Genomic DNA, 128054 nt, shown 5'->3' on the forward strand with positions numbered 1-128054 from the left:
ATCCTGGGTATTGATGAACAGAGAATTTCACGGTATGGAGGACACTTGCAGCCTGGGTATTGATGAACGGTGAATTTCACGGTATGGAAGAAACTTGCATCCTGGGTATTGATGAACGGAGAATTTCCCGGTATAGAAGAAACTAGCATCCTGGGTATTGATAAACGCAGAATTTCAATGTGCGGAAGGTACAAGCAGCCTGGGTATTGTTGATCGCAGTAAGACAGCATTCATTCACTAAGGTAAATTTTTTACATCTAAATAACTTGTTTTATATTTAATTGCAGCTTGACTAATCCCGAACGGAGAGTTTCGCTGTATGGAAGAATCTAGCCGCCTAGGTATTGATGAAAGGTGAATTTCACGGAATGAAAGAAACTTGCATCCTGGGTATTGATGAATAGAGAATTTCACGGAATGGAAGAAACTTGCATCCTGGTTATTGATGAACAGAGAATTTCACGAAATGGAAGAAACTTGCATCCTGGGTATTGATGAACGGAGAATTTCAAGGAATGGAAGAAACTTGCAGCCTGGTTATTGATGAACAGAGAATTTCACGGTATGGAGGAAACTTGCAGCCTGGGTATTGATGAGCGGTGAATTTCACGGAATGGAAGAAACTTGCATCCTGGGTATTGATGAACGGAGAATTTCACGGTATGGAGGAAACTTGCAGCCTGGGTATTGATGAACGGTGAATTTCACGGAATGGAAGAAACTTGCATCCTGGGTATTGATGAACGGAGAATTTCACGGAATGGAGGAAACTTGCAGCCTGGGTATTGATGAACGGTGAATTTCACGGAATGGAGGAAACTTGCATTCTGGGTATTGATGAACGGTGAATTTCACGGAATGGAGGAAACTTGCATTCTGGGTATTGATGAACGGTGAATTTCACGGAATGGAGGAAACTTGCAGCCTGGGTATTGATGAACGGTGAATTTTAAGGAATGGAAGAAACTTGCGTCCTGGGTATTAATGAACAGAGAATTTCACGTTATGGAAGAAACTTGCTGCCTGGGTATTGATGAACGGTGAATTTCACGGAATGGAAGAAACTTGCATCCTGGGTATTGATGAACAGAGAATTTCACGGAATGGAAGAAACTTGCATCCTGGTTATTGATGAATAGAGAATTTCACGGAATGGAAGAAACTTGCATCCTGGGTATTGATGAACGGAGAATTTCACGGTATGGTGGAAACTTGCTGCCTGGGTGTTGATGAACAGTGAATTTCACGGAATGGAAGAAACTTGCAGCCTGGGTATTGATGAACGGTGAATTTCACGGTATAGAAGAAACTAGCATCCTGGGTATTGATGAACGCAGAATTTCAATGTACGGAAGGTACAAGCAGCCTGGGTATTGTTGATCGCAGTAAGACAGCATTCATTCACTAAGGTAAATATTTTACGGCTAAATAACTTGTTTTATATTTAATTGCAGCTTGACTAATCCCGAACGGAGAGTTTCGCTGTATGGAAGAATCTAGCCGCCTAGGTATTGATGAACGGTGAATTTCACGGAATGGAGGAAACTTGCAGCCTGGGTATTGATGAAGGGAGAATTTCGCGGAATGGAAGATACTTGCATCCTGGTTATTGATGAACGGAGAATTTCACGGCATGGAAGAAACTTGCTGCCTGGCTATTGATGAACAGAGAATTTCACGGTATGGAGGAAACTTGCAGCCTGGGTATTGATGAACGGTGAATTTCACGGAATGGAAGAAACTTGCATCCTGGGTATTGATGAACGGAGAATTTCACGGAATGGAAGAAACTTGCATCCTGGGTATTGATGAACGGAGAATTTCACGGAATGGAAGAAACTTGCATCCTGGGTATTGATGAACGGAGAATTTCACGGAATGGAAGAAACTTGCATCCTGGGTATTGATGAACGGAGAATTTCACGGATTGGAAGAAACTTGCATCCTGGGTATTGATGAACAGAAAATTTCACGGAATGGAAGAAACTTGCAGCCTGGGTATTGATGAACGGTGAATTTCACGGAATGGAAGAAACTTGCAGCCTGGGTATTGATGAACGGAGAATTTCACGGTACGAAAGAAACTTGCATCCTGGGTATTGATGAACGGAGAATTTCCCGGTATAGAAGAAACTAGCATCCTGGGTATTGATGAACGCAGAATTTCAATGTAAGGAAGGTACAAGCAGCCTGGGTATTGTTGATCGCAGTAAGACAGCATTCATTCACTAAGGTAAATTTTTTACATCTAAATAACTTGTTTTATTTTTAATTGCAGTTTGACTAATCCCGAACGGAGAGTTTCGCTGTATGGAAGAATCTAGCCGCCTAGGTATTGATGAATGGTGAATTTCACGGAATGGAGGAAACTTGCAGCCTGGGTATTGATGAACGGAGAATTTCACGGAATGGAAGAAACTTGCATCCTGGGTATTGATGAACGGAGAATTTCACGGTATGGAGGAAACTTGCAGCCTGGGTATTGATGAACGGTGAATTTCACGGAATGGAAGAAACTTGCATCCTGGGTATTGATGAACGGAGAATTTCACGGAATGGAAGAAACTTGCAGCCTGGGTATTGATGAACGGTGAATTTCACGGAATGGAGGAAACTTGCATTCTGGGTATTGATGAACGGTGAATTTCACGGAATGGAGGAAACTTGCATTCTGGGTATTGATGAACGGTGAATTTCACGGAATGGAGGAAACTTGCAGCCTGGGTATTGATGAACGGTGAATTTTAAGGAATGGAAGAAACTTGCGTCCTGGGTATTAATGAACAGAGAATTTCACGGTATGGAAGAAACTTGCTGCCTGGGTATTGATGAGCGGTGAATTTCACGGAATGGAAGAAACTTGCATCCTGGTTATTGATGAATAGAGAATTTCACGGAATGGAAGAAACTTGCATCCTGGTTATTGATGAAAAGAGAATTTCACGGAATGGAAGAAACTTGCATCCTGGTTATTGATGAACAGAGAATTTCACGGAATGGAAGAAACTTGCATCCTGGTTATTGATGAACGGAGAATTTCACGGTATGGAGGAAATTTGCATCCTGGTTATTGATGAACGGAGAATTTCACGGTATGGAGGAAACTTGCATCCTGGGTATTGATGAACGGAGAATTTCACGGTATGGTGGAAACTTGTTGCCTGGGTGTTAATGAACGGTGAATTTCACGGAATGGAAGAAACTTGCAGCCTGGGTATTGATGAACGGTTAATTTCACGGTATAGAAGAAACTAGCATCCTGGGTATTGATGAACGCAGAATTTCAATGTACGGAAGGTACAAGCAGCCTGGGTATTGTTGATCGCAGTAAGACAGCATTCATTCACTAAGGTAAATATTTTACGGCTAAATAACTTGTTTTATATTTAATTGCAGCTTGACTAATCCCGAACGGAGAGTTTCGCTGTATGGAAGAATCTAGCCGCCTAGGTATTGATGAACGGTGAATTTCACGGAATGGAGGAAACTTGCAGCCTGGGTATTGATGAAGGGAGAATTTCACGGAATGGAAGAAACTTGCATCCTGGGTATTGATGAACGGAGAACTTCACGGAATGGAAGAAACTTGCAGCCTGGTTATTGATGAACAGAGAATTTCACGGTATGGAGTAAGCTTGCAGCCTGGGTATTGATGAACGGTGAATTTCACGGAATGGAAGAAACTTGCATCCTGGGTATTGATGAACGGAGAATTTCACGGAATGGAAGAAACTTGCATCCTGGGTATTGATGAGCAGAGAATTTCACGGAATGGAAGAAACTTGCATCCTGGTTATTGATGAACAGAGAATTTCACGGAATGGAAGAAACTTGCATCCTGGATATTGATGAACAGAGAATTTCACGGAATGGAAGAAACTTGCATCCTGGGTATTGATGAACAGAGAATTTCATGGAATGGAAGAAACTTGCATCCTGGGTATTGATGAACAGAGAATTTCATGGAATGGAAGAAACTTGCATCCTGGGTATTGATGAACAGAGAATTTCACGGAATGGAAGAAACTTGCATCCTGGGTATTGATGAACAGAGAATTTCACGGAATGGAAGAAACTTGCATCCTGGGTATTGATGAACAGAGAATTTCACGGAATGGAAGAAACTTGCATCCTGGGTATTGATGAACAGAGAATTTCACGGAATGGAAGAAACTTGCATCCTGGGTATTGATGAACGGAGAATTTCCCGGTATAGAAGAAACTAGCATCCTGGGTATTGATGAACAGAGAATTTCATGGAATGGAAGAAACTTGCATCCTGGGTATTGATGAACAGAGAATTTCATGGAATGGAAGAAACTTGCATCCTGGGTATTGATGAACAGAGAATTTCACGGTATGGAGGACACTTGCAGCCTGGGTATTGATGAACGGTGAATTTCACGGTATGGAAGAAACTTGCATCCTGGGTATTGATGAACGGAGAATTTCCCGGTATAGAAGAAACTAGCATCCTGGGTATTGATGAACGCAGAATTTCAATGTGCGGAAGGTACAAGCAGCCTGGGTATTGTTGATCGCAGTAAGACAGCATTCATTCACTAAGGTAAATTTTTTACATCTAAATAACTTGTTTTATATTTAATTGCAGCTTGACTAATCCCGAACGGAGAGTTTCGCTGTATGGAAGAATCTAGCCGCCTAGGTATTGATGAAAGGTGAATTTCACGGAATGAAAGAAACTTGCATCCTGGGTATTGATGAACAGAGAATTTCACGGAATGGAAGAAACTTGCATCCTGGTTATTGATGAACAGAGAATTTCACGAAATGGAAGAAACTTGCATCCTGGGTATTGATGAACGGAGAATTTCAAGGAATGGAAGAAACTTGCAGCCTGGTTATTGATGAACAGAGAATTTCACGGTATGGAGGAAACTTGCAGCCTGGGTATTGATGAGCGGTGAATTTCACGGAATGGAAGAAACTTGCATCCTGGGTATTGATGAACGGAGAATTTCACGGAATGGAAGAAACTTGCATCCTGGTTATTGATGAACAGAGAATTTCACGAAATGGAAGAAACTTGCATCCTGGGTATTGATGAACGGAGAATTTCAAGGAATGGAAGAAACTTGCAGCCTGGTTATTGATGAACAGAGAATTTCACGGTATGGAGGAAACTTGCAGCCTGGGTATTGATGAGCGGTGAATTTCACGGAATGGAAGAAACTTGCATCCTGGGTATTGATGAACAGAAAATTTCACGGAATGGAAGAAACTTGCAGCCTGGGTATTGATGAACAGAGAATTTCACGGTATGGAGGAAACTTGCAGCCTGGGTATTGATGAACGGTGAATTTCACGGTATGGAAGAAACTTGCATCCTGGGTATTGATGAACGGAAAATTTCCCGGTTTGGAAAAAACTAGTAGCCTGGGTATTGATGAACGCAGAATTTCAATGCACGGAAAGAACAAGCAGCCTGGGTTGAACTCAATAAGACTGCATTCATTCACTAAGGTAAATTGTTTACGGCCAAGTAACTAGTTTTATATTTAATTGCAGCTTGACTAATCCACAACGGAGAGTTTCGCTGTATGGAAGAATCTAGCTGCCTGGGTATCGAACTGAGAATTTCACGGTATGGAAGAAACTAGCCACCTGGGAATTGATGAACGGAGAACTTCACGGTATCGAAGAATCTGGCAGCCTGGGTATTGTTGAACGGAGAATTTAACAGAATGGATCCAATTAGCTACCAGACTATAGCTGAACGGAGAATTTCGCAGCATGAATAACCATTTTCTTGATTAACAGACTCAAGTAGCAATGAAATCCGTCGTCAAAGACTTCGCATCAAGGTGTGTATGGTAGCTGTATTATATACTCTGAAATGTTTGTTGAGTAAAGTTCTTTACGCGCAAATTTTATTTATGTCTGTGAATTTCTAAGCAAATTGAAATTCCTTCGTTCAATGATTTATTGTATAAGAAAAAAACCTAGTGTAAATATTCAAAGTTTTGCTTTTATTTTTCTTACAATTTCAGGCAAGCTTTTATCTAATTTTATATTTGAAAAAACTTTAATAAAATATTTTTATTTTTTATAATTCTTTTGAATTTGGAGTTTCTGGTACTAATTGTGGAGTCCCAAAGTGTTGTTGTAGTATATATCAATCTAGTTGCGTCTTAAATTAAACTGTTAAACCAATATTTACATTTAATAAAAGTTTATCTAAGTAGTACCTTGGAGAGTTCTGAGTAAATATTAATTATTGAACTTTAATTTCGTGCGAGTTTAAATTTTTTTTCCTTACGAAGACAGAAATTCCCACCAATTTTAGTGAAAGTTTGTTTAAAAAACCATTACGAAATGAATCTTAAAAATGAGGCTAAAGTGCTTATGACCGTTATTCAGATAAAATTTAAGTAATTTTTTAACTAAATTTCTTTTTGTTTCAACTCAAATCTTGAAATTGACAATTTGCTTCTTTTTTAGAATTATTTTTCACTTCTATTGGAATCTTCTCCTATGGTCTACTGCATGAAAATTAGCCTCCGATGCAAAGACATAAATCTTTACGACTCTATACAGGTCAAGAACTCTTTATATTCTGCGGAATTGTTTTTGTTTGTACACTTCACATTATTTTCCAACACATTGTGAATGATCTAGTCTGATTCAGATATTTAATATCTTTGATGTTACTTTCCTTTTTTTTAATAAATAGTTTGGAGAATTTTTAAACATTAGCACATAATTAAAAGCATTTCATTTAAATTTTGGTTGTAATATTCCTAAACTATGAATGCAAAAGAGCGGATTTTTATGAATTTTAACTTTCTATTGACACTTCAAGCCTTTACCGCCAACCCTTTAATGTGTCAAAATTAAAATAAATATTGGTTAAAGCAAATACTGTTCGATGCAAAAATATAATTTTATAATTAAAATTTCAGGCATATAAGTAGCATCTCCAGGTACGCTGATTTCCTGTGTTGCAGGAGCACAGGTTTCCCCACCGCATATCGAAAGTAGTGAAGAAAGTCTTTCCTTTCCCGAAATTTTAATTCTAAGTAAGATGCTGTGGGACCCTTTATGTAGTCATCGAGAAAATTGTAATATAAGATTTTACCTCTAAATAGACAGTAAAATATCTTAAAGTTATCATTCAGAGTTGAAAAATAGGGTGATCACTCAGTCTTCAGATATTCTTATCTAAGCGTTAATTTTGCCAAACATTTCCAAATTTAAATTGATCCAATAATTAGATGCAATTAACATTCTTGTAGTGAAAAAGTGTTTTTTTTTAATTCAGTGCTTTCAAACTTAATGCCTTGAATGCAACTCTGTATTAGCTCGTTTTAAAAAGAGATTCAAATTTAAGATGAAAGAGGTGCGATTCTGAAAAACAATTCAATTGAGTTTAAAGTTTAGAGGAATTTTCTAAGCATTTTTGGTTGTGAATTTTTGGTATTTTTCTAGATGCACAAAACAGACTAAGAATACCTTTAAAGTTCTACTCTATTTTGTGTTTATCAGAAACTGAACATAAAACCACATCGGTAGATACGAAATTTATAGAACAAAATTGTTAGGGCATTGATAAAAATAAAATTTGTTAACTTTCAAATTACTTTATTTCTTGTCATGAAAAAGATATGGACTTAACTTATGTGGAAAAAAAACTTATAGTAAATTCCGAAGACCCACCTAGTGCAGAACTGAGTTAGGCTACATGAATGTAAAAACCAATATACAATTTTTACTTTTAAATTTCGTTATATAATTAAGCATTTTTAATAGTCTATATACTTACATTAAGATGAGTTAATAAAACAAATTCTAAAATAAGTACTTCTGAGCAATTAGTCTTTGATTTAGCTTAAATCCAATGAGTTTATAGTATTGCGGTGTAATTGCAGTTGAAAGTGAAATTTAACAAGACCAATTTCCAACAAAACGCGTTCTTGTCTCTGTAATTTTCAACGTAATTTTAAACTAAAATAAAAATTTTATTTTAGTAAGTAGCTAATTTTGTAAAGGTAATACGCTATTCAGTCTAGTCAAACTACTAAAGGTAAATCGAAGATAAATTACATTTTGTCTATGACAAATCTATGAGTTTTAATTATGCTTATTTGCTGCTGAAGTAGCAAAATAATGACTAACTATTGAATAATCACGTAACATATCTTAACATTAACCATAACACTAATTTGCTGCTTCAGTAGTGGAATAAGAAAAGAGTATAAGAGTAAACTTCTTTTGAATAAAAGTGAAATTATAATTTGTATTGGATTGAATAGTAAGTGCCTTAAAAATTGGTAAATAACTGGAAACTTTATGTTTAATAACAATCATCTTTTTAAATTACTAAATTTTTATAAATTTTGTTTCAAAGGTCACTTCAAAATGAATTTTCGAACGACTGTATAAAGGATGTTTTAGGATCACTCGTTCAGCAGTTTCGAAACTATTCGATTCCCTTGTGTACGCTGCTGCAGTAAAACAGTGTCCCTGCAGAAAGGGGGGGTGCCTTTTGGAGTTCTGGGGATCCTGGACTGCGATGGTAGATTGCATGTTCGTGACCTGAAGTCTCCGAGGAACTCTAGCCATTTACAGCCGAATAGCCTAGAAGCTGTTAAAAGTAACTTTTGGACTAGTGCGTTCGTCAAATTTTAAAGGGCTTGGTAGTAAGATCCTGGACTGCAATTTTACATTGCAAGCTCGTGCCCTGAAAATCTCCATCACTTTAAAAGTAGAACTATACCACTCATAGAATTTTAGATTACGAAAGTATGCAATCGCTTAAAGATCTCAACAAAAAGTGATTAAGGCCTTATGTGGATGAAGGTTGCATTAGATGAACGATTTAAAAATTATCGCTAACCTAAGTTTTTACAATTATAAGTTTCAAACTTGGAACGATACTACGTTTCAACGCTAAATTTAAAGAAGAAAGTTTTATACGAAATCTTAAAACGAAGGTCTAATTTGCTAAACATTAAAATACATAAACTACTAAATCGAACTTTTATAATTGTCATTTTTAAACAATTATAACGGTGCAGATAAGATTAGACTGAGACTGTAATTGTTACGTGCTAAAAAAGTTAATAATAAAAACAAACTTCCAGCTTGCCTTAATTTAAAATTTATCCGAAGTTCGAGTAATTTGACAGTATTTGCATTGAATAGTTTTCTAAAGTTTCAATTCTAAGAGGTAAAGTCTTTTAAGTAAACAGAGGGAAATTTTTTAATTTAATAAACAAATTTTATACAAATCTTTATACGCCTAAATTTAATTGAAATGTTTTTAATGCATGGAAAATTTGAAGTCAAACTAAAGTGAAAAAGAGATTTTAAAATTGCTGGTCAATTGTACGCTACAACATTTTATTTGCTTTTTAAACTGAAATTTAGTGTTAAAAGTAACGAAATTTCGTTTTCCTAAATCTAAAATGTTTTCTTAAATATCTTGTATCAGATAGATTAACATGAATCAAACTGTTTTGAAATTTCAATATGTTAAAAGATTACTGAAACAGTATGTATTTAATAACAATGTATCTTATTTCTTTATATTACAATAGAGTATGAAATTTAATTTTGAATGTTTGTGTCAACGTTGCTATATTGATGTATGTGGATTGTAACGAGCCTTGAATATTATAGTTTAAAACTCTATTGTGTACACAATTCGCCAGTTAACGTTCTCTAAGTATAAATTCTTTTCTTATATAAATACTGGATTATCCTAGTTTATTTAGTAGTAAATTAAAGATCGACGAACAAGTTTAAATATTTTTAAAATTGTCGAACAAAGTAAATTTAAACGAGTTGTCGAAATAAAAGAATTTAAAATTTTCTAAATTTTAATAATCGGCTCTTAAATATTTTTGTTCCCTGCATTTCTCAATTTACCGATATATTAATTATAAAGTTGAAATTGTGTTCGGCACTGCAGTTTTATTTGTTCTGCAATAATTTTCAATATTAAACTACACCTTTTTAATAGTAATAGGAAAACACTCCTAAGATTTTACTATCAAAATAGTCACTAAGTTAATTTTGTAACTTTCATAAATGATTTATTTCAGTTTAAAATTATTCGAAATTTCTAAATTTTAGTGCAGCTTAAGCCTAAAATTGAATCTTCAATTTGGATCAATTGAAGAAACCCCTTTTTCAAAATGATTCCTTCTATTCTGGTTTTCATAAAATGATATGTAGTTAAAAATTCAGAACTGTGAAATAGAATTTTAAACTTAAGCTAAAAACTTAGCAAAATTTCAAATAACAAAAAAATAACACTTTCATAAAATATTAAGTTGCATTACTTAAATATATTACATTCACATGTTCATATTTAAAAAAATTTACAAATTTTTATTACAATAATTTTTGATATAATCGCTAAATTAGCACTGATTAATAGATAATTATGTAAACAAACGTTGATCTTCAGCTGAGTGGAAACAAAATAGTAAAGGTATTATATTGGTTTAAATTTTTTATTGAGCAAATTTAGTGGTGAATGTTTTCAGTATTTTGCATTGAATGATTTTGTATTGAATGAGCTGTTGTTTGTCTCAAAAATTGCTAATTTTGTACTAGTTTGTCTTGAGCAGAAATAAAACTTGTGCTTAGTTTATTTTTGGTATTTTATTGTATAAGAATAAATTTCTTTTGGGTTGTAAGAAATGCGATGAACTTGTATACCTACTCTTATAGAACGAAATCTTATTTCCGTAAGGAACCTATAAAATGTACCTAAATGAAATTGCAGAACTTTACTTAATCAGAAATAGTTTTACTCTGCATGGTAGAGAAAAACACAAGTTTAAATGATTTGGTAATACAGCGGAGTACAAAACGTTCTTTTGATTGTTCAGTTTCCGTCCATTATTATATTGTAGAAAAACTACTCGCTTTAAATGTGATGTGTATTTTACGTTGCGTTATTAGTTAGTTCAAATGTGATGATTTAATAATTTGTTTTTTGACAGCAAAATCTATTTTTTAATAAATATTAATTTTAAACGTTTATAAATGCAAGCAACAGATGTTGGAGATTTTCTTTTCGTAATAAATATGCTTTGGATTTAACTATTCTCGTTTTTGAAAATTTGACGCGTTAAGACTAAAATGTCAGTTTTGAAATTTTACAAAACTAAATTTAGAATTCTGGGTCATACTTCCAAAGGCCATTTTCTTAAAGTGCAACATTCTTTTTTTGTAATTTAATTTCTAATTAAGCATAATTTTCGGAATTAAGGAATAGTTAAATTTATGCTGAATTAAATCAACCAGCCTTAGCGGTAGAGTTTTAAAATATAACTTTAATGATTTCTACCTTTTAGACTTATAGTATTGTTTGAACGGTAAATCTTTAAATTTATCGACAATATTTTAAAGAATATGAAAATAGTACTAAAAATATTAAATAATATCCGATTTCTTTTAACTTATAAAAACATTGAATATTTCGACAGATATTTTAATTTGAATATTATACGTATGTAATACTTATTTCTTAATTATAATACAAAGAAGTGTGTATGTGTGTGTGTCCAGTTCTCTTATGTTAATTTTTAGAAAAAATGCAAATAATTGTTTTTGAATTGTTGTGTTGAATATTAAATAGTTATTTAATAAAATATCATTTGACATATTCTATTAATCTTAGTGTTTTAAGAACAGTTGTTTAACCTGCTGAAATATGCTTAATCTCGAAGAAAAATAATAAAATTAAAAAAATTGAAAGTGATTTGAAAATCTGTAAATTTGCTTAATTAGTTAATATGAGAATTATCTTTGGTTAAAATCGCAGTAAATTTAATACATAAAAAAGTAAGAATTTTTTCAAATTTCACTAGGTTTTAAATACTGATGTTAATTGTGAATTTAAATATGTAATGTCCTTCAAAAGTTCGATAAGGAATGCCGCATTTCTTTTTATTAGTTTGACATTTACTTCTAGTTACTAAAGTAACTTATTACTTTCGAAAGTCTAATAAATACAAAATCGATAGGTTTTGAAATTGGTTAGTTTGATTTAGGAAATTTATTTAATAAAACTGCTTTTTAAAAAATAAGACATTAATACTATACCTATGCACGTTTGAACCAAATTTAAATATCGTTTGCTAATGATTTTATTTGACTTGATATAATTAATATTCTTAAGAGATTGAAATTTGATAATGAAGTTTTTCAAGAGAACTTGTGTTTTCAATTAAATGAAATAGTTAAGCAGCGCTATCGAAAATATTTCGAATATAAAAGTATCGAGAGTTTCAGGCAGCAATTAGAACTTCATATAAAGTAGTATTAATTAAAGCTCCCTATGATTATGATGGAAATAAAATTGGACTTGCGTTTCTTTAGAATTTATACCCACTACCGCTTCTTGGACAAATCAGTGAGGGAACGGGATCAGTTGAAAACCCATAAATAGCTGTGAAGAAAATAAATTAGTAAAGCTCGCTTGCTAATCTAGGAATTGCATCTGATTTAGTAGTTTTCATGGTCAATGTTAGGAGTATGGGTGATCTTCCCTCTTTAAAGTCATATTTGTTCTGCAACTCTTCCAAACAAATTATTTTTTCTCTAACAATTACATAACCATTTAAGTTCTGAAATGTTGACTAGACCCCACTTTTTCTTTTTTTTTCTTCTTTTTTTCACTTTGTTCTAAAAGATTCGTTTCTTTTCGGCACGTTTTGATATCCAATTGTCACTTACTAAAAAAAAAATTGTCTAAGTTATTTGTTGAACAAAGGAAGTGAGAAATACCTTTTTTACGTTAAAATCATTGCAATCTTTTATCTTTAACTCGCATTCTTTTATTAGTTTTTGAAACAAAATTTTTTATAATTGAGCACATTTTTTTTCTAAAACTCTTCTAAAAAGTAAAACATATTTTTGCAAGATTTTTCAAGATTCAGATAAAATAATTAAGTTTTCCCAACTTTATATTAAGAGAAATTCTAAAATTGTTTAAAGCTTCAATAATTATATTTATTGCACTGTGATTTCAATAAAATACAAAGTATACTCTTTATAACTAAATTCTATTTTAGAGAAAATTCAATTGATATCCAATTGATTGAATTGTTTTAATATTTTATACTTATCAAAACAATCAAGACCCTGACAGACGATAGTTAATAAATTCCTTTTGTATAACAATACTAGTATATCATGTAATTGTATTTCAAATTAAATATATATAAAGCATTAAAAATTCCTTTAAAACTTCAAAGTAAACATTGTACAAGGACTCATTTTTTTAGAGATAACTATGATTGAGTAATTATAGATTCTTTTCGAATTGAGGTACAATGGCATGAATCAAGTCGAATATTATGTTTATGCAAATGGTAAGGAGGTGCTCTTTTTTCCTTTTCCGCGATTTACAAAGTATGCTTTTTTTTAAAAAAAATATCAGAGAAATCATCTTATTACAAAAGTATTGAGGTATTAAAGGTTATGTTAGAGAAAGGAAAATCACCCTATTCAACCAATATCTATTAAATTAAGTACAATATTTCTTTAAACCGTGCCTTGTATAATAAAATTTTTTACAAACCTTAACAAAATAGAATAGTTGAAATTTGTAATTCGTATAAAAATAAATTATTGAAATTTGACGTAAGGATTTAAGATTTCTTCCTCTACCAAAATATCACTCGCTACAATAGTAGACTTAAAATATTGGCTTCATGTTAAATTTTCTGCTAAATAAAAAACTTTGCTAAACTTTTTTGGAAATTTAAGCACTGGTATAACTTTAGAATACAATCTTTAAAATATAACTCTATAAATTTCAGAATTAATATTTATTCCTTACAAATTTAACTTACAAAAAATATTTTAAAAGTGTATGTATTTCAAGATCAGCAATCCTAAATATATATTTAAGATGCGCATCGGAATATATTACAGTCGTTCATTTCGAGTTTAGCTAATAAATAAAATATTTTATTATGAAAGAGTCTGAAGTGTTCAAGTTCAGCAGACGCCATCCTAAATAAATCTGGGATGCAATGCACACCGAAAAAGATGATAGGGTATTATTATAAAACTCGTCAGTCCATGAAATCTCCCTCCATATTAGCCGTAATCCATAAAACCTTTATATATTAATAATATCCCTCCTTTTATGTAAATGGTTGTTTTTGATAAGTATTTCAAAATTATGTGCATATACGGGGGTCTGTTTAGAAGAAATATGAGTCCGTTAACGGACCCTTCACAAAATATCTTCATAAAAAAGGACCCTTCACAAAATATTTTAACTTAAAAACGAACCCTTCACAAAATGATTTTTCTTTTAATCGGACCCTTCACAAATTTGTTTATCTTCATTATTATTTTGTTAATCGAATAAACCCTTCCCAGTGGGGAAAGCAAGAGAGATTGATGTAAATTAATTAAGTTTTGTCTTCGGGCAGACGATTCTTCCATTATTCGTCCGAAATGAATATTCTGCGTTCAGCAGTATAGGCTAAATATCAAATATTTGTATGTTACATCTCTAATTTAGAAGCAGGAATTGCCGTTTATTTTTGAAAATAAAAAGCAATTGACTAAACAGAAACAGCAAAATCCTGTATCTATTTACAATTTAAAAACTCTTTGAAAAGTTTTTTGCAATAACCGGACCCTATCTGCACAAATTCATAAAAGCAGGATCCTGGTTAAAATAATGTGATTTAACGTTTATTTTATATTCTCAAATAACGAGTAATTTTTTCACAATTTTGAAAAAAAAAGGACCTTTCACATAATGTCTGTACAGGCCCCTAATACGACCTGAACTTATCAGAGTATAGTAATATTTTCTCCGATATTTAAAAATTTAAAATTTTTAAAAATATATTTTAAAAGTTTCAAAATTTACATTTAAAGTTAAAAAGAACCAACAATCCTGAAGTTTTCAGTTCTCAAATGAATCAGCTTTTCATACTGATATAAATTATTGATTTTATCATTTAAATAAAACATTTCTTTTTTCTGTTTATAAATTTATAACGATAACGCAGATTTTATATGTGACTATACTTTTTTTTTTTACCAAGAACGTTTTTAAATATACTTTGAAATTGTCAGCTTATAAAATTAAATGCAAATTATACTTAAATTTTTTCAAAATTTTTAACATTCATAATTTAGATAAATTTAAATTATACTTATACTGATCAAAATGTAGCCGGTTTGAGTACCGTTAAAAAATACTGGTTTCTAATACCGATAAAAAGTAAGTGGGATCGAGAACTCACCAAGTGATAGTTGGATCGAATATACCTTTAAAAACATTGGTGGTTCAAGTACTGATCGTCCCGCAGTGGACTGATCGTTAAGACACGGTTCCCAGCAGATCACCGAAGTCAAGCACCACTGGCTGCGGTCAGTGTGCGGGTGGGTGACCACTTGGATCATTCTGCGTAGGGACCGAGGGTGTGCGGTATGGGTCCTCGTTAAACTGTTCTACCGTAAAGTGCTCGACTTCGCGTGCAGGTCGTCGAACTTCCGAAGCGGGGGTGCCATCCCCTCCGCAGAGGATCAAAATTGTGATGGTATGTCTTCGGATCATCCACCGGGATGTTTCTCAGACCGTCGCCAATAGCTCATTGTACAGCTCTAGTGCGACGTAAATTAACAACAACAACAAAAAAATCAAGTACTGATCAACAAATACATGGCTTCTAAAGATGATCAGATGATAGTGAGTTCGAGTTTCGATTAAAAAAAATAAAAAGTCGGTTTAAGTACTGATAAAATAACTGGTTTGAGAACCGATAATAAGAGAATGGGTTTAAGTTTGAAACAAAAGGAAGGTAATTGGTCAAATGTAGTGGGTTCATGCACCGATTAAATGAGAGTGGGTTTGAGAACTATATAAAGGATAGTTCGTTCAAGTATCTTTCAAAATATTGTTAGTACTGATCAAATGATTGAAGGTTTGAATAAAGGTAAGTGGGTTCGAGTACCGATAAAAAGATTCGAAATTTGACCAAATGATAGTTGGTACGAGTGTACCCATAAAATCATCGTAGGTATTTATGAAAAGGATTTCTAAAACTGATCAAATGATATTGGGTTCAAGTACCGATAAAAATAGTTAGAGTACTGATAGTGGGTTTTTGAGCATCGATAGTTTTCCTTTCCCTGAGACAAAAAAATTTTGGTTATGAAGCTGGTTAAATATCACGAAAGAAAAAAACCTCATCTGAATTTAAATAAAATAAACAAAAACACATATGTACTTAAAGTTATCAAATGTGTTGTCACCCATAATTGGTTGGGGTGAATTAGGTTCATCCTTTACCAGAAACCAAAATTCTGGTTATGAAGTTGGTTCAATCGCGAAGGAAAAAACCTCATCTGAGTTTCAAATCTCAACATTTAAGAATTCGGATAAATAATTCTTAAAAGTGTGCAGATTTAAAAAGAGAAGAACTGCTCAAAAAAGTAATTTCAGCAAATATTGTTGAAAGAAAGGGGGGGGATTTCAGAAAATGTGTATGACGTCATGAACGACGCAAGTCGCGTGACTTGAATCCGGGAGAAAAGGGGGAAGAATGCAAGGAATGCGGCATAATAGAGCTCGAAAACGCGTGTCCTTCGGAAAATGGAATGGAGGCGAGAATGATTTCTTAGGAGAAAAATATTCCTCTCAGAATTCCGCAACAATTATTATGCGGCGGAGGCAATTAGAATGCGAATCCTTGCAGAAAACGGTGTTGTGGGATTATGTGTAACGCTTTCTCCTGTAATTTCAATTCAGTCTATTAAATTATGGTGAAGAACAAAAAAAAAAACTGCAATAGTTTAGTTCTTACGCCGCCTAAGAAACAATGTCTTTCTTTATGTATATGAATGACCAAAATCTAGAGAATGTCAACAATCAAAGAGTCGCTTTGGTGAATGTCCTTGTTATATCCGATTTGATGTTGATATTGTTATATTAATTCGATATGTTCGGTGTACTGGTTAAATGCATACCGGGCAGTGACATTAAGAAAACATTGATTTTTGGCATACCGGGCAGTGACATTAAAAAACATTGATGTAGGACATACCGGGCAAATGAATATCGGTCAGTGACACTGAACCTTAAAAAAAAACATTGATGCAGGGTATACTGGGCAAATGTATACCAGTGACGTTGAACCTTAAAAAAACATTGATGTAATGGCATACTGGACAAGTGTATACCAGATAGTGACATTGAAATTTTAAAAAAACATTGGTGTAGGGTATACCGGTCAAATGTTTACCGGACAGGGACATTGAACTTTAAGAAACATTGATATAAGGCATACCGGGCAAATGTATATCAGACATTTAAACTGAACCTTAAAAAAACATTGATATAGTGCATACCGGGAAAATGCATACCGGTCAGTGATATTGAACGTTAAAAAAGCATTGATGATGTAGGACATACCGGGCAAATGTATATCGGGCAGTTACACTGAACCTTAAAAAAATCATTGATGTAGGGTATACCGGGCAGTGACAGTGAACCTTAACGAAAACATTGATGTAGGACATACCGGGCAAATGTGTACCAGGCAGTGGCACTCATCTGGACCAAGTACGTATATATATTTCGGACATTTACCAAAGCGTATATATGATTGTCAACATTCACCAGTGGAAGTCTGCAGCTACCCATTTCAATAAATTCGCATCACCCTATCCTCGTATAAAGGTTTACAATACAATTGCTGGAAATTATTATTGATTTCGTGCCAAGTGTTTTGGCCTTAGACCACTTTTTTTTCATGGCCAGAGAATAAAATACACCTTGAGTGCTTTACATGAAAAAAATATATGATGTTTAACTTTATGAAGAAAGAGCTCCATGAGAAAAAGTCTGTAAATTTTACTTATTTGCCTTGAGAAAAACTTAAAATATTTTGACAGAATATCACTTTTTACTTTTATTTAAAAAAAAAAAAAAAAAAAAAAAAAAAAAAAACTCTTACGTTTTTCTAGATTGAAAAATAACAATATTTGAAAAGAAAATTAAAGTCAATAAATTTTGTTTTTGGACAATAAAAAAATTCTGAATCATTTCGGTTAAAAACTATCTTTTAACAAAACTAAAACGAAAAAAAAGACCTTTGATTTTTTTTTATTGTAAAATATAACATTTCAAACTATAAGAAGTAAAAATTGAGTCCTTGAAACTTTGTTTCTAGTGGGTGGGGGAAATCTTTAATTATTTTGGCTGAAATCCACAATTACTTTTTAATTGACCAAAAGCAAAAAGCATATTTTTTTATGTTAAAAAATATTACATTACGAGGAAATAAAAGTGAGGCCAAGAAACTGTGTTATAAAAAAAGCCTAGGAATATTCTAGTCAAAAACCATTTATTTTTTTGTAAAGACAAAAAATGAAAAATACTCCTGATTATTCTTTCTTTCTTTTTTCTCTTTTTTTTTTTTTTTTTTTTTTTTTGATAAAATTTCATCGAATATTATACTTTAGAAACGAAAAACCAAGAAAGCGACAGTTCAAAATATTTCTATGGTGGCGACATCTATTAACAAAACACGTATATCGTTAGTAACTTACAATTATCCTTTAAATATTCATTTTTTATATTTTTCTACATTTAGTTCTATATAACTGTAGCTCCTAATAGAACTCAAAATTAATTTTAATTAACAACAAAAAAATTATTTTTTCCCGTCAAACTAAAATATTAATATTACATTTGGAATTCTCATAGTTTTTCTACATATATCATTTAATTTGAGTAGAAACTTTCGAACTGCAGATATGTAAGATAATTTACAAAAAAAAAAAAAAAAAAAAAATCTAGATTATAACATTACTTTTATAACTGTATCATTAATGAATTGTTACGATATTTTTGACATTTATACATGAAAAATGTCCTACCTTAATATAACTGAGTTAATCATAGATTCTTTTTTTTTAATTATGTTATTCTTCCAATTAAAATTGAAACAGTATTCTGTACATATAAACACTAGGAAGAAACATGATACGATACATTTCAGCCATCCCCCATCTCTTCTAAAGTGCATTTTTAAATCTTCCAATTTTCTCCTAAATGATCGTGATGAAAAAATGTCCTCCTTAATCCTAAAGGTCATTAGTTAGCTTTGGGCACTATAATGACGAAAATTAAGTGTGTTGGAGTTGATCGGTACAATTGACTTAATTGAAGATTGGGATAAAAACAGGATAATAAAAATTGACAGTTGAAGATAAAAACTGGATCATAATTACAATAAAACTTTTATTTAGTATTTGTAGAGTTCGAAATACAAAATTATATTTTATCCATAAAAGACTTTCTAAGTTGAATAAATTTTGCATAGTAATATTAATAAGGAAAAGCCAATTTGAAAAGTGACTGAATTGTTCCCAACAGAGAGTTAGGAGAATGGGAAGAGATCCAAGAATCGGGATTTATCGAAAAATAACATAGCCAAAAATAAAGCCAATATAAATTAATGAAACAATTGTAACTGAAACATTTTTATGGTAAGAAATAAAGATTTATAAATAGATTTTTGTTTTCGATTGTTAAGGAAAGAGTAGAATATTTTATAGTCGCTTTTTATAAATTGTAATAGAAAATTAAATAATTGATTTAGTTTAATTAAAATTCGGTTAAGAATCGAATAAAAAAAATAAGCTTAAGAAATTTTAGAGGCTAGGAAATATGTAATGCCTATTGTGGCATCACAGTCACAGCACTTATACTCTTTTGTCCTAACTCTAACCATAGGATTTTGTCTCTTGCTTATAGTTTGTCTTCGGTAAGAACTCCCCTCTCCACAAAATCTGAAGCTGCTATGGAAACAAGAATAGCGCATTTAAGGGTGGGTAGATTCTCTTCACTCTAGGGCTAACACGATAGACTGAATAAAAAGATTCCCTTTCTCTCGCCGACCCGGGCCAAAACCTGTCTTAAACATTGATCCCACACCCCTACTTGAAATAGTTATGCCTCCTTACTATAGTCGCGGCCACGGGTCCCGACGAATGGTTAGGGGAGTTCTTAATTCAGACAAACTATACTAGATCAACGCAATATTGTAGCAATTTGAAATTGAACGTACTATAAAAGAATTTTTTTGTATCATATTTAATTTACAGTGCTGAGAATTTTCAGTGACTTTGGATCACAAACTTACGACCTTTTTCTGGCCCAGAAATACATAGGACTCCTAGACACTCTTGTCTTTTTATATTATTTTTATTTATTTAATTATTTATTGTTTCACATGCATATTCAAGCTTGTGTGCTCATTTACAAAGTACAGTTTATTCCATTTCAAGTTTAAGAACATTCAGAGCACACATCAGAGTAGCCACTTCATTATTTGAACCAAAAGATCCTTAAAAAATCAGGTTAACATAAGCAATAAAAAAACCAAAGCAACGAGATCAATTGGGTATGTACTTCAAGAAGAAGACTTCCCATACCCACATATGTGGCCTATGATGTCAAAGCCAGCCGATCGTTATCAGCAAAATGGCGTATTAAAGTTGAGCTAAGTTTCTCTGTTTAAGTTAATTAACGACAAGTTATTTAAATACAGAGTCGTATTGCGTATCGAATTTGTTGAATTATTAAGTTTTTCTCGTCTACTTCCTTAACTTAACTTAGATATATTTGTTTATACACCTATTTATGCATTTTATTGTAACGAATTTGTTTATGTTTATGCATTATTGTATTGTATTTGTTTATGCACTTTATTGTAACGGGGATATATTTTTGTTTTGTGTACCTGGCAACATAATTAATTTGGTTATATTCCACATGTCTCTAATTAGAGTAGAAAGAACATCATAAAGATCCCGCTGATCGTAAGACAACTTTCCAAGTAGACGTTTTGATGAGCTTGCAAAGGCACAAAGGATGTGCGGTATCGGTATTTGGGCAACCAAAGCAAGAGGGGATCAAAATTGTGATGTCTTCAGATCATCTTTAGGTATGTTTTCCAAATAGTCATCAAATAGAACATTGTGCAGCTTTAGTGCGAGGTAAATAAAGTATTACTACTACGATTTTCTTCTTCAAAAATATTGTGTTGAGCTCAAACAATAATCGTTATCAGTTATTTTTAAAAATTATAAGTATAATTTAATTATTTGTTTTAAAAATTATTTATTTCAAAAATTATAAGTATAAGTGTAGTACGTTTATGATGCGTTGATTGTGCAAGGAAAGAAAATTGTGTTCAGTTGAAGCGTGAAAGAAAGTTTTGAAGGGGCATGAGGGATTTTTTAATAATAATAATGCATGCATCTTTGGATTTTTTCTGAGGGACATCAGAAATCATTTTAAATGACACTGAAAAATATTGCAATTCATCAAATGCCTCGAAAATTGTCATCGCTTTCTAAACTATGTTACCTGGATTGAATTTGAACCTAATCAATCCAGGTAGTCTTCTTTCTCCCGAAAAGAAAGCTTTGGTAGGGGGGAAGTATTCGTGCTTGAATTATTGATGTACTTCAGCAACAACATCAGAGAGCTGTTAATCATAGTCCCTCCCAGTGGAAAATTCCATCTCCTGTTGTCGTCAAGGTAACAGTGATGTTGTTCTGCCAGCGCTTCGTGTCTTGAAACAGTAGTAAGATTATTTCGTAACATTTAAAATTATTGCTAGCCAGTAAAGAATTTTAACACTCGAAAACAGACGATGTTAAAAATTTACATCGAAAAGGAAGATGATGAGTACAAAGGCAGGGAAAATAGAACTTTTTCAAATTCTGTAGAAATTTAAGGAAAAAATCCTTTAAGAAATCTTTTTTTTTTTATTGAAATTTAAATTAGACAATTTTTTTTTAATTTGAAGAAGAAAAAAAATAGAATCTTAAAGGGACGGAGCTTTATTAAAAAAAGTGAGAATAAAAAATGTTTTTAAGAAATATGAAAGAAAGACTTAGCATATTTTAAAGGTAATGTAAGACCTGTTTTAAGAACAATAGCTACAAAAATGTGATCGCATTATTGCAATCACTGGTTGCCCATTGGTCATATTTTCTCCCTGGACAGACTGTCATATACGTCACGGCATTCCATGTCATGGGTTGTAAAAACTGCTTCAACTGATTTCTATCCTCTTTCAGTCTAAATATCTGGATTGATTTTCAGCCAAATATACGTTTCTTAAGATATCACAAAATTCCTTTCCGTCTTCAGTATTCATATTTATATTAAAATTGTTACCAAGACAGTAATTATGAAAAAGGTTAATCATAAATAAGAAAAAGAAAAAACGATGAAATTCTCTTTTATTCCCAACTCAAGAAGCATTTGTGGGTTCTCTCTGGTCCCATAGCCCAAAAATAAACTCACCAGCTTAATGCATAACAAAATTAAAAGTGAAAAAATGAATTCTAATGAATCATCAAACAGCAGAGGTTGCCATAGCAACGCATGCAATGACGACGCATACTATTACTCTTGAATGCCGTTGAAAAGTGTGATGACGTCCAAATAAGGTGCGCCATCAAACCCAAAACAACACCCATTTTGCCAATGGGTAATAAATATAGCTGTAATAAAAAGAAACAGCTGAAACAATATTTTGCACGGATTTTTAAAATTAAGCTTTTTGATGCGTTTTCTCGTTATAATATTTCATATTTTTTTACGTTTAAGTCTTAAGGTATTTAGAAACATATTTCGAGCAATGTTTCCAAACCAGTTGTTAGCAAAAATTGCGGCATGAACCTCGTTTAAAAGTTGAAATAAATTATGAAAATGTCGCAGTTAAAAATTACGATTTTATCATAATTGAAAATGCCTTGGAAACAAATGTTCTCGTTTTTTATGTAAAATAACGCATTTCAGCAACAACAACAAAAAAAAAAAACGTTATTTGTATTTATGACTTTTAAGTTTTTAAATAGTAATAATAAAAATCTGTATAATAATAATGAAAATAGTAATAATGATTTAATCTGTAAATAATGAAAAATATCAATATAAAGAAAAAAGTGCGTTTAATGTGAAAAGTTACTGAAACACTTCATTATTTGAAGGTCTGTGGCGTAACTACCACTATAAATATTAAATACCAATTCACTATAGTATATCAGACATGTTCACTTGATTCTATCTTGAGGTACGTTTTGATAGATGAAGGTTGACATAGTCGATAGTTGAATCCTCTCAGGTTATCAAAAATCAGGTTAACATTAGCAATTAAAAAAATTAAAAAATTAAAAAAAACGCAACAAGGTGAACAAAAAAAGCAGATAAATCTGTAACATCTTTGAGTTGAAATTTCTTCCAGTCTGAGTTTTCGGTTCGAAGAGTTGTAATAACCCGTAACGGAAAATTATGAAACATAGTTCTTGAGAAAATTGAATTTCCTATAATGGTAAAAGAAAGTTGAGAATTTTCGAATAATATCATCGACTAAGAATTTTCAGAATTTTTCCTGATGTCATTTTACGGAATACTTCATATCGAATGAATAAGAATCGATGTTTTGAGGCAATGCTGAAAGTTTTCATGATATTTCAAATAAATATCTTTCTTATAAAAAAAAAATATTTAGTTATGAATGCATGAAAATACGCAAAATTCATTTAATATTCAATGCTAATGATGATTTTCATCTGAATTGAAAAAAAATTTGCTGAATTGCTCAAAAATACATATAATTTTTTAAAATAAAAACTATCCGTCTGCCTAAGCAATTTCTTTAGCCAAGGTAATTAATATGGTTTAAAACTTAAAAATCGATACGAGTTATAACACCAAATTGAGGCCTTTTTATTTTCCTCGACAAAACTGCTTCGAAAAACACCCTTTAAGATTCCGCTTTGCACTTCGAATCAGAATTAAGAAATTATGAATCAACGTGTTCTTGATAATTCCATAAACAACTTACAACACACAAAATGATTTATTTCGCAGTTTTATTTGCAAAAATAAAAACTATAGTTTCATCAACGAAATACTGGTTTCATCGAAACACTTAAAGATATCAAAAATAAATAAATGTAAACTCAAAGCCATTTTTTTCTTCTCCGCAAAAAAGGAACGAACAAGCTCAAAAAAGCAAAAAGGAACTGTTACTTACAAAATGTTGTGTAAACAACTTAGTTTTATGAACTAGATCAAAGTTAAAAATTAAGCAGGCGATAATTCTCAACAAGTTTAACTGAACGTAAAGAGGAATTTTTCGCTAAAAAACAAGCAATTTGTAAGGCCACAATCATAAAAAAAAAAAAAAAATTCAAAAGCCTTGCAAGCTAATCGTGTTTATTTAATGGAGAGAAATAATTAAAAATGTTCTCCAATGCATTCTTAATCAGGACATTCATTAATTACCGAATAATTTACGACAGACGAACCATCAAATGCAAGAGCTAGAAGTCAGGCCCTTTCTTAAAAAAACAGAAAAAGTCTCAGTAGATTGATCAACTTATTAAGTAATGATGTGTTAATATCGCATTAATAATAGCGACATTTCATCAGCGATGAAAGAAAATTTAAAATTAATGATTCTAACCATCCATTTATCACAACAATGAACTTAGGATGGCGATATGAATTATTTTTTTTTACCCAGCTAATATTGTTTGCGGCCAACTTTTGGAAAGAAAAAATATATACAGTATACTCTTGATATCTCAAAGTTAAAGGGTCGCCAAAAAAAAGCGAGTTTTCGAAATAACAAGTTCGGAACTAAATCTGTTCTAATAAGTAAAAACAAATTAATTATAAAATAATACACTAAAAAGTAGAAAACATAAGAATAACTACTGATAAATATATATATGTAATGATAGTCGATTATAAATCTAAATACAACAATGATTCTTAAAAGTAAGACTAGAATATTTATGCATTGAATAGAAAATAATTGGCTTACAATGAATTCACATCATGATTTTTCCGAAAAAATGCATTTTCTATTTCGAAAAAAATTCGACATAGAAAGATTTTGAGAAGAAACCCATCATTGGAATTTAAACATTAGATGGATGTGTAATGCCAAGGGGGAAAATATTTTTTGATATAGCAAGGAGTCGATCGAGGATTCGAGTCATCGAAGTTCGAGATATAGAAAGTATACAGTAATAAGAACAGTATTTTTTATTTTATTTCATAAGTAGCCGGCGAGTCAGTCTTTTTGAATACTGAACATACCAAAACTCAACACTTACCTATTACTATATACTTCCTGATTGAATGTGCGAAATATGGATGTCAGGAAGGAAAGAAACAAATTAACTTTATTTTTAGTTTTAAAAAAAAAAAATATTTTCAATTTCTGTTACAAAGAATAGGAATTTTTAATTTAATGCTTACCACATTTTCTACATACACAGGGTGATTCCATTGTACATTTTCCACAAACACATTTTTCACTTTACAACAAATTTTGATGTTCTTATTTTTGTTACAATATCGTATTTGACTCGAATCTTTCGCATAGAAATCTGTACTAGATTTAGAGTAATCTGTACTATATTTGATCTAGTACAGATCTAGTCTTGATAAAAATCTGTACTAGATTTAGGGTAATACTCGCTTTGTATTTGTACTTTCTTTTGGTTGTTCACGGACTTTTCAAAAATCAGCAGCAAGTTCTACTGCTAACTAGAATAAAAAATCTTTTCTCGAGATCTTTTTTCCTCTCTTTTGCCTGAACAAAATCCAGGCATTTATGCCAGCTATTATTGTCGCAGGCCATTAAAGTAAAGGTGCGATTGTTCTTGTTTTCCAGTGGCGCCATCTACGGTCAAGAATTCGTCTTTTACCACATCCATACGTCACGCCCGTTTATAGGGCGAAACCATTCATACATCCATTCATTCATCCGCCGATCGCAATTTTGAACTGAACCAGAGAACGATCAATCTCCAATTCAGTACCCCCGGAGGTATAATTTGTTGAGGGAACGTGGAGGACTTTGAGACCCGACAGATTTAACGTGCTCCAGTCACCAGTTCGTGAGAATGGGAGTCATTTGAGCTCCCATCCTTACGAACGGGCTATCGGGGCCCATTTATGACAGCTAAATGTAGGATATTGAAAAATACTTGCATCTGCAAGACTTAAATTTTGTAGTCAGTTATTCTGATTGAACTACCTACGCAACAGTCTTTGCAAAAACATGTAACAAACTGTACACAATACATTGAATACATCATAATTTCTAATCCTATAACATTATAAAGTAATACATTGCTCTTCCGGTCAAATGACCGATTGTGGTGGATAATGTAAGATAAGATAGATTAATTCAAACGCATATCACAATAATAACATTTCTTAGAATATTAAGCCTGTTCACACATCTCGCCTCGAAAGAATAACATAAGCGGAGAGATACACTGGAAGTTTTCCAAATTTCTTAAAGTTTAATTGTTTATATTCAGTTTGTCTGCGGTAAGAACTCCCCCCACCACAAAGTCTGAGGCTGTCTGCTGCTACGGAAACAAGAATATATCGCATTTCAGGAAGGGTAGCTTCTCTTCACCCTAGGGCTAACACGACAGTCAGGAGAAAAAGATTCCCTTTCTCTCACCGACCGGAGCCAAAAACCTGTCCTAAACAGCAGCCCCACACCCCTAGTTGAAATAGTTATACCTCGTTACCATAGTCACCGCCACGAGTCCAGACGAATGGCTAGGGGAGTTCTTACTTTAGACAAACTATAATTTTCTTTCAAGTGAACTGAATAAGCAAAACCCCATACGTTGCAAGAGTTCCGGCAACTGTTAATATAAATCCTCTTCTAATCGGAAACATCCCCCAAGCCGTGAGCTGCACTTCATCGCGAAATGCAGATATCTTCAGTAGTTGCAAAAATTCTTTCGAGGAATCCGCGGTATCCGGAAACTGTACGAAAGCCCTGGTCATTTCTCTGTACGTCTCCTCAATTTTCGAAATCCGAAAAATGAGTAGAATGGCGTGAAAACTAGTTGTAGAGAGTGCCCACAGCACAATGATGAGTGACCGCAACGACGTGTGAAGTCGGACCATAGGAACTATATTCGTCATAAGCGCGAAAAGATCGCTCAGAACAAACACCATGGCATAAAATAAGGGCAAGGAAATGGCGTTCTCCAGATTGTTCACCATGTTCTGTATTTTCTTGTAACTTCGAAAAGCTTTGCCAGCTGCGTTGACGTCGTGGGCGGGCATCTGCTGGCAAACTTCGGCGATGCAGCAGCTGATGTTGTGGGAAATCACCGAAAACAGAAGACACGTGATCTGCGGGTACACGAAAAAATTGATGATGTCATAGGATCTCAGCACGAACAACAGAATGTACTTGTAGTAGAGTCCGAGTTCGACCGATATCCCGAATGTCAGGAATGTGAGGTGCTTGTTGACGTCGTCTTGCGTCACTTTGGCAATGAGCATCACTGCCGCGCTGGCAAACGTTGGCAGAGCTAAAGTCAGCAAACATATAACATCGATCAGTCTTTTTTTAAACCTGTTGTTGTTTTTGTAGAGCATAATGTCGTCATTTACGCTCATTATTTTGTGCTTTCTCTTGCTGACAGATAACCACAGGAGATTGCCACTAAAGATACTTAAAATTTCCGTAACGCCCATGGGTCCTTTCTCTTTGAATACAAATTCGACAATTCTTATGGCTAGAGAGTATATCATTCCACCGACACACAAAACTGATGTGAAAGCTCTTAAAACCTCCTCACATGTTGATTTCTTAGTTTTAACCTTGAAGTTAATACCCATGTGCCACAGGATATCAAAAACTAAATGTGTAGGTTCTAGTCTGTTGGATGTCGAACCTTTTCTTTCTATTTGTATCTTCTTGCTACGGATCGCCCGAATCGCATTGTAGATCTTCTTAGTTTTCATGTATCTAAAGTTAGGTGAATTTTCTATCTAAAAAGATAGAAAAATTTTGTTAATTAACTAAGCTTTCTTTCTAATATATTTAAAGGTTAGCAAAAAATTTTAACAATCAGATAAGCTTTCTGTCTATTATCATTAAAAAAGTTAACATAAAATGTTAACCATTAAATAGTTTTTTAACTAATATCATTAAAATGTCAGCAAAAATCGTTGGTGGCTTAATGAGCTTCCTTTCTAATATCATTAAAAAGTCGACAAAAATATTAATAGTGAGATCAACTTTTTTACTTAACAAAATAGAAAAAACATAATGCACAAAATGTAGCAGTAAAATGAGCTTTCTAATCAATAATCCAAAAAATAATTTTATCCTAAAATTTACTGGTATGTTCTCTAGCTTTTCATTGCTTCTAAATAATAGATTTCACCAATCAAATATATTTTCCATTGTTCAGCAACAGCATTTTTTCAATAAATTCCTGCGTATGAATTTTAAGAAATTTCTAATAAACCCTTCTTACTTCTCGCATCGGAAGTGTTTTTCAAAATCAATTTAAAACAAAATTTTGTAAAGAAAAGAAACAATCTCTAACATACCGCTTATTTTTCCGCTAGTGCCTCTGCACTGCACAAAGTTATAAAAAAAAATCGCACAGTTAAATTGTAAGCTGATCTAAGAACAATTATATCATAAGTTACTTATTTATAAGCTGATATAAATAATCCGAGTTTGATGAGTTTTCAGAGAAAAATCATTTTCTAAAACTATAATTTTTGCATAAAAGTATAGTTCAAAAATAGTCACTTATATGTAAGCTGATAAAAGTAATCAGAGTTTGATGAGTTTTCAGAAAGAAATCATTTTCTAAAACAGTAATTTTTTCAGAAATGTACAGCTCAAAAGTAGTCAGTTATTTATAAGTTGATACAAGTAATCAGAGTTTGATGAGTTTTGAGAGAAAAACCATTTTCTAAAACAATACTTCTTGCAGAAATGAACAGTTCAAAAATAGCCACTTATTTATAAGTTGATACGAGAAGAGTTTCATGAGTTTTCAATGAGAAATCATTTTCTAGAACAATTATTTTGCAGAAATGTACAGTTCAAAAATAGACACTTATTTATAAGCTGTTATAAGTATTTAGTCTGATTAGTTTTCAGAGAATGGTGATTTTCAAAAACAATCGTTTTTTTTTTCAGAAATTCATTTAGTTTTTGCATTGATATAAAATTTATAAAATAGTTCGCTTCAAAAATATGATAAATGCAAAATCTTCCACAGAGAATAATTATCACTGTTGAAATACAATTCACTCACTATCATTTAAATACAAAATTACGAATTGTTATGAAATTTCGAGAGATAATTGTCACGTTACTGGCAATAATTATCACAAACTGTTGTAGTAGAGTTCAGGAAATATTCCCAACTTAGATTAATGATTCCCTTTCGAATAAATAAAAATATTTCTTTGAACATGCAAACCTAACAGTAAAACACCTTAGAAACAGAATGCTAGATTTCACTAATAAACCCTACTGAAACAAAACAGGGCAATAAAAAAATTATCAATTTCTGGGTGTGAATGACAGTTTGAAAATGAGAAAGAGATTAATATTATATGATATGGACACTCTTTTTTTTACAGATACTCAATTATTAGAAACAATTGCAGATACTAAATAACGTTAGAGTTGGAATAGGTTCAGAGAGAGCATTTGCATTCCTAAGACTCAACCAATAGTAGAACGGAGTAAAATCATGTGACATTGGGACTCTCTCTATTTTTAAGGCTATTTTTTCGGAGATCTTATGGTAAGAAAAATTTTTTTTATCGAACTATTTTTTAACGATATTGCTAATTTTGTTGAAAAATTTTATAAGAAAAAAATTATAAAGAATATAAACAAATATTTCTAATATCTTTTTTTAATTACTTTTTTAAGATTTTTGTCAATTTTGTGACATTTTTCCTCCGTTTAAAAAAATGGTAGGTACTTTATTTATGTCGCACTAGAGCTTCACAATGGGATGTTGGCCTGGGAAACATCATCCCTGAGGATGATCCGAAGACATGCCATCGCAATTTTGATCCTCAGCAGAGGGTGTGGCTCCCCTGCTTTGGTAGCCCGTTGACTTGCGTGCGAAGTCGGACACTTTAAACCATAGAATAGTTGAACGAGGACCGATACCGTGCACTCTCGGTCCCTAGGCAGGCTGATCAAAGCTTGCAGCCAGTGATGCTTTACTTCAGTATTCTACAGGAAATCGTGTCTTTACAATCAGTCCACTGCATAGTCGTGATGGCTCAGGCTATCGAGCGTTCGCCTTCCAATAAGGTGAACCGGATTCGAATCCCAGCGATGGCTGGTCGATATGAATTCCTCATCCGGCTTGCACCGACCACATTACTAGCGTAAATTATTCTCAATTGTAGACGGATCATGGTTTAAATCTCCTTGCCGTCAGGCTAACCTTGGAAGGTTTTCGTGGTTTTCCTCTCCATGTAAAGTAAAAGCTGATTAGTGTCATCAATAAGTCCTCCATGAAGTCAAAATTTCTCCCAATACTTGATCCAGGCGTTCCCTTGTCTTCTGGATTGGGTTCAAAATGACAAGGCTACGGAGTTGAACATTTGTACGTAGTCGTAAATCCGAAATTGGTTCAACGACGGTTATAAAATAAATTTATAAAACCAGTCCACTGCGAGACTTAAAAAAATGGTAGTAAATGAACAATTATGAACATTTTTTGATATTTTACTTATAATAGTGTAAATAGTGAAGGTATACAGTAAGCTAGAAAGAAAAAAAGGATCACCTTAATAACATTAGTAGCCGTAAACCCTAAATTGGGTCTCCAGTTCAATAACGTTTATAAATTATGAAATAAAATCCCAAAAATATTTAAACATAACATTACAAGAAAATTACTATAAAACGGCGTTCCCCTTTCGCGCTTCTTGATGTTGGACATACGACTTTGACTTCTAAAACAGCTCTCTCTAATCTTATGGAAGTAAATAACAGTCTACCACCCAAGTTGTTCAATATAATGGGTGATATCAAACCGTCACTCACAATAAGTAAATTACTGCTATTTGTCATGCAAGTTAGGTGACCCATTTACAAAAGATGCTTTTTCAGAAAAGTTATTTTTCTTCAAATGTATAATTAATTCTTACAATATTCTCCTCTCTTTTCAATAATATGGCTCATAATAAAATTCCTTACTACTCTAAAAACTAAATGCAGTAAAGACATTTCGCAATAGAATTGTCGTAATACGCAACTTTACATTTTTTATGCGACAAAAAGAAGACATAGTTTATTTTGAGTAACAATTTTTATATAAAAAAAATATAAATAAAATTCGCAGGCTTTGACTTATTTTTCAAATTATGAATAAAATTAATTTCACCTTGTACATATTTATTATTATTATTAATATACGGAGGAGTTAAAAATATTTTTGCTTACACTTAAAAATCGGTACGGCCCGGCCCTGGTAACCTGGACATATTTTGGCGAGCTATGGTGAATCAGGGGATAAAGTGCTCGACTCCCAATGAGGTGAATCAGGTTCGAATTCCACACCCGTCTTGCACAGACCACAGCGCTGATGAAAAAATATCCTCAGTGATAGGCAGAACATGGGTTAGAGCAGTGTTTCCCAACCTTTTTTGTACCATGCCCCACCTAAGCCTTTCTAAAATTCTTATGCCCCCCTATGTAACATATACATAATTTTTAATATTAAAAAAATCGAATTGTTCACTTAAGAAACTTAGGAAATTGTTAGCGAAACAAAGTAAGTAAATTTTCAGAACATATAATGAAGAACTAAAATTCAAATTCGAAATAATTTTAATAAATATTTTTCTATAATAATTTGATATTTAATTAAGTGAGATTCTGGCCCTCGATGCTTGCTGCACGTAGATTTTATCTTAGGTTCCAATTTGGTTAGCTTCAGTCTCAAGTCTCCCCGTTGTGTTATATCTAGACGATTTTTTTTTACCAATAAAATCATTTACAGCACTAAATCCACATTCAGCTAAATATGAAGATGGAATCGGTAACAATAGTTTTCTTGCACATTTGATTGAATTTGGGTATTTGTTTTCTGTTTCCTCACGGATCCATACCATCACTCCTTTCATATTAAATAAGGTTTTAACTGGCTCATCATTTTGCATTTCTGCAAGTTCTTCTTGATATATTTGATTTATCAGACAAATCCACTAACATGGACTGCAACATACATGTTGGAAAATAAATTTGTTTTAAATCAGAATATCTTTCTTTTAAATCAGCCGATAGAATTTTCAGATGATAGACAATATCAAGTAAAGGGGTATCATTTACTTCACATTTTTAGAGCCAATGAAACTGTTCAAAGTTTTTATTGTTAATATATTTCTGACATAACTCAATAAAGGTAATAAAGCCATATATCTTCGCTTTTGCATCAACAAGGTTTTATTTGTTCCTTGAGTTATTTCTTATTGAATACATTCAGTTTTCCAAAGATATTGACTAAATAACTCACAAATGCTTTACCATCGACTGTAAACAGATACTTCATTCCAGGTTTGTCACTTAAAAAATCTCTCAGTCACATAATATTTATTGATCGCAATTATTTAAGATTTTGCTTTTTTCTTTCGATTTTGTCACCGAAATCTCGCATTGCATTTAAATGGCCCAGAGCAAAAGGTTTAAACTCATGTCGAGTCCATTTTTGAATTGCCCCCCGGTGGGGCGTGGGCCCCACGTTGGGAAACACTGGGTTAGAGTCTCCTTGCCATCCGGCTAACCGTGAGAGGTTTTCATGGTTTTCCTTTCTCACGCAAATGCGGGTTAGTTCCATCAAAAAGTCCTCCACGAAGTCGAATTTCTCCCAATATTTGATCCAGAAGTTCACTTGTCTTCTGGACTGGGTTCAAAATTACAAGAATATGGAGTTGAACATTGGTAGTCGTAAACTGAAAATTTCGGTTGGCTGTACAACGACGGATATAAAAAAAAAATAATCAAATTTTGGAAGACCATTTTCTATTAGACAAATCAGGTCATTAATATTTAAGTTTATGAATGAAAGACTTAATAATAAATATAGGAAATTAAGACTTAAAAATGTAAAAAATACTTGAAAAAATTAAAGCAACGTAAATAATTATGTGATCATTCCAAATCATACTTAATGTACTGGAATGATTGATGGGACACCAAGTCAATTGTCTAATATACACTGTGCTTCATCCAAAGTAATAGATGATTTAAATAAAATTATAATTACTGATTGATTACAAAGAATCAGATCTTCATGCCCATATTTATTCTTCGAATGATTACTTCATACATCAGTATGTATCATGGTATAAAGGTAGGTACTTTATTTACGTCAGACTGGAGCTGCAATATAGGCTATTGGCGACGGTTTGGGAAACATGTCCGAGGATTATCCGAAGACATGCCATCGAAATTTTGATCCTTTGAGGAGGGGAAGTCACCTCTACTGTGGCAGTCCTACGCCTGCGAGTGAAGTTAGGCACTTTACGGTCGAACAGTTTAACGAGGACCGATACCGCACACACTCGGTCCCTACTCAGGCTGATCAAAGTGGTCATCTACCCGCTTACTGACCTCAGTCAGTGATGCTTGACTTCATTGCTCTAAAAAAACGTAGACTTTTTCACTCAACATCTATTTTTTAACGAACGTATTGAATAAATAACCCCCTTTGAAACAATCAAAATATGATAAAATGCAAGAAAAGGGTGGTGTGCATATATATATATATATATATATATATATATCTGCTTTGGCATGGACCAATACTACTCCCATGAAGCACATATTCTGGTATCAAACTCCCAAAATTTTACGAAAATCAGGTGGTTTGACATTAAACACGAGTAATACAGTGGGATATTCGTTGTTGCTGCCGAAGGCTATTAAGGCAAGGGTTGCTATTGTCCGTGATTTCCAATGGCGCCATCCATGTCCAACAATTTGACTTCTGAAACACCCGTTTATTGGGTGGACCCATTCATACATCCACAGATAGTAATTTTGACCTGAACCAGAGAACGATCCATCTCCAATTCAGTACCCTCACATTTGTAATTTATTATGGGAACAAGGAGCACTTTGTGACCCAATAGATTTAGCGTGCACCAGTCACCATTTACTACAAGGGAAGTCTTCAGCCGGCTGGATTCGAACTCACGTTCGTCAGTGCACTGCCTTTCCAACCAGGTTATCCCGGGCGTCAGACATTAATGATCGTAAAATATCGAAGTAATTACAAACAAGATAAATATGGATAACTCTGCGTCAATCTAACTCCTTCAAAAAATAGGTTAAATTTGTTAAATGCAGTTAATTTTACATTTTCTCGCTGTTGTTGTTGTTCATTTACGTCGCACTAGAGCTGCACAATGGGCTATTGGCGACGGTCTGGGAAACATCCTTGAGGATGATCCGCAGGCATGCCATCACAATTTTGATCCTCTGCGGAGGGGATGGCACCCCCGCTTCGATAGTTCGACGACCTGCACGCGAAGTCGAGCACTTTACGGTAGAACAGTTTAACGAGGACCCATACCGCACACCCCCGGTCCCTACGCAGGCTGATCCAAGTGGTCACCTATTCGCTTACTGATCGCAGCCAGTGATGCTTGACTTCGGTGATCTGCTGAGAACACATTTTCTCGCATTATATTTTCTTTACATGTAATTTTTCTAAATAAATATTTTACATTAGGAAAAAAAAAAGGTAGGTAGGTACTTTATTTACATCGAACTAGCTGCACAGTCTGCTATGGGCGTCGGTCTGGGAAACACACCCGAGGATGATCTGAAAACACGCCATCACAATTTTGGTCCACTACAGAGGGGAAGTCTCCCCTACTTTGGCATCCCGACCACCTGCGAGTGAAGTTGAGCACTTTACGGTAGAACAGTTTAACGTCGTCGACCCCGCGCAGGCTAATCTAAGTAGTCACCCACCAACTTACTGAACGCAGCCAAGGATGCTTGACTTTGGTGTTCTACTGGAAACCGTGTCTTTACAGGACGAAAAAAATTAAGAATAAGAAAAAGACAATATTTTTCAAAAAATATACACTTTTAAAATAAAGTTACAAATTTCCCGATTCTAGACCATCATCTTTTTTTTAAGGCATCATATCTAGAGAGAATAATGTGAAATATTTTTAACTTGGAAAAATAGACTTAATATTTTTATTTATGCTTTTAAATTTCAGAGATTTTTACATTTGGTTTTGCCAGCTTATACAACCAGCACACCAGAAATTCGTTTTCTCACAACGAAAAATAGGGGGTCAATTTATATCCCAGCGATGGCTCACACAGACTATAGTGCTGACGTAATATATGCTCAATGGTAGATGGGTTAGAGTCCCTTCGCCATCAGGCTAACTAAGGGAGGTTTTCCTCTCCATGTAAAGCAAATGCAAGTTAGTCCTAAGTCTTCCACAAAGGCTCTTGATCCTGGACTCCCCTTGCCTTCTGGATTGTGTTCAAAATTACAGAGTTGAACACTAGTAGTCATAAACCCGAAAATTGGGTCGGCTCTTTGACGACGGTTATAAAATAAAATCACAATATATCGAGCCGTGATGGCTCATATATGATAGAGTGTTCGAATTTCATCTTTGGCTCGTCAATACGAATTCCGCCTTGAGCCGACCACAGTTGCTGAAATAAAATATCCTCAGAAGTAGACTTATCATAAGCTAGAGTCCCCTTGCTGTCAGGCTAACCATGAAAGGTTTTCCTCTTTAAGTAACGCAAATGCGTGTTAATTCCTTCAACAAAAACCTCCACGAAGGCAAATTTCCCCCCAATATAAGATCCAGGAGCTGCTCTGTCATCTGGATTGAGCTCAAAATTACAAGGTTAGGGAGTTGAACATTAGTAGTCATAAACTGGAAAATTCGGTCGGCTGTTCAACGACGGTTATAAAATAAAATAAATCAGATATCAAATACTTTTATTACAAAATCATTATACTGTGGCAATACACTTTTGAGAGACGATGTAGACTCAGCTTTACATTTAGATACGATAAGAAAAAATCTAAACATATGCTTCTTAGATAAATTTTTATTTCAACAAAAGTATTTTATCATACATATAGAATATTAAAATAAATAAGGTAATTAAACATAAAAACAGTTTATAGGCTATTTAATATTAAAATTTTTAAAAAATTATCTAATTTTGTTTAAGGGGGAATAAGTCTGCTTATTTTTTGCTACAAAACAGACATTTTTTATTTTGAAATGATGGCAGCCATAGTGTAACATTTAATTGTATGAAATGTTATTCCTTAAAAACAATTCTGCAATATATTTAAATGTCTCATATTTTAAAATAGCACCTCATGCTTTTCAACGTATTACAAAAAAACATTAATTAATTAAAACATTTAATTAATTAAGTCTATTAATTAATTAAGTCTATTTAGAACATATAAAATTGTGACATGTCATAAAAACAAAAATTTTATTTTTTTTTAAAAATAGAGCAGAAGTTTTTCAGATTATGTAATAAATTTTATGCATTGTTGCAGAAATTTTTCGTTACCCAAATACATTTTACTTTTTCAACATGGTTGATTATTATTATTAAGAACAATTATTAGAATTAATAAGAGCAATAAAAATTTTAAAATTAGAAAAAAAGTTTATTTTTTTATTTATTATTTTTTAAAGTAACCTATCAATTCCCGGAAAATATATTTTTAAATGCACTTTTCTGAAAGTTTATAGACATAAATGAGATGTATATTTAGTGAAAATCATTGGAACAGTTACAAAAATGTTATGCTTGATGCTGTAATCAAAAACTCGTTATCTCAGTTTTTTCAGTGTTTCTTTTGTCTAAGAGAGTACACGCATATGGATATTTAAAGTTTCTTTCAAGTCTATTTTCTATGCATATATTTATGTTCAATACCATTCATTAGTTAGAAAAAAAATACATAAAGCATAAATTTTTTGCAACTTAGAAACAAAAGTTTTTTACTTATAAGTATGGCCTATCATATTGTTGCCAACATCTATTTTACAATAATCCCTACAATTATTACAAATTTAAAGAAAATAATAATTAGAATGAAAATAGAATGTGATACAAAAACTACAATGGAAAAGTAACAAAAGATTCTTCATAACTTTAAGCAACACAAGTGTTTATTTTTCATAAAATAAGTATTTAAAGAGTAAAGAAAAAAATTTTTAAAAACATGACATATACTTTGAATGTAGTGTTTGGGCTAGTAGCCTGAAATAAAGAGACAATATTATCTAGTATCGCTATAGCATAATCCTAAGCTTCAATTATGAGTGACTTATATTTTTAAGAATAGGTATCAGCTTTGTGATATAGCTGCTATAATAAATCTAATATAAAACAAAACAGAAGAAATAAAATAAAAATGAGAAAGCACCAAAAAGATTGAGATTCTTAATAAAATGCTTTTTGGAAAAAAATTCTAACAAAGCATATTTAAAATTTAGATACAGTCGGAAGTCCCCCATCCGGAATCGCCGGGGCAAGTCCAAAAAATAGATTTTTCCGGAAAATAGGTCTTTAAGGTAACAAAAAATCAGTATATCCTTCTTCAATAAAAAAATAACAAATAAACAATAATTAACGTCAATTTCAATCAACAACGAATAAATTCACGTGGTTTGTGTAGTTGCACTATTTTCGCAACTTTTGTTACAGGTTTGGTTTTCAAAATCTCAATATTTTAATATGCCATTAAGACAAACGTCAAATTCCTAATCGCGTATTTTAGTTAGTGATCCTTTCTCAATCGAGTTGGTAAGAGACAAATCCACAGTGAATTTACGCGGTTTTGCCGACCTTTTTTCGGTAGTTATTAAAATGGATTTTCACTTGATTTTTAAAATCTCAATGTTTAAATAAGATATTTTTTCATTCGTCAAACTTTAAATTGCACATTTCACACTAAATTATTGACGATTCACTCGCAACCCCACATGGATTTCTGATTCCTTTTTTCTCAGTTATTGTTCCCATTTTTCATAGCTGTGTCATGCTACTTTATCATACATGGGGAAATTTGAATCGAGCACTAGTAGAATTACTTTTTTTTTTAACACTCTATACTGGTGCATAGCTGCCAACATGGATAGGAAAAAATCCAGTAGATTTTACGAAATAAGATAATTTTCATGATAATTATTGCATAATGTACTAAATATTTTACACATAGAGAATTTTAGGGATTTTTAAAGTCATCAAAATAGAAGAACTGCAATATTTTCCAGTTATGAATGACTTTAAACATACTTCAAATGTTATTTATTATATTTACTCACAATTTCGAATATTAATAGGCATTTAATTCATCAAAGATAGTTAAAAGATTTTTTTTTAATTCATTTAAAAAGTGAGTTCTGAATAAAAATAAACTGAACATTGTAGAAGAAAGAAAAAATTTCAAACCAATTTTTATAAATAAGGTTCTCTTCATTAGGTATTAGTAATACTTATTTAAATATTCTAGAAAGCAAGCAATAATCGGTACAAAAATTATATTTCAATGCGGATTTCTTTTAGAAATTTTACTCAATTTTTGGGAATTTTCTAAAATGTACAAAATTTAGGAGAATTTTTAACTAAACCAGTAGACCAGTAGAAACTGGCAAAATCCAGAAGAGTTGGCAGTTATGCATGCTTTTATTGTGTGATTGAAAGCATCATCAATGAAAGCATTTTTAACAGTTTAGGATTTCCACATAGTTTTTAAAATTTAGATTTCATTTTTAATATTATATTACAATCCACGGATTACGAAATGCACTACTGAAGAATCACTTAATGACATGGTATAGTCTGCTTTTTTCATCTCAAATACAAAATTTTTTCAAAAATATCCTTTAATGCTTCGACACGAGAAAAAAAATTAGGCGATTTTTCTTCGCGTTCTACTGAAATGTTGAATTTAGCTTCCACAATATCCAATTTTTTTTAAACATTGAGTCGGAAATCTGATTAAAATCGAACAAAAATCTTAAGTCTGGTAAAAATCATAAAGAAGCGTAAATCAGCTGAAAAGCAAGGAATTCTTATAAACAAGTCACAAATTTAAAAAATAATAATAATAATATTTTTAAAAGGAAAAAGAGTTTTATTTATTAAAAAGTGTAAAAAAAAAAAAAAAAAAAAAAAAAAACTTCCAGCAAACAGATATCCGGATAAGGGACGTAGTACTGAAATAAAAGACTGGAGTTATTGTTAATATTTGTTTACAAAAATGAGTTACTTTCAAAGATTGAAAAATATCTGTAAATTATGAAAAAAAATTCTGTTACAGACAAACAATAACTTATGATCTGTGTTTCTCACTGGAAGAAGGAAAAACAGAATCTATTTTCAATAAAAAAAAAAAAAATTTAATTGGTCCAGTCAAGGTTTCCTGAATAAATTGTCTAAAAACAACTTAGTTACAACTGAGATATTTTACAAACGTAATATACCTTCACCTTTAAGTATTTAAATAAAAACATTTAAATTGCACAGAAATTTTCATTTTCTTTATCAATAAGGCATTAAACAAAATATATAAAAACATAATTTCAAAAAGCAAAAAACCAACATGCATATATATACACAGTAAACTCTCAATATCTCAAACTTTGATATCTCGAAAACCTTGTTACGTCGAAAAAATATTTTACTCCTAGGAATTACATATCCACCTAATATAAATTTAAATGCCTATGTCAAAGAGTTTTTTCACGATACCTTATTTTGTCCAAATTTTTTTCAAAATAGAAAAAGAACTTTTGTGGAAATACCACAATATAAGTTTATTGTGCTCTAATTCTTTTCTATTTAATGCATAATTATTTTTGTCTTACTATTAAAAATTAAAATTATCGTTGTTGTATTTAGACTTATAATCAGCTATCATTATATGCATATTTATTACAAGTTATTCTTATGTTTTATGACTTCTTATGTTTTAAGAGTCATATTTTAGAATATTTCTTTCTACTTTTTACAGAGTGTGTAGCCAAATCTTTCAACAAAAAATAAGCATATTTTAAGTTCTTTTTAAGTACTCAAAAAATATTAAGCACTATATACATTAACAAAATGCAAAATAATTTTCAGACTTTACATGATCATGATAAAATAACTAGTTTCTGACTAAGAACTCTTTTTCTTGATTACATTAGCCACCATAAAAAGATCGAGAGAGTTTTCGGTTACATTTCAGAGTGTGGAAAATGAAGCCTGAAATAGAGAATATCTGCGCAAATGTAGCAGAGTTGCACATGAGAATACAAGAATCTCACCGAACCCAGTTCAATATATGCACATGCGGACCCGTAAGTTTTTAATCAAACATGTAAAATGATTGGCGCTTTCATACGCTACAGATCGACAGTATGCCAAAAGACATCGTTTTCGAATGAATTCCAAAAACGTTGAATAGAACAATGTAAAAAGCACGCTTTTGCATAATACGTGCCGAAAACCGAAATGATAAAGAAAAAAATCTCATTTTCGGAAAGGGAAAATTAAACACTTTTAACTATACTTATATTATATTAAAACTTAAACACACTCAATAAAAAAAGCACCTTTAAGGGCTTTTAAATAACAAAAATGGAACATAAACATCTTGAAGCACTTTTTAAAAATGCTACGCACCATGTTTTAGAACATATTTAGTTCTGAACTTGTTATCTCGAAATTTTCGTATCGTTTCTACAACTTTAAGATATTGAGAGTATACTGTACATACGTATATATATAAATATGTATTAATCTGATTTAATAAAACAAGAGCAATGCAATAGTTTCGTTTAAATTATAAATGCTCAATATAATAAATGTTCTTGTAAATAGATTTAAATGCTACAACACTCAGCACTGTACGTCCATTTTGCTGATGGGATTTTCGACAATGTGCACTTCTAATTTCATTGCTGAGCTGTCTTCGGAATGTGTTGGCTTAGCTTTTACAGGTGATATAGCTGTAAAATAAAAGAAAGACTTAGTTACGTAAAAATTCCGATAATTGTCAAATACAAATGCAGGATTGCCACGGAAAAAAATGAACAAAATAGTTGCTTTTAGTAGCCTAAAGCATGAAAATAGTAGCCAAAAACTAAGAAAATAGTTGCCAAAATAAGAACAAAAATTTGACTAAAATTTTGTTAATGACTTAATTGTCATATACCATGAACCATTCAGTCAAGTTGGTGACAATTTTATGATAATTTTTATATAAACGTTAATGTTCATTCATGTATGTATATATATATATGAAAAGTGATTAATCAAATTCGAAATTTATGCATAGTAATATCATATTAAATGTTTTTTTTTCAAATCATGCAGAATTTCGCAGCAATAATCATTAAAAAGGTGGTCGATAAATGAAAAAGACTAACAATGGAATCTGCAGATTGATCAAATTAAAAAGTGAAGACTCAAATTTGCAATTCAAAATTTTCCAAAAACTTAATTTTTTAAGAAAAAAAAAGTTCAGTGTGTTCAGAAACTATCTTGTGGGGTGCAGATTTTCCACCCAATTTATGCAGCTTTTTCTTTAAAAAAAAATCGCTAGGAGTACAGAAAAGTCTCCCAATAGTCTCCTTTTCCTGAAAAGGGTTGCCTTTTCAGGCAAAAAAAGTTGCCATAGTCGCATCATGCCAAAAATAGTTGCAAATAATTGCATTTTAGTCACCTGTGGCAACCCTGCAATGCCTCAATTTTACGCTCTTCATCTCATTAAAAAATGCATAAAGCGAGATAACTTATAATTGGGATATAAGAAAATTTAACAGGGTGCGTAGCTAGCTTTTTCAACAAAAAATAAGCACCTTTTAAATACTTTTTAAGCACTCAAAAAATATTTTTAATCACTTTCCAAAAAATCAGAATTAGGATCTGCGCAGTAATTTTTTTTTCTTTCTATGGTTTAAAATTCTTAATATATAAACATAAAATGAATAAAATTCAAAAACATTTTCAAAAACTTTACATAATCATGATAAAATAACTAGTTTCTGATAAATATTGCAGACAAAATTGTGAAAATCATGCATTTTTTGTAATTTTGAATGACAATCGACAAGGCAAAAAAAAATCTCTTTTTAAACACATAGAAAATTGAGCTCTTTTTACAAACACTGAATAAAAAAAGCACCTTTAAGGGCTTTTAGAAAATTTAAATCAAAAATTAGTGCCTTTAAGCACTTTTCAAAAACGCTATGCACTCTAAGTATCTTTTTCAAATATTTAAGGACTGAACTAATAGAAAAATGTGTAATCTTTAAAATATTTTTTGTTTGTTTTTAGATACAATAATAAAAATATCCCTCTTAATACTTGCTATTGTTTGAAAATTTGCTTTATGGTTTACATACGCAAATGTTTCAGAATTTTCACGTTTTAAAATTCTTGATTCATAATGTCCTGAATGGCCAATGTTCCAGTTGGATACCGAGAAGCTTTATAATTTTTTTTTATAAAAAGAATATTGGCTTTTAAGGAAAAAAGAACTATGAATGAAAAGCAATCATGGGTGCTGCAGAGTGGAGCAGGCAGAAATATAAGAAGCAATTTTTTATAAAAGAAACTAACCAAGAATATTGATAACAGATAATAAAGATATCTTTAATCTTAAGCATTCATGATAAACAGCATTTCAAATAAAAGTAGAACTTAGAGAAATGCATGATTTGAATTGAATCAAAAGTTGCATAATAAAATGACATGACAAAAAAAATAGTTTGCCTCTTAAACATTTTAGCATTGCACAGTTAAGAAATACACCAAAACAAATAAATAACAAAATTTTCATCTTTATCAACATGCACAATTGAAAATTTTTATTGAGATGCATAATCAAAAATATCTAAATACATGCACATTTGTCCGAATAGTTATTTTCTGTTGTTAGGCAACTAAGAACAATTTTCATAAAATTTGGTTCTCCGTTGTTGATACTAGGTTTTAAAACAAAGGTAAGCATTACCTCAAAAGAAATTTTCCCTCAACACTGCAGAATGATCATTTTTTAAGAGGAAATTTAATTTTAAGGGTGATCATTCTTTTTCCTTCAAAAACTATATTTGATTTTCTAAATGGGTGAATGCAGTAATAGGTGTAAGAGCCACAACAACAAAAATGACATAGGTTCATCTCCTAGAAATAATTAACAGTAATACAAAAATACTGATTTAGTATTACATTTATTAACTGATTTATTTCATTGAAACTTAAATTTTTTTTAAACTTTAAGTTTTTAAACTAAACTTTTTGAAGAAAATTTTGTTTTATATCACAGTATAACCTCAAAAATCATGATTGCTCAGGGATTTAAATTCTAACTTTTTGGAGCTGTAATTAAATGACGACACAATATTTTTGACACAGTTCCTCTTCTTTGGAAAGAACTTCATCTCACCTGCCATGATACATTACGTAAACATATGCTAGCAGTTTATAAATAAAAGAAACGTTATAGATCATATTTTATGTTTTATTTTTAAACTTTTAACTATGTGTTTTGATGGCATTTGTGAACATAACAACCATAAAGATTAAATGTGTACTTAATTTAAAGAAAAATATACAGTAGAGAACCAATTAAATGGGATACTCAGGACCATCGCTATCCCGGATGTCTGAATTTCCTGGTTTTCTGGATTGGCCAAAAGTGCCGTTAATCGATGTTTTATCAAACCCAAATTACAAGGTAAAAGTTAAACAATTTTTAAAATAAGAAAAAAAAATGATAAGATCTCCTGAACTTTCAACAAAAAAAAATGGTAGAATAATAACATTTAAAAGGATAAAATCATTTGCAAGTTTAGACAAGAAAAACAAGTTTAAAAAATACAAAATTTGCATATTTATTTTTTGATAATAATTAAAATCCCCAAATTAACTAATATAAAACAAAACCAATAATTTAAAAATGCAATATATTATACCTAATTATATGGGGGGGCAATAAAAGGAAAACTTATTAATCTAAATAAAAACAACACTTGAAAATTATCGAACGGAAACAATATTTTATAAAGGCACTAACATAAATATTAAAACCAGGAACAAGGCAGGATATTATGAGATCAATGGAATTTTAAAAAAAAAAAAAAATATTGATAAAACTTATGTATAAAAAGAATTAATTTATTGAGTACAAAATTTATCTTAAAAAGAAAAGTCAAACACAGTGGAATCAGAAAAACAGAATCAAAATTAGAAAAAGAAAACTGCAATCTGCTTCATAAAATAATCGTCTGCTTTTATTAACAAATAATTATATGGTTAAATTAATAAACTATCTTCTCCTTTTATTTTATTTTTCACAAAAAGACTATTTTTAACGAAAGCAGATGCGATTCCACATCAAGAAAAACTTGCTAATGATACCTCATTTCAAAAAATCAGAATTTATTCAAAAAATATATATTGTTTTGTTAATCGATGTCAAATAAATGAATATAACTTGTGATTAAAAAACGCTTTGTTCAAATAAATAATGCATTATCTGAAATAATAAAACAATTCATCATAATAAATCAAGGATAACAAAAACTGAGTAATTGAATTGGATTTAAAACTTATTTCCTTAACTGGGGCATTCATTGACATGCGTGTGCAATGTATTTTCCTCATTAAAAAAAAAATACATTGCGTGTGCAATGTATTTTCCTCACCCCCTCGTAAATCAAAGAGAAAACGAAATCAGCATGCCACTTCTTTTAAGTTTGATTGATGGCAGCTTGTCAGAAAAACAACCAACAAACAGGAGAAAATAAAACATTTGTCTCTTCCCTGCCCTCTCTGGGTCTAATAATCTTCAAGGTCAAGGGAAAAATTGAAATTTCCCCTTTTCCCTCTACTCAACTTCAAGGATGAGTCAAATTTCCGAGTTTTTTAATAATCGTTATACTTCAAAATAGCCGGAAAATCAAGCAAAATTCTTCTGGATATCGGATAAATGGTTCTCTACCTTATAAACTATTGGCATAAATATACATAATCGTAGGATTTTAAATGAGTTAATTTTAATCAAAATATATGATGTCACACTTATCAGTGCTCCCTTTCCTTTGTCACTATCCCCTTCCCTTTCTTTCAAGTGGGACATCATTTATGGAGGGGTTCTTAGGTAGGTATTTTATGTACGTCGCACTAGAGCTGCACAATGGGCCATTGGCGACGGTCTGGGAAACATCTTTGAGGATGATCCGAAAACATGCCATCACAATTTTGATTCTCTGCAGAAGAGGTGGCTTCCCTGCTTTGGTAGCCCGACCACCTGCATGCAAAGTCGAACACTTTACGGTAAAACAGTTTAGGGAGGACTGATACTGTGCACCCCCGGTTCTTACGCAGGCTGATCAAAGAGGTCACCTATCCGCTTACTGATCGCAGCCAGTGATGCTTGACTTTGGTGTTCTACTGGAAACCATGTCTTTACAAGAGGAGTTATTAGATATCTCACATAAAGAAATAGAGCTGAAGTCATAACTTCAAAAAACTGGGTGGCTTTTCCATCATTTATTGGTCTAGTTATTTTATGAATTCCTATGTGGTTTACAATATTTTATTACAAATAATTTCTATTCATTTAATCAGCCCATTCAGTAATCTCTTTTTAAGTGCTTGAGTCCTGTTTATTCAATCCATATAGTCTTCTTGATTCCTTTATTGTCAATTATAACAACTAATTCTTGCATGTCTTAAAAACTTGATACTTTTAACGGGTATAATATCATCACTTAACATTCTAATGGTGGTCAGTGAACTGACCTCATGTCAGAAGGCATGGCTTGTTCTTCTGCATGGGCACACCAGGGCAGTGGCCCCAAGCCCTCAGGGGACACTTGAGAATCTTACTTTTTATAAATTGTATTTAAAAAACTAAGAATAAACAACATTGTGTTATATATATTTTAAAATAAATATATTCTAGTGTAAAAAGTGTGTATTTTATTTTATTTATTTTAATTAGCTTCTAGGATTTGAAAATTTTTTTATTACTTGAGGATTTCAACTGGCTAGCATCTCTAATTTTTTTTAAAATTATGCAGTTTAAAAATGCCTTATTCAGGGGTCTGTCTAGGTTTTTCTGAGAGGTACCTATTTCGTGAAAATTTAGACATAATTTGTGAAAAATTAAAAATTATATTTAAAAATCAACACAAAAATATGTATTTATCGCTTCTTAAGGGGTACAAAAATGAAATTTTAAGAAAAAATGATTTGTGAAACTACCGTTTTTCTAAAATTGAATTTGTGAAACTACCGTTTTTCCTAAAGTTGAATTCGTGAAGGTACCGCTAAACGGTAGTAAATTCGGCCTGGACAGATCCCTGTTATTTTATATTCATGGAGCTTTTGGGGCAATAAAAATGTGTTCAAATTTGCTAAAATTATTGCATATCTTAAAAATGCTATACTTTATGCGAGAGAAAAAATTTTTTCATTTTAAATAGTATAACATGTTATAAGGGCCCAAAACATTTTTGTGCCCGGAGGCCCTGTTATCTGCCCTTTTAATTATGAGGGTAACATTGGCCCATTTAACATAGTGCCTCCTGAAAGAGTGATTAACACATCTGCACTTTTGATACCTGATAAATGAAATGTTAATACATGGGTGGGCAGTGGGAAAAAAATTATTACAATACACGAATTTTGTGTTGCAGATTCGATTACCTAATCACGCAGATGAGCGGATTTGGTAGTAATTTTTACCAACTTTTAAACTCTGGACTTTTAATACCACTGCCCATTTCAGAAGTTACTCTAATGCACATTGAATTTGAAACAATTTCACTAAAAACTTGAATTCATTATTTTTTTCAGTTATTGCTAAGGATCTCCTTATAGTTTTAAATCGTATGGTTTGATATGATAGTAATGTGGCGTGAAAATTTCAACAAGTTTACATTTTAAATATCAATTTTTTCTCTTCAGGAGTTGGAATGCTTCTTGTTTTTTGATTTTTTTTTTTTTTAGGTTTTTAGAGCAGAGTACGTAGCTAAATCTTCAGGAGTTGGAATGTTTCTTGTTTTTTTTTTAAGGTTTTTAGAGCAGAGTACGTAGATAAATCTTTCAACAAAAATTAAGAACCTTTTAAGAACTTTTTACGCTCTCAAAAAATATTTTTAAATTTCTGACAAAGAACTCTTTTCTCGATTATATTAGCCATTATAAAATGATGGAGAGATTTGTCGGTTCGATATGAGAGGGTGGAAAATGAAGCCTGAAATTGAGAATATCTTGCAAAAAGCAGTAGAGTTGCACATGTGAGTGCAATAATCTCACCGAGCCCGGCTCAGAAGACACACAACAAGTTTAGACTAGACAAGTTTAAACTTCTACAAGTTTAGATTTAATTTAGATACATCTTTTTCTTTTTTAGGAGTTAAAATGTGTTTTTTCTTTTCTTTTTAAGGTTTTTTTTTAGGTTTTAGGTACGAGCTACCTGGATTTAAGAAGTTAAACATAATACTAATTTAAGACAAAAATAATATTTACTTTGAGCTAGTCATATGACAAGATACTTTCTTTATCATCTATGCTAAAACTCTCTTTGACTTTCCTCATCATTACAAAAACAATTTCTAAATATGTTACATAACTTGACACTTGTCCACATATTATTATTTTGTAGATTTCTTAAGTGATAAAAATGCATTTAAAATTGAGGTCATTTACATAAATTCTACACTAAGCTACTACTTAACTATTTTTGACTATTAAAATAGCTGAAGACTTACAAATGAAGGAAATTTTTCAACAGGCGTTCGTAATATTACCTTCGCAACTGAGAGATGAAGCAGCTGAAGATTTGCGCCGATACTGATTCAGTGCTGAAATTAAGAAACAGATTTCAAATTTTTGGCAAAAATATACCGAATATAAATTTTCATTGCATTACACTGATATAATATATATATACAGTCGAATATCATTAACCCGAAACAGCTTAACGTGAAATATTGCTTTACACGAAACACATGTTGGATTATTGGTTAACATGAGAGGAACAGATAATAAGCGTGTAAATAAAATCCCAATCATTCATTCTATTCTCTTCCTTAGTTAGAAGTAGCACATGGACAAATAAATAAAGTAGTTTAACAAAGTAGTTAAAACTTATAAGCTTATTTTAATTTGTTCGGTTCATAATAATATTGTTTGCATACATTAATGTAGTACATAACATGTACGAATAATAAGCAAAAATTGTTTTCATGATGTATCGAATGAAACAAAATTCGGTAAACATGAAATAATTATGTTAGTCCCTTTGATTTCACGCTAACGTGGTTCGACTGTATGTGTAAATACATAGCTGCCAATATGAAGGAGTTAATGAAATAATATCAATTTCATAATAATTCTTGCATACATTAAATATTTGACATACAGGGAATTTTAAGGACATGTTGGACATCAAAATACAAAAACTTAATTAAACTTATATCTTTAAAAGGTCTGGAATATTTTAGAGTTATAATTGACATTAAATGAATTTGAAATGTTATTTATTATGCTCAGTCATAATTTTGAATATTAATAGGCATATAATTCATCAAAGATAATTAAAAGATTTTTTTAATTAATTTAAAAAAGTAGTTCTGAATAAAACTAAACTCAACATTTAAGAAAAACAACAACAAAAAAGTTTTAAACTGATTTTTATAAATGATGCTTGCTTCATTGTGTATTTGTAATACTTATTTAACTATTCAAGCACGCAACTGTGCAAATATTCCATTTCAATAGGGATTTTGTTAACTTACTGTTACTTATTTGTTAACTTACTTACTGTTTTGTTAAACTTACCCAGTTTAAGGAATTTAATAATATATATATGCAAATATCAGAATGCATAGGCAACAGAAATATAATGCTCTGTATATATATATATATATATATATATATATATATATATATATATATATATATATATATATATATATATATATATATATATATATATATATATATATATATAAAAACAGAGATAGAGAGAGAGAGCACAATAATAAATACAGAAAGGACAAGAAGAAAAAAACAAAGAAAATTAAGAACAATAAGTTTTATTTACTGGGCTTAAGTTGCAAGTATATAAAACTCATAAAATAAGTTCAAAATAAAATTACAGAATAATGAAAAAAGAGAAGAAAAAAGAATAATTAAAAATAAAAAAATTAATAAAAATCCACCAAAAAAATATATTAATAAAAATCCGGAAAAAAAATATATAATCTTTTCATCAGCTCATAAGATTCAGGGGTCTGTACAGGCCAAATTTACTATCGTTTAGAGGTACCTTCACAAATTTAACTTTAGGAAAAAGGGTAGTTTCACAAAAAACTTTCTCTTAAAATTTTATTTTTGTATCCCGTAAGAAACTATAAATCCACATTTTCGAGTTGATTTAATGAAATAATTTTTAATTATCACAAATTATGTCTAAATTTTCACAAAATTGTTACCTCTCATAAAAACCTAGACAGACCCCTGCGATTACATCCGCAAGAAGGAGTGATTTTTAGTATTGTATCAATATAGCCAAAGCAAAATATATCAATACAATAGTGTGAGGTGAACTAAAAAAAAAAAAAAAATTTTTGAAATAAAATAGAATAGAATACATTAAGTAGTATATATCATGTAAAAACAGAAAATAAAATGTAAAGAAAAAACAGAACAAAACATGAAACAAAATCTATAAAGCGAGGTGCAAATTTAAAGTGAATTTATATGAAGGGGGAAAATTTTCAAGAATAATTTTTAATATATATATATATCTTTTTTTATGACAGATTTTCTATCTTCAAAATATGGGGTAATTCTTGTAAATTTTTGAATAATAAAGACCTGAGAAAAATAGGATATATATCAGGATAAAGGTGTAAAGTTTGAACCCCTTAGTGTTAACTTTTCAAAATATCAGGAACTGTTTAAGCACAAATCAAAATTATTTAGTACAATATTATAAACCTCTAATTTTTTTAAAGAAAAAAAATACAAAAGAAAAGTAGTTTTTAATCATTAATATTAATTTTATATGCTGTTGCATAGTGTGTTATACAAATTTTTTATACTACTTTAAACAATTTCATTCTAAGTGACAAAACTCAAACTTTGTTTGAAATAATACAAAACATTTCTGAACAATTCAAGTTCAAAAAGTAATATTTTAAAATTTTAATTCTCAAAAACTAAAGAACTATTCAATCATTTCTCATGAGTTTATGATTTTCTCCGGTCAGTTGACCACCTGACCGGAACATCTTTTCTTGCACCCCAGAGCAAAAGGTCAAGAAAACTAAGATGGGCACAGAAGGCCTTGGCCCACTATGGGCTGTCGCGCCATTGAGTTTAGTTCAGTGTAATTTAAAGCTACAAAGTATAAAGCAGTGTAAAGTTAAAATCTAATAAAATAAAATAATAATAATAGTAATAAATAAAAAAATTATCCTTATTAAATAAGCAAATGATTAAAATTATTTTTTCTGTGAAATTATCTTCGGTGTTTTGAGTATTACAAATAAATGCAAAAAAAACTAATAAATTATTTTCCTAAATTAGTTTGTAAATATAAGGAAATACACAAAACTTGAAATTAACAATAAGGGATACAGTTTTGTCTGGTCTCTTGACTGAACTATAGGGATCATATTTTCAATATTGCATCCACACTAAATATTTTGAAAGTCAAGAATACAAATCATAAAGAAAACATGTTCCTTTAACACTAAACATACCATAACTGGTCAAATGACCATTTAAGAACTTTTGCATCGAAAATGAGCTTATAATCTTATCCTTTTTGCACATTTGACTTCATGACTTTTTCGAACAATTATATACACTAAATATTCTATTATTAATATATATATATATGTTTTTTTGTATTTTGTTTATTTCGAATAATACTTGTCGTATACCTATTTCTACCACAATCTGGTAGAGAATGTCCAGTAGAACAATTTATTGCTTTATAAAGTTATCGGATCAGTTTCTTACTCTTTGTGTTTGTAATACATAAAAATTGACAATATGCAATTTTGTTTAATTACAATACGTTTTTTTTTTTAGTTTATTTCCTTCTTAACATCTATATTTCAAACATTCAATCAAGAAACATAAAGTCCGGTTATTTGACCTGCTATGGTAGAAATAGGTACATATTAAGTGTTGGTATGTTCAAACATTCAATCAAGAAACATAAAGTCCAGTTATTTGACCTGCTATGGTAGAAATAGGTACATATTAAGTGTTGGTATGTTCAAACATTCAATCAAGAAACATAAAGTCCGGTTATTTGACCTGCTATGGTAGAAATAGGTACATATTAAGTGTTGGTATGTTCAAACATTCAATCAAGAAACATAAAGTCCGGTTATTTGACCTGCTATGGTAGAAATAGGTACATATTAAGTGTTGGTATGTTCAAACATTCAATCAAGAAACATAAAGTCCGGTTATTTGACCTGCTATGGTAGAAATAGGTACATATTAAGTATTGGTATGTTCAAACATTCAATCAAGAAACATAAAGTCCGGTTATTTGACCTGCTATGGTAGAAATAGGTACATATTAAGTGTTGGTATGTTCAAACATTCAATCAAGAAACATAAAGTCCGGTTATTTGACCTGCTATGGTAGAAATAGGTACATATTAAGTGTTGGTATGTTCAAACATTCAATCAAGAAACATAAAGTCCAGTTATTTGACCTGCTATGGTAGAAATAGGTACATATTAAGTGTTGGTATGTTCAAACATTCAATCAAGAAACATAAAGTCCGGTTATTTGACCTGCTATGGTAGAAATAGGTACATATTAAGTGTTGGTATGTTCAAACATTCAATCAAGAAACATAAAGTCCGGTTATTTGACCTGCTATGGTAGAAATAGGTACATATTAAGTGTTGGTATGTTCAAACATTCAATCAAGAAACATAAAGTCCGGTTATTTGACCTGCTATGGTAGAAATAGGTACATATTAAGTATTGGTATGTTCAAACATTCAATCAAGAAACATAAAGTCCGGTTATTTGACCTGCTATGGTAGAAATAGGTACATATTAAGTGTTGGTATGTTCAAACATTCAATCAAGAAACATAAAGTCCGGTTATTTGACCTGCTATGGTAGAAATAGGTACATATTAAGTGTTGGTATGTTCAAACATTCAATCAAGAAACATAAAGTCCAGTTATTTGACCTGCTATGGTAGAAATAGGTACATATTAAGTGTTGGTATGTTCAAACATTCAATCAAGAAACATAAAGTCCGGTTATTTGACCTGCTATGGTAGAAATAGGTACATATTAAGTGTTGGTATGTTCAAACATTCAATCAAGAAACATAAAGTCCGGTTATTTGACCTGCTATGGTAGAAATAGGTACATATTAAGTGTTGGTATGTTCAAACATTCAATCAAGAAACATAAAGTCCGGTTATTTGACCTGCTATGGTAGAAATAGGTACATATTAAGTGTTGGTATGTTCAAACATTCAATCAAGAAACATAAAGTCCGGTTATTTGACCTGCTATGGTAGAAATAGGTACATATTAAGTGTTGGTATGTTCAAACATTCAATCAAGAAACATAAAGTCCAGTTATTTGACCTGCTATGGTAGAAATAGGTACATATTAAGTGTTGGTATGTTCAAACATTCAATCAAGAAACATAAAGTCCGGTTATTTGACCTGCTATGGTAGAAATAGGTACATATTAAGTGTTGGTATGTTCAAACATTCAATCAAGAAACATAAAGTCCAGTTATTTGACCTGCTATGGTAGAAATAGGTACATATTAAGTGTTGGTATGTTCAAACATTCAATCAAGAAACATAAAGTCCGGTTATTTGACCTGCTATGGTAGAAATAGGTACATATTAAGTGTTGGTATGTTCAAACATTCAATCAAGAAACATAAAGTCCGGTTATTTGACCTGCTATGGTAGAAATAGGTACATATTAAGTGTTGGTATGTTCAAACATTCAATCAAGAAACATAAAGTCCGGTTATTTGACCTGCTATGGTAGAAATAGGTACATATTAAGTATTGGTATGTTCAAACATTCAATCAAGAAACATAAAGTCCGGTTATTTGACCTGCTATGGTAGAAATAGGTACATATTAAGTGTTGGTATGTTCAAACATTCAATCAAGAAACATAAAGTCCGGTTATTTGACCTGCTATGGTAGAAATAGGTACATATTAAGTGTTGGTATGTTCAGTGTTAAAAAAAAAAGCTTTTTTACATGATTTATGATTAAGAATCATCTGCACAAATTAATAAAAAAAATATTTAAGGTCAATTCCTGAAGTAATTGAAATTACATGTTAACAGTTAGCACTTGAAAATCTGATCATTAGATTGGATTATGCGATAGGACAGCAAGGCATGAAACACAAGAAATGTGTTTCATACAAATCTAGCATAACAGAGAAGATGTGCATTGATTGCAAAAACTTAAGAGCATTAGCGAAATTTGAAGATACAAAAATATTTTAATTTTTTATTTCACATAATTATCTCTTTCATAAAAACACCTTTTTTTTATTTGAAAAATGTATTTTTATTTGAGTTAATATAAAGTAAGAAAGAAGAAAATAATGTTTTTATAACATAGATAACATATTTGGATAGCGTAATTTTATAACATGGATAGCATAAATGAAATATCAATGATTGGGTTTACATGCATATTTATTGCATTAAAGTTGTTTTTTAATACAAGTTTTTACTTTACATATTTTGACGATTTGAATTTTTGCAAATTTTGGGTTGTGATTTTCATAAAAAAGTTTTTCTCCTCAAGTCTCGAAATTTTTCGTGTGCCTTTCTTATAACATTCTTTCAAAGATAGACTAAAATCATTTTCCTAAGTGAGTAATTTGTTTGTTTTGTTAGTTTGAACAGTTTTTGAGTAATAAGAACTGTACTTTTTTTAAAATTCTAATATTATGCCAATAAGAATGCGATAACTAATAGTTTCTCTAATTTAAAGCTTTATTTTTTGTCTATTTTTAACAGGTTGCGTAGCCAGATTTTCAACAAAAAATAAGTACCTTTTAAATACCTTTTAAGCACTCAAAAAATATTTTAATCACTTTCCAAAAAATCAGACTTAGGATCTGTGTAGTAATAAAAATTATTTCATTCTATCGTAAAAAGTTCTTAATTTATAAACATAAAATCAATCAAATTTAGAAACATTTTCAGAAACTTTACATTATTATAATAAAATAACTAGTTTCTGATAAATAATTCAGAGGAAATTACGAAAATCATACATTTTTTGTAATTTAGAACAGTCAACACAGCAAAGAAAAAATCTCTTTATAAAAGATAGAAAATTAAGCACTTTTTACTAACCCCGAATAAAAAAAAAAGCACCTTTAAGGGCTTTTGTAAAACATAAATCAAAAATAAGCACTTTTTAAAAATACTACACGTCTTATTTAAGACACAGTAATTATAAGCATAATGGCAGAATTTTGTTTCATAACTTAATTTTAAAAAAATTTGCTTAAAAATGATAGGTTTAAAATAATGGCATTATTTACTATGTTTTACTATCAAATTTTAATTCATTTTGTTTCATAACAGTCAACACGGCAAAGAAAAAATCTCTTTTTAAAAGATAGAAAATTAAGCACTTTTTACTAACCCCGAATAAAAAAAAAAGCACCTTTAAGGGCTTTTGTAAAACATAAATCAAAAATAAGCACTTTTTAAAAATACTACACGGCTTATTTAAGACACAGTAATTATAAGCATAATGGCAGAATTTTGTTTCATAACTTAATTTTAAAAAAATTTGCTTAAAAATGATAGGTTTAAAATAATGGCATTATTTACTATGTTTTACTATCAAAAAATAAAAAGAACAGTACAATCACAAATACAGTTCTACAATTCAATTATTGTGTTCTTTTTTCTTTCTTTTTTTTTTAAAGTTGGCAAAGGTGCTTGGATACCTTAACAAGTTTTTGACATGACAGTTAAAACCATAGTTAAAACTAGGTAAAACTGTACCATGTCAAAAACCTAACAACCCTGTGACAAACTGGCAGCTAACAACAAAAAAATGTAGTTTATCCAAGTACTGAATAATAAAGAATGGTAAATCTTACCATAACCAAGTCCTTGTAGGAAATATCTAAAAACTTCGCTAACCTTAGCTGGTTCCTCCTCAAGCACCATTCCACACCCTGAAAGCTAAAAAAAAAAAAAAATTTCTATTTCTCCTTATTGAGACAGAGAAGAGTTACACACAAGAATGGGTGCCAATCTTCAGTCCTGGGGACTGAAATCAGTCTTGAGAAAAAATCATGAGACTAAATTTCATCAATTAATCTCTTTTTCATTTGTTCTTTAAATTAAAATGTCCTTTTTCCTTTAAAATGTTACTTTTATACAAACATTTTCTATTTAATTTTATACAAATATAACATTTTAATGAAAACATTGTCATTTTTCATAATTTTTGCAAAGTGATCTAGTAATGATGTCGCACTGCAAATGAAAGAATTTGATTGATTGAACTCCAGTGCATGCTTGCTTAAGCAAAATTTGTTCTATTATTGTATCTAAATTTGTATGAGTTTTCATTTTCTCCTAACATTTTGAAATGCTGAACAAATTTAAGATTTAAAAAAAAAATTTATAGAGATAGGACAAGAAATAAAGAATGCAGCAAAAAAGAGTAGATACATGAAGAGCTTCATGAAAAAAATTAATGGTTTATTATCCAGTGATTAGTACAAAAAGGTTAACTATTATTTTTACTTTGTTTGCTGTGAAAAAATAAATTAATAAAATAAAAAAAGAATAATCAAATCACTCATATAATATATGTGCCATTATTATGGAAAGATATATATATACATTTTTAATACATTTTGGAGTCAGTGAACTGTAAATTTCTAACAATTCCGGTAAACAAAGCTAGATCATATTAATTGGTCAAAAAATAAGTTCAAAATTGAAATTTTTTTAGAGCGGCACCCATGGACACAGTGATCAGAAGTAATGCGCTACAAGTAGCAAACCTACTGTAGTTGCTTTTTTTATGTAGTTTGTATTGTAGTGCGCTACTTTTTTTAAAAAAAAAAGTAGTGTAGTGAATAGTGTGACACAAAAAAATAGTAGTTTGTAGCGATACCTGCCAACTACTTTTAACGTAAAGAAACAAAGTTCTTACACAGAAAATTTTTCGAATCTGATTAGCCCAAATCCTTGCAAGCCTGTCAATGTGATTTAAGTGATCAACGCCTCCATGGCCGAGGGTTAATAAGATCTACGACTGATGCTCGGAAAAATTGATAGTGAGAATTTGAATTTTAAATAGCTGCCTTTTTTAAAATTCGATTTCACAGGAACTATAAAGTATGTTTTTGGGTCTAATTTCGTAACTTAAAATATCGTCTGCATTAATTAATTAATTAGCATTCGAATTAGCATTCTAACCCATTTTCGGCCAAAGGTGCGTAAAAGCACCATTTCAATAAATATTATTTTGCACCATTTCATTAAATATTTTTTTATCAACACTGTGACGTATATTTCTCACTAATTTTATTTTTCTGCTGTTGTTAAATGTTCTGAAGACATCCATAAATTATTATTAATTGAATTTGAATGAACACATTCTGTTGAGAAATTTTAAACTATTAAAGTTTTTTTAACTTAAAACGGTTATTGGCAAATGAAATCTTTTGAAAATGTATAATTATTCCTTTTGAGATCTGTCACATGTTTTTATGATGGATTAAAGTTGCAAGTCAGTAAATAAAAAAAATAATAAAACAAATTTCATAAAAAAAACAAGCGTTCAACTAAATGGTTTGCTCATTAATTTGGTGAATAGTGCCTATACGCAGCATTTTATTTCTCATATAAAATATATTCTTAATGAATGTATTGCAAGTATATTTCAATGAAAATAATACCACATTTTATAAAATTTCAATGCTGGGCCTAAAATAGGTTCATTAAAATAAGTGAGAAGATTGGAAAACAAAATTAATTAAATAATTTTCTTAAGAAATAAAAATAATTGTAGTTTTTTAATATTTTATGTAAATGAGTGCTTCATAATTATTAAAAGAATTATCAAATATCACAATTAATTTTTAAAAATTAATACTATTTCATAAAACAAATCACATACTTAACAGATACACTACTACTAACTGCACATTGAATTCACACTCATAAATAGTATACTAAGTTTTATAATATATTCATAACATATGACATAAAGATCTTAAAATTTCACATAAAACTAAATTAACTATATGAAAACAAATGTATAAACAAACAAAACAAAATCGTATTTTTTTCAACAAAAAAAAAGTATATGTGAAAAACTTTTAACTTACTGGTTACTATTAAATTTAGCTTGTTTAAATTTAAGCCACTTCTATATTATATATTGTTCAATTTTAGTTTCTTCCATTTTTTTTCTGTATCATGGCAAAAAAATAAAAAGCATATAAAGGAAGGAATCTTTTATAAAGGAAGCAATGTAGATGATGCTTAAACACAATTAAACACATTTTTCGTAAGTCATAGTTTTAATCAAAATTTTTCTTTGAATTGTTGATATTATGCCAAAAAACCTATACTAAATTTTGTTGCAGATGTTGAACATCACTATTATTTAAGAAGAAATTATTTTTAAAAATCTTTCTTGAAGTTGTCAGAAAATGGGCTTTGTGTATGTGAAGTTGTATAATGTACTTCTATATTTTTTAATTATAATTTTCTTAGCGAAAAATAACAAAAAATTCTATACTTAATCAAGTGTTCACAATAGCCTTTGCCTTGCCATGAAGTACTCCTTTTCTGGCTTGGTATGAAAGAAAACATGGAGGTTGAAATATGATTTTTTACTTGCAAATATAGGGTCCCTTTTTTCAAATAATTGCACGTAAAAAATTTATGGAATGATTTATGAAAGCAATTCAATTAACTAATTACTTAATATTCAGTTGATTCATAAGACCGTTATTTTTTTTCTTCGTCTTTTTAGTGAGTAGGTGGGTTATATTTTATAAATTTTACATACTGCAACCAAACACTACTATTTCTACACTTCTAAGTAATTAAATATATAAATGTGATGTTTATAATTACAATTAATTTGACAAAAAATGATCAATTGAAGGATGCATAACACACAAGAGAAAATAGCTCCTCTTTCTGACCCAATAAAACATTTACTGTTAGCCAGATTTATGCAAACAGAGCCCTTAATCGAATTTTCCTTTTTCTTTTATTCTTAAGTTATCAGTTGATAACAGTAAAATCATAGGTGGGGAAATAGTTTTCCGTTGAACAAAATTAAAGAAGTTGGTGGGAAGTACACTTTACAGGGCCTTGTAAAGAGTTGAAAGAGAGAGAGTGCATATTACTACTTTTTATTTTATATTTTATAACCGTTGTTGAACATCCGACCCAAATTTTGGGTTTAGTATTACTAATGTTCAACCACATAGCCTTGTAATTTTGAATCCTATCCAGAAGACAAGAGAACACTTGGATTTAGTATTGGGAGACATTTTGCCTTTGTGGAGAACGTGTTGATGGAACTAACACATATTTGCGTTAAATGGAGAGGAAGATCCCGAGAACCTCTCACTGTCAGCCTGACAAGAAGGTATCTCTAACCCATGATCCGTCAACCACTGAGGATATTTAACGTCGGCTGTGTGGTTGGCGCAAGCCGGATGTGGAATTCGTATCGACCTTCAAAAAATTATACTTAGGAAAAAAAGGAATTTATTACAATATAAGAAATTGAGCCGATGTGGCTCAGGGGATAGAGCGAGGTAAACTAGCTTTGAATCCCAGCAATGGCTGGTCAATACAAATTCCGTATCTGACACTCACTGACAACATTGTTGATGTAAAATATCCTCAGTAGTATCCTCTTGCCATCAGGTAACATAGAGAGGTTTTCCTCTCCATGTTACGCAAATGAGGGTTAGTTCCATCAAAAGTCCTCCACGAAGGCAAAATTTTTCCCAATACTTAATCCAGGAGGTTTTCTGGATTGCGTTCAAAATCACAAGGCTACAAAGTTGAACATGAGTAGTCGTAAACAAAAAAGATTGGGTGCGCTGTTCAACGATAGTTATAAAATAAATAAAATATAAGAAATTGTGATTAAAAGAACATTTAAAATAAACCTTCATCCAAGTTGAATTAGTTGGATCAAGTCGGCTGTTCATAGTTACAGAGTCTTCAAGGTGAGGAGATAAATCACCAGCAAGTAGTAAGACGTGGCATCTATAAAAAAAATATTTTCGTTAAATATAACTGTTTTTCTTACTATTATTTAAAAAATAATAAATTAACAGTAAAACATTATAATTGATATTTAAGGACAAATATCTTTTCAAACAAATCAGTTTTCTGGCACTAATGGGAGAAGTTTTATGAAATTTTCCCTGGATAGTGAATTGTTTCTCCAAATAGCATTCTCCAAAGTGTTTCCTTGTAGGTGAACTAAAATACCAAAGGATATGTACCAATGTTTTTATGAGAGGTACCTACTTTGTGAAAATTTTAGACATAATTTGTTAAAATCAAAATTATATTAAAAAAAGATTACAAAAATATGGTAAGTTTTCATATATTTTCCCCCATATATTCAAAAATAATTTTGCTATTGTAAAAGTTTGGGTTAAAAATTTTATCCAAATTGAAAAATCCATAAAAATCACTGTCCTATGTTAAATTTCAATTTGAATTTTTTTTTAAAAAAAAACATGCATTTAACAGTACTTGTGCTAAAAGTTATTTTCATAATGAGAACATTTTTCAAGTGGTCATATTTGAAAAAAGTTTCACAGAAAAAAAAAATTTTTATTAAAAAAATAAAGATCTGTTTAAATAACTTTAGAACAATGTTTAAATATTTAATGTTCGAATTTCAACTTCCTGTACAATGTACAGAGAGAACGCCTCTGCTTTTAATTTAAAAATCTCTGTGAAAAAATCCTGGCTATAATATTACATAAGCAGCCGGTTAGGCTACTACACCGCACTCTCTGACCGAGCATGTGCTACCTATTCGTATAAGCGGAATTAACCTCGGATTTATTGCCTCTTACGGGAATACAAGAGCAAAATTTTAAGAGGCAGGGAGGAGAATTTTAGAGCATGCTTTCTAAAAAGTATTTTGTGAAACTACCATTTTTCCTAAAGTTGAATTTGTGAACATACCACTAAACGGTAGTAAATCTGCCCTGGACAAACTCCTGAAAACATTACAAATACTTTTTTTTTTAAAAAATCCATTGACTAGGAAACAATCTTAATGATGTTTAGGGACACATTTCTTCACAGGCAAGTCAGTTTCTTAGCAGTAATTAGGGAATTTTGATCAAATATTCCCTAGATTGTGCATTGTTTCCCCAAATACCATAAAGTGTTTCCTTGTAAGTACACTAAAATATATACAGTGAAACCTCGATTTTACGTCCCCCGAATTTACGTTTTTCCCGCATTTTACGTTTTTTTCATCAGGACCCAGTTTTTCTGTATACCTCCAATGTTAATTTTACCCGGATTGTAAGTTTTTAATTTACGGAATTTCCCGCATTTTACGTTTTTTGTAGAAAGAAAAAAAAATAAAAAAATGTTTTAATAAGCAATATTTTTTCTATGTTTGCTTTTTTAAAGCTCATCCACGTTGTTGAAAGTAAATCTATGAAAGTAGAAACGCATTCCAGACTACTGTTTTCTAGAACTTTAGTCCTCTCTCCCCCTTCCTTTGTTGAACACCTGCTGCCTGTCTCGGACAAGGCAGCGGGCGAAGAAACAAAGTACAGAAACAACACATTTCATTGGTGCAGGAATGAGACAGATAGGAGAAGAGACACTCCAGTTACCAATCAGATGTAGTGACTTATTTTCTTCCTTGGAAAGCAAAGGGGATTTTTACGTTTCTACAGCTTTTCAGACTCTGTTGTTGTTTAGCACAAGGTGGTCGCATTTCAAAACCTTTCGTACGAAAATGGTGAGCAAAAAATGCAAAAACTTTTCTGTTGCTGAGAAAGCCGAAATTGTTAAGCAGTTTAATGAATTTCATGGAACAAAAGTAGCATTCGCTCAATTGCAAGGAATTCCCGTAACAACCCTGCAATCCATACTACAGAAAAAAAGAATGCATTGATAAAAACTTTGAAAAAGTCGGTGAAAAAAATGCCAAGAAACGGAGAACAATAAAAAATCCCCGTACGACAAGATGGAAGGGATTTTAGTAAAATGGTTTAAAGAGGCCCGTGACGCTAATGTACCTGTAAATGGCACCATATTAAGAGAAAAAGCTCTAGAAATCGCCGATATACTTGGTTTAAAAGACTTTACAGCTTCCAATGGCTGGATTGATCGGATGAAAAAAAGACATAATCTTGTGTATAGATCGCTCTCCGGAGAATCATCAAGCGTGGATGAAGCTACAATAAAAGAATGTAAGAAAAATTTACCAAATTTGACCAAAGGATACAAGCCAAAGGACGTATTCAATGCGGACGAGACCGGACTTTTCTTTAACCTTCTGAAGGATAAAAGTTACGTTTCTAAGGGAGATTCCTGCCACGGAGGGAAGATGTCAAAATTGCGTCTTACGGTTTTACTATGCTGTAATTCTGATGGAAGTGAGAAGGTGACTCCACTCGTTGTTGGAAAATCACGCAAACCACGATGCTTTAAAAACATGAGAAGTTTCCCAACAAATTATGAAGCAAACAAAAAAGCGTGGATAACAAAAGCCCTTTTCGAAGACTTTTTGCAGAAACTGAATAAAAAGATGAAATTTCAGAACCGCAAAATAATTTTGTTCATCGATCACATCGATCACACAGTGCACATCCGGATTTGCAGCTATCTAATGTGCGTGTTGAGTTTTTTCCTGCAAACTGTACAAGCAAATTACAGCCTTGTGATCTCGGCATTATTCGATCATTTAAGGTTTTTTACAGAAAGCAACTTGTCCGGAAAGCTGTAGCTAAACTAGAGAGCGGAAACCTAAATGACACCTGCAAACTAAAGTTAACTGTTCTGGAGGCTATGCATTTTATTTCTGCTGCTTGGAGAAGCGTTACACAAAAGTGCATTTCCCACTGTTTTGAAGAAAGCGAAATCGTAGCTTCTAATGAACCGTTAGCAGATGCAGGATAAGAAAAACTAGACTCGGAGAATGACAATGAAACAGTTAGCTATGACTTCGACGAGTACATCCGAGAAAACTTAGCAACATGCGAAGCTGAGAAAACCACTGCTCCATCCGTGGATGATGTTATGGACTTTTCATCCGCCGATGAAGATGAACAAGAAGAAACAGAAGCACAGCCCGTTCCTTCTTTCAACACAGCATTGAGAAGTTTGCTAATAGTGAAAGACTATTTTCTATCATACAAAGACCAGGAAAAAAATTTGCAAAAGATTTCAGTCCTGGAAGATGAGGCATTTACTTTGAACTCAATGTCTAAAAAACAATCTACTATTACGCACTATTTTGCACCTAAATTACATGATTCTTAACAAAAATTGTAAAAGTGATCTTGAACTGGTATGTTTTTTTCTTTAAATACTAATATTCTTTTCGTAAAATATAGATTTTAATAGTATCTTTTGAAAGAGTCATCTTTACTACCTTTAGTTTGTTTTATTTTCCCATTATTATTATATGATTTTTTGCTATCTAAGTATTTCCCGTATTTTACGTTTTCCCGGATTTTACGTTTTTTTTACCCAGTCCCCTGAGAAACGTAAAATCGGGGTTTCACTGTATATATTTTTAAAAATTCATTGACTAGAAAACATTCTTAAAGATGTTTAGAGACACATATCTCCTCAGACAAGTCAGTTTCATAACTGATTTGTCTGAGATACAATTCATTGATAAAAATTCAGATAACAAACATTGATAAAAACAGATAAAAAAATAAATAAAAAAGATTTGGAGGAAATTATAAAAATAGCAGCTATATCAATGAAAGGTTTAGAAGGTTTCACTCTGTTAAAAATTAGTTAACTCTTTACTCGTTCACAATTTTAAAAAATTCACAATGAATTTTTTTTTTTTTTACTTTGGAAAAAAAAGAAATAAATAAATAAAAGGCTAACAATTTACTCAATTACAAATTAAAAAAAGCAGTTACAAAGATTACGAAACATGGCGATCTCAAACAAAAAATTTGAAGGTTTCATATTTAAGAAAAGGATCCAACATTTTCTGCATTCATAGATAAAATTAAAAATTAAAAAAATAAATAAATAAATAAAATTTAGAGGAAATTATTAAAACCACGTTTGTATCTCTATAGGATTCGAAGGTTTCACTTTTAAAAAAAATGAACAAAGATCTTAAGCTATGACAGACAACAAAGAATTAAAGAAAACTATCGATATTTTGATTATTTTTTAGAAGGAGCTACCAATTTGCCTTCTTCAATTAGGGAATTTTTATCAGTTTTTCCCTAAACACCACAGCTTCACACTACAACACTGTACACTTAATTGTAGGTAAACTAAAATTCATTACTTAAAATTTTTTGCTGCCTTCTTCTTAACTGGATCCATTTCACGAATGATTCCAAGATCTGTGCGCCTATAAAAGAAGTAACAAAAAACATTTATTATTTACAGGAAGCTTATATACATCTGAATGAATTTTATATCTGAAATTAGAAGATTTGTAGAGAATATTCTACTCAAAATTTTATAAAATCACACCTGTCAACTTTTACATTTTTATAAATTGTTTTCCTAGTGGTAGTGAAATGTGACACTGTAAGCAGACATTTAATTCAAATTTGGCCAACAAGTACAACACAATAAAATAATCTGATATAAGTATGTTTAAATTATTTAAATATAGTTACAGATGTGGGTCGGATAAATACCTAGTGGGTATTTACCTTTGAAAAGGTTAAATAACTCAGTTTTTAAAACTATTACAATTTTGGAAATTTGTTGAAACAAAGTTTTTAAATAGGTTTTATTAATTTACATTGAGTTTGTAAATTTAATATAAAAGACAAAAAACTATACTAAACTATAAAAACTACTATTATAAACGTTAATAAAACTATAAATTTAATTTCTAAATTTTTTAAACAAAAAATTTCAAAACTATTTTACTTAAACCAAAAATGTAATTTTGTAGGTGAAAATTTTTTGATATAATATTTTTTTAGCTTTTTATTTGTATTTATTCTGTTTTATACAAAAATAATAATAATTTTATATTTAAAATTTAGTCATACTTCTGAAATTTCAAAACTTTATTTCAGTTAAAAAAAAAGATTGAATATATGCAACATAACTTTTACATTAATAAGTAATTTTTCAAACTTTAAAATACAAGGCAATTCAGACTATTAATCAAAAGGTGCACATATTTACTGAAGGTAGTCGTATCTCTTAAAATGTAACTTACTGTTTAGTATTCTACATAAAATATTCATTATCAATATTTTTCCTAAACATTGTTCTTTGTTCTTGTAACCTAATTACATTGGTTCCGATGTAATATCAATAGCTTTTTTTTTAATAGTTAAGAATTTTAAATTTTAAAAAAAAAGGCCATTGTTAAAAAATGGCAGGTAATTTTGCTTCTAACTTTTATTTATAATCCTAATGCTTCAATACATTCAAAAACTGATTTTTCTTAAATGCTCTTACTCTTCCTATATAACAGGGTCAAGGGTAATTGTGTCCCAAATTGAAAAAACCCTGAAAATTTTCTGTGCAAAAAATCAATATCAATTTATATACCAAACATGTTTCATATTTAACATAACTTTTTGAACTAACATTTACAATTAAATTACCTACTAATGCAGAATATCACACAGTTAGAGTAACTAATACAAGAAAAAAACTTACTTCTAACAAGAATCGTGATATTGGATTTTAAAAACATGAAGATACATATCACAATATTGGATTTATAACTATAATTATAGGTACTTTATTTACGTCACACTAGAGCTGCACAATGGGCTTTTTGGAGTTGGTCTAGGAAACATTCCTAAGCCCTTCACAGTAGATCAGTCTAACGAGGACCGATATCACGGGCCCCTACGCAGGCTGATCAAAGTGGTCACCCACCTACTTACTGACTGTCAGCCAGTGATACTCGACTTAGATGTTCTACTGGGAATCAAGTCTTTATGATTGGTCCACTGTGGGACAACTATAATTATAACAAATAAAACTATAAAAAATAGCAAGATTGTGATCTTTAAGTCAGTCACCATAAATTGTGCCTACAACTAAAATTTTGCATAAAGAGATATTCCTAAAAACAGAAAAATTTCAGACCATGTGCAGAAATGTTATAAGCAAGGCATAATTCCTTCTAATAATTTACAGTAAAAAACAGAGCCCAGAGAAATACTCAATTCTTACTAAACTAAAAAAATTTTAAACCACTAAATCATCTATACTCAATGCTTTGTTGCAGAAATGTAGCTTAGCATAAATACATATCCCTAACATTTGAAGTTTGCGACTTCTACTAGAGTAAACTTAAGCAAAAAATTCAAAAATGAAAATATTTTTTTATAAAGCTTTAATCAGAACTTTTCTTTTTTGACTTTTGTTTCAATTATTTGTATATAGTAGTTAAAAAAAATTCTTTTAATTCTAATTTATTAAAAACATTACTTTGCATTAACACCACTAGGAAAAATATTTTTAAAAACTGCAGAAATTCCATAGCAGTTGGAAGGTATGTTTAAATATGAAATCAAACTATTAATTTTTGTTTATAAAAGAATAAAGAAAATGTACATACTTGATAAAAGAATCAATAAAGAGTGAAAGATTATAGGCATTCACTGAAGTGTTGAAGTATTGACGATATATTGAAATTAAATCATGACTTCTTTCTTCCAAAAGCTAGAATATACAAATGAACATTAAAACTCCCAATAATGTTTTTTAATTTAAACATTTTTAAGGATACTTGCTTTTTAAGGGTACTCAGAAGTATACTCATGGCAAAGCAAACATAAATATAACCTAGGCTAAGGCAGCCTCTATATATAAATTTCTATTGGGTTTGTCAAATAATGCTTTTAACTACTAAACCTGCCTACTTTTAAGTATTCAAAATAGTTCGAGTTTAATATACTTAAATTAGAATCTGCTAAATGATTTTCTTTCATTAAATAACTTTTATATTTTCAAATAAGCTAGAAATTGTTTTATTAACAGTTTCTCTCTTTTACAAACAAGCTTGAAAAATTTTCCAAGAGCTAATTTTTTTAAAACAAATAACACAATGGTGATAAAGACCAGCATTCAATAGCATTCATTTTGTGAATATTGTGTTGATGATATTCTGAAGCGTTTGTAATTGTCGGAGCATTTCACAACTATCAAACAATATCTTTTTGTTCGGATGTCGATCAATATTGAAATTAGTGTTCATTTTTATGTTGTAGAATATTTCGCTACAATGGTTCAGAGTAAAGAGCGTTCATTCGATCCCAGTAATGACTGGTCAATACAAATTCTGCATTCAGCTTGCACTGACCACAGTGCTGACGTAAAGTATCCTCACTGGTAGACAGATCATGGGTTAGAGTTGCCTTGCCGTCAAGCTAACCGTGGGAGGTTCTCGTAGTTTCCCTCACCATAGAACGCAAAAGCGGGTTAATTCCATGAAAAAGTTCTCCACTAAGACAAATTTCTCTCAATACTTGATTCAGGAGTTCCCCTGTCTTCTGGATTGGATTCAAAATTACAAAGCTACGGAGTTGAACATCAGTAGTCGTCGTACACCCAAAAATTGGGTGGGCAGTTCAACGGTGTCAGGCTGTGGGAGGTTTTCGTGGTTTCTCTCACCATGTAACCCAAATGTAGGTTAGTTCCATCAAAAAGTCCTCCACAGAGATAAATTTCTCCCAATACTTGATCGAGGAGTTTCCTTGTCTTCAAAATTACAAGGCTATGGAGTTGAACATTAGTAGTAGTAAATCCAAAAATTGGGTCGGCTGCTCGGACGAAGGCTATCAAATAAAATAATTCTCTACAATATCTTATTAAGTTTAAAGCTAAATTTTAGAGATATCTTTTTTACAATGTATGCTACTTGGACTTGCTGAAAATTTGTCAATTTGGCTAGATTTTTTTTTTCTCACTCAAATAAAAATTATCAAAGCCAGTTAATAATTCCTATGAGTCCTCTGGAATAATAATATAAAGATCAAAAAAAAAGAAAGTTACTCTTCCAAAGTGGTGCCACATCAAGTAATCTAAACAAGAAGCAGTCATTCCAGACGAACGTAAATGCATTGCATTCAGTTTTTGATAGCCCCATTCAGTCCAGCTGGAAACCGTGCATGTAGGATTCACAAGAAACAAACCATCAATACATTCTGGATGCTCAAGCTGTAAATATACCCTCAATAACTTTTCATATAATGCATACAAATCTTAATGGTTCAAGGAATTGATCTCATACCCTATTCTTCTATAAATAGGTTTCTTTTATAAACCTATTTATAAAAGAAACCAGGGCATTAGAAGAAACAGGAGAGAGTGGTAAATCAATTATAATTATAAAAATAAATAAACAATTTTAAAATTAATTAGCATGCTATTTGTAGTTGTAAATTACACATGTGATATAAATAAAAGTGTATATATTTAGTATATGAGTTGTTGATTTAGTAGTGTTTTGATAAAATTTGATTATGAAATTTTAACATTTATGTTATTTTAAGTGATTTTTAAATTCCCTGTATTTTCCAGGTTTTCCCTGTTCTCCCTCTGGAGTGGCAACTCTGTTAGTACAGATGATATTTTAATTTACAAGTCAGATACAAACTTCCACTCTTTTTGGAATAGAGGGACAACATAAAAAAAGGATATGTTGATTAAAGAAATATTTGAGTCTTAATTTCATAACTTGAAATCTCAAATGTACAAATTAGTTCATGTATTAATAGTATATCTTCAAATCATTGGGATTAGTGCACGAAAATCTCATCAAAAGTCAGAGTCATTTAAGGAGCATCTCTTTTTTTTAATTTTTTAAAAATTCTATGTAAAACTATATGAGTCTCTAAAGTAAAGCACTCAGTTGTCATAGATTTTACTTATTACTAAAATTCATACAAAAAATTTTATTAAAATATCTGAAGGAAAAAAAAAAGATGAAATCTGAAGGGGGGAAAAATCCAGAAAAATAGGATATGGTCTTTTCATCAGCTCACGCGATTATATCCATAAAAAGGAGTGCTTTCTAATATTGTATCAATATAGTCAAAGCAAAATATATCAATACAACAGTGTGAGTTCATTGTTCTGTAGTTTTCTCTACATTTTGAGCGTATTTTATGAGTTCTACTGTAGCTTATGTGCAGTAAATAAAACTTATTGTTTTTCTTAATTTTCTTCGCTTTTTTGTTGTTGTCCTTTTTGTATTTATTTATTGTGCTACACACACACACACACATATATATATATATATGTAGCAAAATGGACATATATGTAGCGGACATAATCGTGTGAGCTGATGAAAGGATTATATCTTTCATTTTCTGGATTCTTACTTATTTTATTTCTTCTCCGGTTTCTTATTATATTTCTTTTTCTTCCTCTTTTTTCATTGCTTTGTAATTTCTTCCATGTTTTCACTACATTTTGAACTTCATTTTCACTACATTTTGGCAAAAATCATTTCAATTCACATAGTAGTATGACAGATATTTAATAAATATGTATCCTATGCTAAGTAACATTTTAGTTTTTAATAGTTACCGAAAATCTTGCAAGAATATTTGCGCCAGCTCCAACACCGAAACCAATGAAATGTTTCAACCTGAAAAAGAATGAAGAGTCAGAACATAAAGATTAATTCTCTTTTCTTATACTTTTTTTTAAAGTAGAAAACATCATCAAAAAGATATGTGTTATGAAGTAAAACAAGTTGGAAAAAAATTAGTTTATAGAACTTTTTTAAATAACAAATAAGTAAAAAAAATAATTAATTACAATGAATATTTTTGAAGATAAGTGATCTGGGGCAAATAAGGTTTAGAATTGAGACAAAAAATATGCAATTTGTATAACTGATTTGGTACTAAAGATATGGTTTAAACACTACTGGTTAAACACTTATAGCTTTCTAGAAATAAAGTGATAGGTCTATTAAAAATAATTTTAAAAATGCACTTTTAGGTCTATCTTTCAATTGGATCTAAGTCTATAACTTCAAAATTAGATCTAGCGATAGGTCTATATAAGCCACTTTTATATGCAGCACCTGCATATTTGACTTCAATAGACCTATTGTTGCATTGTGCAAGAAGACCAATTTGTATAAAGATCTTAAATATTAAGATATTAATTTTTTTTTTCAAAAATATCAAAGATATGTCACTAAGAAAAGTCTTCTTTGAATCAGGATCACTTTCACAAAAAAAAAAATTACTCAAAATAGAGTAACCTAAAAAATTACTATCCCTGCCAACATTGGTGAAATAAAATAAAGGAGATTTTACTGGCAACATTTTTTAGGCTACGAGTAAAGTTTTGATACATCGTGCATAATTACGTAAGTCAAAAAGAAAAATTCAAAATTGGATATAATATAAGCACTCACACTTAGCGAAGTAAAATATATGTATATAAATCTTAATCTAAAGAACCATTATTTATAATTTAGACTTAGAGGTTGGGCAGCTCTAACGAGCAGGGCACATCGACCAGAGGTTTATTGTATTCAAACCCTAAATCATGATTAGCATGAAAGCCCTATAGCTGAAATAAAATTCAGCAGACACCTTACAGGAACATCTTGCAGTTCCCAAGCATTGACGCAATGCTGCCCCAAATGCTCAAATCCATGAGAAGAATAGAAATTCCCGGAGCAGGTTCAGGGCCCCAGAAAATTGCATTAGAGCCAGCCCGCGCCGCTTCATCAGCTAACTCATTTTCACCGATACCCATATGTCCAGGTACCCAATGCAGGGATACCCTGTAATGAGTGGATAGGTCACAGAGGACCGATAAGCATTCCCACACTAACAAAGAGGTTAATTTACACCCTGACAGTGATAGGAGAGCAGCCTGACTGTCAGAACAGATGCGGATAATCGAATATTATGGTTATGGTAGATTATTTATACAGTGAAAAGTCGCGTATCCGGAATCGGCGGGACTTCCCGAAGTCCGTATATTTGATTTTTCCGTATAATTGACCTCCAAGGTAAACAAAGCTTAAAATGGTCTGAATCTAAGAAGCAGAAAATAAAAAAACATTATTTTTCGGGCAATAATGTTTTAGTATTAGAATGATATCTAATCAATCATAAACAAAATATTAGAAAAAAAATAATTATTGCTATTTTAAAAATAAATATAGAAAACGAAAAAAATTCACAGTTATGAAAATATTAATTGCTCTCTCCGCCATTTTGAGCTAGAACGATTCAAGCAAGAAGGGGAAATTCCCGTCATTCATTAAGGTGGGTAGGTGGAGAAGAAAAATTCATTTCCTCCTTACTTGTCATTCAAGTTGAGGGTGGGGTAGTGACAAATTCTTATTTTCTCTCCCATCATTGATTGTTTATAATAATGATTATTTAAAATTACTCAAACTATAAACACTGAACATACTGCAGTAACAGCAATAACACCATCATTTGAGGAACAAGAGAAATATTTTTGCCGTTAGCAGATATTTTATCGCAAAATTTTTCAACATTTTTTTTCCAACAAATACCGAGAAATTTGACAATATGCAGGTAAACAGGAGATACTCGTAAAATACAGGAGTGTTCGTCAAAAAACAGAAGACTTGCCAAGTATGAAATTAGTATCTGTGGATGAATTAACGGGTTGGCCCGATAAACAGGTGTGACATATGGGTGTAACAGAAGTCGAATTCTTGGCCATAGATAGTGCCAATGGAAAGTAAGAACAATCCCACCCCTTGCCTTAAACAGCCCTTTGTATCAAAAATATACGTAACTAAATTATCACACGGAAGTGGGAATTTTCTTTCAAAAAAATGCTATTGAAAAATAAATTTAATTGTTTATTATATAATGACATTTAATTCAAATTGCAAACATTAAAAAAAGGTAACTAAGAAGTATAACGATTTGATTTTTTAAGAAAACGAACGTTTTTTTAATGGAGATTCTCGGCTTTTATGTACCATAAAAAATAAATCACCTATCTGCACAAAAAATGCTAACAGTTTAGCAGTTTTCTGAAAATAGTGCCAGATCCTCAATAAAGAATAATAAAAACAATTTTGAAAAAAAAAATTTTAAAAATTCCTTTTTTAAAAAACTTAAGTACAAAATTTTAATTTAAAAATTAATTTAACTTAAAGATTAGAAGCAAATAGAAGAGCTTATAGATAAATAATCTTTATAAATGGTTGAAAAATGGATCAAAAAGTCAAATGCTGATCATCAGAATTATGTGTAATGCCAAAACTAATAATGTATCAGTGTAAATAATGTATGTATAAAAGATAAGATAAATATAAAAGTAGTTGCTCATGGCTTAATATTTCTTAATTATGATTTGCTAAAAATTGTCTCAAGTCCAGCACAGTTATCGAAAGGTGTGACGCACCCTCAACCACATTGCAAGGAAAAAGTAGCCATAGACTAATTTTTGGTGAGCAATAATGCTCTATAATTGTTGGATATAAAAACAGCAAACTGGAAAGAAAGTCAATTGTTATACATACCCATAAAATTTCATCACTGGGAGAATGGTTTCTGACAACTGATCCATAGTTGGATAAATATAGCTGTAATGAAGAAAATACAGCATTATTTAAGTAATTGTGTAAAGGGCTTAGATAGAGTGATAAAGCAACTATAGCAGAGGAAGCCCTTTAAGATCAAACTTGTGCTTTGTATTGTTTCTAGATAGATACTTAACAAGGTTTTGTAGTTTTCCCTATACAACAACAAATTATATTAAGTTTCGCTAGTAGCAGCAACTCTGTTCCCCCCGCACACTTAACTTTTTGTTTGAGCTCTCATGCTCCTCGTTATTTAACTTTGATTCAATAACTATTGTTATATGGCTAATTGCAACCATATTTTGGAATACTATGATTCATTTGGAATCATTTAATTAACTACTTTTGTTGTTATTATTCTGTTTATAATAAAAAATGTTGTTATTGTTTATGAGCAATTTCTTTAGTTATTGATTAGTTCCTATAGATAATAACTTATTAAGCTAGGTTGGACCCTCTAATATAAATACATCTAGCTACTTACATGTAAATCACAGTATTTAGCACCAAACGGGCTTCCTTGAATAATTTCAACTCATCTTAATATTGTATACAAAAAAAATTTCTTTAAATCACATAATTTTCCTCAGAAATCATATATTTCATCAAGAAATTTTTTTAATACATATTATAAATATAGCCTTTAAAAATTGTTTTAATTACTTATGTGAATAGATGTGATTTTTAACAAAATCAATTTTATTAATACTTAACTTTTATTTAGAAAAATAATGAGGATAATTCACATAAGTTGTTATTTGACGTCCAAAATGGACAAAAACTAATAAATAAAAAACCAAACGTGGTCAAAATTAATGTGACATTTTTAAACATAATTATTTTTCTTCAGTGGTATGTAAAATAATTAGCTGCTAAATAAATATATTTCAACTATGTCTAATGTCAAAAGATTTCAATCAATTATACTTTATTCAACTGTTAGTTTCTATAGCATGTGAAAGCTAGTTGACTAAAGTGTGTAGATGAGGATTAATACAAATGGGGAGGGGAGGCTTTAGACGGTCAAGATGCTCATAACAGAACTTTCTTATTTTTGAATTTGAAAAGTCGATATTTAGAATTTGAAGACATCCGCAAAATGACATAATATAATTTCCCCACATAGCTATCTTTGGGGCTTATTTTGACAGAGGTGGTTCTCTTAAACCTGATTTGTAAAGGGAAAAAAGCGAGAAAAAAAACAGTATATTTACAAGCGAAATCTTTTACAGCTCTAAAAGGATTGAGAACGCTTTTCATTAATTATAAACTATCAACCATGATTTACTTTCTTTTGGATAAAAATCAGTTCTACAAACATACTATAACTTACAATGAGTCTCGACAGTAAAATTTGTATATACAAAGAAAGTTCCAAGCAACTGTTGCAACAAATTTGCAAATGTTCTTTCATTCTATTTTCAGCTAGCCAAGCCTGTCAAGTATCAATTTTCTTAAGTGGCACATTTGAAATTCTTTCACAAAGATTCTTTCTCAAAGATTTCAATTATTTCACTATATATTTACACAGAGACTTAACACAAAGACATATGCAGAACATAAACTAATTATGCATCTAAGTTACCAGGTACAAAAAACAAATATATATCACAGTTGCAATAAAATGCATAAACAAATAATAAGTCTAAGTTAAATAAAAGAAGTTGACCAGAACTAATTACATCTTAAAAAATTAGATGTGTGATAGTGCTCTGCACTTAATTAACTTATTGTTTAGTCACATTCCAACTTATGTAGAGAAACTTATCTCAACTTTAATTCGCCATCTTGCGGATTAAGATTAGCTGGGGCTGATGTCATAGGTCACATGTGTGGGTATGGGAAATCTTCTAAGTGCAAGTACCCGATCGGCTATAAATAATGGAATTTAAAAATTCTATGTTTATTAATACAAAAAAAAATCTATGATAAATGATCAAACACACAAGAGAATGCATAACACTTCCCAGTTTTAGCCCCTCTTCTTTGTCACCCGCTAACCATTACTGTTACCCACATTTATATTAAACAAAGTCCTCTTTATTGGTACTTTTTCTAAGTCATTAAACTATTATCTGAAATTTTAAATAGATGGAGGTACAAATCATAAGTGGGAAAATAACTTCTCGCTGTCATTTAAAAATGAATTAATTCGGTGGGATATACATTCCCCCAAAGATTTTTAAAAGGTTGAATTAATAAGGTTTTCCCCCATGTAATTTAAACTCATAAAATAATTAAATGCTTTATATACATAAAAAAAACAGTTTCCAGATAACACTAATAAGGTTTATTTTCACTCAGCAAAAACTTTTTAATGTAAACCTAAAAAGATTTGTTATGCGGTTTACATGTAAATCCTCTAACTTTAAAATTAGATCTGTGACAATCTGCTCTATTCTACGCACATTACCCTAATCTAAAACCTTGGAAAACAACCTTCTATATGAATCCCTTAAATTGAGTTTGATTTATAGTTTTCAAGCTTGAAAAAATCCTTTAATAATGATAGTCTCAAGGTGAAAATAATCTTAAAATCTAGGTTATTATAAGGTTTCTTTTCGCAAAGTCTTGAAAGCTCAGCTAAATTACACCTTGTCTTGAAATTTTAATGGACAATGCAATTTGACCCTATTGCTAGTGTGAGGTTAGATTAATCTTAATGATGGACCTAAGTGACCATTTTACCTAATGGCAGGGCCGGATTAACCTATAGGCACAGTAGGCACGTGCCTAGGGCCTACGAAAAACTTGGGAGAAAAAAATTTTTGACAAAAATAATTTAGCTTTAAAAACAACAAGAGTATTTTGCACAAAATTATGAAGATACATATAAAAATATAATATTTTTCGGTAATAAATTATTTTGCAGAATCTTATGATCTAATATACTACTTTTTTGTGATTTTTGGATTCAACGAAATCTTGTATTAGCTGTCGAATTCCAAGACTACGCAAAATGTCATATTCACTAGACATAAATGCGAGCGATGCTAAACGATCATTGTTGAACGCAAATAATTTTTTATCAATTTTAATCTGGAGAAAGATCTTTCTCCTTCTGCATTTGATCCAAGAATCGACAAATATATTCTTAATGCAATGTGAACGTTAGGAAAAGTATTCACAAGTTTATCTTTAACATTGTTATCGATCGAACTAATCATAATGGTATTATCGATATCTACTGCAATATCGGCAGTATGTCGGTATTGCAGATAAAGTTCGATAAACAAATTTGTAAATTAAAATCCATATTAATAAAAATGTAAAAAAAATATGCAAGAAAATTTTAGCATATATTTTGAAAAGAGGGGAGGAGTGGGGGAAGAAGGGGAGGGCCCAAAAACGGCTATGCCTAGGACCCACGAAAGGTATAATCCGGCTCTGCCTAATGGGCAATACTTTTTTAAAAAATAATTTTTAATCCTTTTAGGATGAAAGGTTTGAAACTGCAATATTTTTGCCCTATTGAAAAAAAAAAAAGGTTTTTAGTACAATGTTTTCATGACAATAAATAGAAAGGCTGCCGTAAGGTTACATGCTTTCAGGGAGTTAATAGTTATACTAATATTAGTTTTCAAAATAAATAAATCATTCATAAAGTAGCAATTAAAATGACTTACTTTTCTGGGAAATTTGGTGCTCCTTCCTGCTGACCGGGAGCATTTACATGATAAATAGCGAAGCTCTGCATTAGAATGCGCATATCAACGTAGTTGAAAAAAGCTTGAAAGTTTGACACATCTAAAATAAAATTAGGACGAGAATTTTATTAATTAGTCTCATATTAAAAGTTTAAGAAAAAGTTTTTACAATGAAAAAAAAAGAAGAAGTTAATATGGTATCACTTTAGTTGCCAAAAGATAAATGAGGTCAAGAAAAAACTTAAGTGGCAGAATTTTTTCGCGCTTTCTGCGACAAAACTCTCTAGCACCAATATCTTCCTGCAATAATGTGACACTTATATTTTCAGATAAATATAATTTTTAAGCATTAATCTCAAAAAATTTTAAAGAAATTTTGTAGTATAACAGAAAAAAGTAAAGAAAAGTATAACAAATATGTATGTTACCAATTTAAAGTAATAAAAATGCTGTGTTTAGAAGAAGAAAAAAAAAAAAAAAAAAAAAAAGAAGAAAAAAAACATTTAATTACTTTTAGTGAATAAGTAATATTTTTTTCATTCTAATATTATGGACAATATTTTCACAATTTGTAAGGGGAGAAAAACGTACTAAATTATTTACTTTAACGCATTTGTAAAGCATTATCACATTAAAAAAAATAATTAAAAATCATGAAATCCCAACAGTAAATACCAAAAAACAGACCAACGACAAAATCACGCGAATCAGATTTTTCAAAAAGGGATTACTCAAATGCGTGTTTTGTTTCAACGTTTGATTGTTATAATAAATATCAGATTTTAAAAATCAAAAAGAAAAAAAGACAATAGAATCGTTGCCTTAAATAGTAAATACTCGAATGCATGATTCAAAATTTCCATATCGTCTGAAATATATCAGGATAAATAAAAACCAGGAGAAAATCAATAACTGACGAAAATATGATCAAACACTACATGGATTTACGATACTACAGGCATACATTAATTCTTCTTAATAGAAAATTTTTTCTGAAACAACTCTGTAATGTTCTGCAACAATATCTCCATGATTCTGCGATTTTGCCAGAGGGCAAAAAATTTAATTTTTTTTTCCTCAGAATATTACGGTTCTTACAGATTAGTGCTGTTTTTTGATATCAGTGGTTTCCAACTGGCGGCCCGGGACCGCATCCGGCCCGCGAAGCCTTTTTTTATGGCCCGTGAACTAAAATATATTAGTTGTCATTTTTTTGCAGACAATTTTCACAAAAAATCTATATGGGTTTAAAATACTTTTCTCGTTAAGGAAAACCTAATTTCTTTTCTTTTCTGTCAAATTTATCATACCAACGGTGCAGAAAAAATTGTTTCTCAGGTTTTGCACCCAAGAAAATATTTATTCAAATACAAAAATAATCATTTATGTTTCTCATTTTTATTTCATTTTTTGTAATTTGTGAATATAATTTAACATGTGTGTATCAAAAATTTTCTCGAAGAAATTCTCCAATTTAACTTTTTTAAACCACTCATTTGGGATGAAAATATTTACGCAGACATTTGTAAATTTTAAATTTAAAATGTAAATATCTATTCTCAGGTGGATGCAGCAGACAAACCTCAATTTCATCATTGAACATTTTACATGCTACTATGTAAGTTTTAATACCAACCTTTTTAAAGTTTTATATCTTAACAATTAGATATGTTTCATATTAATTGTTTAATACATAGGTGCACATTAAAGTTATTGTAGTCCAAATTTTTTAATATGCAATTAAATATTTTTAAAAATCTACTTCTTATTTTAATTTGTAATTCAATACTTTTGTTTTGTACAACTTGGTAAAAATCTGACAGTAATATTTAATGCTCCTTCAAACATAAAAAGAGTCCTATATAAAATTTTGATAAAGTTGCGGCCCGCCATTTGATTTGTGTTTTTAATTGTGGTCCCTGGCCTCATGCAAGTTGGAAACGCCTGTTTTATATTATAAGATTAAAATATATAAATTTAATATTGTACAATAACCAAAGATGACAGACAGAAAACATTCAGAAAATAAACGCTTTAATGATCAAACGTTCTACGTGATTTTTAGTCAGCCCTGATAACTAGGAAAATATCGTATAAAGAAATCGTAGGAAAGGTATCGTAGGAAAGATATCCAGGAAAATATTGTAATAACAACTAGAATTCAAATTTAAAATACATACATTCCATGTTGCATGATTCATGATATATTTTTGACTTAAATCATATTTTTTTCTTCACTTAAATCATATTTCTTTTTCAAAATATACCATCAAAACTATAGTTTGTAATTAGTTTAATTTTATAAATATAATTAAAAAATTTGAAACTTATTATCAAAACAATATGTAGAAAATAAATTTTTAATAATGATAAACCAATAAGAACTTTAAACAAAGATGCATTAAAATTGCTTCATAAATTTTTAAATTGATGATTTTATTAAAAATATCACTTGATTTAAATCAATGATATTTTATTAAATAAATTAATTGATTTAAATCATTGAATCTAGCTTGATGGCAAATCACCAGTTGTGGTTTTTGACAGGTAAAAATGGTCTAGTTAGTCTTTGTCCTTTACACAGTTTAGTTTTAGATATTAAGTGAATTATTAAATAAAAGTTAGCATTTATCCTTAATAAGCAACAAAATCATGTTTAATTCCATTCTTTATATGATGCAATGGGCAAATTATTACAAGAAGGCTCCATAATAGAAAATATTTTACAAGTAGAATAGATATTTCGGTTGAATCGAGCCTGAACTAATTCATACAACAATACTAAGAAAAATATGCAAATAAGAGTGCAAGTCATTTGTTGGTACTCTCATTATATATAGTATTGTTATTGTTTTCATGCTAACATGAACATTCTTCAGAACTGTATCTTTAAATTATAATAAAATTAATTTCTTAAAATCTATTTTCAAACTATAGCTTAACTAGTTTTTCATAAACACTATTATAAAAATAAATATAGATAATAAAGCAGAAAATCGGTAGAGGGATAATCAGGAGTGTAATGAATTTTTAATCAAATCCTGGAGAATCGGCAGGATTAGGTAGGCTTATTTAACAGTAAAGAATAATATGAAAGCAATAAAAGCATAAAAATTATTATTTTAAAAATAAGTATTAATAAATCAATAAAGCAGAAAATCAGTAGAGGGATAATCAGGAGTGTAATGTACTTTCAATGAAATCCAGAAGAATAGGTAAGCTGATTTAAAAATAAAGAATATTATGAAAGCAATAAAAGCAGAAAGATCATTATTTTAAAAATAAGTATAGATAACCAATAAAGCAGAAAATCAGAACAGGAATAATCAGGAGTGTAATGTATTTTCAGAGGTCTGTCTAGCTTTTTTTTTTTTTTTTTTTTTTGAGAGAGAGAGAGATACCTATTTTGTGAAAATTAAGACATAATGTGTGAAAATTAAAAATTATAAGAAACATTAACACAAAAATATAGTAAAGTAAGAAAACATTTTCAAAAATTTTCACTCCAAATAAAAATAATTAATGAGTGGTAAGTTTCTGTATGTTTTTTCCCATATATTCAAAAATAATTCTGCTATTGTAAAATGTTGGGCTTAAAATTGTATCCAAATTTAAAACTCCATAAAAAACACTGTTCATATTTAAATTTCAACTTGAATTTAATAATAACATGCATTTAACAGTACTAGCACTAAAAGTAATTTCCATTATGTGAACATTTTCGACTACGCAAAAACAAAATTTTAAGAGGCAGAGAGAAGAATCTTGCTTTATTAAAAGCATTTTGAGAAACCTGGAGTTGAATTTGTGAAGGTACTGCTAAACAGCAGTAAATTTATCCTGGACAGACTCCTGATTTGTATTCAAATCCTGGAGAATGGACAGGATTAGGGAGGCTTATTTAAACATAAAGAATAGTAAGAAAGCAATAATATCATAAAAACACTTAAATTAGGGGATCAGACACACTTACGATTTAAACCAATATCATGGTATGTCAAAATTGCAGGTTTATTTCGATCTCCCTGAACAGCTACACAAATAGATCCATATTCAGTGTCTACAAAATCATCCTAAAACAGATGCAAATTAAACAGCTTTAATTTGTACGTATTACAAATTGATAGATACAATAATCCTAAAATGGATAAAAAATTAAATAGCCCAGAACAATATAAATAGATCCACATTCTTTGTCTGCAAAATCATTTTAAAACTGGTATAAATGAAATAGTTCTAACTTGCATGCATTTCACAAATTAATAGATAAAGGGTATTTGCTACATTTTAGATTTTCAAATTCATGACTTTCCATAATTAATTCCAAGAACTTTTCATGACTTAACAAAGTTACTATTTTCTCTGACAAAAACAGAATAATAAATTTAAAAAGCATTGTAATAACATTAATTGAAATGATAGGTATAACCAAAACTTTTATATTCTGTATCTTCAGATTTATTGATTTTAAATTTAAAAAACAGAGTAAAGAAAGAGTTGAAGCAATAAAATAGCTGAAAAAATAATAGCTGAGCAACTAGTTTTTTTTCTTCTTTTTTTCTGCAGAATTATATTCTAAATATACTTTTCTTGTTCATCAGAAATAAAAGAAATACTCCTGATATTTCTGCTCCCTTCAGCTAGAATTGATAAATTGACAAAACAAAAAATAAATAAATAAGAATAATAATTCTGAAATCACAGAAGTTTAAAAGATACTTTGCTCCAGAAATGATGTTTTTTCTTTCATTTTTTCGAAAGAACACCATAATTTTTAAAGAACATAATAAAAACTTTTTATATTTTAATAAAATATGACTCTGGAGTGGGAATTTTGTTTACAAATTCAGATATTCAGAACACCATGAAATTGGGGGAGGGGGATTCCATTTTAAAAATAAAATTCTTTGGTGACCTAAATCCATGACTTTCCATGATTCTTCTTTTTTAAAATAGCTAAAATCATGACATTTCATGACAAATTTTGTTCACCACCGAAATTCATGACTTTCCATGATTTTTCATGACTTTCTAGGTGCGCGGATACCCTGTAAATAGATTCACATTCTTTGTCTACAAAATCATTTTAAAACCAGTACAAATTAAATAGTTCTAACTTATATGCATTTTACGAATTAATAGATACAATCATCTTAAAATAGATACAAATTAAATATCACTGAACAACTAATTAATTTGCTTCTTGTGTACTCTTGCCTGGTAATCAAACTTATAGGGACTTTTCAACACAGGTGTACTAATTATTGAAATTTTCATTTCAGCATTACTTGTAACAAATATAGTGGTAATATACCTGTTGTATAAATGAGTCAGCCCTTGAAAGGGATCGTATCAGTGGCTGATCAGGCTCAATACTCCTCAACTCGATATCATCCATCATTAGATTTTAACTGAAAAGTAAAAATATATTTTAATCTATTGATAGACAAACAAGAAATGGGTTATGTTTAGAAAACAAAGAATTTTAATTAAAACAAATCAAACACCTGCATCATGGAAAAACAACAATGCAAAATAATAGTCAGAATTATTTTAATTTTCTCTTTCAATTACCAGGGTGCGTAGTCAGATTTTTCAACAAAAAATAAGAACCTATTAAGTACTTTTTAAGCACTCAAAAAATATTTTTAATAACTTTCAAAAAAAAACATAATTAAAATCTGTAAAGTAATACAAATTATTTTTTCGATCCTTTAAATTTCCTAATTTATGAACATAAAATCAATAAAATTCAAAAACATTTTCACAAACTTCACATAATCATGTTTAAATTAATAGTTTCTGATAAATATTGCAGAAAAAATTTTAAAAATCGTGCATTTTTTGCAATTTAGAACGACAATTGACACGGCAAAGAAAAAATATCTTTTTAAAAGATAGAAAATTAAGCACATTTTACAAACCCAGAATAAAAAAAAATCACCTTTAAGGGCTTTGACAAAGGGTTAATCAAAAATAAGCACCTTTAAGCACCTTTTAAAATCACTACGCACTCTGTCCTAATTTACTTTATAATATGATAAGGAATATTTCCATATCGGAAACAATTCAAGGTAACATCAATTGCCAAGTCATCAAAGAAAATTGAGAGTTGCAAAAATTTTTAATGAATATGTAATGAAAAAATAGGAGTATTTTAAAATTGAAAAAATATTTTAATAAAATAGTAGTGGCCATTAGTTCGACCCTTTAAGTTAGTTCCCTTATATATTTTTTTTTCTTAGTTTCTCAAAGGCTCATGCTAGAAAATGCTACAATATTGTGATTGTTTAGGCATAAGAAGTGATACAGAAATCTCCCCCATATCAAAATTGAAGGTCATTGCCATCGAAAAATATTTTGTATTGCTATTTCTCTATCCAGGTAAACATAAGTATATATTTCAGTGATTAAAAAAATGAAAGAAAAATTTTACTGTTTCCTCAGTAAAAGCTAACTTTTTATACTTTAAAACAAGAGAGACGGAGCTAGTTGGATAGAATTTGAAATAAAAAAATTCATAATTCAAACTGTACCCAGATAAGAAATTTATAACAGCAACAAAGTAACTTTTGAAAATAAAGTAATTAATCATCTAATTTTTCTAGCTTATCATTTTTTTGTATTAGTGGTCGAAAGGTATAGGTCTATAACAGGAGTCTGTCTAGGTTTTTCTACGGGGTATCTATTTTGAGAAAATGTAGACATAATTTGTGAAAATTAAAAATTATATTAAAAAATAAACACAAAAATATGGATTTAACGATTCTTACGGGATACAAAAATAAAATTGTAAGAAAAAGTATTTTCTTAAAGTTTTTCCTGAAGTTGAATTTGTGAAAGTACAGCTAAACGTTAATAAATTTGGCCTGGACAGACCATTGTATAAACAAATGTAACATTTCAAATCTGCCAACCAGACTGTGTAGTGGTCAAGGAGCTGACCTCCCATCAGAAAGGTCCTGGATTTGAATCCTGGAAAAGGCAAGATGTTCCTTCATTCTCTGTACTATCTGTCCTTACCAGGGGTCTGTCTAGGTTTTTCTGAAAGGTACCTATTTTGTGAAAATTTAGACATAATTTGTGAAAAATTAAAAATTATATTAAAAAATCAATACAAAAACATGGTAAAAATATAAATTTATCGTTTCTTATGGGATACAAAAATAAAATTTTAAGAAAGTATTTTGTGAAACTACCGTTTTTCCTAAAGTTGAATTTGTGAAACTACCGTTTTACCTAAAATTGAATTTGTGAAGGTACCGCTAAACGGTAGTAAATTCGGCCTGGACAGACCCCTGCTTACTGTAGAAGGAATGTTGACCAACCTAGTATGGTGCTCATGAAAGAGAGGCCAACATATCTGCCCAACTGATACCTGAATGACAAGGGTCAATCAGATGGACATTGAAAAAAAATATTTTAAATCTAAGTTAATTTCATGTTAAACGGAATGATGAAAAACTTCATTTCCATCATCAATTTCTACAAAAATACATAAATATAGCAAAAAATGAGGTAGATTTCTAAACAGCTGTTTATTTTAGAAATAAGTTGCTATTTAATAATTGACTATACATTCATTTTTATTACTATAACTAAAAATGAATACAGGAAAAAATGAGGTATTTTACAAGAAAGCTTAGTTAAATAAATAGTTATTATATATCGTAAAGTCCTTCAAAATTTACTTTTCCATTATTAACGCTTACGAATTGAGAGAGTAATAATTTTTTGAAACAGTTGTATAAAAAATAAAATGAGTCGTTCTTCGTGATGATAATTTCCTTAAAAATACAGTATTAATTTTAATTATTTTTTAACGATCGTGCAAAAAGAAAAACCTTTTTTCTATTAGATAAGTACGAAAGGTTATATAAAATGGTTCATTGAACGGCCGTAAGAATCCACGTTCTTTTCAACAAAATACAATTTTTACAAATATTCACTAAAACATTACATTCAACTTTTAAAACAACTTATAAAGAATTGTAATACATTTTATTTTCTACAATTAACTATTTATGATTAACTATCAATGAATTAAAAAAACTATTTACATTGACGTATTAACTCCTGTTTAAAAATAGCTATGCCCTACCCTGACCAGAAAACAAAACCTAAACTATACAAAAACAAGAAAAGTCGCGAATGAACGAACGTCCTTGTGAAAGTGGTTTAATCTTAGGGATTATTTTCACTGCCGCAGTTAGTACATTCGAAAATTATATGCGAGCCTACAAAGCTAAAAGCTAGAACAAGTGATATTTTAGAAGATCATCAATTCACATCAATCTACCATGATCAATCCAAAATATTTGTTATAAGATTTTTTTGACCGAAAGAAAAGCGAAGGAAGTTTTTTTTATAAATATATTTATAGAAGCTTCTCTGCTCTGTGAATTTATAAGATTACTATTTTTAAAAATAAGTAATCAAAATTAAATGTACTGTTCCAGAATAAGTATTTATTAACTACTATACCTTCTCATCTTCGTTTTAAAATAGTTCATTTCGTCGTTTACTGAACTCAATATGACTGACAGCAGCTTGAAACGTAACTTCGTTACAGAAGCTGAAGTAGAAGCTCTTAAACAGAAACGTCAAGAAGAGTGGGAAAAAGTTCGAAAACCTGATGATCCCTTAGGTTACCTGTGATTTTGTCTGAATTTCATTTATTATTAAACATATTGAGTATTTAATGATTGATTTTATTTCATAAGGGTTGAAACTGAATTGCATACAATTTTAACTCGCCATATACATCAAAGTTAATTATTTTTCTTTTCAACCACAGACCTGCAAACTCTTAGATTTTAAGTCAAATTTTCCATAATACTTCTTTAGAACCTTTTTTAAATGTTTGATGAGAAAAATTTAAAGCACAAAACTACTTTTAAAGGGGGAGTTCCATGTTGCGAGACTTTAAAAAAAAAAAAAACATCATAGAAAAGAACCAACTCAAAAGATGTAACTAGTAGTCTCCCTTAAAAAAAAATTTATGTATGTTTTTTTTTCTTAAATTTACAAATTTAAAAACCATTAAGCACCCTTGAGAATGCAGTTAGTGTGATAGATCATGACACATTGATATTTAGGAATTTATGACCTCTCTTGGTATTAATGTTTTGTATTTTATTAGACATGTGGGTTTTTAGTTTGGCAACTGCTTTTTCAAATTATCCAAAACGTGAGCATAGTACCAACAAGTACAAATTTTAATGCTGTGTACGTGTTGGAGAAGAATTACTAATTTTTAAATATACATAACATTTTTCTAATTTTACTACTTTATATTTTCTTACATTAATCAATATTTTTCCTATCGAAACAAAATTTATCAACACACGCAATGATTTCATATTCCATAATTCTTATAACTTATGATATTCAAGATAATTATAATTTTTATCTGTTACATTATTAATGATTGAGTTATTAACATGTTATATAAATTATAGTCCATAACAGGGTTCGTGTTTTGGACGCCCTAAACTGGTTTTGGACAGGACGCATGGGTTTTACTCTTTTAAATTGTTCTAAACTGACTAAAACTGTCTTAAAGTGCCCAAAACCTCGAACATTGGTAAAAGGTAAAATGTCTATTTATGTAACAATTGTACTCATAATAATTACATATATTAATAAATATTTGATACTTTTTATACAATTTGCTTCAACTTATTAAAGGAAAATAATATGATTTAATAGGAAAAGATTTTTAACTTTCGAAGCTCCACAATTCATTGAACAAAAGAAGTGAATATATTATCCTTTAAATATGCTTTTAATGCTGATAAATCATGTTTTTGCATAAGGATAAATAATGCTGTATTGAAAATAATAAACTTTCTTAATGAAACAAAAACTTGAATTCATTTTGTTTCTTGTTTAAAAATTAACCTTTTATTTTTTGCAATGTTTTTTTAAAATTGTGTCATAATTTGAATAAAATGTTTTGTACAGTTTAAGACAAAATTGTTTTTGGACAGGACGGTTTAAACCGCGTATTAATCCATTCTGTCTTAAACCTTGCCAACTCTGGTCTGTAATATGTTTGTTATAATCCATAATGATTGTGGTATTTACCAGGGTTTGTTGATTTAAATCAGCTTGATTTAAATCATGATTTAAATCAAATGATTTTTTTAAAAAAATCATTGATTTAAATCAATTATTTCTTTTTAAATATATATATTGATTTTGAAAGTTAAAAATCAGTGTTTTAAATTATTGATACTTCTATTATTTTGTTTTCTTAGTTTTAAAATTTATTTTAAATAAATTGCTGCATTAATTAATTTTAGTTAACGAAATTACTTTCGTTCTTGGTGTTTGTTAAATCCCAACGCATTTGAAATTACATTTTTAAAAATGTTTTGATTCTTGAGATTGAAAGTACAGATTAAAGTAAACATTTAATGTTGTCTTAATATAGACTTGCATAGCTGTAGAATTTAATTAATAAGCATGATTTTTTTTCAAAAAATAATGCAAATAATGTTAATTAAAATTCCACCTTTAGAATGAAAAAGCTAGGAATTAAAATCTACACTATATTTTATTGGTGGAAAATGTATATTTCTGAAGCTTGAGGTTATATTAAAAAGAAATTACCCTAATATGCCAAAAGTAGAAAAAGAAAAAAAAAGGCTGATGAATTCAGATATTTTTCTCCTGATATAGTGTCATTCTTCTCTTCAAAGTCTATTTGAAGCAGTAGGGTTATGTTAGCAGTAGGGTTATAATATGTTTACAGTATCTTTGACATTATCTGATTTTCTATAAAGAAATTTTGTGGAAAAAAATTCCAATGAGTAAATAGAATTTAAAAAAAAAAATTTTAGCTTAACTTATCTATTTTGATATAGAATTAAAAATAATTGTTTTAATATAAAAATATATAGATTAAATATTTATTTATTTTTTTATGAATGTCTACATTTTCTTAAAATTTTATTTTTGTGTCCCGTAAGAAACGATAAATCCATATTTTTACCATATTTGTTTTGATTTTTTTATATGATTTTTAATTTTCACAAATTATGTCTAAATTTTCAGAAAATAGGTGTACCTCTCAGAAAATCCTAGACAGACCCCTGAAGTATTCTTTAAATTTTCTATTTCATTTACTCTTTAAATTTCAATTAAGCATTTATTTCAGAATGGTTGCTATGCATTCAAAGCTATCTATTATAATGAAAAATTATTTTAGTAACTTGGAGCTTCTAAAATATTGTTATAATATACTTTTAATATTAATTTAATTTTGACATTTACAAAGTTTTTTTAATCACAAATGAAAGTTCTTACAGTGTATTTGAATAAAAATCAAAAAAATCTGATTTAAATATAAAAAAATCTGACTTTTTTGATTTTTTTTTAAAAAAATCACGAACCCTGGTATTTACAAAAGATGGTTGGAAGGGATTGAAGCAGGTCAGTCAGTTGTAAAATTGGATTAATAAAAATAGCAGGACCATCTTATTTACCTTTTGTGTCATTTTAAAACTTGATAAGAAAAAACAATTAAGTTGCAATATAGTTTGGGAAAGAGAAGCGCCATATGATTGTAAAATTTAATTGAGTAAAACTGTGTTAAAAAGAAAATAACTATTAAAAAAATATTTTTAGCTCCAAATATCAAATGGTTCTATAAAGAAAGTAAAGATATAGACAATCCATATTTAATTAAAATTAATCCTTATTAAGTTAAAAAGAATTAATAGCTAAAAAATAATGCATTTTTACCAACAGTTAAGTGATATAAAAAATAATGCTAAATAAAAATAATTAAATGGTATATTTAACGAACTGGCGAACATTTTTAAGAACAGAAGGGAAAAAAATACGAAAAAGTGCTTTATTACAATTTTATATTTTAAAAAATGAATCATAAATAAGATGGATAAATAAATAAAAAATATAAATTGAGATAGTAAAACAGCAAAATTAATACAAAAGTTAAGTAGTATAAACTTATTTTGATGATAAATACTAAACAAACATAAAAAAATAGGGTTTGCAAAAAACTCTGGTATTAACCCTTTCGCGACGCAAAGCGCGCTGAGGCCTGCAGTCTCTCTAGCGTGTGTCTCCCCAGGGCCGGAGGGTTTTTCGATGTTAAGCCTAATTCCATGAAATTACCGAAATATCAGCGCGTTGTTTAATATTGTTCTGTAGAGTATTTAAGTGACATATGCTTTATATGTATTTCTATGGATACTTTATTTACTTAAGTTATTTCTTGTTTAAATGTATATTTTACACATTTTATTTTCATTATAGTGTCACTATCACTACTATCCGAATCTGTTTCAGAATCAATATCTGAAATATTTTGCATAATTTCCTCTATTTCCAGCTCAGTCAAAATTTTTCGACGCTTCGACATTCTAACGGTAAAAAGAAAAAAAATTCAAGCCTGCAAGATCTAATTATCCACTAAAAACTAATCCGAAAGTCGAAAGTAGCGAGAGAAAAAAAAAACTCCCTTACTTGCTGTAAATAAATATCACGTGCTAATTTAAAGAGCCCTCATAAAACATTCCCCCCCCTCCACTCCTTCCCCTAAAAACCACGTGACTGTACTTTCATCTTGAGTAGAAGGTCAAATCTACATGTATCTGAAACCATATGGACATACTGTGCCATCTTTTGGAAGAAATTTCATTTTTTAAAACGTTCCGAAACGCTGGCACAAATATGTGACGGTCGGGGGTGAACGAGAAATCTCTCTGACGCGGGTGTGTCGGCCGGGAAGTGAGCGCGTTTCTTGCTGGCACATATATGTGACAGTCGGCTCGAAAGGGTTAACAAACATAAAAAAAACTAGCAAATTTTTAAGTTAATTAAATTTTTTCATTTAATTGAAATTAAGGCAAATTATAATAATCTTAATAAAAACCATAGATTCATGGAATTTATTTTTTCCTATTGCGTTTCAGTCAACGTTTTTTTAAAAATGATGTATCAATTGCCTTGAGAATTATTATTTATAATTTATACTAGATTTCATAAACTGTTTCAATAAACACTTTCAATATTTGATATTTCTTTGTTAAAAAATAGTTATCTAATTGATTATAAGTTATTTAATTAATTAATAGTTATTTAATTATATTACAGTTAATTATTTTTAAAAAAATATTCAATTCCCGTCTTGGGTTGAAAAAAACCTATTTCTTCCATGATCGTTTTTACCTCTGTGAACAGTGTTTTTACCTCTGTGTGTGTTGGGTCTGTCCAGGGTGAATTTACTACCGTTTAGCGGTACCTTCAGGAATTCAACTTTGGGAAATATGGTAGTTTTACAAAATTCTTTTAAAAAGAAAGTTCTCGTTGCAATCTATAGAAAGGAGGAGCTTTTCCGCCAGCTGTCTTTTACGAAAAGGTAGCACATTTTTGATCAGATAGTGCAATGTCCTAGCCCATTGCTTACGCCATTATCAAAGCGAGCTTTTCTTTCGCTGAGTTTTTTAATTAGAAACCATGATGCTTTCCCTCTATAAACTGTACATGAAGTCGAAAGTCAAACATTATCTTAAACACTATTTTAAATTTATTCTAAAAGACCTTTATTTTTTATGAAAAATTTTTTTCTTTATGAAACTTTTTTCTGTATGACCCAGTCAAAAATGTTCTTATAATTAAAATAACTTTTAGTGCTAGTTCTGTTAAATGCATGTTTTTATTAAATTCAAGTTGAAATTTAACTATGGACAATGATTTTTAAATTTGGATACAATTTTAAGCCCAAAATTTTACAATAGCAAAGCTATTTTTGAATATATAAGAAAAAATATATCGAAACTTACCAGTCATAAATGATTTTTATTTGTTCTGACAATTTTTAAAAATATTTTCTTACTTAATCGTATTTTTGTGTTTTCCTAAAATAGATACCTCTCAAAAAAACCTAGACAGGCCCCTAGTTAAAGAAACTACCCATTCTGGAATTTACAAAATATATAACTTATTTCATTTTTGTATATTAATATTTATCTGACATATTTTAGAGGCCCCTGAAGAAGAATATGATCCTCGTTCTCTTTATGAACGATTGCAAGAGCAAAAAGATAAAAAGGAAATGGAACTTGAAGAGAGCCGTCGTTTGAAGAACCTCATCCGGGGATTAGATGATGATGAAGTGGCCTTCCTAGAGTTAGTTGATCAGACGAAAATTGAAATGGAAACAAAACTTTGGGAGGAAGAACGAAAAGAAATTCAAGAATTCAGGTTCATTCTCTTCTTTTTTTATTCATTTATTATTTTTTTTTAAATAATAATTCTGTAATATTTTATTAAAAGTGCTGTTGAAAATGGATTTGCATGGTAGCAGAATTGTGGCGACATTGTCGCAAACGTTACCGAGTTCTTGCAGAAAGATTTTACCTTTGAGAAATAAAAAATTTTACTTTTCTTTTCTGCAGCAATTTTCGAAAGATCTTTTCTAAAATTATATTCAAAGATGCCTTTCTCGCGCATCGAAGTGGAGAAATACTTGTGATTTTTCTACTTTCATTAGAAAATAATGAATAATGAAGTAAAAAAACTGGTTTTCTTTTCTGTAGAAATTTTCTTTCTATTTTTTATGCTGTTATTACTATTGATTTCCTCATAGCTTTTACTATCCAATATTTTAAATGCAATATTTTTAATACGATGTTATTTATTACAACGCCTGAATTCCAAAATGAAATCATACATTTTATTAAACCCTTTTTGAAGAGTCCGATTCGCTTGATTTCGTCATCAATCTTTTTTCTTCTTTTTTTTTAAGTAGTTACTACTGCTATGGATTTCGCATTTTTTTTTTAAAAAAAATTTTAATGTGATGATGAATTAAAAAACTGTGAAAAAGGAAATAGTGTGTTATCCCCCTACAATATGCTAGAATATTTCCCATAATATTAGAATAAAAAAAATTTTACTGTATCTGTATTAGAGAGGTATGTCGCAGAAAACCCGAAAAAATTCTGCGACAGGGTGGATTTGTATTTAAAATTTACATCATTCTAAAAATAATTAGGTACTTTTCTTATCTACTATCCTTTTGTAAATATGGACATTTAAAGATAACATCTCAAGAAACATAGTTATCTTTGAGACTCTGATTTTATTTAAATGTATTATTGTAATTGTTATTAATATTTGAATGTTTTAATAGTTTAAAATAAATGTTTGTATTGGCCCCATGGCAGAATCGCGGCAACATTGTCGCAGAACATTATGGAATTCTTGCAGAAAAAGTTTTCCTGAAGGAAGTAAAAAAAATTAGTTCTCTTTTCTGCAGAAATTTTTTTTTCTCTGAAATTCGAATTTAAAATAAACCTTTTTCACACAGCGGAGAGGAAAGAAATGCTCCTGATTTTATTTTTCTTATTTGAGATTGATGAAAAATAAAAAATAATGAAGTAAAAATAAAATTTCTGCAGAAATGTTCTAAAGATTTTTTTCTTCTTCATAATTATATTCAAAAGATGCATTTTTCACTCACCAGAGGAAAGAGAAAAGCTCCTGATTTTTCTATTCTTATTTAGGAGTAAAAATGCAATTGTGAATGGTTTCAGCTAAAATTTCAATTAGAAAATGTAAGGAAAAAAAAACTTAATCACAAAAGTTGAAAAGATAGTTCCGTTCTAGAAATCATATTCTTTCATTCATGTTTTGTTAGTTTTTTTTCCAAGTATACCATATTTTACATTTTAATAAAATTTGACTGTGAATGGGAATTTTGTTACAAATTCAGATTTGTTGCAAAATAATGTCCTACTTTTTTTTTTTTTTAAATTTGGTTGTAATAAAGTTTATCCAATATTTTTGTTAAAAAATTTATCATTTGAGTTTTCGTTTACAACTCACACCGATTCCATAGTAAATCTATCGAGGAAGGACAGCTGCTTCTAAGTTCTAAAGTAATTCCTAAAATTGGGTAGCCGTATTCTAAAATAAGTCTCATCTGAAAAGGTGTTGTTGAATTTCACTCTAATGGATCTGTGTTCAACAGTCCTACTCAGATGAAAGCTATTTTTAGAAACTCTTACGATCTCAATCACTTGCTTGCTTGTGAATTTAGAATTCTTTTCAAACTCTAGTTAAGAAAATTTGATCTTTCATTGCATATGGTTTGTCTAAACTAAGAACTTCTCTAGCCATTCATCTGGTCCCGTAGCAGTGACTATGGTAACGGGGTATAACTATTTTAAGTAGGTGTGTGGGGTCATTATTTAGGACAAGTCTTGACTCGGGTCGGCCTGAGAAAAGGAATCTTTTCTTCGGTCTTTTGCGTTAGCTAAAGAGTGAAGAGAAGCTACCCTCCCTGAAATGCACTATTCTTGTTTCCATAGCAGCAGAGACCCTCAAACTTTGTGGTGGGGAGAGTTCTTTCCCTAGACAAACTGTACTATGCTATTAATAGGTATCTATAGATAATTTATTGCTGTTAGCCTTATTTATGTATTTAAAGTTTCGATTTTTTTTTTCTGAATTGGATTTTAATTTATTGCTGAGTGAAATTTAGTTTACAGTCTTTAAAATCTGCTAAATTATGTTTGCACAAATTTATTTGAATTTATTTTTATTATTTTTTCTTTATTACTTTAGGCGAGCAGTAACCAACCTCACGGAAGAGGAACGGGAAGTAAAGCTTCAGCATTTGCGACAAGCTCTAAATTTGCCAAAAAGTGGTGCAAATAAAAAGTCACAGCATGCTTTACTGGCAGGGGTCTTAAAAAGGAAAGCGTAAGTTAAATTATTTTTCCCAATGTTATATTATCTACCTTCTAAATTAAGAAATATTATTGTTATAAATGTGTTGTTGTTGTTTTTTTTTTTTTTTTTTTTGTTTTTTTTTCTTTTCTCTTTGAATTTATTTATGTCTTATACTAGTAGATTCTGTTATGAACTTTTGATAATTTTAATATAATTTGAACTATGCAAATACTTCTCTATTGTTTTGTTAGTTGCATTTATTGTTAGCTTGTATTTATTTTTATAATTATTTAATTCATGCAATAAAATATATTTATATATTTATTTTATATTTATGTATTTATATTAATTTATTTGTTATACTAATTTATTTATTATATAAATATATATATAATAATATATTTATATTATGTAATTATATATTTATATTATAAAATAAATAAATGAAATATGAAGCACAGCTTATTTTAAATGTTAGCATTTTCCTTTTGTAAGTTAATTTTTAGCTTTCTTTCTTTTATTAGTTAATAATTTTAATAGTCATTAAATTTTGCTACTTATTTTATGATTGTCAGAGACAGGACTATCACCGACAAAGATGTACACATGTTAAGGTGTGAAAAAATTATAAAAAGTATAAAGATATAATATTACATATATACACTTTTCTTTAATTTGAACTTTACTTGTAGTAAAAAAAAGCATTGTAATTTTTACTATATCATTTTTAAAACTTTTATGGAGCCAGAACTTTTTTCTGAAGAAACGAGGAAAAGCTGGTTCTTTCCAAATGTTATCAGCTTTTTCTTTTTTTCAATTCCTACTATTAGTTCACACTCTCCCTATATCTTGTTCAAATTTTAAGTTCTTAATAAAATACTTTTTATTCATTCACTTAAGTTCAATTAAAATGTTTTTTTTTTAAGTTTGTTGTAGATGACACTCGATGTTAATACAGTTTTTTTTTTTTTCAAATATTAATTCATTAATTAAAAAAGGATGAGCGAAATACAAAATGGAATTTTTTGATGGGTTAAGCATTAGTCGTTGTTTTGAATTTTATTATAAGCGATTCAGTTTCTCACATATATTAAAAATAACATCGGTGATATTTTCTAACTTATAAACTCTATTTAAACAAAAAGAAAAAAATAGTTTATTCGACACATTAAAATATTTAATTACTTTATATTTGCTGTGTCAGATAATTTCAATAAAGAACATTACCTGGTAGCACTTGTGGTCCATGTCTCCAAATTTATACTTTTATAATTGTTTGATATCACACGCCTTTTTTTCTTGCAATTCCTGCTATTAGTTCACACTTCCCCCTATATCTATTTATATATCTTGTTCAAATTTTCAATCGTTTATAAAATACTTTTTTTATTCATCCATTCAAGTTCAAATACAGTTTTTTTCAAATATTAATTCATTAATTAAATTTCATATAATTAAATTTAGTTTTATAGGGAAGAAAAAAAATTTAATTATTTAATAAAAAGTAACTAAAATAAAATTTTCTTTGTTGACCTAAGTAGAAATTAACTTTTAAAAAAAATTACATTACTTGTTCTCTTTTCAGTCATTGTGCCTTCTTCAGTGGCAATTCATTTATGTGCAAAAGACATATCCACGTTTAAAGCTGACTTAAATGTATTTCTAACGAATAATTGGAATTTTTTATAATATGTGGGAACAAATAACAATAACTGCCGAAAAAAAAATTTTAAAAAAAAAAGAAAGAATTACAAAAAAAAAGATAAAAAAATCACTTAGATTTAAGATGAAATTGTCACAAATAAAGTGCACAAAAAGTGATTATTTAAATTTGCGATCTGAAACTCTCGTCGTAATAAAAATTCGGGATTTTCGAAATCATCTAGAATAGCTGAAATAACTGTTTAAAAAAATCATTTATATTTACGATAAAATCGGCTAAAAGAAAGCGCATTAAACATACATTTACTAAAGAATCTGTTAAAATTGATTGTGTCAAAACGTGATGACTTAAAAGTGCGATTAATTGCCATTATTCCTTTTTAGTCTATTTTGATTTATAATTGTTTACATTTATCCCCTTTTTATTATTTTCTTTATTTAAAAAACCTTCATTATCAATGAAGTTACATTGTTCAAAAAAATTACCCTGAAGAATGTATTTATTAAATATTATTTATAAATGTATATTTAAATATTAAATATATTTATAAATATTAAATATATATAAATATAATATATATATATATATATATATATATATATATATATATATATATATATATATATATATATATATATATATATATATATATGTATAAATATTAAATATATATATATAAATATTAAATATATGTATAAATATTAAATATATACAGTGGAGCATCGTTTATACGACGCCGAAGGGACCACCGAAAAACGTCGTATAAACGATAACGTCGTATAATCGATTTTTACTTCTAAAACTGAAACTAACTCTGTTTTCAGTTAATTTTAATGTTTAACGTGTTGATTTACATAAATTTCTAAATTAGACAAAGCAAAACAAACAAATAACCAAGCAAACAAAAAATTTCAGTGAGCAATTTGAATGTATGTTACCTTTAATTATATTTTCTTGCTATTAGTCTCTACAATGCTTTGAATAGCGAGTTGAACTTACTGCTTTCTATGATGCAATTTTAGATTTCTAATCACGGTCAAATCTAATGGCTGAAGCGCACTTGTGTAATTTGCAAGAAAAAAGAGAGCTTTTACATTTTCCAAAATAATTAGTATCGATGGGAGCGCTGGACATTGGTTGATGAATAGCAAAATTTTTCGTTTTTGCCTCTTCATAACATTGTCTAGTTTTTTCAGTCATCTAGTAAAAATTACGATCGTCATCCAAGCATTCTTGTTGGCACCCTTTTCTTCATGTTGGCAAATTCCGCCCTTTTTTAAAACACACAAGAAAAAATAAAAAATTAAATAAACGTGAACAAAATCTAAAAACCGACGTATAACCGATTCTGTGCGTCGTATAAACGATATATTTTTACATTAAAATTAATATGAATGATTTGGGACCACACTAAAACGTCGTATAAATGTAAACGTCGTATAAGTGATCGTCGTATAAACGATGCTCCACTGTATATAAATATTAAATATATATTTGTAAAATAAGTTTTAGACTTTAAAAAAAAGTTGGAATAATTATAAAAATATCAGTTTAATAATATCATAAATTTAAAAAAAAAAGAAAAAAAACACTTGAGGCAAATTAATTATTTTTTTAAAAAAAATTTAGTGATTTAAATTGTAATTTTAATCATGATTTAAGTCAAGTGATTTAAATCAAGCCAACCCTGATATTGAGATTATTTATTAAAGATTGTTTAAATTTATTTGAAAGAAATTAGCTGAAATATACAATCCTGAAGCATAACTGAAACTTACAGACAATAACAGAAACTTACTGAAAATGACTGAGACTTTTATAAATTAGGGAATTAAAATAGGTATATTTTACTACCTTCATTATCTAAATGTAATTTCCTATTTTTAAAAGAATTATATTAAGACTTGCTTTGATTGCATTTACTGAATATTTTTTAATATTCAAAGTTGCCTCAAGCTTTTAATAATAAAAGAGTGTAATTATTGAAAGCTTAGAAATACATTCCCATGTGTTCTAAACTTTTTTTTTTTTGCAGATCAAGTTCTTCTAACAGTCCTGACAAAAGTGAAGGTAATCAAGCTTTTATTTTCTTCTTGTTCTAAATTATTGAATTCCAAATTGTATCCCACTTTAGGTTGTTGAATAACAAAAAGAGTTTGTAATATAGTGAACATATTCCCCATTAAGTTAAAAAACGCCAAATCATTTTCAAAGTATGCATAGTTTAAAAGAAAGAAATTGAGATGCTAACCAATTATAAAATTATGAAACACCTTTTTTCAAAACCATGGAACTTAATAAAAGTTATTAAATTGAAGAAACATAAGAGTACAACAAATCAAAAGGTATGAATTATTTTGTCAAACAAAATAGTTGTTTAAACATCTTTCATCGCACGAGCACCTAAAGTTTTCATTGTTACGTAAGAATAAAATTAAATAAATAAAAAAGATTCTGGTTGCCTTTTTAAGTTTTCTTGGTGATAAACTATTCAAATTATTGGTAATTGCATGATCCCTATTTGTAGAGAGAGAAAAATATAAGGCAATGTTATTTACTCTTATCTTTTTAATACAATTTATTAAAGGTAAAAATTAAAGGGCCCCCGGGCACTGCTCTGGTGTGCACATGTGTGAAGGTGGTACTGCTCACTGTTATAAACTTTGTTATTCCAAAGATAATTCAATGTAAAAATTAATCACCACTTATTATTTCTCACTTTTTATTAAATTTTTTAATAATAGTAAAATAAATTATTGTATTCAAATCTTTCGATCATTTTGAGGCATGCATTTTTAAAAGACAAAATTTGACTGAAATTATAATTAAATATAACTAAATCATAACTAAATCATAACTAACTTAAAATAGTGGTTGAGCAAATTAATTAGCATGGTGAGGCTCTTCATTCAGATTTTGAGTCGTAATATGCAATTTTTATTTTGTGCACTGTACAATAAGAAATTACTATCTTTATAATAATACATAACTCGAAATAAATAAAAAAATAAAAAAAATAATAACTTTTGATCTTACTATCAAACTTTCACCAAAAGTCACTATCCTAAAAGTTTGAATAGTAAACCTTAAATGGGCTAATTAATGAGTGTGAAGGAAGTTACAAAAGCATGTTTTCTTCTGAATAAACATCAATTGGTTTTCTTTTTTTCTGGTTTATACATGTTTTTAACCTCTAAATATATATATCTAACTACAATGTTAAAGTTGTTGCTACAATAGTTAATTCTGGCGAACTATCTAAAGTTCAAGCTCTTTAAATGTTAATTTTACTCTGTGCTTAGTTCTGACGTCATAAGTTTTTTCACGTAATTATAGAACTAATTTTTAACCAAAAATAATATACCAGTCAAAAACAAATTTTTATAATTTATTTATTATTTTATTTAATATTAATTATAAAAAAAAATTAATGTGTGGAATAAGGATTTCTTCATTTTACACTTTGTAATTTTCTACTACAAAAGTTACTGTTTAATTAAAATTAGTTGCATAGTTCTAAAAAAATAAAAAATTTCAATACATTCCTTTGAAACAATTTGTCAGATTCTGGTTCAATTTTCTTTAAATTTCATATTTCAATCGGATATAAGAGACTCAAACTTTGAGTAGTTCCCGTGAGTATGTTACCAGTGGATTTCTTTTTTCAAGATTGCAGCCATTCCCAATATTTTGTTGGATGCACATCTGAATCCACCTACAGAAAGTATGTTTATCCTGAAAAAGCATGTTTTTGTGCATGATTTCATATCCCGAAACAGTACCGTCTTTACAAATGGGCACCCCCCCCCCCTCATTTCCCGGGGGGCCAAAGCACTCGGGGGTGCTTGAAAATCTCACTTTTTATGTATTTTATTTTTAAAAAAACTAAGAGCAAAAACATTGCATTCTATATATTTTAAGATAAATATATTCTCATATAAAAAAGTGTGCATTTTTTTCTATAAATCGTAAATGATTATCCTGCAGACGCCAATAATTTGAACAGTTTGTCACCAGGAAAATTTAAAAAGTCAGTTGAAATCTATTTCTCTACGTTAAAATGAAGCTTTTAGTTACTTAACTTATTTCTCTAGATATGCTTGACCAACTCCGTTTAGCATTATAATTAGTTAAACTCCGCCATCAACTTCGTTTACCATTTATAATTAGTTAAGTAAAGTAATAATTGAAAGAGTTTTGAATTACATAGCAGTATGGACCAGCAACTTATAAACTGTTATATCTGATGTGCTATAAAAGATGTTTTAATATCGGACTTTAATAGCATGACGAAATAATTCGTACCTTTTGAATTTTTTTTATTTGTTAAACTCATATGGTTTTTTTTTAATTTAATTATTTTAATTAGCTTCTTGATTTTAAAAATTATATTACTATTATTTGAGGATTGCAATTGATTAGCATCTCTTTTTTTTAAAAAAAAAATTATGCATAGTTTAAAAATGCTTTATTTTCTGTGCATTGAGTTTTTGGAGTGATAAAAATGTATTTACGTTTGTTAAAATTATTCCATATCTTGAAATTTCTTGAATTTATGTATGTCAAGTTTTTTAGTTTGATTTTAAATAGTATGACATGTTATAGGGGCCCAAAACATTTATGGGGCCCTGCTTTTTTTTAAGACGGCTCTGTTGTGATCTTTACTAACTGTGTTGTTAAAGGTGTAAAGTATGCAAAAAAAATGACCACTTTGTGTTAATCATTTAGTCAATGATGTAAGTAATTTTTTTAAATCAATGTTATTTATTTATTTATTTTTGAACTAATTATGGAATCTTCACATTCTAGAACTCAATCTTAATGGTTCGAGATGGGGACTTCAAATATGCTAATTAATTAGGGCAGACAATATTTTACGTTGTGAAATCAGACACAAAAGCGTACTTTCTCTGAATAAACATAAATTTTTTTCAACGGATTCGGATTTTTGTCTCTCAAAATATAGGAAGTAGCTGTAATCTGGGAAATACAGGGTATCCGCGTGCCTGGAAAGTCATGAATTTTGGTGTTGAACAAAATTTGTCATGAAATGTAATGATTTTAACTATTTTTTTATGGAAAGTCATGGATTTAGGTCACTGAAAAATCTAATTTTTAAAATGGAATTTAGAAATACCCCCCCCCCATTTCATGGTGTTCCGAATATCTGAATTTGTAATAAAATCCCCACTCACAGTCATATTTTATTAAAATATAAAATGTTTTTATCATACTCTTTAAAAATTATGGTGTTCTTTCAAAAAATGAAAGAAAAAACCTCATTTCTAGAGCAAAGTATCTTTTAAACTTCTGTGATTTCAGAATTATTATTATTTTTTTTTTATTATTATTTTATCAATTTATCAATTCTAGCTGAAGCAAGCAGAAATATCAGGAGTATTTCTTTTCTTTCTGATGAACAAGAAAAGTATATTTAGAATATAATTCTGCAGAAAAAATTATTTACTTTTGTATTTTTTCAGCTATTTTATTGTGTTTCAACTCTTTCTTTACTAAGTTTTTTAAATTTAAAATCTTTAAATATAACGATGCGGAGTATAACAGTTTTGATTATACCTATCATTTCAATTTATGTTCTTATAATGCTTTTTTAAATTTCTTGTTGTGTTTTTGTCGGAGAAAATAGTAACTTCATTAAGTCATGAAAAATTCTAGGAATTAGTCATGAATTTGAAAATCTAAAATGTGGCAGATACCTTGGAAATAGGGTCCCAATATTTTGTTCAGGAGAGTGATTCAAAGTTTAGACCCCTTAATGTTAATTCGATTTTTAGCGTATTTCTCTATATCTCGATTTTTAAGCGATCTGAAAAAAAATTCTATTCTCTTATAAAATTCATTTGTCCGATAATAATTCCATGCAAAAATTATATTTTAATAAATATTTATTATTTTGTTTAAAAATAATAGAAACATTCTGTATTGTTAGGTATGCAATTTTTTTAATAATTTTCATGTATGTAATTTTACATAGCAAAATCTGTTGAATAGTTCCTGAGAAATCGTACAACATTTTAAAATTCGATTTCTCAAGAACTACTCAACCATTTTCACTGGAATGCTGTATTTTGCCATACAAAATAACATATTTTAATATGATGCAAAAAATTTTATACCTTGCAATCAAAGTTCTTCCAATTATTATTAAATAAAATAATAAATATTTACTGAAATTTATTTTTTGTGTAGAGTTATCTTAACAAATTTTATAAATGCGTGCAAAAAGCTCTGAATTTAATTAAAATGTTTTTGTGATATGGCAAAATATGTAAAAAAATTAGTTTAACATTGAGGGGTCTTAACTTTGGATCGCTCTCCTAACCAAACTTTGGGGACCATATTTCTCAGATTGCGGTTACTCCCTATATTTTAGGGGTCAGATATTGGAGTTGAAAGAAAAGTATGCTTATTCAGAGAAAATATGTTTTTGTGCCTGATTTCGTATTTTAAAATATCGTCGGCACTAATTAATTAGCATATTTGAGATTACCCCCATGAACCAATAAGATTGAGCCCTAGAACTTGAATATCTATTCATTAGATCAAAAGTTATTCAAGGTGTTCTGTGTGGTACATTTTTTTCACACTGTACTCCCGAAACTAGAAACCTAAAATTGCATTTAATTAAAATACTGTAAAAATCAAAGTTAAAGCAAAAACTTTAAAAAAAAAAAAAATTTTTTTTTTTAAACATGGGAAGGGGTTTGAGATTTGCTTACTTTTTATCCCTTTGGCAGAATCAATGCTACATTATTGCAGAAAGAGATTTCTTTTCTACAGAAATTTACAACGTAATCTTCGTAAAATTTCCTAATTAATGTAATTTAGATAATCACTTTTGGACGCCCTAAATTTACAGCGATAATATCTTAAATCGATGCATTGTTTAGATTGTATTTTCGGCAGTTGTTCATAGTGATTTTTACATGGTTTTTAAACATCCTGATATATTTCAGACAATATGGAAAATTCGAATCATGCATTTGAGTATTTACTTTTTAAAACAATAATTCTATCGAATTTTTGGCAGTTATTGCTATTGATTTCTCCATAGTTTTTAAACCTGATATTTTTATACGATGTTATTTATTGCTTACAACATTTTTTCTCGAAACGAAACACGCATTTTAGGAGTCCGACTAGTGTGATTTCGTGGGGCGATCTTTTTATCCGCAATTACTACTACGCATTTCATGATTTTTAATTATGTTTTTTATTGTTATGATTATTTACAAAATTCAAAGAAGGAAATAATTTTTGCTTCTACCCCCCTACAAAATGCGAGAATTACACCCATAATATAAGACTAAAAAGTTCTTACGTGTTCAATTAAAAAAAATTATATAAGTTTTTTTTTATATAAACACAGCTCTTTTGTTATTTTAAATTAGTAACATATATGTTATTATAAAAAGTATCTTGCCGAAAGATATTAGTGTTAGAGAGTTTTGTCGTAGATAGCTTGAAAAAATTATGCCACAGGGTTTTTTATTACAGTGCAGGGTTGCCACAGGCTACTAAAATGCGACTATTTGCAACTATTTTCGGCCTTACGCAACTATGGCGACTTTTTTTGCCTGAAAAGGCTAAAAATGTAACTATTTTCAGGAATAGGCGACTATTGGGAGACTTTTTTACTCTTAGCAAAGTTATTTTTATACTTATACTTATTTTTCGTAGACCTACTGTTACTTTGCGATTGCTGCACAATCGCTGTGATCTTAAACTTTTGTTCTGAACTAAATAGATCAATGAAATGAAAATTTAAAAAGTTTCTACATTGGTTTTTTTTCAATTATTATTTTTCATTTTAAGCGATACAATTTAATAGGGGTATTTTATACTTAATTTTGTTATAAAAAGTTAGTTTTTTTTTCAAATTTATTTAATGTAGGTAAGTATAATAATTTGATTATTTTTAAACCAATAAATGTTCAGTTCTTTTTATTTATAAAAAATTAAAATAAAGCAAGTATTTTTCTTTTAAATTTTATTAAAATTCTTTCAATACTTTTTCGTTTTATAATTTGTTAGATAGTCAGTGTCATTTTTAAAGAAATAACTCTTTAGTCAATTTTATTTTCAAAAACGAAAATTATAATCGATAAGTAAAAGTATTTTTACATTTATTCAGTACAGAATTTGACCATTAGTTAATACTACTTTATATTATTTTAAGTAATTGAATAAAAGAAGGTCTAATGATGTTTCAAAAGCATGTTTTTTTTCCTACAAATAATTTTAAAAAAAAAATTTTTTTTCTAAAGTGAACAGTTTTTGGTTTGTTTTCTACTTTCATTTTTTTTTCTTTTAATTTGAATACACATAAGTAAAATATTTTGTTACTGTATTATTATTTTTAAACCAATAAATCTTAAATCATTTTTAATTTAAGAAAAATGAAATAAATCTTGGGTTTGCTTTTACTTTGACTTCTTTATTATTTTAATTGAAAAAATTAAGCAATGATATTGATATTATAGTAGAATATGTTTAGAATTAATATTTTCTTTTGTAATAGATTTATTCCTTTTTATTTATTTTTTATTGATTTCCCTTAGGTAGTTTCTGAACATATGCTAAATCGCGATGTCTAACGGACGATGTATCACAATTTAAAATTTCTGACATCAACCAGTCCTTATCATAGTATTTGACAATTAAGCTACAATTTTAATTATTTGGCTACTATTTTTGATAAATTGTTGCTCCTGTTCAAAAATAGTTGCCTAAAACTATTTTTATAGTTTTAGGCAACTATTTTCATGCTTAAGGCTACTAAAAGCAACTATTTTTGTTCATTTTTTACTGTGGCAACCCTGCAGTGGGGAAACATGCTTATGTAATATTCGCCCTGTGGCAGAATTCTTTTGAGCTATCTGCGACAAAACTCTCTTGCAATAACATTATTCTGCAAGTTACTTTTAATAATAACAAACATATATGTTACTAATTTAAAATAACAAAAGCGCTGTGATTAAAAATATATATATGCATATAAAATGTGTTTTTTTAATTTAATAATTTTTTGAGTGATATTCTTGTATTTTGTTTGGGGGAAACCCTCAAATTATTTCCTTCTTCGCATTTTTTGAATAATCATCACAATAAAAAACATGATTAAAAATCATGAAATCCATAGTAGTAATTGCCGAAAAAAATTGACAACAAAATTTCGTGAATCGGACTCTTCTAATGTGTGCTTCGTTTCTAGATCAGGTTGTTGTAATAAATAATATCGTATAAAAATTAGTCGGATTTAAAAACTATTGAGAAATCAAAACCCCAAAAATTAGAATTTAAAAGTAAATACTCAAATGTGTGATTCAAATTTTCCATATTGTTTGAAATATATTGGGATATTTCAATACCTGCCGAAAATACAGGTTTAAATATTACCTGTGAATTTTTGCTTCCTAATAGAAAAGCCTCTGTAAGGTTCAGCAACAATGTCGTATATTTGAATGAACCTTTTTCTTTCTAATATCCATATTTTGTATTCTGTGAAGGAAAAGAAAACGATGCTAAGCGGCCTCATCTCCAAATCCATGAATCACCAGTCAAAGCTCTGCAGAATCAGAAATCTAACATCATATCATGCCTCGGCGTTCTTCCAGGACTTGGCGTTTATTCCGACAGCAGTGATTCCGACAACTCTTCTGATTCAGAGATAGATCCTAAAGATCTTGATTATGGTTTGTTGGGGAGGAGGAATGCGGAAGTTGTACAGGCTGCTGCACATGAGCAGCAACGATAACTGAAATGACTGAATGGTTTATGAAGTTTGTTTGTTTTTTCAATGGATTATGTTGATAAATCTTTACACTGGGTTGTCACTCCACAGGGAAAATACGGGGAATTTTTAAATCACCTAAGATAACAGGGAAAATGCAAGGAATTTTGTTTCTTACATGGTGTGTAGCGTTTTTAAAAAGTGCTTAAAGGTGCTTTTTTCATTGGGTGTTTTTAAAAAGTGCTTAATTTACCGTTTTCCGAAATGAATTTTTTTTTCTTTACCATGTCGATTTTTGCCATGTATTATGCAAAGGCGTGCTTTTCACGTTTTTTATTCAGCATTTTCACAATTCATTCAACTACAATCTATTTCGACGACCTGTCGGTGAGATTCTTGCACTCTCATGTGCAATTCTGCTGCATTTTGCAAGATATTCTTAATTTCCGGCTTCATTTTCCTCCCTCTGAAATCGAACTGAAAAATCTCTCTTTTTATGGTGGTTAGTAGTAATCAAGAAAAAAAACTTATTTGTCAGAAACTAGTTATTTTATCATAAGCGTGTAAAGTCTTTGAAAATTATTTTAGATTTTGTTAATGTGTATAGTACTTAAAAATATTTTTGAGTGCTAAAAAAGTACTTAAAAGGTGCTTATTTTTTGTTGAAAGATTTGGCTACTCACCCTGTCAAACATAATCCATGATATATTTAAGATGATATTTCAGCTATATTAAACTAGTTCATTTACTAGAGCATTATTTGTTTTAAGTATGTTCAGTTTTTTTCTTCAAGTTTTTCCATCAATTATAACTAGCATAGTTAAATGGAACTCATACCACTCATACAAGAGCACATTGATTGTGTGCTTCCTCTTTATATTGTGTATAATAGGGGTACACAACCGTTTTGAGTGGAGGGCCTCTTTCACTGCAGGTAGATTAACGAAGGTCCGCACGCATATTTAGTCACATTTGCGGCAAATATGATAATTTTTATAAAAACATTAGTGTTCTAAGCGCTAAATATTTTCATCTGTAAACTTAATAACATATTTGCAGAAAATTAAATACTTTTAATTATTTGAATTAATTTAAAACTAAAAAAACTATTTCCAATTTTTACTATCATCAATTTATCAAATATATGCATATATACATAAATATTAGGGAGTGTATAAATTCTAACCAAAAAGAAGCTTGCAGAATGTAAGTTGAAAAGATATACATATTTTATAGATTGATAAAAATTTGAATTTAAGTTTAATAAAACGAAATTAAAATAAATTGTTTTGTTACATTCAGAAGTTTTCATGGGCCGCACGTCAACCGTTGGCTGGCCGCATGTGGCCTGCACTCCTAGTGTATAATATGTACAAGAAAAATGCAGTGAATTTTTTCCCCGTATTTGAGTGGCAACCCCATTACAGTTTAGTGTTTCGATTAATTATTGTGTTCTGCATTGACAACAAAACTGTTAGTGTATGTATTAAAAAAAAAACGATCTTTCTTCAGAATTCTTATGATCCCTAAAGTAGTTTTAGTTAAAGTACGAAAATAAGGTATTTTTTGTAATAGACTCATATTCACCTCCACACCATGTATCTAGTTGTGAAATGAGCTAGAATGCATATTTAATGTTAAAATTGAAAGCTATTAAAAAGAACTTTGTTAATTTTTCATTACAATATTGGCACCATTTCTTTAAATTTGAAGAGCATATCAACCTTGTTTTTTTTAGTAACTTCAAAAAAATATTGTATTTAGTGATTGAAAAGCTATGCATTTCCTCCAAAATTGTCTTTTGAAATGTGTGTTTTATTTTTTCAAAAGTGTAATTTCCACCAAATCATTTGTATTCTATATATATTGAAACTTTTCTTCGTATATTTACTATTTAATGTAATATATTAAATAGATTTATATATATGTATCAGGGACCGTGGGGGGCTGGGAGACCCTCTAAGGCCCCTTCTAAGATTACAATTTTTCACCCTATATTTGTGTAATGAAATTTACAATTAAACAAGCAATATGAAGAAGAAAGAAAAAAAAATTTTAAAGTCAATTCCTCCTTAGGTCAACAAAGAAAAATTTTATTTTAGTTACTTTTTATTAAATAATTACAATTTTTCTTCTCTAAAATACTTACATTTAATTTATGAATAAAAAATATTTTATTAAGGATTGAAAAATTGAGCAAGATATAGAGAGAACAAGAATAGTAGGAATCGAAAAAATAGATAATTTTATTGTATCTATATTTTAAAAAATGGATAAATAACCGTCTCTATTTTGAACAAACTTTAATATTTCCTTGGTGAATGGTGAAAATGCTACCAACTCTCTCTCCCCCCACTTAGAGGAAATATAAGTCCCTATTACTGACTGATGGGAAGATTGAAACAGAATAGAACAGTGAAACAGAATAGAAAAACATTATCGTTAAATGAGAGAGGAATAATGTACGCAATTTAATTCGAATTATAAAGTTGTCATGATTCTGATTCCTCTCCCATGCATTTGATTGACCCCTGACATGAGGGTGAGGGACACTGGAAATGTCGCTACCCCTAGAGTGGGGGTGGAAGGAGAAAAAGCGGACTTTTGTGAAATATAATTTTAAGTGTAGGCGGTCACTGATATGTATTTATATTCAAACCTTTCTTTAAGTTCCATTTTTCCTATAATGCAATTAAAAGAACAAACTCAATGTCTTGACTTTAAAAAAAAAAATTAACTACAAACGATAATAGAGCATTTTAAGTAACATTAAATAAATAATAATTAAAATTTCATCATTTAAAGGTGCATCAGAAACAAGGTTGGAAAGTATTAAATAACAGAAATTTAATGAAAAAGACTTGCATGTTGCTTTTAATATTTAGAAATAATATTTAATAGTTATTATTTTAATAATTATTATGAGTTTTTTGATTAATGTACTTTTAATGATGTTATACTATCTTTTTCCAAGCATGAATTTGTATATTTTTTGTGAGACTTGATTTAATTTTGTGGACATTGATTATGGATTTATTTTCCTTTGCTAAAAATTTTATGTGGATAGCTGTCATTTTGTATGATGAAGATGAATAAATAGTGGTCTTTATTAAAGTTTTAGAAAAACATTCTTTTACCTGCCATGACATCAGCATTTTCATTTTAGAGGTGCTTATTTTTGATTTGTCTTTTTTAAAAGCCCTTAAAGAAGCTTTTTTTGTTTGGGATTTGTAAAAAGTGCTTAATTTTCTATATCAAGTGATTTTCTTCTTTGCTGTATCGATTTTCGTTCTAAATTACAAAAAATGCACGATTTTCGCAATATTTATTAAAAACTAGTTATTTTATCGTGATTATACAAAGCGTTTGGAAAATATTTTTGAATTTTATTGATTTTATGTTTGTAAATTAAGAACTTTAAATGATCGAAGAAAATAATTTTTATTACTGTACAGATCCTAATTACAATTTTTTTTGAAAGGTGCTTATTTTTTGTTGAAGAACCTGCTAAATATGCAAAGAAAATCATACAGGGTTTCCACTCCACAGGGAAAACCTGGAAAATACAGGAAATTTAAAAATTACCTAAAATAACAGGGAAACTGCAGAGAATTTGATTTTTTTTTTACAAACAGGGAAAATATAGAGAATTTTGTTTCCTTGTTTTGTCTTTTTAAAAATAGTGACCTCTTAAAGTGGAATCTATGGGGTATTTAAGGATTATGTTTCAGCTATACTAAACTGTTTCATTTACTATATTTAAGCATGTGCAACTGTTCTGTTTCCAGCAATTAAAGCTAAAAAATATAGTTAGCCTAATATAGCTCAGACAAGATCACAGTAATTCTTGTATTCATCTATTGTGTACAGGGATTTTTTTTTCCCCACATTTGAGTGGCTTCAATTAATTATTGTATTCTGCATTTTCAGTTTTGTTTTATGTAAGAAAAATTTATTTCTAAATTGGCATTCTAATACTACTTCTTGTTAAATTGCTTGCTGTGCATATATTTTTTTAAATGATTCTTATAAATAAAAAAGTTTATTTATAAAATGACATTGCAAAACTATTCCATGCTTATTTGAAGAATAAAATAAGATGTATGACAATTTAATTATTCACGAGATTCATTTAAATGAAAATGATTTATAAATGGTATTGTGAATCTATTTTATGCTTATCTCAGTATAAGGAAGAAAAGAATTACTCGCTGTGTTTCTATTTCCTAAATGATTCTTATAAATAAAAAAGTTTATTTATAAAATGACATAGTAAAATTATTTCTTGCTTTCATGAAGAATAAAATAAGATGTATAAAAAATTTATTCCAAAGATTCATTTAAATGAAATATTTTTAAATTGTATTGTGAATCTATTTCATGCTTACGTTAATATAAGGAGGAATAAAATTACCTGTTGTGTTTTTATTTTCAAGATGATTCATATAATAATAAGATGATATAAATAAAAAAGTTAATTTATTAAATAAAATTTCAAAACTATTTTTAAAGTTCTTGACTTTCTGAACTTTGTGCGTATTAAGCATTATGTGAAAGTAACTCATAACAAAAAAAATAATATAATTACTTTGTATCCATTTTTCATAATTTTGATCATGAAGATATGCAAGCGTATCTTCAAGAAGGGTTAAAAGATGTATTGATGAATATATCTTCAACAAGGTTCTTGAAAATAAAATGGTTTATTTATAAAACTTCATTAAAAATAAAGTTATATTTTTTCAAAAACTATTTCATTTTCAATTCAGGAATTTAATGTATCCACATGTGATCTGCAAGGCCTTTTAATTAGGCTTATGAACTGTTAAATATTTATTTAAAAATATGAAAGTTTTTGTTTTGTTTTTTTTTATTTTATTTTATAACCATCATTGAACTGTTGACCCAATTTTTTAGGTTTACGACTACCAATGTCCAACTCCGTAGCCTTGTAATTTTGAACCCGATGAACAATTACAGCATATCATAATTTTTTTTTTCATACAATCTCATTCATTTTTTTAAAATTCTTTCCTGAAACCGAAAATCTGATTGTTTTTTTCGGCAAATGATAACTTACTTAGTTATTAAACATTTAAATTGTCCCAAAAGACTTCCGTAAAGGATGCAATGAAAAACGATCCCTGATTGGTTATGATGTCACATGTGCTGAATGGAAGCGTGCCGTCTCCATCCACTAAGGCTATTTCAATGCTCTTTTACTTTTGATATCACGTATATCATACGTTTTAGTATTTAATATCACTAATGCTATTTCAATGCTCTTTTAGTTTTAATACCACATATATCGTATGAACATCCTTTGTAAAAATTTTGTGAATTAAATTTACGGTTTTGAGAATGTGTGCAAAATGGAAGATTGATATTAAAACTTCAAACATTGTTATTTGTCACTAAAATATCTGAAGAAATGATTATGCAGCTCTCTAGAGCAAAACAACATTTCTTTTGGTTGAAATCAGTGGTGTTAAAGTTCATAGAGAATAATATTCCACTTACCTTTAAATTAAAATAATGCCCCATTACAGCCGAATTACTTAATTAAAATAAGTCGCAGATTGGATAGAAATAGTATACATTTAGATATAGGATGCATGATTTTGCAATTCGTTATTGCATTAAAACAAATCAGTATTTTTCATAAATCTAGTTCATTGAATTAATATCAGTCCATCATCATTACAATCTATGTGCTAATGTTCAAGAATTCAAATAATGTAATTTGATATTTGCTTCTTTTATTTATTACTCGAGTTGAAGGATTTTCTTTTTAAGTGAATACAATGCAGTTTATTTCATCATTTTTTTTTACTGTGTATTAAATATTTAAATACATATTAACACTTATATTTATTATTCCTTGCGTAAGTAGGAATTTCGTTACAATTAGAAATTATTTATAAATTTTAATTCCCTTTTCTGCAATATAGTATTAACAAAGTATGGTTATTGTTCATTTCTCTCCTTATTTTTGTAAACTATTTGTCAGTGCTTGCAATGAAGAATTCTAAAATAGTAAAATTAATACATTATACATTTTTAATTACAAATTTTTTTTATTAAAATAGTTGAAAAGAATCTCAGGTTAAGCATTCAGTATAGTCAAAAACATATCAACACTTTCAAAAATCTAGTCCATTGAAATATATCTGACCATCATCATCACCATAATCTAGTTATACTTAAAATTTCACCTAATTTCTCATTTATCCACATTATATTAACTCATTTATCCACAAAATTTCAGCGAATATCATTAAGCTAGAAGTTTTTATTTCACTAAAGCTAAAAAACAATAATAAAAAGTTAGCTTATACAAAATGGAAAGAAATTGTATATATATATAATGCACATTATTTATTACTTTTTAAATAATTAAAAAATAAACAGTGATGTTGATATTTTTTCTCAATATTTTTATTCTTTGAGTAAATAGGAACTTTGCGAAAAAAAAATTTTTATATGCATTTATAAAATTTAATTCCTGTCTCTGTAATAAAAGAACTAAGTAAATGCATATGCTTGATTTCAAATACTCTCATAACATAGATTCAGGCAATTAAAATAAAGTTAATAAAATCTACTGGATTATATGATTTTTTTTCTTTTAACTTTAAATTTTTTTGTTGAAAGAATGAATTGAAAGTTTTGCTGGGATCACAAGTTTTTTTAAAAGGCTACTGCTATGCTGCAGACAATTGCATGCTTTGAATTTACGCTAGAATAAAAAAATAAAAACTATCAATTACTTAAGCTTTCCTACATTTTAAAATCTAAAACTATTTATTCTGCATAAAAAATTGATCCAACATTTCTTTCACTTAAGATGAAAATAAATCTTCGAAATGAATTTGAAATATACATTAAAATTGAGATTGGTTAAAAAAAAAGAAGAAAAACGAAGTAATTTTGTATTTATAACGCATCATTTAATAAGCAATAGCACACACTCTTTTTATTGAACTAAAAAAAATCTTAAATATTCAGAGCTAGAAAATTTCGTCAACTATTAACAATATTTCAGTGGGTATCATTGAAATTTAACATTATGAAAATACGTTATATTAAACCCACATTTTTATTAAGCGATATTAGGGCTCAATTTTTTGTACAGATAGTTATTGACCATCTAAAATAGTTGGATTTAATTACGAAAATTCAAACGAAAGCAAGAACGTATTGGCTTTCACAGCACAGCGACTGTAAGTGAACGGCAGATGGACACGTGACGTCAGTTCGCGAATAATCACGTGACTTCCCGTTTCAGGTAAAAACGAAAGTACGCGTTTTTTGATTAAAAATAACTAAATAAGTAGCCTTCTTAGGAAAGTAATAATATGTTTTGAGGGATTCTGAAGGTATTAAAATTTTTAAAAAAATTGACTGTAATTGTTTATTCAGAAAAAAGAATAGCAAGACAAGGGTTTTCAGTTTACGTTACGTCGCACAATGGGCTATTGGCGACGGTCTGGGAAGCATCCCTGAGGATGATCCGAAGACATGCTATCACAATTTTGATCCTCTGCAGAGGGGGTGGCACCCCCGTTTCGGTAGCCCAACGACCTGCGCGCGATGTCGTCAGAACACAAGGGAACTCTTGCATCAAGTATTGGAAGAAATTTTGCCTAAGTGGAGGACTTTTTGATGGAACTAACCCGCATTTGCCTTAAATGGAGATAAAGACCACGAGAATCTTCCACGGTTTGCCTGATGACAAAGGGACTCTAACCCATGATCCGTCTGTCTACCACTGAGGATATTTCACATCAGCACTGTGGTCGGAGCAAGTAGGATGCGGATATTTGTATTGACCAGCCATGGCTGCAATTCGAACCCACTCCACCTCATTGGAAGGTTAAAGTTCTATCCCCGGAGACATCGCTGTTCTTTTTTCTTCTATTTATATTTATATTACCGTCGTTGAACAGCTGATGAGGCAAATTTTTTGAGTTAACGATTATTAATGTTCAACTCTGTTGCTTGTAATTTTGAACCCAATCCAGAAGACAAGGGAAATCCCGGATCAAGTATTGGGAGAAATTTGCATTTGTGGAGGACTTTTTGGTGGATATCTAACCGCATTCGCGTTAGATGGAGAGAAAAACCAAGAAAATCTCCCACGGTTAGCTTGACTGCAAGATGATTCTAACTCTGAAGATATTTTACATCAGCATTGTTGTCTGTGCAAGCCGGATGCTGACTTCGTATCAACCAGACATCCCTGGGATTCGAACCCAAATCACCTCATTGGGAGGCAAACGCTCTATCCCCTGAGCCACCGTGGCTCTTTTTCCTTCTATGAAAAATCCTGTTTGTTAACAAGGAAGTTATAACTGATTGGTTTACTTATTGTCTTAATGCTAACTTGTTACTGTAACAGTAAATTCTGATTTAGTTGTTTTTTTTTTTGTGGTTATAATGATTTTTTTTTTTGTAGTGAGACATAATTTTATTCAAATTTGTATATAATACAAAGCTGACAACTCTACAGGATTTTGCCATTTTCTCTTGGTCTACTGGTTTAATAAAAAAAATTTCCTGGTTTTCGTACATTTTAAAATATTCCCTGAAATTGAGTAAGTATCCTTAAAAAAATCCCTATTGAAATTGAGTTTTTGCACAATTTATTTCTTCCTTGAATATTTAAATAAGTATTACTAATTCAAAATAAACCAAGCATCTAATCATTTTTAAGCTTTTTTTTTGTTCTAAAATGTTCAGTTTATTTTTAATTAGAACTCCAATTTTAATTTAATTAAAAAAATTTAAACAATCAATAATAAATTTTCTATTACTATTCAATGTTATGATTTAACATACTTAAACATTTCTAGTTTATTTAATGTTGTTCATAAATGCAAAATATTGCAGACCATTTATAGTTATTAGTGTAAGTTTTGTATTTTGATTACAACAAAATCCTTAATTCCTTAGATGTCAAATACTCTTATATTATATAGCAGTTATCATGAAATTTATATTATTTCGTAAAATCTACTAGCTTTTTTCCTATGTATCAGGGTGAGTAGCGTTTTTAAAAAGTGCTTAAAGGTGCTTATTTTCGTTTTTTAAAAGCCCTTAAGGGAACATCGATCTGTAACAGGAAAGTGTGCAGGTGGATAGGAAGTTTCGAAACGACTGGGGGAGTGTGGGTCATGAAGTGGGGGGTGGTAGACGGCCGTTCTGCTTTCTCTTCGTGTTTCACACTCTTTCAGCCGTTTCGGAACTTCTCGATTCATGTGTGCAAGTTTCTGCTGCGGAACAATGTCCTCATAATGTGCCGAAAGTTTAACGTTAAATATCACTGATTGCAGCATTTTCGATTGCAGAATATAAATTTAAGCTTATAATTAAGCTTTAATTAAATTAAGCTTTAATGCACACTTCTCGGTAATTCAATATAACAAAATTAAAATTACGACAACAAACAATATAAATAAATTTGAATAAAAATATACGTTTCTTTTATTTGTCTATTCTTTTGTAAAAAATTATTTTGTGCTGGATGCAGTGAAAAACTTTTTTTTTAAAAATAAAACCTGGATTTTGCAACTTAGATATACATTTTAAGAACTTTATATTTTCTTTGAATGCTTAATTCAGTACTATTATTCACATAGTTTAGTTTTCCTTTTAAAGTTGTAATCGTTTATATAATTTTACTCATATTTGCACTAGAACAAAACTGTTAGTATTCCATAATGTAGCAAAATCTGTTAACTGCTATTAAGTTAAAAATACGGATTCAAACAAACCATGACAAAGTTTAATCAAAATCATTTTTAAAAAAAAATAGAATTAATATTGAAGCCGTGGAAAAGCTTCATACCAGTTTTCTTATCGAAAATTGCAGTTGGCAAATTTTGCATCCAGTTCTTTATTGTAAGTTGTATTTTGAAATTACAGTGTTAAGTGTTGTATATTTGGCTTATACCCAAAATTTAATGTATATTTTAAGAATTTAGAATTTAATAAAATTTATTATTAAACTATAATGTTTTTAATGCTTATCACTAAGAAATTTATCTTTCTTTAAATAGTGCTCCGACTTATTGTCTTTTGCGTACATAGTGATTGCTAGATGTTACCGTATTACTTTAATATTTTCAGAGAGCGAGCGTGAAATTTTAGCACTTGAAGTTTAGCACTTGAATAAATTTAAGTACATTTCTCTTAAGCTACATTAATATTTTGACATAACAGGAGAAATAAATGTTTTTTAATTTATAGACCTAGTCTAATGATTAATCAGAGGTAAGTTGTATGATGGGGTTAAGATAGTGACATGACTTCTTCAATCCCCAAAGCATAGCATATAAATGACTTTAGCGAAAATTAATTTTAAAAATCAAAGGTAACTCAATATACAGTTATTCTGATAATCAACTCTAAACATTTTTCATTCAAAATTGAAATACAATGATATTTATATAAATGAGGTAACATTTTTGATAGCAGAAATATTGAAAGAAAATTTATTCATTTGAAAGTAAGTACATTAATTCATAGATAAACACTGTTACATTAATTACTAACTTATGAAACATAAATTTTGATAGATTATAAACTACTAGTGGGCTGCGCCCCCTGCTCGCTAGCGCTCGCTACTAACTTGGGTACATTGCAAATGCACAAAATTCTAAGAATTCAAAACAATCATTCAAATCCATATAACAACTTTTTTTTCTAAAAAAAATTACATCTTTTTAGTAAATACTGAGTCCTTAAAATAAATTTGAATTCAAATAAATGACATGTAATTCATTAAATCTATTAGAAATGTGCTATAGTGTAAAATCTTAAGATAAAATTTCTAAAACTGATATCTCTTTAAAAAGGTTAAAATTTCGGCTATAATTAAGTCTATTTTAAATTTAAATAAGTGAATTGCAATGGAAAAACCTGCATAAACAAATAAATTCTAGTAAAACAAATAAATTCGTGATATAAATCAAAAATTGTCAAATAAATTCGTAATACATAAATTCGTGAAAAAAAAAACGCTTTCGACAAAAAACTAAAATAGAGATCTATCGACAGCCTAGCTTATGCTCTCCCTGGTTATTTCAGTTTCCGTTTTTAAAAGCGCTATATGTTGAGCCATCTTAGCTAGATTTGGCATGTGACATTTTTACCGGCAATCATTGGTCTATTTTCTAGCGTTGCCATTCGGGGAGTTGTAATGAGGCTTTTTTTTATCGCTGTGTAAGAGAAATATATATATATAGATATTATTGGGACGTTAACATTTTGGAACTTGAAAATTTCAGAAAGTAAAGAAACATCGTAAACCATGGTTAGTTAAAGGCAGCTTTATTTACAGTCCGGTGTCGTGATTGATCTCTTTTAGTTCAGCTTATAAGATTCGTCGGAAAATATATATTTTACCTGTTAAGATGGTTCCTTGAGAGCAATGTAAGCATAAAGTATGCATCGGGAGTAGTACTTTAACACATAAAACTCTTTCACTTTTTGAACAATTTGGTCCAATGAAGTGACTCATTTATCCATCACAAGAAATTGTACAGAAACAATGCGTCAAATTCGTAAATAGTTATAGTACATCCTGTAACAAGCCTGTAACCTTACGGAAAACTTTCGTCGGAATTTCATTGTCACGAAAATGTACTAAAAACCTTTTTTTCAATAAAACAAAGTTTGCAATTTTAAACCTTTCATCCTAAGAGGATTGAAAATTATTTTTTAAAATGTATTGCTGCTTAGGTCCATATAATGACATTTCAGCTGAGGTCACACAAGCGATAGGATCAAATGGCATTGTCCATTAAAATTTCATGGCAAGGTGGATTTTAGCTGAACATACAAGACTTTGCGAAAAAAAAAACCTTAGAATTACCTAGTTTTAAGATTATTTTCACCTGGAGACTAACTTTATTAAAGGATTTTTTTCACGCTTGAAAATCCTAAGTCTACCTCGATTTAAGGTTTTTATACAGGTTGTTTTCCAAAGTTTTGTATTAGGGTAACGTGCGTAAAATAGAGCACATCCCGTTTTAAAGTTAGAAGGTTAGCACGTAAACCGCATAACAAACCTTTTCGCGTTTACATGAAAAGGTTTTTGCCGAGTTAAAATAAACTTTATTTTGCTATCTTGGACTTAAAACTTCTAATCTATTAGTATGATAGTTTCGATATTGATTTCATTCTTTTCATCGGAAAAAATGCAAAGGAAAATGTCTCTTGCCGGTTATGGGTACAGCACTATCTTCCCCTGACCGAATCTAACCCCATAATTAAGCATTCCCTACACCTGCCTTAGATTAACTCCCCTATTATCAGTCCTAGATAGACTTCAGCAGAAAAATTTTAAGCGTGTGCACCAGAATAGCGAGCCAAATATCGATGGAGTGATATTTCGTGGGAAATGTTTTCTTTAAAGTTAATGACCGCCTTCTTATGAATGACGCGTAAGATAAGTCTTTAATGATTTGTAGTTACAACAAAAAACTTGCGAAGAAGAAAAAAAAATGGCGAAGCTGAATTCACTTTTGCGCACACCTTTTTTCTGAAAATATTAAATCAATTTTCAAAAAACGTTCTATTTGACCTTCATGTTTAGATGCACATTGTTATAAGTTTTTATGTTTAAAATATATTTATCAGCTGTAGTTTTTTTCTCTCTTTATTTTCATGTTTAAGTTTTTAATTGTATTCCTTTAACAAAAAAAAGTTCTCCATTAAAATTTTACGTTATTTTTAAACTTAAAATATGCATTAAGACAATATTTTGAGTAAACCAGTTCAGTATAAACTGAAAAAGGGTGCTCGAAGTCAATTGGTTTAACAAGCTGATAACATATTTTAATAACTTTCATTTAACAAACTTTTATTTTAATTACTTAATATTTTAATAACTTTAAATTTTAACCACTTGAATCAGTCTGCGTAGGAAGAGAGGGTGTGCGGTATGGGTCCTCGTTGAACCGTAAAGTGCTCGACTTCGCGTGCAGGTAGTTGGGCTACCGAAGCGGGAGTGCCTTCCCCTCTGCTGAGGATCAAAATTGTGATGGCATGTCTTCGGATCATCATCAGACCCAGACCGTCGCCAATAGCCCATTGTGAAGCTCTAGTGCGACGTAAATGAACTACAACTACAAAAATTGGCCTGTAATAGTGCAAATGGTTAATTAACAGTTTTTCAAACTTAATTAATTTAATGGTCTTTTATTGAGTGAGAGAAAGGTAACTTTTCAAATTGATTAGAATTAAAATTTCCGTTGTTTGCATGTGGTCTTTCACTTATTACAATCATTTTAAAATATTTGCGTTTAAACCCTCACCGCCCCGCTGTCAGACCGACATGCAAACTCCAATCGTTTTGCTCTAGCCAACAGATTATGTAAACAAAATATTAAAATAAAACTCATGACTTTTTTTGGTCAGGCTGCTTTATAGGCTATTTGTGATTTAACAATAAAATTAGTATTCAATACAATACAATAGTAAAGCATATTGTGCTTTATAAAGTAATCATTCTATCACTTATATATTTATAACCCAATTTCTGTTAATAATTTTCACAAAAATGAAATCAAAGTGCAGCAACATATAACGGTTCAATTACATCGTTAATTAATTATCAATTCAAAACTTTAACTGTTGATTATAATAAGTAAAATAGTGTAAATTAAAATTTTAAACACCAGGTTTTACAAATAAGCGAAGAAGAAGAAAATAATTCTATTTTGTGACACCTAAAACAAGAAAAGTAAAACTCCCTTTCTAAAGACGGAGTAATAATAATAAATGTTGGTAGTAAGAAATCTTTTAAAAATTCTCGGAGAGCTATCATGAGTTTCCCATTATTCTCAGAAATTTTTTTTTTTTTTAAAAAAAAAGAAGAAAAGTGTTGGTTATTAATTCCGATTTTGTACTGAATTTGAGCTTTCATCCATAAAAATTTGTTAAAGTTCGATAATTTGTTTTTACATGAATATTAACTTGAGACCCTACTTGAAAAAAATTTTATCAAAAATTTAAAAAACATATTGGAAGATTTTACAGAACACCCGGAAAGTTTGTGTGAAAAATTACGTTATATTTTGTAGTATTGAAAGGAAGAAGAAAAAATAGCTTGCGGGTCAGGAAATTTTTTTGGAAAAATAAAACACCAGAAATTTAAAAATTATTTTGATTCTGTTCTAAAATAATCGTGATTAGAGTTGAAAACCCTTCAAAGAATAAATTGCAAAATTTTGATTTCCACAAGATCCTATGCAAAAAGCTTTAAATTTGGCGGTGATATAAATTTATTTATTTTTTTTTTTAAATTTACTTTAAATTTGTTTCGGAAAAATATTTTTTATTTGTATTGATATTCTTAATTATATTTAAGAAGCATCGAAATTTTTTAAGTGCTTAGGGCCTCTTAAGTTCTTACTCCGGCCCTGCTGATACATTCTCTGCAAACACTTAATTGCCTGTCATTGTGCAGGTAAATGCGCCTTTATTGCGTTTAAAAAAATGTAGTGCGTTTACCACTACAAAAGTACAATCCTAATTCAGTAGTATATAAGACATGTTAACTCGATTCGATGATGGGGTACCTTTTCATAGACGAAGGTTGACATTGTCGATAACAACTCTACCCAGCATAGGTGACCCTCAAACGTGATTTGAACATGCCTAACTTGACAGAATATTACACTTCCATATGAACACACCTATATCGACTGTAACACCAACTTCGATCTGAACACGCCTACTTCTATGGTTCACTTAGAACTGTTGACTTGCTACTGATGACTGTGTCGTTACCCACCTCCTAGCATACAATGTAATACACTCGACTGCTAAAGGCAACACAAGAGCGACCACGACCGTGAACTTAAAACATCGCTCATGATCAGAGCTCAGAAGTACGGTGATCTTAATACAGCTCTCCCTGCTTTTTACAAAACAGGATTTATTCAACTAGCGGTATCCATCGAATTCTATCACAGCTATAATTCTGCTGGCGGGGTACTGTAGTGTGTCTACCACTACAAAATAACAATGCCAATGCACTAGTATATAGGACTCGATTCTTTGTTGGGGCTCCTTTTTGATAGATGAAGGTTTACATTATCGATAAATATATCCCCACAACTGTTATAAAAAACTCAAAACTACTGAATTACTTGAAAGTGTAACCATTTTTCGATGTCTCTGTGTTGATTCAACCACCTTAAATTTACATTTTGTATATTTTCAGCTCTTCTAATACTGTTGAAAGATCAATCCCTAGATGTGAGAATCAGAGTAGCTGAAGCATTGACCTTATTACACCATTATTGAGTTTAGACGACTTCCTTTGTTTGTTCTGCCTACAAGAACTGAAGAAAAAATGTGCTTGCAACCTTTTTTTAAAAAAACGAAAACACAACAACACATATATATATACATACTTATATACAGTTTTCAATGTGTTGTGAGTAACAATATATAACTAACAATATATTGTTAGAACAGGGAATGCCAATGGATATTGGATTTTCCACGATGATCACATATTCCGATTTTTTTACTCTTGTAAAAATTTTAAATTACAGAATTTTTATTGTGTCATTTTTTAAATTTAATTGCCATTATTAAATGTTAAGTTTATTATTGTTGATTTTATTATTCCGTTGCCTATTCTGTTGGGACAAAATTGAAACCTGATCATTTTGTTCAGTTATCATTGGAACTTCATTTACAATTTTGCTTTTATAATTCCTAATACTGTTGGGATGAAATTGAAATCTGATAATTTTGTTTGGTCACTGTTGAAACTTCATCGACAACCTTTTTTTTTTTAAAAAAATTCCTGTTTCATGACTAGTTATTATAAAAACTTTTATTATCTGTTTATTACCAAAATATTTAACAACTATGTGAAAAGTTAATTTTTAATGTCTTACAATTTTGTATTAATTATTTTTATTGCATTTTTTGACTGGTATGGTTTAATGTAAAACATATTATGAAGACGAATGTAACTTACTTGTTACTTTATAATTGCAAACGTAGTTACATAACGTTTTAAATATGTTTATTTTTGAATGTTTTACACATCTAATTTTGCATAATAATCAAAATCTATGTAATAATAGCAGAGAAGAGAAATAAAGTATAATAAATATATATAGCTTTAAAAGGTTATAGGTTGTAAATACAATTAGATAAAAATACAGAAGAAATATTTTTCAGGTACAAAATGCCTTCAAAGCTTTAATATTTTGCCAAAGGCAACTAAGAAAATCTAAATCATTGTTAGGTAAGAATCATGTTACAATCAATAGAACAACGAGCATAAGTTTGATCATCAAGATTCTATGGTATTTCATTCAATTCGGTTGATTAAATGGAACATTGATATTTCAATTATACATAAATATTAGTTTATTAGACAACTGTGTTTCCTTTTCTCTATGAATAATAATTATATATATATATATTGAAATACTTTTGATTTTTTTTCTTCATGAAACTGGGGTGCTTTATGCTTACCATAGAGTACCTTATACCCAAACTTTCCTGAGATAATGGGGTGCTTACCAAAATACGTAAGGGACCATTGTGGCCCCTCCTGTCATTCTAGGTATAAAGTTCTATATATACTTACATTTCTATTAAGCTAACTCATGAATGATTAAATGAGCTCTTAAATTGGATCAAATTATGAAAAGTCAGAAGTACTCAACATTTTTAATAAGTTACTTTTTAAATTACAGAGCAACAAAATACCAGAGGGGTATTTATTAAACTTGCGATTGTAAACAATGAAAACTGCAGCTAGGAAATTTTTGAGAAAGTAAGAACTAATAACTTTTTATATTATTGCTTTTTTTAGAGGTTGCAATGTCAGAAGCTAAGCAAACTAAAATTGATAAAAAAATTTATTATTAGTTCTAATGCTCTATAAAATTTCTTTTTTTTTTACTACAAATAATAAATACTACATATTTTTGGGATTTTAAGTGCTTGCTACTGAAAATTATTTTAAAACGTTTTAAGATTATTTTGCTCTAAACAAATATTAGCTTGTCTAATTGGTAGATTTAAAAATATGTGGAATGATGCTAAGTCTCGCGTATCAATGATAGTGTTAAAGATTTTTCTGTATAAAGAAATAATTCCTTAGACTCTCTTTTAGATGTAATTCCTTTCCTTTGTCTACTAACTAACCCTCTTGATTTTTTTTTTTTTGGGGGGGGGAGTCATCTTTGTTTCTCGCTATCACAAAACACATTTTCTTCAAAGAAAAAATCATTCCATTAAATGTTCTTTAAATTTCTGTTGTTATGTTTAAAAAATAGTGCCAATCTGTACTTCAATGCTAATGTTTGCTTTTCTTGTGAATAAACAGTTGTGTTTTATTAGTTTGCTTCTTTTTGTCTAATTTTCTTTTAATATAATTTTTGGAGAATTACAATAAAAACTTATTATTTGCCTTACAGTATAAAGCATTTATTTTCTTTATGTACAAACATGAGGAGATGTTAATCGAATTTTTTTTCGGTAATTTCACGACTAATGTTTTTCTTTATGAATCATCTACTGAAAAAAAAAGCATTTTTTTTTTTTTTGCTTCATATTCAATGACTGAATTTAAAGTGTTAATATATTCCATAAATTACCAATCGTTTTATCTTGATGCTCACTTCTATATCTCACTTTTTTTTAATACAAGTTTTGCAAATTTATTTCTAAAAAAATTTTCTATTTCTGTTACAGTTACAAAACGTTTAACTTTTAGTCTATACCAATAAAATCTATAGCAGAAATGAAACTTTTTTTTTCTTTTTTAAAAATTTAATAAATATATAAACTTAGTTATTCCTGGTGGGAATTTTAACTCAATCAGTTTGTAAAATATTCCGTTGCGCCAAACTCTATGACACGCATTACTGATGTCAAGCATTAACATAGCTGAAGTCTATTTTAAGTGTAAGCCTCTGCGAATGTTGTTTTTGAGGTGTTAACCCACATTGTTCGGCTGGTAAACATGAAAGACAAGGTTTTAATTGATTGTAGACTATTCTCTTCAAGCGTGCAAAGCAAACTTATAAGTTGATAGCTGGAAGGTAATAGTAAATCTTTGTTTGCTTTAGATCAGCGGTTCCGAATATTTTTCGACTACAGAACCCTAAATAATTAACCTTCTTTCAGCAGAACCCCCTACTTTATAATTAAAGTTAATAAAGATAATAGTGAACGTTTTAGTCCATTAAAGACTATTTTGGAAATACTTTATTATTTTTAAATATTTTAACTTTTTTTTTTGTGATAACATCTAAAAATTGGGAAAGATAAAGGACTCCGATCTCAATATGAATAATATAAATACAGTGTTGTTGTTAACCAATATTAATGATTCTAAATTTCTCTTTATAATCTTTTATTCTTTCTGAGTTCTTTATAATTTGAAATTTTAAAACTTATACGCAATAAGAGAATAAAATATCCCTTATCCAAGCAGTAGAGTTAAAAGAATAAAGTTTCACTTATCATGGTAGGAAAGAAAGTAAGGAGAATAAAAGTAAGCAGTAATGAAAGAATAAAAATAATCAGCGGTATAAGAATTTATCCGTTTATTACCTATTTCCCGTTATTATTTATTACCAAAAATTTATCCGTTTATTACCTATTATTCGCTGTTTAACAAAGGAAAAATAGCTATTTCTATATACAGAACACATGATTCACGTTAAATTGTCGAACATTATATTAAATTACATAATATAAAATAAATTAAAAAAATTTAATTTCGACCACCGCAGGGTTTCGAACTCAGGACCTCCGGGACTACATATCAATCCTGCCCACAACGCTACCAACTGCGCCACGCTTCACATACCAAGCCCGCGAATATTTAGCTTAAAGCACCTTCTTCCGGATAGTCAACAAAACTTATTTTGGCCCATTGTGGGCCCAATAAATGGGCTATAAAAAATTCCTTTAGCACAATTATTTGTTACATTAGACTCTAATTTCGGGTAGAGTTTGAAATTTATAGGCTAATATTATAGGGAGTAACGGGGTGCGATGTGTGCGTTCCTCCTGATATCAATTTTGTCCCTTTTTCAGCCATTTTTCGCTCTTTAACAATGAAAAATAATTCTTTTCATATATAGAACACATTATTCACTTAAAAATATTTAAAAAGAAGTTAAAAAATAACATAAAATAAAATTAATAATTAAATAAAAATTATCAAAAATTTTTCCGTTTATTACCTATTATTCGCTATTTATTAAAGGAAAAATAGCTATTTCTATATTCAGAACACATGATTCACGTTAAATTGTCGAACAGTATTTTAAATTACATAATATAAAATAAATAAAAAAAATTTATATTCGACCACCGCAGGGTTTCGAACCCAGAACCTCCGGGACTACATATCAATCCTGCCCACAACACTACCAACTGCGCCACGCTTCACATACCAAGCCCGCGAATATTTAGTTTAAAGCACCTTCTCCCGGTTAGTCAACAAAACTTATTTTGGCCCATTGAGGGCCCAATAAATGGGCTATAAAAAATTCCTTTAGCACAATTATTTGTTACATTAGACTCTAATTTCGGGAAGAGTTTGAAATTTATATGTTAATATTATAGGGAGTAACGGGGTGCGATGTGTGCGTTCCTCCTCATACAACTTTTGTCCCTTTTTCAGCCATTATTCGCTCTTTAACAATGAAAAATAATTCTTTTCATATATAGAACACATTATTTACATAAAAATATTTAAAAAGAAGTTAAAAAATAACATAAAATAAAATAAATAATTAAATAAAAATTATCAAAAATTTATCCGTTTATTATCTATTATTCGCTATTTAACAAAGGAAAAATAGCTATTTCTATATACAGAACACATGATTCACGTTAAATTGTCGAACAGTATTTTAAATTACATAATATAAAATAAATAAAAAAATGTATATTCGCACACCGCAGGGTTTCGAACCCAAGACCTCCGGGACTACATATCAATCCTGCCCACAACACTACCAACTGCACCACGCTACACATACCAAGCCCGCGAATATTTAGCTTAAAGCACCTTCCCCCGGTAAGTCAACAAAATTTATTTTGGCCCATTGTGGGCCCAATAAAAGAGCTATAAAAAATTCCTTTAGCACAATTATTTGTTACATTAGACTCTAATTTTGGGTAGAGTTTGAAATTTATAGACTAATATTATAGGGAGTAACGGGGTGCGATGTGTGCTTTCCTCCTGATATCAATTTTGTCCCTTTTTCTGCCATTATTCGCTCTTTAACATTGAAAAATAATTCTTTTCATATATAGAACACATTATTCACTTAAAAATATTTAAAAAGAAGTTAAAAAATAACATAAAATAAAATGAATAATTAAATAAAAATTATCAACATTTTTTCCGTTTATTACCTATTATTCGCTATTTAACAAAGGAAAAATAGCTTTTCTATATACAGAACACATGATTCACGTTAAATTGTCGAACAGTATTTTAAATTACATAATATAAAATAAATAAAAAAATGTATATTCGACCACCGCAGGGTTTCGAACCCAAGACCTCCGGGACTGCATATCAATCCTGCCCACAACGCTACCAGCTGCACAACGCTTCACATACCCAGCCCGCGAATATTTAGCTTAAAGCACCTTCTCCCGGTTAGTCAACAAAACTTATTTTGGCCCATTGTGGGCCCAATAAATGGGCTATAAAAAATTCCTTTAGCCCAATTATTTGTTACATTAGACTCTAATTTCGGGTAGAGTTTGAAATTTATAGGCTAATATTATAGGGAGTAACGGGGTGCGATGTGTGCGTTCCTCCTGATATCAATTTTGTCCCTTTTTCTGCCATTATTCGCTCTTTAACAATGAAAAATAATTCTTTTCATATATAGAACACATTATTCACTTAAAAATATTTAAAAAGAAGTTGAAAAATAACATAAAATGAAATAAATAATTAAATAAAAATTATCAAAAGTTTTTCCGTTTATTACCTATTATTCGCTATTTAACAAAGGAAAAATAGCTATTTCTATATTCAGAACACATGATTCACGTTAAATTGTCGAACAGTATTTTAAATTACATAATATAAAATAAATAAAAAAAATTTATATTCGACCACCGCAGGGTTTCGAACCCAGAACCTCCGGGACTACATATCAATCCTGCTCACAACGCTACCAACTGTGCCACGCTTCACATACCAAGCCCGCGAATATTTAGCTTAAAGTACCTTCACCCGGTTAGTCAACAAAACTTATTTTGGCCCATTGTGGGCCCAATAAATGGGCTATAAAAAATTCCTTTAGCACAATTATTTGTTACATTAGACTCTAATTTCGGGTAGAGTTTGAAATTTATAGGCTAATATTATAGGGAGTAACGGGGTGCGATGTGTGCGTTCCTCCTGATATCAATTTTGTCCCTTTTTCTGCCATTATTCGCTCTTTAACAATGAAAAATAATTCTTTTCATATAAAGAACACATTATTCACTTAAAAATATTTAAAATGAAGTTAAAAAATAACATAAAATAAAATTAATAATTAAATAAAAATTATCAAAAATTTTTCCGTTTATTACCTATTATTCGCTATTTAACAAAGGAAAAATAGCTATTTCTATATTCAGAACACATGATTCACGTTAAATTGTCGAACAGTATTTTAAATTACATAATATAAAATAAATAAAAAAAAAATATATTCGACCACCGCAGGGTTTCGAACCCAGAACCTCCGGGACTACATATCAATCCTGCCCACAACGCTACCAACTGCGCCACGCTTCACATACCAAGCCCGCGAATATTTAGTTTAAAGCACCTTCTCCCGGTTAGTCAACAAAACTTATTTTGGCCCATTGTGGGCCCAATAAATGGGCTATAAAAAATTCCTTTAGCACAATTATTTGTTACATTAGACTCTAATTTCGGGAAGAGTTTGAAATTTATAGTTTAATATTATAGGGAGTAACGGGCTGCGATGTGTGCGTTCCTCCTCATACAACTTTTGTCCCTTTTTCAGCCATTATTCGCTCTTTAACAATGAAAAATAATTCTTTTCATATATAGAACACATTATTTACTTAAAAATATTTAAAAAGAAGTTTAAAATTAACATAAAATAAAATAAATAATTAAATAAAAATTATCAAAAATTTTTCCGTTTATTACCTATTATTCGCTATTTAACAAAGGAAAAAAAGCTATTTCTATATGCAGAACACATGATTCACGTTAAATTGTCGAACAGTATTTTAAATTACATAATATAAAATAAATAAAAAAAATGTATATTCGACCACCGCAGGGTTTCGAACCCAAGACCTCCGGGACTACATATCAATCCTGCCCACAACGCTACCAACTGCACCACGCTACACATACCAAGCCCGCGAATATTTAGCTTAAAGCACCTTCCCCCGGTAAGTCAACAAAACTTATTTTGGCCCATTGTGGGCCCAATAAAAGGGCTATAAAAAATTCCTTTAGCACAATTATTTGTTACATTAGACTCTAATTTCGGGGAGAGTTTGAAATTTATAGGCTAATATTATAGGGAGTAACGGGGTGCGATGTGTGCGTTCCTCCTGATATCAATTTTGTCCCTTTTTCAGCCATTCTTCGCTCTTTAACAATGAAAAATAATTCTTTTCATATATAGAACATATTATTCACTTAAAAATATTTAAAAAGAAGTTAAAAAATAACATAAAATAAAATTAATGATTAAATAAAAATTATCAAAAATTTTCCGTTTATTACCTATTATTCGCTATTTAACAAAGGAAAAATAGCTTTTCTATATACAGAACACATGATTCACGTTAAATTGTCGAACAGTATTTTAAATTACATAATATAAAATAAATAAAAAAATGTATATTCGACCACCGCAGGGTTTCGAACCCAAGACCTCCGGGACTGCATATCAATCCTGCCCACAACGCTACCAGCTGCACAACGCTTCACATACCCAGCCCGCGAATATTTAGCTTAAAGCACCTTCTCCCGGTTAGTCAACAAAACTTATTTTGGCCCATTGTGGGCCCAATAAATGGGCTATAAAAAATTCCTTTAGCCCAATTATTTGTTACATTAGACTCTAATTTCGGGTAGAGTTTGAAATTTATAGGCTAATATTATAGGGAGTAACGGGGTGCGATGTGTGCGTTCCTCCTGATATCAATTTTGTCCCTTTTTCTGCCATTATTCGCTCTTTAACAATGAAAAATAATTCTTTTCATATATAGAACACATTATTCACTTAAAAATATTTAAAAAGAAGTTGAAAAATAACATAAAATGAAATAAATAATTAAATAAAAATTATCAAAAATTTTTCCGTTTATTACCTATTATTCGCTATTTAACAAAGGAAAAATAGCTATTTCTATATTCAGAACACATGATTCACGTTAAATTGTCGAACAGTATTTTAAATTACATAATATAAAATAAATAAAAAAAATGTATATTCGACCACCGCAGGGTTTCGAACCCAAGACCTCCGGGACTACATATCAATCCTGCCCACAACGCTACCAACTGCACCACGCTACACATACCAAGCCCGCGAATATTTAGCTTAAAGCACCTTCCCCCGGTAAGTCAACAAAACTTATTTTGGCCCATTGTGGGCCCAATAAAAGGGCTATAAAAAATTCCTTTAGCACAATTATTTGTTACATTAGACTCTAATTTCGGGGAGAGTTTGAAATTTATAGGCTAATATTATAGGGAGTAACGGGGTGCGATGTGTGCGTTCCTCCTGATATCAATTTTGTCCCTTTTTCAGCCATTCTTCGCTCTTTAACAATGAAAAATAATTCTTTTCATATATAGAACATATTATTCACTTAAAAATATTTAAAAAGAAGTTAAAAAATAACATAAAATAAAATTAATGATTAAATAAAAATTATCAAAAATTTTCCGTTTATTACCTATTATTCGCTATTTAACAAAGGAAAAATAGCTATTTCTATATACAGAACACATGATTCACGTTAAATTGTCGAACAGTATTTTAAATTACATAATATAAAATAAAAAAATATTTATATTCGACCACCGCAGGGTTTCGAACCCAGGACCTCCGGGACTACACATCAATCCCGCCCACAACGCTACCAACTGCGCCACGCTTCACATACCAAGCCCGCGAATATTTAGCTTAAAGCACCTTCTCCCGGTTAGTCAACAAAACTTATTTTAGCCCATTGTGGGCCCAATAAATGGGCTATAAGAAATTCCTTTAGCACAATTATTTGCTACATTAGACTCTAATTTCGGGGAGAGTTTGAAATTTATAGGCTAATATTATAGGGAGTAACGGGGTGCGATGTGTGCGTTCCTCCTGATAACAATTTTGTCCTTTTTTCAGCCATTCTTCGCTCTTTAACAATGAAAAATAATTCTTTTCATATATAGAACATATTATTGACTTAAAAATATTTAAAAAGAAGTTAAAAAATAACATAAAATAAAATGAATAATTAAATAAAAAT

The 128054-nt window shown here is 29.7% G+C and overlaps 2 protein-coding genes and 1 long non-coding RNA gene across 8 annotated transcripts; 2 read left to right on the forward strand and 1 right to left on the reverse strand.

Moving 5' to 3' along the window:
- Positions 1–39300: 39300 nt before the first annotated feature.
- Positions 39301–83566, reverse strand: MESK2 (misexpression suppressor of KSR 2). Of its 6 annotated transcripts, none has more exons than XM_043049415.3 (13): positions 83451–83566; positions 80705–80801; positions 79364–79463; positions 75370–75490; positions 71684–71746; positions 68734–68794; positions 67195–67359; positions 65759–65862; positions 63500–63565; positions 59136–59235; positions 55074–55158; positions 47672–47764; positions 39301–40894 (listed from the first exon to the last, which is right to left on the reverse strand). In XM_043049415.3, exons 2-12 carry the CDS (start codon positions 80789–80791, stop codon positions 47688–47690), a joined length of 1029 nt encoding a protein of 342 aa, XP_042905349.1. In that variant the 5' UTR covers positions 80792–80801; positions 83451–83566; the 3' UTR covers positions 39301–40894; positions 47672–47687. The 6 variants fall into 6 exon arrangements, with proteins under 6 accessions (XP_042905349.1, XP_087023424.1, XP_042905345.1 ...); XM_087167298.1 differs by lacking the exon at positions 83451–83566 and adding an exon at positions 83082–83289; XM_043049411.3 differs by having other exon boundaries at positions 39700–40894; positions 47711–47764.
- An 87-nt stretch (positions 83567–83653) lies between these two features.
- Positions 83654–105933, forward strand: LOC107452358 (PSME3-interacting protein). The gene is made up of 5 exons (XM_016068819.4): positions 83654–84037; positions 89409–89628; positions 91996–92133; positions 95802–95836; positions 103297–105933. Exons 1-5 carry the CDS (start codon positions 83926–83928, stop codon positions 103542–103544), a joined length of 753 nt encoding a protein of 250 aa, XP_015924305.2. The 5' UTR covers positions 83654–83925; the 3' UTR covers positions 103545–105933.
- Positions 105934–111018: 5085 nt separating this feature from the next.
- Positions 111019–120901, forward strand: LOC122270762 (uncharacterized). The gene is made up of 2 exons (XR_006225986.3): positions 111019–112117; positions 118756–120901. It is a non-coding gene; the product is annotated as an uncharacterized LOC122270762 (long non-coding RNA).
- The last annotated feature ends 7153 nt before the right edge of the window (positions 120902–128054 follow it).

The sequence above is a fragment of the Parasteatoda tepidariorum genome, chromosome 7 (genome assembly GCF_982258835.1).
Source record: "Parasteatoda tepidariorum strain Cologne lab strain chromosome 7, Ptep-v5.0, whole genome shotgun sequence".
Classification (NCBI taxonomy): Eukaryota; Metazoa; Arthropoda; class Arachnida; order Araneae; family Theridiidae; genus Parasteatoda; species Parasteatoda tepidariorum.

What these genes read in the sequence shown, in the direction of transcription:
- MESK2 (XM_043049411.3), bottom strand. Translation starts at nt 80,791, where the DNA reads ATGATGGATGATATCGAGTTGAGGAGTATTGAGCCTGATCAGCCACTG. An exon ending in CTGACTCATTTATACAACAG is followed by an intron (nt 79,464 to 80,704) that starts GTATATTACCAC and finishes CATCTGTTTTAG; the next exon opens with GATGATTTTGTAGACACTGA. An exon ending in CCATGATATTGGTTTAAATC is followed by an intron (nt 75,491 to 79,363) that starts GTAAGTGTGTCT and finishes ATTTTATTTTAG; the next exon opens with ATGTGTCAAACTTTCAAGCT.
- LOC107452358 (XM_016068819.4), top strand. Translation starts at nt 83,926, where the DNA reads ATGACTGACAGCAGCTTGAAACGTAACTTCGTTACAGAAGCTGAAGTA. An exon ending in AAAACCTGATGATCCCTTAG is followed by an intron (nt 84,038 to 89,408) that starts GTTACCTGTGAT and finishes GACATATTTTAG; the next exon opens with AGGCCCCTGAAGAAGAATAT. An exon ending in CAGTCCTGACAAAAGTGAAG is followed by an intron (nt 95,837 to 103,296) that starts GTAATCAAGCTT and finishes TATTCTGTGAAG; the next exon opens with GAAAAGAAAACGATGCTAAG.